Source organism: Eschrichtius robustus, chromosome 10 (genome assembly GCF_028021215.1).
Source record: "Eschrichtius robustus isolate mEscRob2 chromosome 10, mEscRob2.pri, whole genome shotgun sequence".
Taxonomy (NCBI): Eukaryota; Metazoa; Chordata; class Mammalia; order Artiodactyla; family Eschrichtiidae; genus Eschrichtius; species Eschrichtius robustus.
In genome coordinates, this window is record NC_090833.1 from 51,851,932 (window position 1) to 51,995,795 (window position 143,864).

At 44.5% G+C, this 143,864-nt stretch overlaps 2 protein-coding genes across 3 annotated transcripts; both read left to right on the forward strand.

Annotated features, from left to right (window-relative positions):
- The first annotated feature begins 398 nt into the window (after positions 1-398).
- DMRT1 (doublesex and mab-3 related transcription factor 1) lies at positions 399-103,408 on the forward strand. 2 transcript variants are annotated; one of them, XM_068552973.1, is made up of 6 exons: positions 399-486; positions 547-776; positions 4,036-4,227; positions 43,313-43,594; positions 62,134-62,278; positions 103,002-103,408. In XM_068552973.1, the coding sequence occupies exons 1-6, from the start codon at positions 399-401 to the stop codon at positions 103,154-103,156; spliced, it is 1,092 nt and encodes a 363-aa protein (XP_068409074.1). In that variant the 3' UTR covers positions 103,157-103,408. The 2 variants fall into 2 exon arrangements, with proteins under 2 accessions (XP_068409074.1, XP_068409073.1); XM_068552972.1 differs by having other exon boundaries at positions 399-776; positions 4,036-4,219; positions 43,311-43,594.
- Positions 103,409-111,684: 8,276 nt separating this feature from the next.
- On the forward strand, positions 111,685-124,989 carry DMRT3 (doublesex and mab-3 related transcription factor 3). Its single transcript, XM_068553592.1, has 2 exons — positions 111,685-112,144; positions 124,025-124,989. Exons 1-2 carry the CDS (start codon positions 111,685-111,687, stop codon positions 124,987-124,989), a joined length of 1,425 nt encoding a protein of 474 aa, XP_068409693.1.
- Positions 124,990-143,864: the final 18,875 nt, after the last annotated feature.

A 143,864-nucleotide genomic window follows, 5' to 3' on the forward strand; every position in this document is an offset into this window, starting at 1 on the left:
TCTGCTCCGGGTGTGCGCTTGCAGCAGCCCTGCAGCAATGCCCTCGGTGTTTGCAGCCCGTGCAAGCTTGCACGCAGCGGGAGCTCGGTGCCTAGAATTGGGGGGCGGTGGGCGTGGCCGCGCTCCCTCGCGCCTTCTCCCGCCCAGGCAATCCCGGGAACGTTCTGAAAAGTATCCAAAAGTTCTGCGCCGCGCGCGCGCAAAAAGGAAAAAAAAAAACAAAAACGGGCACAACCCCCCACCACTCTTGTGCGTTGCGAGTCCCGACCTCGCCACTCCAGCTGCGCCTCCGGCTGCAGCGCGTACGCCTCCCGCGCCTCCTTCTCGGGAGCCTTGCCGTCGGCTGGGTGCTCCCCTTGCAGCCACCGGAGAGTCCCTGCGCTTCTCCTTGGGGCACCATGCCCAACGACGACGCATACAGCAAGCCTTCGCCACCGTCGGAAGCCCCGCACGCCCCTGGGGCACCACCGCAGGGCAAGGCCGGGGGCTTCGGCAAAGCGGCCGGGGGCTTCGGCAAAGCGGCCGGGGCGCTGCTCGGGACCACAGGCGGCGCGGGCGCCGGGGGCAGCGGCGGCTGCGGCGGCTCAGGCTCGGGGGCGTCGGGCATGGGCGCCGCCGCGAGCAAGAAGTCCCCGCGGCTGCCCAAGTGCGCGCGGTGCAGGAACCACGGCTACGCGTCGCCGCTCAAGGGCCACAAACGCTTCTGCATGTGGCGGGAGTGCCAGTGCAAGAAATGCAACCTGATCGCAGAGAGACAGCGCGTGATGGCCGCGCAGGTGAGTGCGGGCGCCCCGGAACCGGGGTTCAGCCCGGAACTTTTTGGGTAAAGCCCCTCGGACCAAGCGGGCGCCACGCGAGGCGCGGGTTCGGGAAGAAGGCGGCGGTGCTTCCCGAGAGCCGCGGCGCGCTCGGGGCCCGGGCTTCCAGCCACGTGCGGACGCCGCTCTCGGAGGGCCGGGACTCCTCTCCGGTCCCGCAGACGGAGCAGGGAGGTGCGGGGTTTGCTCCGGCGGCTCCGGATCCTTGACCCCTCCCTCCAGCAGGAGTTGTGGGGTTCGCCCCCTCGGGGGTCCCGAGGATCCCCAGGATGTCTGATTTCCCTTTCAGAGCTGAGAGTTGCGGGGTTCGCACTGCTGGGGAAGGGTCCCCGGGATCTTCGACCCCGCTTCTGGCAGAGAGTTTCGCGGTTTGCGCCTTCGGGGGTCCCCGGGATCTCTGACCTCGCTCTCTGAGCAGAGTTGGGGGGTTTGCCCCCTCGTGGTTCAGTGGGATCCCTGACTCCGCCTCGAGCAGGGAGGTGCGCCTAATATTAGAGAGGGTGCCCGCTCTGGCTACTGGTTAGGGCGAAGCGGAGACCCGGCTGGCTGCTGCTTATCCGCATAACGCGTCGAGAGGCTTTGTTTTTCTGGAAAAGGCGCTGTAACGGACGCCAGCGTGGCGTGGTCCTCGTTGTGCTCTTGGCGCACTTTTCGTATTCGCCCCGGTGGATCCAGGTTGAGTGTCTCAGCCATTTTGAGCACTACGGAAATTTCATTAGCCTTTTAAAATTTGCTGTCTCCACCGAAGTTATTAAAGTACACATTACTTTGAGTGTGTTATAAAACACAGCTAAGAATTTTTTAAAATGTACGCAGAGGAGTAAATGCAAGAATTTGAGGTTTTGTTCATGGAGTGTGTTAGTTTTTTAAAGCGTCCTAAGCTGGGCAGTAATTTAGCACCTTCACGGAAATAGTTAACGTCGTTGGTATCCGAAAATGAGTTTTAGAAGAGAATAATATACATTCTTTCCCGCTAAAAGTTGTTTCATACTTTTAAAACAGGTTATTTAAAATGAAAAGGTACCAAAGAAATGTTTACTACGTGCTGCTTTTGGTTAGGAATGGGTAAATACCCCCCCACTGAAAATGATTTAGGTAAGATCCTTGAACAGGAGTGCACAAATGCTTAGAAATCATACTTTTTATGTACATCCAATTTTGAAATGTTTTAAACTAGATATATTTTGGCTTCACAGATTGCGAGTGCACTCATGGAAATATAGGTTGTTTTACTGAGTTTCTTTATAGATTTTTATCTTAATCTGTAATGGATGAAAAGAATACACTGAGTGTAGCATTAAAATGCATCACAATGAGTTTACTGAAAAAAAATACTTATGGACATTTAAATTGTATTTGTAGGTAGAAAAGTTTTCTGAACATTTAGCTGTTGGCTTTAATATTTAGTATGGAGAGTATGCTTGGGAGGGGAATTGTCCTCAAAATGTAATAAAAATATATATCCAAGTAGGGCCATTAATTTTGAATAAGCTGTATTAGTAGGCGTACTAACTTGGAAGGAGGATGTTTGCTTTGTTAAAAACAAAAGTAACTCAAGATTACTTTTATGGTATGAAATTTCACTATTTTCCACACCAGCAGGCTTGTGCTGTGCTAAATGAAATCCTTTAACATTCATGTAACAGGCATTCTAAAATAGTTTGAAATTGATCTTAGATCTGACTCTAAAACAATTGCATTTTAAATCAATTGCCCCACCTTCCCCATTTAAATAACATTTCCTAAGAACGCTTGAGAGGTCTTTGTAAAAGTGTTTTAAGTTTATGGACTATGTAATGTCCTGTATGTTTTGTGCATGCATGGGATTCGTGTAAACCAGGGTATAAGTTTGCATTGACATACTTCACAAGTTCATGGGTACTCTTTTAAAAAATATGTGGTCAAATCTTTAATATTCTGTTCCTAAACTTCTTGGTTAGTAAGAGAAAATTCAAGAATTAAGCTTAATTATTTAATCTTAATTGATTATTCAAGGATTTTTTAAAGTTGAAGACTCCTCTTGTTATGAGTAAAATTACTTCCAAATTAATCATTTTTCTAAATTTGGACTACGGTATTCCTAAGACAATGTGTAAATTGTAGTTGTGTTTCTGGTTTACCGTTTTGATTTCAACTTTTGGCTTGTATTTGGGCCTCTGAGGTACAGGTGCTTCCCTTTCTCATTTCATTATTACCAATGGTCAGTTTCAACAGAAAGTCTCCATTTTTGTTATTTGTAGTAAGCCAAAATAGAATTTATTTTCCTGACACCTCTTTTTTCAACCTTAAACAATGTTATTTAAAAGAAGAGGGACCATGAGGAGTGTCTTAGGTATGCTGGGTCCTTTCCAGCCCCCACTTGCATCTCCTTCCCTCCTGCCTGGAATATGGAACATGTCGTCTCCCTTTCTCTCCACCTCCAGCCTCTCTCTCCTGAGACTCCAGCGCCGTATTCCAGCCCCCTTTTCCCCATTACTTCTGTATGTGCTCCCTCCCCCACAGAGAACAGGGCTCTGCAAGGTTTCCCGAGCAGCCCCTGCCTTCCCTGCCTACCCTGCTCCCTTATTCCGGGTTGTTCTGCCCCTTCATCCTTGCCCGTCAAGCCCCACTCATCCTATTCTTCAAGGCCCTGTTCCAGTACCACCTGCAGCTTATACTTACACTTAAAGCCGTTTCTGCCTGAGTTTCTTCTGGAGGATCCGTGTATGCCTGTCCTGTGGTGTTTACCACGTTTTGTCTTGAGTTGCAGTTGCATGTTTGCCTGTTTCCTGCTTCTCCTTGTAAACAGTGAGTACCTTGGGATCTAATCCAACCTTACTGTATCTTGCTGGTCGCTGTTCCCAGTACAGCAGCCTTTGACACATCTGTGGAAGGAAAGAGTGAGTGATCCCATTCTCCTTCCTTCCCAGTCTGTCAGTGCTGGCTTCTACTCATGTTGAATGCCTCTGCTGACTCTGCAGCTTCTCCTCATCCAGCCTTTCCCGCCACTCTACATACTCACTTCTTTAAGGGACATTTTTTGTGCGCTTTTACTGTGGGCCAGGGACTCTGGCTCGAAACCATTTCTCAGCTTTGGCTGCATCTCAGAGTTACCTGCGTAGCTTTAAAAAGCAAGGAGGGATTCACCCTGGGGTGGGTGGGGCTTCCGTGGCTTTGGCAAAGCTGCACTGAGTGACTCTGGGGTGCTGGAGGGTGACCCACTGCCCTGTGCTTCCAGGTGGCCCTGAGACGGCAGCAGGCCCAGGAGGAGGAATTGGGCATCAGCCACCCCATCCCGCTGCCCAGCGCGGCTGAGCTGCTCATCAAGAGGGAGAACGACAGCAGCACCCCATGCCTGATGACTGAGGGCAGCAGCACCTCGCAGACCCCACCGGCCAGCACCCCGACCATGGCAGCACCAGGTAACCCTGTGGCTGGGATGGAGGGCTGAAAGACATAGAGTCTCGGGAAGGTCCTGAGCCCCAAAGCACATTCAGAGCTGAGAGGTTTCTTAAAAGATCCTCCCTTCTGAAGGTCTGTTTTTGACGGCCTCACAAAGGAGGTGGGCCTCAATTCTGAAACCAGAAGTTTGACGGCTTCACTTTTCTGTTGGTTATTTGTCAAGGCTGAATCTGGACAGAGTCAGAATCACAGAATGCCAGAGAAGTGAGAGTCCAGATTTCATCTCAGTCAGCCCCTTCCATTTGTGGGTCCTCTTGGTGGGAGCTAAAGATCCTTGTTTCCTAGAATGAAAGTCCATTTCTCTGGAAAGGACTGCAATCTATTTGGGGAGAGTGTCTATAAAAGCCAAATCCTATGTGTCAGCTATCAGTGGATACTGGAATTGAGGCAAGGCGTGTCCATTGGCTTAAATTCTCTCCCATGTACTAAGATTTCACCAGGGGCTGCATGTATGCTGATTCATTTCATTTCATTCTTAGAAGAAGGAGGTATTAATCCTATTTTATACCATGGGAAAATTGAGGTATAAAAATTTTAAGTGACTGGCTGCATCTGAAGAACTAGAAAGTGTCTGAATTGGTCCATCTGTCTTCAGAGCTCACTATGCTTACTGCACTGGGTCTCCAAATTACCTCAATAATTAGGTATTCTAGAGCTGCACTGTCCAGTATGGAAACCCTTAGCCACATTTGGCTATTTAAGTTGATTACAGTGAAATAAAATTAAAATATTCATCGAAAGAAGATATACAAATGGTCAAAAGCCCAAGGAAAGATGCTTGATATCATTAGTCATTAGAGAAATGCAAATCAAAACTATAATGAGATACCACCTCACACCCATTAGGATGACTACTATCAAAAAAACAGAAAATAACAATATTGGTGAGGATGTGGGGAAATTGGGGCTTTTGTGCACAGTTGGTAGGAATGTAAAATGGTACAGCTGCTATGGAAAACAGTATGGTGGTTTCTCAAAAATTAAAAATAGAATTACCACATGATCCAGCCATTCTACTTCTGAGTACATACCCAAAAGAATAGAAAACAGCGTCTTAAAGAGATATTTGTATATCCATGTTCATAGCAGCATTATTCACAATAGCTAAAATGTGGAAGCAACTCAAGTGTCCACTGACAGATGAATGGTAAGCACAATGTGGTAAAAAATTACTTAGCCTTGAAGAGGAGGGAAATTTTGACACATGCTACAATGTGGATGAACCTTGAGGACATTACGCTAAGTGAGACAAGCCAGTCACAAAAACACAAATACTGTATGATTCCACTTATACTTAGAGTAGTCAAAATCAGAGAGACAGAAGGTAGAATGGTGGTTGTCAGGGGCTGGGGGCAGGGGGGAGTAGAGAGTTATTGTTTCATGAGTATAGGGTTTCAGTTTTACAAGACGGAAAGAGCTATGGAGATGGATGGTGGTGATGGTTGCACAACATTATGAATGTAGTTAATACCACTGAACTGTGCACTTAAAGATGGTTAAGATGGTAAATTTCATGTTGCGTGTATTTTAACCACAATAAAACATAAAATTAAAAAAATTTAAACATTTCATTCCTCAGTTGCACTAACCATATTTCAGGTGCTCAACAGGCACATATATAGCTAAGGCCTGCCATATTGGAAAGTGTGCATTTCCATTTCTCACAAAGTTCTATTTAATGGCACTGGTCTAGAATGCAGGGGCTCTAAGAAATCCACCAGACAAAGATCTGTGACATCCTGTTGGCAAATGAAGACATATATTTCATATTAGACACATGTGCCGAGGTTCACAGAATCTTTTGAGCCTTCTAAGCCTCCATGAAATGGAACCTTGCAGTGCGGTTCCTCTTAAGTAAGCTTTTCATGAGGTACTCAGTTTGCTGCGCTTAACCACCGGGCTAAAGTTGTCAGCTGCCTAGCTGTCACTATCTAGCTGTGCAACTTTAGACAACTCACTTTAGCTCTCTGGTCCTGTTGTTTCCTCTTCTCAAAAATGAGGGATGAGGTCTTTGAGGCTTTTGAAGATTCTAGGAGCCTTGACCATTATAAAGAAGAAGGTTAGCGGGCACCAAAGAAGGCAGGTCAGAGATAGACTTGTAATCTCTGCTGCAGCTCGGTGTGTCTGTGTATCTGTCCCTGTGTGTGTTACTGGGGCTACAGATTCTGTAGCTAACAAAGGGAATGGTATTATTTTCTTTTTTTTTTTAGCTCAGTTGCTCATAATATATATTTACAGCAGTTTCTAAACTTTCCTCCTTTTCTTAAGAAGGAAGGAGTGTATCTGTCAGAAATATGATTCCTGCACTTTGGGATTTTAAGCTGTGTGTAAGGTTAATTACCAAATACTACCAGGTCAGGGCAGACCTGGTGGATTCAGCTGGAGGGACTGATAGGGGATGTTCCAGAGGAGTAAAGAGGGGAGTAACTCATTTGATGTTCACACACATCTTATAAAGTAGGAATTATTATTCCTATTTACAGATAAGGAAGCCAGTGGTAAGGAAACTGCCCCAGAATAAAGCTGAATTAAGCTGGGATTCAGCCTAGGTCTGTCTGGTCCCAAAGCCCATGAATTTCTTCACCTGCCTGTGAAGTGAGGCTGTGGGAATAGTTGCCGTGTTTCCTTGGAAAATGGACAGTTATGATTAGAGGTTATGGTTTAATTCTCAGAAGGGATTTAGGGCTGATGGGCAAATAGGAACACTGTTAGGGGCAGCGCCATTCTTGGCTGGCATGGAAGGTTGCAGCCACTGGTCTTCACGGGGAGAAATACAGGGACAGGCCCGTGATGGATAAATGTCAACGCTGGGCATCTGGTAGGGAACCACAGGTGAACTTGGTGTAGCCTGCTGTCCGGCATTGCACCGCAGTGGAAGGGGTGTCAGAGTCTGATAGCATACCCCAAGATAGCGAAGCCTTAGAGGAGGATTTCAGGACAGACGGAGTTCAGAATGACAAAGAAGTTCTCGCGGGGCATTTCAGAGCGGTGATAGGGAAAGTTACAAATAGAAGCAGCAGGGGAGCATGATAGAAGGTTCAGGGTCAAGGAGGATGTGACCGGATTCCCTTCGTTGCTTCTGGAGCTGATAGACCTTGGAGTCATTTTGGAGTCTTGAACCAACACTCCAAGGGAGCGGAGTGTGGAAGCCAGCAGTATGTGTCGCTCCTGTGCTCACGTATGGGCGGGGAGGCTATGCCTGCCCAAGAAAGGTGGGCCAGCTCTTCTTGGTGGGGCAGGAGCCTCATCCATCATCATTACTCAGGACTTCCACCAAAGCTCTTGAGTTGGGATCGTTAACTTCCGGACTGGGCTGGGACTTGAACACGAGAAAAACAGAAATGCCAGTAGAATTAAACTATGTAATGTAAAGAGGGAGAAAGACAGAAAGGGCAGTGAAGGGGCGGGAGGGAGGGGGGAAGAGAGGGGGAGAGAGACAGAAGCAGTGACAAGACAGATTGGCTAAAGAGTGTTCCTCAAGTTTTATGCAGCACAGTGGGCCCAACTTCCTGCATAGCGGGCTGCTAACAAACATGTAGCTTGTATTAAATTTCCAGAGATAAGGATTTCTTTAAAAGAACATTTAACTTTATGCAGGTAAACGGTAAACATTTATAGAGTACAAAACACATTCAACGAATATGTTCCAATCCAATCCCAATCTCTTTGTTATCCCAGGATTGATTACAAGCTGCATGTGCAAGCTTGTGTGTCTATCGTTTTCATATGTGTGTATGTGTATATATAATTTATATATTTAACATATTGGGAGTGTATTGTTCCCACTCGTGTGTAATTTTTATTTTTTTCATTTAAAACTGGAGTTTTTTAATGGCCTAGTATTCCATTATATCGATGTGGAAGGCTTGGATTCGCAGTTACCTCGTGAGAGGTTGTAGCAGTTGTCATGGGATAGTGCAGCCCACCAACCTGGCTTCCACGGGGGCGGGTTGCTCACCTTCTCCTTCACATACCTGATGTTGAGTGTCTGCAAGGGCAGTGGTTTAGTGAAGTCCAGCAGATGTTTATGTCCTTGAGGCTTCTTCGTTATCTCCTTTTGGCTCCTGAAAGTGCCAAAAGTGAGAGTGAGAAATGCCCGAGAATTATTGCTGAGATTACTGGCCGAGTTCTAAGGCCACTGTGAAGGAAATTGGGTTTACCAAGCTGTTGTTTGATCTCTTGGAGAGCGGATCCCTCTGAGTAGGACAACACCTTAGAAGAAAGTCTCTACGATCCTTAGCCAAAGATTGGCCAAGATGGATCAAAACACTGCCTGACGATTCCTCCCACAATGGGTATAAAATATTTTTGTTGTTATTTTCATCTATGATTGCGGGTGTTACTGTGAAGGAACAACCTTTTGAAGAAATGCCCTATTCATTGCTGTCTCTTATACTGGCAGGATCAGATATGCTAACAGGTGCTCTATCGATTAGCAAATGGTTTCTTCCCAGCCATTTTGGGTCACCTGGAAAAAAGGGTCAGCACTTTCGGTTATAAATGACAGTGAATTAATAGCAACTTCAGCATTATTTCTGTGGTTTTACTTTTTAAATTTTAGCTTCCTAGATATATATTTTTTATTTTGAAAGTTATCAACTGACTTAAAAAATCTCATAGGCATTCCTCCTCTTTGAAATTTGGGCTCCTCGTTTTATTTTATATTCTGCTTTTCCTTCAGCCTCCTATGCAGCAAGTAGAATGCCATTTTATCCAGTGCTCACGCTGAGGTCCGCATAGTTCTCTGCCTCTCCTTTTCTGTGCAGGGCTGTTAGATGAAGGGCTGCATTGTAGAGAATTCGGTTCTGCATACGTGTCCTTTGTAAGTAAAGACCTGAATGTTATCTCCTGGGGCCTCCCTTCTGGAGCACCCTGGGCTTCCACACACACTCACGTTCGCACTCCTCCACATCAAGCCGCCTCCTGCCATCTCAGGCCTCCCCCCGGCGCCCACGGCCTGCTTTCACTCACCTTTCCCCTGTTGGAAGGGTCAGCCAGGTCTGCATCTGATAATGGCGGGACCCCCTCCTTCACTTCTCTTCTTTAGCAGTAATTCCACTTCAGCACAGAGAGAGAGCTCATGCCGGTAGGGCACACATGCCGTCCTGGTTATGTGCCTTTGAAGGGCTTAAATGCTTTACAAGCACGCAGTGTGGTAGTTTGAAAATGGAATAATGTCCCCATGCAGTTTTTACCAGTAAGAAATGTGACTGAGGAGCTAACAATTGAAGATGTTGAATTAAGTTTCTTAAAAGTAAACTTTATTCATTGGAGAAGTTACAGATTTACAGCAAAATTGAGAGGAAGGTACGGAGATTTCCCATACACCCCCTGCCTGCACACAGGCACACCTCTCCCATTATCAGCATCCCCCGCCAGAGGTACATTTGTTACAATTGATGACCCACATGGACACACCGTAATCACCCAGAGTCCATAGTTTACATTAGGGTTCAACTGTTGGCGTTGTACATTCTGTGAGTTTAGAGAAATTAATGATGACGTGTGTCCATCATTATAGTAGCACACAGAGTAGTTGTGCTGCCCTAAAATCTTCTGTGGAGTTATTTAAATTTGAAATATTTCAGTTTTTATCTTTGCAGTTTTCCATGTTGTACAGAAAGAAGCATTTCAAATGAAGCACCAAAACATTTTATCCAAGTTAGTTTGAGAGTTGATGTTTGGAGCATTCTGGCTACTTACATGAGATGAGCTCCATTTGATTTTAGACAGAGCTCTCAATTTCAAGTAGAATAGAGGATGTGGAGATTAGGTTTAAAAAGGCCTTCAGATAGAAGCATTCCCCAATTTTACTTTCAGAGTCAAAGAAATTTCTAGGATGTTTAACAAAACAAATCTCCTTAAACTGAAGCAAGAGTTGGAGGCTTGAATGAAAGAAAACACTTAAGATTAATACTACTGATCATTTTGATAGCCTAGTGTTTTAAATAGCGTCTCAGTCAATTTTATTTATTCCAAGGGAAGTCTGTGCTTACGTGTCAAATATAGCAGTTAACCGACCTGATAGAAATTCTCTGTAGACAGTATTTCTGTGAAGAAGTTAAAACGACAAAGTACATAGGAAGTAGCCTACTGGTCTACCTTGGCTAGAAAGGAAATTTGGAAAACATCTAGACCCACCAAAAAAGGTAAATACAGGGTTTAAAGTCACAAATTATTTTTTTTTAATTGAAGTATAGTTGACTTACAATATATGTATTTATTTATTTATTTATTTTTGGCTGCTTTGGGTCTTCGTTGCTGTGCACGGGCTTTCTCTAGTTGCGGCGAGCGGGGGCTACTCTTCGTTGCGGTGCGCGGGCTTCTCATTGCAGTGGCTTCTCTTGTTGCGGAGCACGGGCTCTAAGCGCGCAGGCTTCAGTAGTTGTGGCACACGGGCTCAGTAGTTGTGGCTCGCAGGCTCCAGAGCGCAGGCTCAGTAATTGTGGCGCATGGGCCCAGTTGCTCCATGGCGTGTGGGATCTTCCTGGACCAGGGCTTGAACCTGTGTCCCCTGCATTGGCAGGCAGTTTCCTAACCACTGCGCCACCAGGGAAGCCCTTGACTTACAATATTATTAATTTCAGGTGTACAACATATTTTTATAGATTATACTCCATTTAAAGTTATTACAAAATAATGGCTATATTTTCCTGTGCTGTACAATAACAAGTTAGTTTTATAACAGCATATGTAAAAGACAAAGAAACATTTGATTGGTTTACACCTCTGTCTGCTTTGTGAAAGTGTAATCTTAAGGGCAGGGATTGCATTTTTTATTCATCATGTACTCATGTGCATAGTACAGTACCTGGCTTTGTAGCATGTGGTCAGTAAACCTTTGCTGAATAAATGAATAGTGATGGTTAAATTTGAAGTTGTGTTTTAAAACACTCTGTTAGTGATCATGAACCCACCTGCAGATATCAGAGTAAAATCACTGATGTTCAATCTGCATTTTTTGTGATTTTTTTTAAATGTATCTGAATTTTTTAAATGACTAAAAATTCAAATGTAGTTTAACAGCCTAAGGTGAAATTCATATACTATATACTTCATCTACTTAAAGTGTACAATTCAGTGTTTTCTGGTAAATTCACAGAGCTGTGCCACCGTCCCTGGAATCTAGTTGTGGAACATTTTTATCTCCTCCTAAAAGAAACTCTGTACCATTAGTAGTCACCCTCCATCTGCTCCCACACTGGGGTCATAGGCGACCTCTTTAACTTAGCCTCAGGTTTGCAAGGTTTACCCCTGTTGTAGTATGTATTTATTATTCCTTTTTTAAAACTAAATAATATTCCATTATATGGATAAATCATATTTTGGTTTTTTTCAGATGATGGACTTTTGGGTTACTTATGCTTTTTGGCTATTATGAGTAATGCTTCCATCACATTTTGGTACCAGTTTTTGTATGAATATGTGTTTTATTCTCTTGGGTATATATTAAAGAGTGGAATTGCTGAGTCATACAGTAACACTATGTTTAACCTTTTGAGGAACTGTCACAGTATTTTCCAAAGAGACTGCACTATTTTACTACATTCCCACCAGCAGTGTGTGAGGGCTCCAGAAGATTCGTACTGAAATTTTTTAGAATTAAAAGGTAAGATGCCTTCATCCTGTGAAGTTTTTAAAAAGTGAACAATAAGATGCCTTCATCCTGGCAAACACTAAAGATATAAAACCCAGTCAGTGTCTCTTTGATGACCACAAGTTTAGATCATGGAGGATTTTCTAGGTTTGCATTTTATTATCACTAGAAATATGTTAATATTCAGTCTTTTAAAAATTTCCTCTTTTCCCTCATTATCACATATACTTTGTAGTGAAAGGAATAGTGTTTGAGGAATTAAACCATAGAGGGACCTGGTGACAGATTTTCTTTGTTGTGTTATTGGCCCGTAGAAAACATTGGTTTGTTTCTGAAGGGCTTAAGCAACTTTTTAGACCTTGGGTGACAAGCATTTCCTCAGAACAAGGGAGAAGGAATTCTCTTGCCCTAGAAACTTGGCAAGAATAATTTTTATCTTTGGATTTCTGAAAATGGAAAACCGCCATCACTCCTGTGGAAAGTAGAAGAGAAAACCCGAGAGCTGATGAGAATAGACAGCTGTTCTTCACGTTGCCAGTTGGAAGAGGGTAGTTCATAGACTGTCTCAGAATTTACTGCCATAGTTATTCATAGCACTGGAAAACTTTTTTAGGTGGTGGGTGACACTAGGTATCACTGTAGTGCTGTACAGCCAGCCTTGTGTTTGCTGCCGTAGGAGACTTTTGGAATGTCAGAAGGCTCATCTGTGTCATCAGTTTCTCTTACCTGCTCCACTGTGTCCCCTGGAGTCCTTGACCCTTGGGTTCCTGGTTATCTGCTGGTTCAGGGATCCTGTCCGTTGACCACCCCCTCAGCCACCCACTACTCTTTGGATCTCGTGGATGCCCTTCTGTCCTATCTGTTGTTTTATTAGCTATCTTATTTTTAAAAGATTTTATTGTGGTAAAATATGCCTAACATAAAATGGACCATTTTAACCGTTTTTAAGTGCGCAGTTCAGTGGCATTAAGTACCTTCACAGTGTTGTTCAACCATCACCACCATCCATCTCCGGGACTTGTTTCATCTTCCCAAACTGAAACACTAAACCCACTGAGTGATAACTCCCCGTTCTCTCCCTCTCATTAACTTTTGGCTAAGGACAGCCTCTTCTGCTAATCCGCCTTTCTTGGCATTTGGAATCACCTGTAGACTCACATGAGATGATTCCTTTTATCTCGTCAACATCTGTTTTTTTCCTCTTACTTCTTCTCCCAGGCCCTCAATTTTTGCTTCATTGCTGACTTCTCTCTTTGTTCTATAGGCTAGTCGAATTTGTGCCTCTGGGGTAATGAGAACTCTGAAGTTGCTTAAAGGTCTGAGGTTAGTAGGGAAGGGGGCCCAGGGTAAGGCCAGCTGCCACCTGATGTGGGATACTGTGAATTCTGTACCTCTGCCAGGTGATCTGGACTCTGAGCCTAGGGGTGCTCTGTGTTGTGCCATGAAGCCAAGGGAGCGGAGTGAGGGTACCTCTGGGGCCCCTGGGGCTCTGGCTGCTGTCTCACTGGTTCTTGACTTGTCAGGGTTCCTTTTGCCTTGGTCACAAGCAACTCTGTAAGTGCAGGTCTGAATTTCTGTCTCAGCCTCAAGGTGTCTTACTTTTCAACTTATAAAAAAATTCCCCTAAGAAAATTCACATACATATTGCTCCCAAATTACATTGCAAACCCAGTTTCCTCTGGTCTCTTATGTCTGTTAGTAGACTTCACAATCACTAACCCAGTCTTAGTGTACAGTACCACTGAGCATGCATTTCAGAAAAAAATGCACAAGAAACTCTGAAAGTAGCCTATAAACAGCTGGTTTGTTGTCAGAAGAAAATACTGATTCAGTATTCTAGTAACAGCACATTTTCTGATGTTTATGGGCAGTGAGAGTTCTCGGAAATTCCTTCAGCCACCCAATGTCAGCTCAGTCCAGTGTGTACTAACAGCTGACTCTCGGTGTTGATCTCAGCACTTATAAAACTACTCCCTATTTTTACATCACCCTTTAACTCTGATCCTGAGGTTGGGGGGGTTTATCTAAAATACAGTATATACATTAATTCAGGGAGGCAGATTGGATTCATCAAACACTAATAACTGTTTGCTGAACTGAGTTGCATTCATCTTTGCTGGTGAGTCTGCTGTCTGGGCCAGAGTCCCTCCCTCCCTTTTTCCCTTTCTTCCATCTGTGTTTCTATTTTATTTTTCGTTTATTCAACAAATATTCGTTGTGTGACTGCATTGGGTCAGACCCTTTTCCGGGCATGACGTATACAGCAGTGCCTAAAACGTCTGTCTTGTGGATCTTACAGGTCCAACAGGGGAGACAGTGGATAATCAGGTACAGCAGTGAGTGAGCAAGATGCTTTCAGAAAGTGAGCACTGTGGAGACAGAGTGATAAGACGCGTGTGTCTGAAGGGGTCGCGGCTGTCGACGTGGTGGTTAGGGAAAGAGGGCCTCTCTAAGGAGATGAAATCCGAGCTAGTCCCAAGGGACAATGAACCATTGCAGTCAAGGTCTGGGGGAAGAGCCTTCCAGGCAGGAGGTGCAGCAAGGTGAGACAGCGCTTAGAGCAGGAAGCAGACCAGTGTGATGGGTGCTGTGAGCAAGGGTGACGTCACTGGGGGCTGCGACTTGCTGCCTTGCAGGCCAGGGAAGGAGTTGGAATTTTATGGTGAGTGAGACGGGAAGTCATTGGAGTGTTGAAGCAGTGAATGCTGTGATCTGATTTACTCTCTTCAAAGGTCTCTGCTGCTGTGCGGAGTGTAGTTTGAAGGGGGAGCAAAGCAAAGACCGTGCAGTTGCGCAGGCAGAGGGGTGCTGCTTGCACTGGGGTGGTGACAGTAGAGACGGAAAGAAATGGTAGGACAGGAGGTCTATTTTAAGGTAATTTAGGTAGATGGTGTCCACGGCACTTCCTCCAGAGAGCTGCTGCCATGGCATTGCCAGCGCTAGGTTGCCATGGGGGCTTTACCAGTCTGAAAGGTAAAGCGCTGTACGTGGGTGCGGTCAGCAGAACAATGGCCCCCAGAGAGAGCTGCACCCTGGCTCCTGGGGCCTGTGAAGGTGTTACCTTCGTGGCAAAAGGGACTTTGCAGATGTGATGAAGTCAGGGATCTGGAGGTGGGGAGGTGATCCCGGATTCCAGGTGGGTCCATTCTAATGGCCTGAATCCTTGGACGTGGAGAACCTTTCCCAGCTGCCCCAGAGGTGTCACAACAGAAGATGCTGGGAAGTTTCAAAGCTGCAAAAAGACTTGACCGCTGTTGCTGGCTTCGAAGATGGAGGAAGGGGGCGCTGAGGCAAAGATTTCAGGAGTTCTCTAGAAGCTTGGAACAGCCCTCTGCCCAGTTAACACCTTGATTTTAGCCTGGAGAGACCTGGGCAGACGATGGGCCAACAAAACTGTAAGATAATAAATTTACGTTATTTTAAGCCGCTAGATTTATGGCAATTTGTCATACAGCAATAGAAAACAAATACGGTTGATATAGTTTATAATCCCCTTTTCCTTTGTTAGTGAGACTGAAATCTTTTCATACGTTAAAGGACCATTTATGCTTTTTCTATGAGCCATCTGTGTATGTCTTTTGCTCATTTTTTTAATTGAATCCCCTCTCCCCTATCTTGAAGTTCCTTATTTACTGTGGAGATTGGCCCTTTGTGATATGAGCTGCAGTTTCCCCCCACTGTTTGGTATTTCAAGCCAGGAGACTAGCTGAGACTAGCTGGGGACAGGCTGCAGAGGCCAGGAGCCCGACGACTGGCCCTGGTCACTGTCCTCTGTGGGCAGGCGGGGGAGCCTGTGGCTTGTCTGGTCCCCCATCTGCAGACCAGAGCCAAGTGGACCTGACATGTTCTGCACACTCTTCCAACCTCTGTCCTCATTCCAGTATAACCGTGGGCAGAGCTCAAGTTAAGCTAATGGCCTCAATGATTGAACCATTTCACACTCATGTCTGGTGCTGTGGTCTAGAGGTTCCAGTATTACTGTTTGGTATATGATAAGCCAGCTGAGGGATGGGATACACTCTCCATTCAGATATCCTGTTTACTAGAGACTAATCTTATTCTTACCAGTGTTACATGAAGTTATCGATAGAATGCACGTTACCCATCAACCCCTTCAAAATGATTTTACTGCTTCTTTGGTTGATGTTGAACACGTTCAGGGTCGTGCTTCCCCCAGGGTGAGGGTTAGTTGTTAGTACCGATTTCCAGATTGGTGCCAGATTAGTTAACAGATCAAGCAGTCTTATTAGTGCCAAATTTCCCCCTGAGAGAATGGTATGTGATAGTAGAAGCTTGATCAAAGGTCTTGAAGATTGAAGACACCTGGAAACAGTTTTGCTTTTTTTTAAATTTTATTTATTTATTTATTTATTTATTTATTTATGGCTGTGTTGGGTCTTCATTTCTGTGCGAGGGCTTTCTCTAGTTGCGGCGAGCAGGGGCTACTCTTCATTGCGGTGCGCGGGCCTCTCACTATCGCAGCCTCTCTTGTTGCGGAGCACAGGCTCCAGACGCGCAGGCTCAGTAGTTGTGGCTCACGGGCCTAGTTGCTCCGTGGCATGTGGGATCTTCCCAGACCAGGGCTCGAACCCGTGTCCCCTGCATTGGCAGGCAGGTTCTCAACCACTGCGCCACCAGGGAAGCCCAGTTTTGCTTTTATCTGGTTAACTTTATGCCTGGGTAGGAAGCTCCATGTCACTGAAAGAACCTAAGATCTAGAGTCCAAAGACCTGCCTGTTACTCATCACCTCTCCGATTTTGAGCAGTTCACTTAATTTCTGTGAGTGTCTGTTTCCTCATTTGTGAAATGGATAAAGTAATATTGCCTGCTCAGTTTATCTTGCAGAATCAGTGTGGTGCTTAACTAAGATTTTAACGTGAAAATTCTTTGTAAACTGTGACGAAGTACAGAAACATGCCATCAAACTCAAGTTTCAGATACTAAAATGAGGAACAGAGGAATGAGTCTGGATATGATCTACCCTATAGCCATAAACTAGGTGTTTTTTTTTGTTTCTTTCCTTTTTTTTTTTTCCCCCTCAAAAATCAAGCTACCTGACATAAGAATTGTGTCTCTGGGTAAGGAGTAGATAACGCATCACAGTTCCCGTACCCCAGGCCACACTCCAGCAGCCAGGAATCTCCAAGGCACATCTTAACACTCACACATCAGAGTATGAGTAAGCTTTCCCCTTCTTTTCTTGGCCTTGCTTTTCTTTTTGTTTTATTAATTGTACTGACATGTGTCTTTAGTGTTAGCCATCTCTTATCCTTTCTAAAAGGAGTAGGGAGGGTTGGATAACCACACAGCTACCCAGGACTCCGAGATGAGGAAGTTACCTTCAGCAAAACAGGTAACACACTGTCTGTATCTTGTTCCCCTCACAGTTTGGACAGAAGGCACACGATTTAGAGACCTTGGGTCCTGCGTGTCAGATGAAGAAGCAGGCGCGTCAGCCCAGACCGGGTGGGGGAGGGGAGGGGAGCCACAAGGACACAGTTCTAATACCTTCATATCGAATGCAGTGGATGGGAAGGAATTAACAAGCAGGAGCAATGTGCATGGTGCAGAATTCCTCATTAGCAAGTTGGAACGTGTCAGTGGCTGTCCCATGGCCTCCTACCCCGGGAGCTGCTGCCTCGTGGAGCCCCGGCCTCCACTGGGTGAGGCTGGTGGTCACCTCCCTTATCCCTCTCCCTCGTTTTTATCTGAGAGATGGAATTATTGAGTTACAGGGGAAAAGGAGGAAGAAGCACATCAAAGAATTTTCTGGTGGCTTTTGAATAAGGGCCCTTACTGGCTTAGGGCTGTTAGCTTTGGGTGTGCTGTTTTCATCATGAAGCACCTGGGGTTTGTTTTTCTCTAAAAGACGTAGATAAACTAGAGAGAATCTAGGGGAAGGGCAACAAAAATGATGTATGGCTTGGAGAGAAGGAGAATAACAGTCTATAAATATTTGAAAGGTAATATACAAAGAGGGAGAGACATTATTTACAGCAATGGAGAAGAGTTTGACAGGGAACAAAAGCTTGCATCTAGGAGCAAGGGAGAATTGGGTAGAACTGAAGAAACAGAGCATATAGTAAGGGTGATTAAGCAAAGAAATGTAATTCTCACATTAGTTTGCGTTGCCAGGAGCTAGTGTGGCAGGAATAAGGGGTGTTTCTCAAACTGAGGATCCACGCACGATTGTGAATAATGTTTTGTGATTCCTGTGTGTGAAGGGGGAGAGCGGGCAGTGCTTTATCCTTTGCCATCTGTGTGTGTAGTTTGTTTAATTCCCAATTCTTTGGCATTATGTTTTCAAAGGAGGTAATGATTGCAATACTGCTAGCTCTCATTTACTGAGTGTCTGCCTCATGCCAGGTATTGTCCTGGCTGCTTTGTTATTTATATTCTCATTTAATCTCTACAACAACTCTGTAAAATAGGAACTATTTTTCCACTTATAAGGAAGCAGGTTTAATAACATGCTTAAGATCACACGTATTTTAAGTGGTGGAGTTGGGATTCCAACCCGAGTCTGTGACTCACAGCCCATGCTCATGCCCTGTATTGGGCTCCATTACTCTGGTCATGATAGTAAGTTGGGACCCACTAGGTAGCCAGGTTACTAAGCTAGGTGAGCAGTTTGTATCCAGTTACAGAGGTAAGTAAAATAGTTGATGTCCAGAGTTCCTCTTTTTTTTCTTTCCTTGAGATATATTTTCTCAGTATCAGTAAGTGCTATGTTATTAATATACTCCATTTTGTCGTTCTGTATTTTCAGTTATACCGTAGGCTTTAACCAGCCTCACAGTTATATAGTGATCTGTTGAATCTCTTGTAAGAAAGAAAATTTGGTAAGTCAGGCATTACCCTTGATCTTAAATGCTAGTTGTAGCGGGGATTCCTTGGCCGTGTTGTGCACGTCCCTTGGCTTTCTGACTCTGATATTTTATAGCGTCCAGTGTATTGATGATTACTAAAAAACAAAACAAAATACACAGAATTAGCTACTCAGAATCTAGGTGAAGAGCTAGGTGTCTGGGTTTTTCCTGTCATTGCAAGAAGACACCGGACCTGGACTGAGAAGACCTGGGTTTACTCGGGAGTCCAGCTCCTACCGTGTTCCTCTGTGTGCAGGGCACCTTTCTAAGCCACAGCCAGCTCCTCTTTGTGGGTCTCAGCCTTGTAGAGTTATTATTGGTAGCCACTGAAAAGTCTATGTAAAGTGCGGAATAAATGAGATATTACAGTGAAAAGTGAACAGCATTTGCATTCACAGCTCTTTGGTTGGCTCTGCTCCTCTTGGTTAAAATCTAGGACAGTTAGTAACAGTTAGGACTTTCCAGGAGGTTGACCTTATTCAAAGGGGGCAGTCTCAGATTTTTTTGGAGGGTGAAACAGAAAGTGTCAAGTGAGTTTCTACTAACTCCACAACTGTTGCCTCTCCCTTTTGCCCACGGTGCCATGGAATGGAGACCCCACCGAGGTTCCTAGCCAGAGGTGGACAGTATGGGATCCAAAACGTGGCTCAAGCCACTAGCATTTTTCGTTTGCGCTCTTCACCTGGCCTATCCTAGTCCTTGTTCTCTGTAGCGAGCACCTGCCCTCCGGAGTTGTGTGCCTTTTGAAAATAAAGGGCTTTTTGCTCTCTGTCCCCGTGCTGTTCTCCCAGGAGTGGTCCCTAGTGAATTTCTCTCTGGAGTCACCCCTACATTACTTTCACTGTAAACTGTAATGATTTTACCCTGGTCATATTTCTCCCAAGGTCTCCTATCTCGGTTACTTGTAAGGCTACTCCTCCCCTGTCTTGTTCTCTTTGATCTTTTATAATTGGCTTAAAACTCTCCATATTTAATCTGCAGTGACTTTGTTTCTCCTCCCTATTTTGATGTTTTCAGTCCCTGAGAATTTAATAATCTGTTGCTTATTATTTTCTTAGTTTTTCTTAGGGTGTCATATTTCCAGTTGTACCGTTTAATTGTCTTTTCCCCGTGTCTACATATTTGTTTGATTTTAGCTATTAATGCAAGTCTGCAGTCTGTCTGTATTTTGACTTGCAATAAATAAAGTCCTACACATTCTGAGGCGTTGGTTGGCTTCCTAGTTTCAGACTCAGCTGAACCTGAAGGCACCTCTGTATGGTAATGTCATGAAACAATGACTCTTCCTACCTTGGAATTAAACAGTTGAGCACCCAGTTAATATAGAATGAATGAATGAATGAATTTGTCGAGTTTTTGAGAGCTTTCCCTCACAAGTTGGCCTCCTAGGACAAAGGGCTGTGACTGCTCAACATGTATGAAAGAACAGCTCTGTCACCTGCTCCGTGGTTGACTTTTTGGTGAGTCCTTCCTGTGACATCATCCGCAGTTATCTTTTCAGTAAGCTCAGTTCTTCAGCTCTGAAATCCTTTTAGTCACAGCACTGTAGTCTCTGCTCAGAAGGTCAACTTTACTACCACTTCTGGGCTGGGTCTAGTCCGGAGATGGAAGAGAACCCCCAGCTGAGTCTCCAGGCTCTGCCTATGTTGTTGTTTCCTTTCTGGGTGTGCAGAGTGGGGACAGACAACTTCATCTTAAAACTTGTGCATTCGTGGGAGTATATGCTTTTTTGTTGGTGGTGTTCAGATAATTACTCTTGCTTTATTGTTGATTAAAAAAAAAATCTTTATTCTCTGACTTGTCAGTCCAGTGTTGTTTCTGTGATGGAAGAAATCTTGAGAAGCACGGGTGAGGCTGGTGGTTGATGCAGCCACAGATGATACCCAGTGCTGCCCACAGAGTTGGCCGGCTCCTTTGTCACAGATACAGGCCCCGTGTTTTAGAGTTTATGTAGTCCCCCCCTCTGTGCCACAGGCTGTACCCATGCAGAGATGTCCCTAGGTTCTGTGTTTACTTGGAGAATTGCCAAACAGTTCTTAATACTGGTGACCTTTCTGTGAAATGGAATTTCTGAGAGCATGTTAGATTTCCAGAGACCTGATGGACAAAATCTGCATGACACAGGCCACTGGATGAGGAAAATAAAGATGCACATGATGCAGCTGTGATTGTAGTTGTAAGAAGTTGGCCACTGATACAGCTTCCGTCATGCTGTTTCTTAGTCACCATAATAACATTTTGGTTGACAGGCCCAGATTGGCTCTTGGTAGTCATTTCTTTCAGTTAAGATACAACTTTCTTTGTGGTTAGGGTGTTGATTGATATGTAGATACAGATATATCTCTGTGTGTGTGTGTATGTGTATGTATGTATATGCATGTGTGTCTACATGTACATGTGTGTATCCCAAGTTGTCAGAGCCTTCAGGGCCTTGCAGCTGTTGCTTCTGCCACTATCAAAAGCCACAGGTTTCTTGGGACTTCCCTGGTGGTCCAGTGGGTAAGAGTCTGCACTCCCAGTGCAGGGGGCCTGGGTTCGATCCCTGGTCAGGGAACTAGATCCCGCAAGCATGCCACAACTAAGAAGAAGTCTGCATGCTGCAACTAAAAGATCCCATATGCTGCAACAAAGATCCTGTGTGCTGCAACTAAGACCCGGCGCAGCCAAAATAAATAAATAAATAATCAATCAATCAATCTTTTTTTAAAAAAGCCACAGGTTTCTGGCTCTAGCCCCTGCCAAAAAGAAAGGGCATTGTTGCAGTTGAAGTCTCACTTGGGAGACCTCATTGGCAGCACTTTTTTCACATGCCTGGGCCTTGACTGCTCGGAAGCTGGGAATTCGGGTTCTGGCCCTACACTGGGAGGCAGGAATCATCACAAGTGTGACATTTTTTGCTGTGCTTTCCTGTCCCTGTGGTTGGTGACATGTTTGGTGGGGCAGTTAGCTGTGAAGAGAAAACAAAGCTTGGAGGCGATCACCTCACCTGGTATGTAGTGACTTGTGTACACACTTTGAGAACAGCACAACACGGTTGTTTTGGCAGCAGCTGGCAACAAGGCCACAGTTGCAGAGCCAAACCAGGACCCAGGGTTGGAGCGAGCTGCTTCAAGGATGAGTCAGAAGAGCCACAAGTTAAGGGCTTTGGGACAGTATGGTGTGCCTTTGGACCAAATCACAGCTCACAGCCCCTGCCCTGCCTGACATCTCCCAATGGAAATGTCATCTCCCGTCCTGGTCTCTGTCGTTGGAGTCTGAGAACTGTCTTGACCTTGGTGTTTGATTCACCTCCACGCCAGCACATGAATAGTTAGTAGTCATTTATATTCTTCTCCAGGAAATCATCAGTAGGAACAGATGTCTTTTAACTTAAGCTGTTCATTGGCCACATTTAAGCAGCTTCCTTTACTCTTAATGACACAGCTTGGTGGTGAGGTGTGAGGTCTCAGACGGGGTTCTGCTGCCAATTGCACACACATCCTTAGATTTACCACCTGAACTCCTCCAGGTATCGAAACAAGGGATAACATTACTTCCTAGGCCTTCCCTGTTGTCAGATATGGTGAAAACTGCTAGGTTTAATTCTCTGTCGTTTCCCCTGCCTGACTTTGGTGAAAATGATTGAAAGGTTGGACAAGTGATTATTTTTAGAATCGACTTCTTCTCATTTCAGAGGAGCTTTACTCAAAAGGAAGGAAGGCAGAAGGGAAATCAAGATGGCACACATGAAGGGTATTACCCATCGAGGAGATTCTGGTGGGCGGTCTTGGGTGCAGTGGTAGTTAGTGACTACACAGAAATGGGGTGGTTTCATTCCCAGCTTTTTGTGTGTGGACATCATAACAGCTTAGAGGTACATCTCCCACCCTCACACCTGAGTGGTGCAGCAGAGAAGACACAGAAATGCCAGCGGATGGCTAAGCATTTCGGCAATCTGCGTGTATACCTAGCAATCCCCGGCCCCTCTCCTCTTTCCCTGCTAATGTTGAAAAGTGAGGTAAATGTAAGGGGACACTTTGGGCTATGTCACCAAATGTCAGTTCTAGAATTAGTATTTCCAATGCACCTGGAATCCCGAAATCTCATCTTAATAACTGATTTGAACACAGTTCCTCCTCCCACTCAAAAAACACTAAAAGTGGGAGCATATATATTGAATTTAAAAGTTTTAAATTTTTGTAAGTTTTACCCTTTCTCTCTCTTCTCTCTCCTATCTCCACCTTCTGCCAGTAGCAGTCTTTAAAAAGCATGATATAGTTAAACAGCCAAATCCAAGAAAAGGGAGGATAAAGGGCTCCAGATAATTCCCAGTTTGGGTTATCAGCCCTCACATAATGGAGAGTTGATTGTGCTTTATTTTCTTGTTATTTGAGGGGAGGGAAAACTCCATAGAGATGGGAAAGGTACATCTGGAGGAGATCTGAAATATTCCAGATTCGAGGTAAGTTTGCCTGTAAACCGTTCTAATCTTTGGAATATACCATGCAAAGTGCGAAAGGTCAGTAAAGCTTCCTTCACAAATTTGGTAAGAGGGAGCAGTTAGCTGTAACAGTGTGCAGGCCTGGAGGTCATAGACCAAGCTAGGAGAAATAATTATGCATGGTAATGGGCAATTACAGATAATGGCCTTTTGGGGGTGGCAGAAAATACGTAGCCCCGCAGTCTTGCCTGGAATGAACACTGAAGAGCACATTAACTTTATAGCGAGCTAAAAGTTCAGCCCTGGAACTGCAGCACTCCCCCCGCTCCCCCCAAATAAATAAAATCCCTGTCTCACTTAAGGGAAGCACTGTAGTAGCTACACTTATCAAAAGCAGAAGTGAATACACGAGGAGGCGGGGATTTGCAGTCGGAAAGGAAGGTCAGCTCTTCTCCACCTGCTGGTTTTGTCTCACAAGTAGGCATGGCTCCGGGCTCAAGGCAGGTACACAAGTGAAGGGGTTGTTTGCTTTCCTGGCGCCAGGTTTGTGTTTGACGTTTAAAATAGCCTGTCATGATTGCCTTGTGGGAGAAACAGATTGTTCCCGCATTTCCTGATTATGACTTTGGGGAGTGATATCACACTGACTGCATTCAAGGCTACTGCCTGACCTCAGAGAAGGCCAGGAGCGGAGGATTCTGCTCCTTTCCAAGTTCAGTTGTACTCAGGAAGCCCTGCCAGGTGCAGCCCAGGCCTCCTGCGGTCCCTCAGAGATGAGCATTGGGAGCAAGGATACCTTTTTTGGGCAGATAATTTGGTGGCTCTCTTGCTTGATGGCAGAGAATGCTCTCACTGTGTTGTGATTGTGATAACAACAACGGCTAACATTTATCGAACACTGGCCCTGTCAGAGCCTTTTTCGCCCTCCGTGGTATAAGGAGCAGTATTAACCCATGTTATATATAGACTCCGGGGCAACGGAGACTTAAGTATTAACGGATCCAAGGTCCCAGGGCTGTAGATTCCAGATCTGATCAAGAATTTGACCTGGGAGCCTGGGTCGGTGCTCTCAACCCAAGGCTCTGCTGCCTGGCCGCATTGTGTAGTGGTGAATGTCTGTTTTACTGAAAGAAATGTCCCTGGCTTAGGGGTAAAGCAAGAGGCGTCCAGTTGGGCCTTTCCTGCTGACTGCTGACTAAGCAGCTCAGTGTGCCAGCTCAGGATGAGACACTGACTCCAATTGCTCTGAAATCCGTCCTCCTGGAAAGATAAGAGCTGCGATTCGGAGGTTCTCAAATTTCTTACACTCTTAAAAAATTCTTGAGGACCTCAAAGAGCTTTGGTTTATGTGAATTACATCTATCAGTATTTATTGAATTAGAAACTAAAACTGAGAAATTAAGAATACATTTGTTAATTCCTTGAAAATAATAAATCTATTATTTGTTAACCTAAGTAACATATTTTAATGAAAAATAACTATATTTTCCAAAACAAAATAGTGAGGGAGGGTGGCATTGTTTCACATTTTTACAAATATCTTTTATATGTCTGGCTTATGAATAGAACACAGCTGAGTTCCCATATGTACTTCATTCAGTCTGTTTTTTTTTTTTTTTAAGTCTTTATTGAATCTGTTACAATATTGCTTCTGTTTTACATTTTGGTTTTTTTGTCATGAGGCATGCGGGATCTTTCTTAGCGCCCTGAACAGGGATCGAACCTGCACCCCCTGCATTGGAAGGCAGAGTCTTAACCCCTGGACCGCCAGGGAAGTCCCCAGTCTGTTGTTTTGATTGAAATACATGAAGACAGTTCAGCTTCACATAGATAAATAGTTGGAAAAGGAAGAGAAATGCTTGAATAGTCTTTTGAGATCACTGTGACTATTCTTTGATACTAGACCAAAACTTGACAAGTGATAATTTCTTAAAGATTAGTTGCAGTGTGGATCTGAAGCCATGCTAATGAGTTTTTTGTACTCAGTTAAATTAAAATCCATCTTGCACTTTAAATGGATCTGTCAACCATGCATTATTTTGTAATGTCATGCATTGGTCATTTGGAAAATATTTGTTCACTGAATTGTGCAGATCTTCCAAATGTTGACATTTCATTACAAAATATCAGAAAATCCCACTCATTAATATCACTGCTGATTTTGTCAGAATGCTCTTTAAGTTTGGAAAGCTGTCAAGCATATGATGGTGGATGTAAGTTTTCCAACATTATGGTTTTTACCCTAAAGCTCAACGTTTTGGCAATAAATACTTCCAGTTGTTTTCCTTGAAGTGATAGGCTCACTTTTTTCATTTTAAAGAAAATGTCTGCCAAATACCCAAGTCTCAGTAACTGTAGTTTGTCATCAGTCATTCTTTCAAGTAAATGGTGTTCCATTAAAAAAAAAAAAAAAGCAGTGAGCCTGGCTCTTCGTTCAAACATTTACACAAGCGCCTTCTCCAAGGAAAACATCAGCACAAAGCAGCAGAAGTGCTTTGTGAGTCCTTCCCACTTGGTAACCATGATAATAAGATGCAGTCAAAGGTAGATTTAATCAGTTTTTTTTCCTGCTTCATCAAGGGCATCTTAAGCAAAATTGACATAAAAATTTAAAACTATTTTACTTCATAGCAGTAGGGAATACTGTGACTCTCAGTACAGTTTGGTGGGACTGCCTTGATTCCTGCTAAGAAACCACGTTTTTCCCACCATTGCTTCTGCATCATCAGTGCAACTGTCAACACAGAGAGAAAGGCCAATAGCAGCTTTACGTTATTGTGGAAATACTTTTGACCTCATGGACCCTTGAAAAGGCGGTGTGGGCAGGGGGCCTCAACCATATTTTCGGAGCTGCTGCCATAGGGTATAAGAGTGGGAGTTCCTGGTGCTAAAACACCAAACTCTGGTGGCTTTAAAGCAGTTGTCACCCTTCTGGTGGAGTCACCCTGGCGGCTCTGAAGACTTCTGATGCCTGGGTCCCCAGCCAGAGGCTCTAATGTAAAGGGTCTGGAGGGTGACCTGGTCCTGAGGGATTTTACCCTCCACCCCACCCCGTGCAGCCCAGGGTGAGAGCTGCTGTTTTGGAGGCAGGTTCTGTTCCTGGGGGACCCGGTCCTTCTCAGCAGTTGGTTACGGTACTGTTCTTGATGACTTGAAACATTTTATAGGACAAATACCCAACTGAAAACTAGGGATATTAAATTGATCTGGGTATATAATCTTGGGTTGAACAAAAGCCATGTGAAATAATACCAGACATAATGTGGCTTTTTATCTCTTCACATTTACTTAAGGGTCTAGTCCTTCCCTTCAGATCACCATTGGGGACCTGCAGAAGCAAAGACAAGCATCGACAATCTTATTTTTATTTTATTTATTTATTTAATTATTTTATTATTATTTTTTTAACATCTTTATTGGAGTATAATAGCTTTACAATGGTGTGTTAGTTTCTGCTTTATAACAAAGTGCATCAGCTATACATATACATATATCCCCATATCTCCTCCCTCTTACATCTCCCTCCCACCCTCCCTATCCCACCCCTCTAGGTGGTCACAAAGCACCGAGCTGATCTCCCTGTGCTATGTGGCTGCTTCCCACTAGCTATCTGTTTTACGTTTGGTAGTATATATAAGTCCATGCCACTCTCTCACTTCGTCTCAGCTTACCCTTCCCCCTCCCCTTGTCCTCAAGTCCATTCTCTACGTCTGTGTCTTTATTCCTGTCCTGCCCCTAGGTTCTTCATGACCATTTTTTTTTTCTTTTTTTAGATTCCATATATATGTGTTAGCATATGGTATTTGTTTTTCTCTTTCTGACTTACTTCACTCTGTATGACAGACTCTGGGTCCGTCCACCTCATTACAAATAACTCAACTTTGTTTCTTTTTATGGCTGAGTAATATTCCATTATATATATGTGCCACATCTTCTTTATCCATTCATCTGTTGATGGACACTTAGGTTGCTTCCATGTCCTGGCTATTGTAAATAGAGCTGCAGTGAACATTGTGGTACATGACTCTTTTTGAATTATGGTTTTCTCAGGGTATATTGCCAGTAGTGGGATTGCTGGGTCGTATGGTAGTTCTATTTGTAGTTTTTTAAGGAACCTCCATACTGTTCTCCATAGTGGCAGTATCAATTTACATTCCCACCAACAGTGCAAGAGGGTTCCTTTTTCCCCACACCCTCTCCAGCATTTATTGTTTGTAGATTTAAAAAAAATTTTTTTAACATCTTTATTGGAGTATAATTTCTTTACAATGTGTTTGTAGATGTTTTGATGATGGCCATTCTGACCAGTGAGATGATATCTCATTGTAGTTTTGATTTGCATGTCTCTAATGATTAATGATGTTGAGCATTCTTTTATGTCTTTGTTGGCAATCTGTATATCTTCTTTGGAGAAATGTCTGTTTAGGTCTTCTGCCCATTTTTGGATTGGGTTGTTTGTTTTTTTTGATACTGAGCTGAATGAGCTGCTTGTAAATTTTGGAGATTAATTCTTTGTCAGTTGCTTCATTTGCAAACATTTTCTCCCCTTCTGAGGGTTGTCTTTTCGTCTTGTTCATGGTTTCCTTTGCTGTGCAAAAGCTTTTAAGTTTCATTAGGTCCCATTTGTTTATTTTTGTTTTTATTTCCATTTCTCTAGGAGGTGGGTCAAAAAGGATCTTGCTGTGATTTATGTCATAGAGTGTTCTGCCTATGTTTTCTTCTAAGAGTTTGATAGTGTCTGGCCTAACATTTGGGTCTTTAATCCATCTGGAGTTTATTTTTGTGTATGGTGTTAGGGAGTGTTTTAATTTCATTCTTTTACATGTAGCTGTCCAGTTTTCCCAGCACCACTTATTGAAGAGGCTGTCTTTTCTCCACTGTATAGTCTTGCCTCCTTTATCAAAAATAAGGGGACCATATGTGCGTGGGTTTATCTCTGGGCTCTCTGTCCTGTTCCATTGATCTGTATTTCTGTTTTTGTGCCAGTACCATACTGTCTTTGATTACTGTAGCTTTGTAGTATAGTCTGAGGTCAGGGAGCCTGATTCCTCCAGCTCCGTTTTTCTTTCTCAAGATTGCTTTGGCTATTCGGGGCCGTTTGTGTTTCCATACAAATTGTGAAATTTTTTGTTCTGGTTCTGTGAAAAATGCCACTGGTAGTTTGATAGGGATTGCATTGAATCTGTAAATTGCTTTGGGTAGTATAGTCATTTTCACAATGTTGATTCTTCCAATCCAAGAACATGGTATATCTCTCCATCTGTTTGTATCATCTTTAATTTCTTTCATCAGTGTCTTATAATTTTCTGCATACAGGTCTTTTGTCTCCTTAGGTAGGTTTATTCCTAGATATTTTATCCTTTTTGTTGCAATGGTAAATGGGAGTGTTTTCTTAATTTCACTTTCAGATTTTTCATCATTAGTGTATAGGAATACAAGGGATTTCTGTGCATTAATTTTGTATCCTGCTGCTTTACCAAATTCATTGATTAGCTCTAGTAGTTTTCTGATAGCATCTTTAGGATTCTCTATGTATAGTATCATGTCATCTGTGAAGAGTGACAGCTTTACTTCTTCTTTTCCGATTTGGATTCCTTTTATTTCTTTTTCTTCTCTGATTGTTGTGGCTAAAACTTCCAAAACGGTGTTGAATAATAGTGGTGAGAATGGGCAGCTTTGTCTTGTTCCTGATCTTAGTGAAAATGGTTTCAGTTTTTCACCATCGAGGATGATGTTGGTTGTGGGTTTGTCATATATGGCCTTTATTATGCTGAGGAAAGTTCCCTCTATGCCTGCTTTCTGTAAGGTTTTTATCATAAATGGGTGTTGAATTTTGTCTAAAGCTTTCTCTGCATCTATTGAGATGATCATGTGGTTTTTCTCCTTCGATTTGTTAATATGGTGTGTCACATTGATTTGCGTATATTGAAGAATCCTTGCATTCCTGGGATAAACCCCACTTGATCATGGTGTATAATCCTTTTAATGTGCTGTTGGATTCTGTTACAGGCTAGTATTTTGTTGAGGATTTTTGCATCTATGTTCATCAGTGATACTGGCCTGTAGTTTTCTTTCTTTGTGACATCTTTGTCTGGTTTTGGTATCTGGGTGATGGTTGCCTCGTAGAATGAGTTGGGGAGTGTTCCTCCCTCTGCTATATTTTGGAAGAGTTTGAGAAGGATAGGTGTTAGCTCTTCTCTAAATGTTTCATAGAATTTGCCTGTGAAGCCATCTGGTCCTGGGCTTTTGTTTGTTGGAAGATTTTTAATCACAGTTTCAATTTCAGTGCTTGTGATTGGTCTGTTCATATTTTCTATTTCTTCCTGGTTCAGTCTCAGAAGGTTGTGCATTTCTAAGGATTTGTCCATTTCTTCCAGGTTGTCCATTTTATTGGCATATAGTTGCTTGTAGTAATCTCTCATGATCCTTTGTAGTTCTGCAGTGTCAGTTGTTACTTCTCCTTTTTCATTTCTAATTCTATTGATTTGAGTCTTCTCCCTTTTTTTCTTGATGTGTCTGGCTAATGGTTTATCAATTTTGTTTATCTTCTCAAAGAACCAGCTTTTAGTTTTATTGATCTTTGCTATCATTTCCTTCATTTCTTTTTCACTTTTTTCTGATCTGATCTTTATGATTTCTTTCCTTCTGCTAACTTTGGGGTTTGTTTGTTCTTCTTTCTCTAATAGCTTTAGGTGTAAGGTTAGGTTGTTTATTTGAGATATTTCTTGTTTCTTGAGGTAGGATTGTATTGCTATAAACTTCCCTCTTAGAACTGCTTTTGCTGCATCCCATAAGTTTTGGGTCATCATGTTTTCATTGTGATTTGTTTCTAGGTACTTTTTGATTTCCTCTTTGATTTCTTCAGTGATCTCTTGGTTATTAAGTAGTGTACTGTTTAGCCTCCGTGTGTTTGTATTTTTTACAGATTTTTTTCCTGTAATTGATATCTAGTCTCATAGCGTTGTGGTTGGAAAAGATACTTGATACGATTTCAATTTTCTTAAATTTTCCAAGGCTTGATTTGTGACCCAAGATATGGTCTATCCTGGAGAATGTTCCATGAGCACTTGAGAAGAATGTGTATTCTGTTGTTTTTGGATGGAATGTCCTATAAATATCAATGAAGTCCATCTTGTTTAATGTATCATTTAAAGCTTGTGTTTCCTTATTTATTTTCATTTTGGATGATCTGTCCATTGGTGAAAGTGGGGTGTTAAAGTCCCCTACTGTGATTGTGTTACTGTCGATTTCCCCTTTTATGGCTGTTAGTATTTGCCTTATATATTGAGATGCTCCTATGTTGGGTGCATAAATATTTACAGTTGTTATATTTTCTTCTTTGATTGATCCCTTGATCATTATGTAGTGTCCTTCTTTGTCTCTTGTAATAGTCTTTGTTTTAAAGTCTATTTTGTCTGATATGAGAATTGCCACTCCAGCTTTGTTTGGATTTCCATTTGCCTGGAATATCTTTTTCCATCCCCTCACTTTCGGTTTGTATGTGTTCCTAGGTCTGAAGTGGGTCTCTTGTAGACAGCATATATACAGGTCTTGTTTTTGTATCCATTCACCCAGTTTATGTCTTTTGGTTGCAGTATTTAATCCATTTACATTTAAGGTAATTATTGATATGTATGTTCCTATTACCATTTTCTTAATTGTTTTGGGTTTGTTATTGTAGGTCTTTTCCTTCTCTTGTGTTTCCTGCCTAGAGAATTTCCTTTAGCATTTGTTGTAAAGCTGGTTTGGTGGTGCTGAATTCTCTCAGCTTTTGCTTGTCTGTAAAGGTTTTAATTTCTCCGTCAAATCTGAACGAGATCCTTGCTGGGTAGAGTAATCTTGGTTGTAGGTTTTTCTCCTTCATCACTTTAAATATGTCCTGCCACTCCCTTCTGGCTTGCAGAGTTTCTGCTGAAAGATCAGCTGTTAACCTTATGGGAATTCCCTTGTGTGTTATTTGTTGTTTTTCCCTTGCTGCTTTTAATATTTTTTCTTTGTATTTAATTTTTGATAGTTTGATTAGTATGTGTCTTGGTGTGTTTCTCCTTGGATTTATCCTGTGGTGGGACTCTCTGTGCTTCCTGGACTTGAATAACTGTTTGCTTTCACATATTAGGGAAGTTTTCAACTATAATCTCTTCAAATATTTTCTCAGTTCCTTTCTTTTTCTCTTCTTCTTTTGGGACCCCTATAATTCGAATGTTGGTGTGTTTAATATTGTCCCAGAGGTCTCTGAGAATGTTCTCAATTCTTTTCATTCTTTTTTCTTTATTCTGCTCTGTGGTAGCTATTTCCACTCTTTTATCTTCCAGGTCACTTATCTGTTCTTCTGCTTCAGTTATTGTGCTATTGATCCCTTCTAGAGAATTTTTAATTTCGTTTATTGTGTTGTTCATCAGTGTTTGTTTGCTCTTTAGTTCTTTTAGGTCCTTGTTAAACGTTTCTTGTATTTTCTCCATTCTGTTTCCAAGATTTTGAATCATCTTTACTATCATTATTCTGAATTCTTTTTCAGGTAGACTGCCTATTTCCTCTTCATTGTTAGGTCTGGTGGGTTTTTGCCTTCCTCCTTCATCTGCTGTGTGTTTCTCTGTCTTCTCATGTTGCTTAACTTAGTATGTTTGGGGTCTCCTTTTCGCAGGCTGCAGGTTCGTAGTTCCCATTGTTTTTGGTGTCTGTCCCCAGTGGCTAAGGTTGGTTCAGTGGGTTGTGTAGGCTTCCTGGTGGCGGGGACTAGTGCCTGTGTTCTGGTGGATGAGGCTGGATTTTGTCTTTCTGGTGGGCAGGTCCACCTCTGGTGGTGTGTTTTGGGGTGTCTATGGCCTTATTATGATTTTAGGCAGCCTTTCTGCTAATGGGTGGGGTTGTGTTCCTGTCTTGCTAGTTGTTTGGCATGGGGTTTCCAGCACTGTAGCTTGCTGGTGGCTGAGTGGAGCTGGGTCTTGGCATTGAGATGGGGATCTCTGGGAGATTATCGCTGTTTGATATTATGTGGAGCTGGGAGGTCTCTGGTGGACAAGTTTCCTGAACTTGGCTCTCCCACCTCAGAGGCACAGCCCTGACGCCTGGCTGCAGAACCAAGAGCCTGTCATCCACACGGCTCAGAATAAAAGGGCGAAAAAAAGGAAAGAAAGGAAGAAGATAAAATAAAATAAATTTATTAAAATAAAAAATAATTATTAAAAAAAATTTTTGTAAAGTAATAAAAAAAAAGAAAGAGGAGAGCAACCAAACCAGAAAACAAATCCACCAGTAATAATAAGTGCTAAGAACTGTACTAAAACATACAAACAAAAAAAAAAACGGACAGACAGAACCCTAGGACAAATGGTAAAAGCAAAGCTATACAGACAAAATCACACACAGAAGCATACACATACACAATCACAAAAAGTGAAAAAGGGAAAAATATATAATATTGTTGCTCCCAAAGTCCACCTCCTCAATTTGGGATGATTCGTTGTCTATTCAGGTATTCCACAGATGCAGGGTACAGCAAGTTGATTGTGGAGATTTAATCCGCTGCTCCTGAGGCTGCTGGGAGAGATTTCCCTTTCTCTTTGTTAGCTCAGCTCCTGGGGTTCAGCTTTGGATTTGGACCCTCCCCCGCCCCGCTGCATGTAGGTCGCCTGAGGGCGTCTGTTCTTCGTTCAGACAGGACGGGGTTAAAGGAGCAGCTGATTTTGGGGCTCTGGCTCACTCAGGCCGGGGGGGGGGAGGGAGGGGTACGGATGCGGGGCGAGCCTGCAGCGGCAGAGGCTGACATGACATTGCAATAGCCTGAGGCACGCCGTGTGTTCTCCCGGGGAAGTTGTCCCTGGATCACGGGAGCCTGGCAGTGGTGGACTGCACAGGCTCCCGGGAGGGGCGGTGTGGATAGTGACCTGTGCTCGCACACAGGCTTCTTGGTGGCGGCAGCAGCAGCCTTAGTGTCTCATGCCCGTCTCTGGGGTCCGCGCTGATAGCCGCGGCTCGCACCCGTCTGTGGAACTCATTTAGGCTGCGCTCTTAATCCTCTCTCCTCGCGCACCAGGAAACAATAGTCTCTTGCCTCTTAGGCAGGTCCAGACTTTTTCCGGATTCCCTCCCTGCTAGCTGTGGCGCACTAGCCCCTTCAGGCTGTGTTCACGCAGCCAACCCCAGTCCTCTCCCTGGGATCTGACCTCCGAAGCCTGAGCCTCAGCTCCCAGCCCCCGCCCGCCCCGGCGGGTGAGCAGACAAGCCTCTCGGGCTGGTGACTGCTGCTCAGCACCGCTCCTCTGTGCAGAAATCTCTCCGCTTCTCCCTCCACACCCCTGTTGCTGTGCTCTCCTCCGCGGCTCCGAAGCTTCCCCCCTCTGCCATCCGCAGTCTCCATCCGCGAAGGGGCTTCCTAGTGTGTGGAAACCTTTCCTCCTTCACAGCTCCCTCCCACTGGTGCAGGTCCCGTCCCTATTCTTTGTCTCTGTTTTCCTTTTTTCTTTTGCCCTATCCAGGTACGTGGGGAGTTTCTTGCTTTTGGGAGGTCTGAGGTCTTCTGCCAGTGTTTAGTAGGTGTTCTGTAGGAGTTGTTCCTCATGTAGATGTATTTCTGATGTATTTGTGGGGAGGAAGGTGATCTCCACGTCTTACTCTTCTGCCATCTTGAAGCCGTATCGTCTACAGTCTTATTTTTAAAAGAAAGTTATAAAAGCAGAATCTAAATCCCAAATCTAAAGGGGGCTGGCCTTGAGCAAACTTAAAAACTGACACCCCTCTGTTCAGCACCCTTCCTGCCAAGAAAAGACCCTGATAAAGGAAGCCCCTACCTTTTAAGTTGTTGGAATACAGTTCAGATCAGACTTCTTTTTTTATGTTTTATTGGAGTATAGTTGATTTACAATGTTGTGTTACTTTCTGCTGTACAGCACGGTGAACAGAGCAGACCTCTTCTGTGGAGACCTAAGTATATGGACACAGTCTATCAAAAATGCTCCTAATGTAAAATTTTCTCAGTGTGAGAAATACTAAGAAGATTGGAGAAGGGATTCCCCATAAGATCTCTTAGAATAGAACACTGGGTGGAGAGGAAACTCTTCGGGCATCTTCTCTCTTCTTCCCTCATCCACTCCCAGCAGGAGCTCTGCCGCTGGCCTGTGTGGCCCTGCGCACCCCTCCAGTGTGCCAGGCAGTGTGGACAGAGCCTCAGACTGACTCTGGCATCTTGCCAATGACAGGAAATTCTGAACTGGCCTACAGAGAGAAAACCTCTTTCTTGGCCACGAGATTGGCCTTCATGGCCATGAGACATTTTCTGGTAAAGTCAGAGATGTGGCATTTTCTCCATATCTGGTGAACCCTTTCCCTCCCGGGTGTCCGGGGAATCCTGTGGCACACAGTGGGGGAGGCCGGGAACCGGGAGCAGAAACTGTGACCAGGAACAATGGCAGGTGCCACGTGTGTGAGGTGGGAGCTGCCGGGATGCCGTCAGCTGCTCCCAGGGACCGCACAGTGAAGCCTGCGCTTTATGTGGCAGTCTTCAGATCCAGTTAAGATCTTTCCTTGGAGGAGAGTCTAAACTCCGTAACTACTGTGCCAGCAGCACCCTCATTCTCATCCCGTTGGGACCCTGAGCTCCTTCTGCCCTGCTCTGCAGGCTGCTCTGTCTTCCCAGAAACTTTTTTGGTGCCGTGTCTCCTTTCGTTGCTTGGAATTCCTTTCTCTCTCCTTCGCTCTCTCCTCCTTTGTTTAAAAGTTTTCTACCAGGAAAACCTTCTCTGATCCCTTAAATTCTCCCTTGCTCTTCATCAACACGAAGAGGAAGCTCCCTGAGGGCAGGGTTAGGCCTTTGCTTATATTCTGGGCATTCCCTGCCCAGCACTTTGGGAGCTGCTGCACACAATAGATGTGCTTGTTATTGAGCTTCTCAGTGGCCGCGGGGCAGGATGTTTCAGATCTCCGCAGCTCCCTTGGGAGGCCTGAATTGCTTTATTTTCTCCGTCGTCCTCCATATCTCTTGCTTGTTTTCTTTGATCTGGTCATGCTCATCTCTCTCTCTTTCTCTCTGTCTCTCTCCCTCCCTCCCCACCCCCCTTTCGGTCTCCCCCAGATCCTTTTGCATCCCACACTGACTTTCACACACCTTTGGAAAAACCTCTCTGGGTTTTAAAGGCCAACTTCCGGTTCACTTTGTTATGCAAAGCCTTCACCCTACAAAGAAGAGTGACCTTGATGCATTCCTCCAGGACCAAATTACATTAAAAAAAAAAATTCCTTGGGAAAGAGGAGAAATGGGCTGTAACATATTCCCTGCCTTGTGGTCAAGAGTGGAGAGTGATGTTAATGAGCCAGCATCAGCAGAGCTTGTACTTTGAAGGCTGGACTTAATTTCGCCCTCCTGGCCACACAGTTTTTGTGTTTTCCCATAGCCTTAGTCAGTCTCTCCTTCTGTGTGTGTGTGTTTCAGAATTCTCCCCTTACTACTGGGCCTTGCAGCGTCAAGCAGTACGTCTTTGTCCCCCAAAGTGCGGCAGGTTGCCTCGCACACACGTCTTTGTCCCCCAAAGTGCGGCAGGTTGCCTCGCACACATAGGTGCTCAGTGAGCTTGGCGCTCTGAACATGAGTTGTTTCTCTGGAATCGGGGGAAGGTGGCAGCTGTGATGATGCCCACTCGTCCACCATCACGGTCGACACTTAGTGGTGTGAACAGTAGGCACGCGGTCGCCTCAGTCATCAGGCCTCTCCCGCGCTAGCTCTGTTTTAGCTCGGAAAACCCACCCAATCCCTTGGTCAGGATGGCGAGCTTTTCTTCTTGGAGTTGGACAAGTGCTCCGAGGGGCCAGGCATCAGCTCACAGACCGACTTTTCTCCCCATGTATCAACGTCTCCCTTTGGGTTCTTTCCCTTGTAGGGGAAGAGGCCTGAGGCTGATTTCCTCAGTTTTCCCTAAATCTCGGAAATGTCAGGAGCTGATTAGTCTGGACATAGGGTTGCCCTGCGGTAAAGACTGCTTAAAAACAGGGAGCTGAGGAAGCCGCCTTGTTCCAACTTGCTCCAGCGAGCGGCACCCCACTGTCTCCTCCAGATTCCGTGACATGTCATCAAACAACATTGTCTTTTCTTAAGACCTTAATTTTCCTTAAAAAAAAAAAAGAATGGAGACAATGACTTGTACTGCTGCTGTACCTTCCTGCCACTCAGCACAACATGTTAGTAGCTGGCGGGTGATTTTGAGACCTTGGACTTAGCAGTGCACAATTCTGCCTGGTTAACACTTAAAACTAGAAGCTAAGTAGGACAGGCACCACGCAAGGGGTGGGGTTATGAAGAAAAATAAAACCCGGTACACGTAAATCTACCACTTACATGAGATGGCTGTGAATCATAAATTTTGGTTTCCTATGTGATCTTTCATATAGAAAACTGTGGGGTTTGGTTTTGTCGTTGAAAAGGGAGTATGGCTTCAGGTTTGCACGTAAAGGACACAAAGTGCAACAACTCTGGGAATCTTGACACCAGACAAGAGTGGGAGAAAAAACCTTCACATACCTTAAAATGAATTACTGGTTAACTACTATTAATATGCCATGGGCCCGGAGACCAGCATATAACACTGCAGGATCAATAAGGGTATTTATCATGTGTGAGTATTGATCTCTCAGGAAGGAGTGCATCATATTTCACACTGCATATGTTAGTGCAAAAAAAAAAAAGTAGCAGAGAGATTGGGAAGCCTTATCAAAGAATGGGACGTGTTGAAGGTAAATAAATGTACAGAGCCACAAATCGGACCATTGCAATAAGAAGACATCGATTCTCTAGGCAACATCTCTGCAAACGTCTCTGTTGGATGATTGCTGCTGGTCATTTTTCCAGATAACATACTTCTCTGGGCACTGCATCCTTTCTTAGCTGTTGAATCCAGACCTCCTGATCTTTCTTCCTTACAGCACACATTAGGACTATTCCAGTCATAAGTAACAACGCTTAAAACAGCTGGCTTCGTGCTTTCATTTGCATCTTGGCAGAGGACTTAGGGGTTGATAATTCCTATAAGGGACCACTGGTTAAGGAGCAATCCCATTTTCTTGGAACAGTGCCACTGTACTTTCTCTTATTATGAATATCATTGTTAAGTCACCTTGACCGGTTTTTATTCTAGAAAAATAGTGAGATCCAGCTTAAGAATTTTCAGCAGACTCATTAAGGTGTTTGCTTTTCAGTATACTGCTCTGGTCTTTGTAGTTAGTCATACTGGCCTTGTGGTTTAAAGTACACACACACACATCCTATTTCAGATTTTGTATGCTTTGTATATTTTGTGGCTTGTGAGTTGGAAATCTTTCAGGTTTATAGTCAGTTAATAGTGACACTTGGCGTGACTTACCAGCTCAGTGGTGAAGAGACTGTCTCCAGTTACTCTTTGGGGAATTCTGCTGTAGCAGAGGTTGGAGAGATGGCACAACCTGCTTGTATTCTTACTCTGGGTGAGAGCTACGTGTTCCTTCTCAAACTGGAGTGAGTAAAGTATGATCACTCAGCAGTGGAGCAAGGACCTGAAAGGGGAGCTGGGCGGCATCCCTGGTCCCTGGATGACAGGTGTTAGTAGTGTAACGTGGCTCTTTGAAGGGCATTCCCGGAAAACCAGACATACCAGTAATTTTCATGTAGTTCCTTTTTTCCCTTTACTGCAGGCTCCCTGTGCGAGCTTATAGTTACCTCTTATGGCCTGGAGAATTTAAAGAGCCTCTCCATTCTAGTCTATAGACCACGCACATATCTAGAAGAGACTGTTCTAGCCTAGTCTATTCTTCTACCTCCTTATTCTAGGTCCTTCTTTTGTGCTTGCATCAGACTGATTTTCCTAAAACATTTTTATGTTACTCCCTTGCTCTGAAAACTCATCAACTCCCTGGAGCTTGAGGGGCAACCAGAAGCCCTTGGCTGGGATTCACATGCAAGGCCTTCCACAGTTTGTCCCAAAAGTAAGTTTCCAGTCTCAGCGTCCGCTGTCCCCTGACGTGACCTCTACACTCCAGCCAGGCTCATCTGGTCAGTGTCCCTGGAACGTGTCTTGTCCTTTTCCTCCTGCATTATCCTGTTTTTTTGTTGTTTTTTTTTTTAATTTATTTATTTAGTTTTTATTTATTTATGGCTGTGTTGGGTTTTCGTGTCTGTGCGAGGGCTTTCTCCAGTTGCGGCAAGCGGGGGCCACTCTTCATCGCGGTGCATGGGCCTCTCACTATCGCGGCCTCTCCTGTTGCGGAGCACAGGCTCCAGACGCGCAGGCTCAGCAATTGTGGCTCACAGGCCCAGTTGCTCCGCGGCATGTGGGATCCTCCCAGACCAGGGCTCGAACCCGTGTCCCCTGCATTGGCAGGCAGATTCCCAACCACTGCGCCGCCAGGGAAGCCCCTGCATTATCCTGTTGATACTATTCTCCTCTCTTGATTGCCTCGCCACCCTCACCATCTCTGAATCACCTCCATCCTGACTCATGTCTCCACTGCCTTTGCTGATGGTGACATCTGCCTATACTGTCATCGTGGCCATTGGATCATTACTTGTAGGATCCTCGGTCTATACCTAATTTTCCGGAATAGATGGGACCCTCTTAAGAAGAAATGAAACATTTTGAATATTTCTTTGTGCTTTTTACAATGTCTGGAGCAAAGCTTTGGACAGTTGTTATATGATAACTAATGAATTAATCAAACATAAGTACCAAAATACACCTTAAGGGGATTTCCCTGGCGGTCCAGGCCTTCCAATGCAGGGGGTGCGGGTTCCATCCCTGGTTGGGGAGCTAAGATCCCACATGCCTCGAGGCCAAAAAAAAACAAAACATATTTAAAACAGGAGCAATACTATAACAAATTCAATAAAGACTTAAAAAAAAATGGTCCACATAAACAAAAAATTTTTTTAAAAATCGGCCACACTAAACAAAAAAAACAAAAGAAACACCTTAAGATCAAGAGTAAATGTATAACCTGCTCCTCTTGATAGTCCAGAAGCCTTATGAGGAATAGTATAGTTTGTCACTATACTAGCACTTGAAAGGGTGAGTTAAGCTTTTGTGGTTAGAATAAATGAAGGAAGTCTGGGTGTGAGCCATGAAAATCAGAACCATCTGGCAGCAGTATACACACAGTACCCACAGCTTGTGATCCAAGCTCTGCAGTGATTTCTGTAGAAGCCCAACTTCTTTATTCAGTGGAATTCATTTGTATGCTCTTACTTGGTAGCCAGTCAGGGCTGTCACAGTAATGCAGTCAGGAGTCACATATTTTTAGGGATAATTTATAGAGCAGTTGCTTTGAATCTTTAAACTGGTGGTTCTCCATCTTTTGAGCGCATCAGAACCTACTGAAGGCTTTGTTATAACTCAGGTTGCTGGGCCAGCCCTCAGAGTTTCTGATTCAGTGGGTCTGGGGTGGGTCCGAGAATGTCCATTTCTACAAATTCCCAGGTGATGCCAATGCCACTGATTCAAGGACCACACTCTGAGCACCGCTGGATTAGACACATAATTTGATGGATGTTTATTTCAGCCTTGGGAAATTTCCACTTACTGGTAGCATGCACATAAAGGCTGGGAGGCATAAAGATGTTTTGAACATTGACCAGGAATTTTAATTTGGAACTTTAAAATATGGTTTGGTGGTTTATAAAATAAGAATTTTGTAGTTCCACATGTCCCTGGAATGGATGCCCTCTCCTAGTGCTTTTTAAAATGTCACTTTTTGAGAGTGCTTAAACATTTTAAGAGTCTAAAATATTTAGGCATTTACTCTCATAAAGCTCAAATGATTTTTATTGTTTATTTAAATGCTAGTATGAATCGAAACTTTTCCAACATGTATCTTAATTTATTCTGAAAGATCATTATAATTTGAAAGAGGGAATAAAATATGGGTAAGTAGAAAAGTGATCGCATTTTAATTACAGTCATCTGTAGCAAAACAAATCCTTGCTTTGACCTGATGTAGCATTTTATTTGAGGTTTACTTTGAAATTTATTGAAGCCATGCTCTTGGTACCTTGAGGATTATTACTTACTGACAACATTTTGTTTCTGGGTAAACTGAGGCCTGATTAAAGGTTCCAACTAAAGTTATGATGTAGAAATTCATGAACCTGTGCCCTGATCTGAGAATGCTCGTGTCTTTGGGTTTCTGTTTCATTCTTTACCTCCTACTGTATTTTGTTTTCTTTATCAAGAAGCTTGCTTTTGAAGGGGAGGTCCTAGGGGTATCCAGTGTTTTTCAACTGCAGGGATGGGGATGAACGTCTAAAATGCCTTCCTAAAGGCCTATGAGATTGTATATGGGTGTCCCACTAATGCTTATGACTGGGTGGTAAGAGTATGCCATTCATTCCTTTTCTGATTTAAATAACTATATAATTTATCATTTTTTGTGAAACTTGTATTGCTTTGTAATCAGGTTAACATAAAGACATGACATTGAAAACAAAAGAGTTAGATACAGAAAACCATCTATTTTGCCACTACATTGGTGTTTAAAATAAGAGATAGACCAGTGGGAAAGTTCAGGAGGAAAGAATTGCAGGTGCCTTCTCCAGACACAGGTAGAGTGATGGAATTGGAACTTTTCATCTCGTTAGTTGGGAAGAGGAGGAGAGAAGTAAGGAAAGAGATGTATAATAAGATAGTGGCCCTGACAATGCATCGCCAGGAGCCTGAGGTGGACGGACTTGCTATCCTGTCAGAGAAAAGAGACTTCAGTGCTGACTATAAAATGAGGCTGTAGAAACACTTTTTGTTGTAGATCTCCCCCAAACCTTCCAGAGCATGCACGTTTAGTCATGCCTTCCCCACGTTCAGTCAGAGGACACTTTCTGAGCACCTGCTCTGGGCCACGTGTTGCTGGTCCTGGGAATTTCTCTCCACAGGCTTCTCCCTGCCTAGGTGTGTTCAGCCCTTCTCTGTGTTTTAAAAATGAAATAACAATATCTTATTACTCCTTGGAGCTTCTAGTTTTTCCTCGTATTTATTTTGATGACAGGCTACTTGAAAAAACACTGTTCATTGATCCCTTCTGCAAATATTTACCCCCAGGTGTCCAGCAGTGTGCTCAGCACGGGGGATGCAGGGCGGCGCTGCTCGCTGGGTCGTCCCTTCCGGCCAGATAGAAGGCTGTTCACCATCAGAGAGAAGGCTCTTCGCAGTATTCATCTGTTTCCTCATCGCTCACTTGCTCCTTTATCTCTCGAAGGCTTCTGCTTCTCCAACACTGTACTAAAACCACAGGGCCCTAAAGACCCAGCCCTCTGTGGGTCTTTTCCAGAACTCATTTTGCTTGATCTCTTAGCAGGGTCGACCCTGCAGCCTGCCCCTCTGCCATCCCTATCGAACTTGTCCTCTGTGACCTTGCGTTCTCTCCTCCATTCTCCAGGGCTCTGGCCTTGGCGCTCTTTTCTCCTTTCAGAACGTGCTCTTCCGTAACAGCTCCCTCCTCTCCCTGATGTGGCCAGCATCTCCCGCGGTGACTCCTGATCTCATCTTCCAACCTCAGCCTCTCCCATGAGTGCAGGTGTCCAGTTTCTCGGCCTGGCTCCTCTCCCCCATGTCCGTGCCCCTCTGGCCCCTTGCGTGTTGAAGCAGACTTAACCACCTGCATCTCTGCTGCCACCCCGGGCCTCCTGCTCTTCCTCTTTGGCTTTTCCTGCGTCTCGCGTCCTGATGCCCCTCAGTCCTGCAGTTCTCTTGAGCTCGTCTCCCCCGTGTCTCTGGTATTTGCAGTCTGCTGGGTCTCTCCCTGATGGCTTCAGCGGCTCCCTGGTGGCTCTCCCTGCCTCTGGGCTCTCTTCCCTTTGCTTGTCTTAAGAATTGCCATCAGTTGAATCACTCCAAAGCACAGCTCTGATCCTCTGTATTCCTTGCTCAGATATCCTCAGTGGTTCCCACCACAGCCTGGAAAGAGTTCAGAGAGCTGGCCTGAGGCTTCCCCTCGCCTGGCTGCAGCCCGCCTGTCTGACTGGCCCTCTTTTGCCCTTTTCGCAGTTCTTAACCCGGCAGCCCTGTCCATCACTCCCAAGGTCCCCTCCCACTTTCCTGCTTCCATCCCTTTGTCTTTGCTGCCCTGTTCTCGGTACTCTCTTTTTCTCAATTTCACCTATTTCCTACTCCTCTTTTAAAGTACAATGCAGGTGCAGTGTTTTTCTATGATGGTCTCTGTAATTCCTTTCTAGGTTGCATGTCATCTTTCCAGCCTTTGAGTTTCCATAAAAGTTGATGGGTATTCCTGTGTGAGAGTCCTTGTTATAATTTGTAATCCCATCATCCATCCTATACTGTAGACTCCCGGTGGGCAGGGGCAACCTGATACCTTGCAGCCATTTTAGGCACTTGGCCAACTCTTAGAACATTGTTTAATAAATGTCTGTTGGAGACATGACTTAGGAGTCCATTCATTTGTTTATTGGAATTGACAGCTTAACACCTAGACCCTGGGTCGGCAAGCTTCAGCCTGCGGATCACTTTGGCCCACTGCCTGTGTTTGTGAATAGAGTTTTATTGCAACACAACCACACAGCAGCCTGTATATTCTGCAGAGGAATGGCCACAAAGCCTAAAATAGTTACTAACTGACCTTTTACAGAAGTTTGTCTCCCAGGGTCTATACCATTGTCCAGACTTCAGGATTCAGTATCAGCGGTTAGAAGGAAGTGACGGAAACAATGTTCTCTTAAACTCTTAGCCTCTTGCTTTGGCTCTCGGATGTATCTGTGTGGACATACACATAGAAAGGGCACTAGGATTTTTTATTAGTTTATTTAAAGTGAAATACAGTTAATCTTGTTGTTAAGACTGTTGCAGACAGCCAAGTTAACTAGATTTGATCTCTAGTTTCTTGACATTAGGATAGGAATGCCTAGGTAGAAGTTAGACGTGGTCAGGCTGTATGTGATTAAAATGACCCCTGCCTAAAATGTTTTTGGTATGCTCAGTAAAAATAATCACCAAGGGTCTGCCAGCTGTGCCGCCAGAGTCATGCCAGCCTTAGGAGCCCTGCTGTGTTCCGACCGCAGGAGGAGCAGCATGCCCAGGGGCCTTGGTCTGCAGCTCTGCGGATCTTGAGGAGGAAGACCATACGTCGGCAAGGTTTAGAGGTGAAGTTCTGTAGGCCCCCATATTAATACCATGTTGTCTTTTTCTTTCTTTCTGTTTTATCTTAATAGAGGGCCGGGTGGTCATCCAGGATATTCCTGCTGTCACCAGCAGAGGGCACGTGGAGAACACACCTGACCTCGTTTCCGACTCCACCTACTACAGCAGCTTTTACCAGCCATCTCTGTTCCCTTACTACAACAATCTGTACAACTACCCGCAGTACTCCATGGCCTTAGCCGCTGACTCCCCCTCCGGGGACATGGGAAGCCCTCTCGGGGGCTCCCCTGTGAAGAACAGCCTTCGGAGCCTCCCAGCCCCTTATGTGCCTGGTCAGACAGGAAACCAGTGGCAGGTAAGATGTTGCCAGAGAGTGAACTGGGTATGTGAAAACCACACACGTAAACACACACTCACAGACGCGCACGCCCAACTCAGCACACATGTGTGCCATTATGCAAAACGTGTAGAAAGTTTTCACTCTACCCATAACATCATTTAACCCCAGAGGTTGACTGCAAGGAATTGTAAAGAAATATGGATATATTGGTTTCTGTTTTCAAATTTTACCTTTCTCATCCTTCGATGTCATTTTGCATAAATACCCAGTTGGCCAGAATCAGCTTCACAAGTGGCTTATGTAAGAGGCCCCATCTCCTCTAGCCTTATCCCCACTCTTTAGAACAGCTTAGAAAATGCTGGATGTGGCCTTCTGGGTGGCAGTAATCCCAGTGATGAATTTTGACCCTGGAAGGGAGATGTGTTCTGATCTGTATGTTTGCATGGAAGGAAGGTGAGAGAAGAACTAAGGTCACTGCTGTGCTGGGCCAACTTGAGAGCATTTTCACCTGGGAATGGAGGTCAGTCTTTCATATGCTAAGTATGTGCTTCTGAAAGAGTGTGCCATCAAGAGCTTTTAATATTTGGGGTAAAACAAAGCATTTTGCATTATCAGGGAATGTTTATTCCGCACTGTTCTGCTTCCTCAGTTTTCACCATTTCTATCATCATGCCAGTGTATCAGCAGCAGATTCAAGGCCTGGAAAACATTCACAGGCTGGATTACCATGCTGTGGGAATGTGAATGCATGAACACTTAGACTCTGCTCCTCCAAGCCCCCCTCCAACTGTGAGATACCAATTCTGCGAGAACTGTTCTCATTTTGGATGCATTTACTGTGCTTGGGCTTTCCCAGCTAGGCTTTGATTCCAGCACAGTGCAGTGTATGTATGTGGGAGTTTAGGGTAATTGACCTCCTTATACTCACTTTTTTAAAAATGTGCATTGACGTTTTCCTCAGAGCAATTCTATTCCATTTTGCATTTGTAGATGTGGGGAAGTTGTTGATATTCACATCACCCCATTTTCTGGACTCTCACACTAGCCTTAGGAATCTGACTTCCTCGGCATGTTCACGTGTCAGCTTTAATTCCCTGGGCTGATCATCTTCATAAGTTTTCTATACATTTTATTTTTAGAATCAGACTTTTTAAAAAAAGGCGTTGGAACTGAGAGGTGATGTGAGTGTAAAGGAAATGCGGTGATGTATGGATCTTACGGCTGGACCCCTACAGGCCTTTCAGAGTGCCGGTTGGATTTTATGATTTGGGGCAGGTTTTAGGTTGATTTCTGTTAGAGACTCTCCTCTAAGAAAGGAGAAAGAAGTATCTTATAGTTCGTAAAAAACCAGCTCATTCTACAGATTCCCATGAGCCGGGGGCTGCTGCTGGAGCATCCTGGTTTTCTGGCTACTTCCCGGCTTTCAGGAGAAATTAGGGAAGGTCTCTGAACCTGTTGGCTTATGAGGAAAAGGATGAGAAAGGAAATTCTCAAGTGTTTTCTGAAAGAAAGAGAGCCCCCGATCAGCAGCATCAGAAATCTTCTAAGTTCATTTACCCTCCCACCCTGTCAGGGTCTTTCCCGTGGCGTAAGATGGCTGACACACCAATGTTTGTTCTTAACTCCACCTGGAAGACCTGGGGAGGGTGTAGCAGAAGTCTTGGGTTTCCTTGGAGGTCTCTTGCCAAGGTCCACCCTCTGGGGGACCAGGGACAGCCACGAGGGGACATTCTCTCGGGCAGCAGTGTTGCCTGGTTTTCGAGTGCTGCCTCAGCCGCTGTGTACAAGGAGAGATCCCCCCCCAAGGGCAAGTTCTTGTACCCCTGCTGCCAAGGGTGAGAGGAAAAATGTTACCCAAACTTCCTTAGTCATGTGGGGGGCCTGCAGTCTTGATGCTGTTGGCGCCTTCTCTAGAACCACCGCTTACCAGACTGGAGAGAGGGGCCCCTGGTTAGAGGCCCAGGAGAGAAGCCGAGGCCTCATTTAACATAAGCGTTTGTTTTCAAGGAGTTCTGGCCTCAATCTATTTCCTAGTCAGTTTCACCATGGGTAATATATTCCCATCTAACAAATTCTTTTGCAGAAATAGGTCCTTCTCTGCTACTGTGGTTGATGCCTGTTCCTCTTAGTTAGTAATAACACCCATCCTGATTGTTACCATTTGTGGAGCCGTGAATCCTCCCCGCAGCCCTGGGAGGCAGATGGTATTGTCCCCTTTTTACAGGTGAGGACATGGAGACTCAGAGGGCCACCACGGTCACACAGTCACCAGATGGAGAGCTGGAGTTTGAATCTGTAGCTGTCTGGCTCCAAAGTGTGTTTCCCAGCACCGTCTGGTTAACACTGGGTCTGCAACAGACTTGGAGCTACAGAGACGGCCATCAGTTAAGTACGAATACTGACACCCTCTTTAGCTCTTTAGGGCTTGGAATTCCTACCTGTGTCCTTTGCTTTTTATTGGGGGTCTTCTTGGATCCCTCTTCTGATTGTCTCTCCTCACTTGTGGAGGTTGGAAAATAAGCAGAAACTTCTAGAACAGTGCTGAGGTGTGGTCACTTAAGATAGCAGAGAACAGAGCCCCTGACACTTTTCCTGAAATTCTCGGTCTTGGCCATTAGTGTTTAAAATATGCTGAATTCTTTGCAGTTTGGAAGTTGCTTTTGGAATCTGCGTACAGATTTTCTTTTCTTTTTTTTTTTTAATTTATTTTTTATTTAATTTATTTTTGGCTGCGTTGGGTCTTCGTTGCTGGGCGCGGACTTTCTCTAGTTGCGGCGAGCGGGGGCTACTCTTCATTGCGGTGCGCGGGCTTCTCATTGCGGTGTGCGGGCTTCTCTTTGTTGCGGAGCACAGGCTCTGGGCACGTGGGCTCAGCAGTTGTGGCACGTGGGCTCAGTAGTTGTGGCTCGCAGGCTCTAGAGCGCAGGCTCAGTAGTTGTGGCGCATGGGCTTAGTTGCTCCGCGGCATGTGGGATCTTGCTTGACCAGGGTTTGAACCCGTGTCTCCCGCATTGGCAGGCAGATTCTTAACGCCTGCGCCACCAGGGAAGCCCCCAGATCTTCTTTGAATGTGATTTCATAAAACATATGTAGGCACCCCTGCAGTGTGTGTGTAACATGAAAGGTGATCCAAACAATTGAGATAAGGGGGCCTGACCACATGGCCTCTCCATCCCTTCTAAGTCTGACTCAATCTATTTCCTAGCCAGTTTCACCATTGGTAATATATTCCCATCTAACAAATTATTCTGCAGACATTTTACGAGTCTGTGGATTAATCTTGTTAACCAGACCTGACCCCGAGCTTGACTTACAACCTTATAGTCACACCCACAAAAATTATTTCTCTTGGAAATGAACTCTAACGTTAAAAATAGAAGAGCCAACATCCAAATAAGCCATCATTTTGCAAAAGGACAGGTGAAAGTCAGTCCAGTGATGGTCAGTCAGTCCAGTGATGGTCAGAGCCGAAATGGATCTTACAGAGGTCCCTTTCACCCCCGTCCTGCTGCAGGGAAGACTGAGATCCGGAGCTGGGGATCTGCTCAGCACCCACAGCACCCACAGCTAGTTGATGACAGAGCCTTGTCCAGAAACCAGGCCTGTAGATTTAGGGAAACAGTACTGTGTGTTTTGAGACACACGGAGTCTGGCGCTTGGAGTTCTATATTCAGTTCTAACTTGTGATTTAACTGTTCCGTAGCCTTGAGGAAAATACTTAACTGTCTGAAACTCAGTTGTTTTGTCTGTCAAGTGGGCATAGTACCACCTTCACAGAACTGTTGCATGAATATATAAGGCAGCATAATGACTGAAGTGTATGTGGAAGTTTCTGTGTGTACCAACAAACGCTATGCTGATATTAACTTCTTGTGAATTTATTTCATTAACCATTATTTTCTCTTGGCCCTACTCTTTTTTGAAATCTATTTTAATTTTCAGCCTTTTGTTCATATGTATTTTAGTTAGCTACCTCCGATCCCCTTTGTAATAAGATGGGGTATACATAATGCACATTTTTGTTATTGTTGAAAGACCATGACGTGAATATGGACCGAGTAGGAATGTATACAGAATAATTTTTATCAGGGATGGGGAAGAATTTGATCTACTTAGGAAATTGAAAACTGGAAGCATAGACAAAGATTATGGCGTAAAATATGTTTATTAAGATGTATGTGTTATAAAGAAGTATTAAATAGAAAACACCTACAAATAATACTTATAACCAATGTTTAAGGGATAGGAACTGTACAGCTCACTTTTTCACCAAGTTGCTATGGCAGAGGTTTAGGGAACAGTGATCTGGGGCAGGGCCTCCCCCTGACCTTGCTATTCCTGTTGTTTCAGGAGGGCGCCCTGGCTCTGCTCTTCAGACAGTGCCTTGCCCTCTTCTGGTGGAAGCCTCCTGGGGAGGGCAGGGGAGGGATCCTCTCTTGGTTGTAGCCATGCTTTCCTGTCTCCTTTTGGAAGGTGTCCCATAGCTGCGCCTGGAGGTCACTGAGCTGGTCTGTCTCACCAGACCTTCCCCCCAACCCGGTCTGACCACAGCTCTACCTGAAGGGCCTGAATCTTAGGCAACATCTCCTCCATCTACTGTCTTGACTCTGTTGCTAGGACCCGACTTCCCTTCTGACTCTTCACCAGAGCGATAACTTTTATGTTATCCTCCTTCCCTTGCTGCTTTGGGTAACAGTGTGTTTGGGGGGAGCAGTATGAAAAGTTTTCAGAACAAAGAGCTGCTTTGTGATTCCTAGAAAAAATCGACTCTAGTGGAGATTGTCATAATTTTTTAAAGCCAGACTTCTTAGAGATTAGTGGGGAGGGTACTGAATTATTTACAAAAAGAAATCATTGACTTTTTATTGTAGAGTTGAGATTTCCTGTAAGTCTCCCTATAAAGTCATGCAAGCCACAGATAATTATTGAGCACCTACTAAGTAAAAAACCTAGTTAAAAAAAAAAAGAAAAAGCTAGAGCAGTCAACTGGGCCAGCATCCCAGAATCCCAAGGCTCTTTCGTGTTGATGCCCTGCATGCATGCTGAGAGCTGCTTTAATCGCTTTGGGTCTGTCTCCAGCCTCTGGAGATTTGTGGCCCAATCATAGATTCCTGTCATGTTGTGAAACAGGAATAACATTTGTGACACTGGAACAAACTCACGATGAATGGCTGGTTCCACTGACCAGCAGCTCAATTTCACTTCTGCATTTAATTGCCTGCAAAAGCTGTTTATTGCCTGGTGCACTCCTTCACGGCAACCTTACCTCTTAAATAAACATGTTGTACCCGGTTGACAAGGGAGAGGTACATATCAAGTGAACAGAAATAAATATGGGAGGACTCCGAGCTGCATCTGGGATCTCCTTTCAGTCCCCCTGGTGGGCACCCCCTTGATTGGCTTTTCTGAAGCTTGTGCCACCAGAAATGGAGACAACCGTTCCAGCCACAGTTGGGGTGTGGTCACATGGCAGCAGAGGTGATTCCTTCCTTCTGGTTGTTCTTTGGGGCTCAATCTGAAGTGTCTCAAGATACGGTGGCCCGTTTATGATTATGCACCTCACTGGAATGCATTCGATTATTAAATAAACATGCATCCAGGTCCCACCATGTGCTAGGGATCTACCACTGAACCAAATGGACAAAAATGCAAAAAGTAGGTCTTGGGGGAAGGCTGTTATCACCTGGTACATGAGAAGGAGGTTGGGGATCACCTAAGTGCCCTGGCTTTGAAACTGAGACACAGGCAGGCAGGAAGTCAGAATCTGACCTAGGCCTTGGAGCACAGAGAACGGCGCCCCTTGTGGCCATTACTGGGATGGGGCCCAGCAGGGCACTTGTAAACGCCGCCCCTCTTGACTGTGCTGCCTGCCCGCTGTTGTTCTCCATCCTGTACGAGCAGCCTGCGGGGGCCCTGGTTTTCACACTGCCTCCTCTTTTTATAAAGAGCGTGGTTCAGTCGAGCCTGTTAGCTCAAAGAGCTAAGAAGTGACTTCTGGCGCGTGTGCAGTGCGGGCACAGCTGCAGCGCCTCCGTGTCTGTGCCCTAGGGTCCCCCAGGAGGGTCCAGAGGTGGGGTGGGGGGATAGGAAGCCGAGGCTTAAACCGGGCTCCCACTCCCAGGGAGACAGTTATAATAGCCAACCATTAATTAGTTAAACCATTAATTTTTAATATTTCTAAATTTTAAAGAACGGTATGTCAGGGAGAAGGTAGTAGAATGCAAAATCCACATCAATTTTGATGATGAAGTAGGGGACTTCAGATAAATTTTGTGCTCACCTCAGGCCAGTAAGCTGCACCACCAGGCCCCCGGGGTAATGTGCATCTGGTCACCTCAGTCTACCGGGTGACGCTGGCTGAGAAAGAGCAAGTGACTCCCTGAGGACCTGGGGCCTTTTTTCTCTGGGTGAGGTGCTCTCTCTACAAGCACTCAGGTGGTCCTCTAGGCTGCCCCTCCAATCCCATCGCCCTCTTTGTCGGCTGAATAAACTAGCCCTGGCTTCCCTTCTTAGAGCAAACTGGTTTTTGGCCACTATTTGTTGGTGAGCAGACACTGACAGGCTCTTTCCTCTGGAAAGAAAAAGTTTTCAAGCATGTAGAAGAGGAATTTGTAAGGCTGCGTTCAGTTTAAAGCATGTAAAGGAATCTCTTTCCTCAGGAAAAGGAAATTAAATTAGATGTGGTATTTGCCTTGGGCTATTAGGGCTAACCCCCTCCCCCCCAATTTGTTTTTTAAAAGGGAATTACAGAGACATACATTTCTGTTGATGTTGCTATAATGTGGTGTATTTATTTTGTATCTGTCTACTTTTGTGAACTCTGTAATTCTAATAATTTTATAGGTGCTTATTTTAGGGTTTCTAGATTAGATAGTCATTTCATAGAAAAATATTGATACTGACATTTTTCTTCCCCCTAAATACCGCCAAGTTCTAATTTATGTTCTTAGAGAATTATTCAGTTTAGATACCAGTGGTGGACAGCTGGTGTCATCTTGTTCCTTATTTTACTGGGAATGTGTTTTGCACTTCACTGTCCTGAATGCAGGCTGTTACCTGTGCTGGTTTACAGAGAAATGAGGAAAAAAAGGACAAGGGTTTTTTTCTTACAGCTAAATTATCAATTCAAAAAATTGTTTTTATCGGGCCCGTCCCTTTCCAACACTTCTTCAATGAAATGAGGATTTTTTTTTCATAAATGCCCTTACTTGGCAATATAAAAAGTTGGCGACTCTGTTCCTGTCTCCCCTGCCTCCTTTTTCAAAAGTTGTACTAGTCCGAAGACCAGAGAGAGTCTGGAAACCAAGGCCCTGGCATTGTGTCACCATGACAACAGCGGAATTCTCTGGGGTCTTCAGTGTGCTGTCTTTAGCAGCTGTCTCAACCTCACTCTTTCCAGACAGGATGTTTTGGTCTTTTCTTATCTTTTAATCTCAGCCCTGTTAACGCCTTTATGCTAGTTCAGCATTTTGTGGGGCTCCCTCACGTGCACCCCAAGTAGGTCCTGCTTTCTGGGACAGTGAGGACACAGGGATTGGGCTTCCCATCTCAGAAGACCAGTCTTGGAGAATCTTCCATTTAAATGTAAAAGTCATTACAGACCACCGGAAGTTTAAAGCCAGTGACGTGAAGGTGTCAGGCTTCCCAAAGTTTGGGGTTGCATTGCCTCTACTATAAACTTTCCCTTAAATGGCCTGTCAAGTCTTAGCCACATCTGCAGTTTTCTCTTCTGAAACATAATTCCTCATTAGGTTCTTCTCGTTTAAGAAGAAATAATAAACCCAGTTCTCTTGGGCCTTTACATCATATTCCTACATCTGCAGGAGACAAGCTCTGTTGGCCAGGGCACCTGTGGGGCAGCAGTGGGCCTGGGCATCCTGGGAAGCCCCCGGAGCTTTGCAGCACGGGAATGCAGTCCTCTCTTTCTGTTTCTAAACGACCCCTTTGTGGACACGCACTGTCACAGAGGAATTGCTATCTTGTCACGTTCTAGATGAGTACAAGCCATGGGCATCACAGGCATCATCTGGTTTTTATTACACCTTTCCTGGAAGGAATGGTGGTTTTCTTGCACAGATTATGAAAATTGAACGATTTGCATGCTTTGATCCTGCAAGAGGGCTGGTTGTTTGCAAGAATTGGTGCCAGCGATAACAATATTCTTGGTGACTCTTGGTCTGGAACCAAAACTAAGGGAGGTGGTGGGTATTTTAGTAGCTGAGCACAGATGGTGAGAGGTGGGGCTGAGGAATGCTCCTTCACTGCAGCAGTGCACACGAGAGTCATTTTTGCAGAGTATTTTGGTTAAAAATGTGTGGATTACGGAAGAAAATGGAACTGGCCTCTGGAAACCTGGGCACTGGTGGAGGCAGCTCTGACTCCGAGAGGATCTCGGGGAGGGGTTGGGCCCTGGCCCTCCTAAGGGATTCTCAGCCCAACTGAAGCAGTCCAGTAGCATCCCAGGAAATCCAGATGGAGGGTAACCTCGGGTCTTAGGACCCTTTGGGAGACTCCAGTGATTCCTGGGCCGTCCTGCAGGGTCACTTCTATTCTTACATGAGTTCAGTTTAATCTGGACTGAGTTGGGAAACCGTGGAAAGGGCTGGCCTGCTCCAGGGACTACTCCATGATTCAGCTGAAGGCAGAAGGAAAGACATTATCAGTCTCTCGTGAGGTCGTTACACAATCCGATCTCTGACACAATAGCATCAGGTTAGTAAATGATATAGTCATTTGGGGATTCTGTAATCTGCTTGAAAAGTAGATAATTAGGTCACAGTTTTTAAAAGCTTTCAGATTTGATTTAGTTAGGCTGCTGGCCAAAATCTTATCTGTTTCCATTTGCCTTTTTAGTTTACTTTTTTTCCTAAGTAGATGTGAATATGATATAAAATTAGTTGCTTTTCAGAATGCTTATGTGTGTGCATGAGTGAGTCTCAGATTTCTTGGGAGTCCATATTTGTGTGACCTGGTAAGTGGCCCTCATTAGTTGGATAAAGACCAAAATCAAGGGAATGCATAATAGAGGCTGATTTGCCCTATTTTTGGAGATATATTAGGAATATGGTAGTAGAAAAATAAAAAGAATAGGGTTATGAAAAATCTCCATATTACAGAGTGTGCATAAGAAACTCCTTCGCGTATTTATCATTCATACCTCGAGTGCCAGCTCTGTGCCTAGCCCTGCGCTAGACTGTCCCCTCCAGTGCCAGCTCACAGTGGGCGGATGAGAGAAAGGACACATGTAATTCTCTGATCGCTACTGTGGTCAGAGTCTGGAGGTTCCCAGGGAGCTGTGGTGCTTGTGGAAGGTGGGCCCTGTGCAGTGCTGTGCCCAGGGACGAGGCGAGGCGGGGTGAGGACAAGTATTTTATCACTACTGTCATTTAGAATTGCCACTGCTTGGTGATAATTAGAAGCAGGTTGACTTAGTGAGTTTTATTATTTTAAAAAGTGCTCTACTCCCTTACGGCCTGCACCCAGGACGGGTTGCTGTCAGCGCCCCCTTCTTGGGAGACCCCTGATCCCGAGGGCATCTCCTTGAGATGCACAACCTCCTGGTGGGGGGAGTTCGTAAGAAGATTGAGGAACAGGGAAAAGGGGATTATTTCCTCATTTCATTTTTCATTCCTTTTCACAAACACTCTTTTTGGCAATTCTTAGCCAATACTGAGAGAAGGAGGGGAGACATAAAAATTCGATGTCTTGGGTAGTGGTATGCAACCAAAAAGAGGAAGGAGCGTTTTCTCTGTCTCTGTCTCTCTCTCTCTCTCTCTCTCTGTTTGATGGTGTCAGTGTAGTTTCTTGAGTTGGTTTTCAACTTATTTAAATGTGAAAAGTAGAAACAATTCAGACAATGGATTTTTCTTTCAAATATCAAACATTTATATACTTAAAATAATTTTTGAAGTATATAATGGGCAGATATTTCTGTCTCCCTCTCTATTACTAGGTCCCTGACATACCTGTAAAAGGCCTCATGTGGTAACAAACCCAAAAGAGGGGTCCTTGGGCGTGACCACCGCCCTGCACTGAGGCCCACACAGCGGGAGACCCGTAGGGGAGGGAGAGGTGCGACAGGACAGTTACTGGACAGCCTGGTGCTGGGCCCTTCATACCTGCTGCTCCGCTCAGCCCTGAAACACGGCCGCGTCGGGGATTGGTATCCACTTTTGTGGGTGAGGAAACTGAGGCTCAGGGGAGGTGAAGTAACCTGCCATATCACAGGCTGGCAAGTGGGGGGCTGGAGCTGGAACCCGGGTTTGCCTGGCTGACTACAGAGGGGGCACGTTTGCCCCCGCCTCTCTACCCTCCTCGTGGGACAGTGCACATTTCTTGGTTTTCCTGGTATGAAGCCCTGAGAGGTGTCATATAATGTTTTCTTACATCTTATGATATAAGATATTATAAGATATGACATCTTAAAAAATGTTTTCAGAGACTTGACATATTAGATAGGAGGAGACTTCTAGTCCTGATTGTATTAACCACATTTAAGTCACACACACATGCACTTCTGTGTGCTTTAAGGCAACAGATGTTTGGTCATTCTTGTGTCATTTGGTTACTTTGAGGTGGGCTCTCCATCACGGTTTTGGAGTGGGAAGCACCTTTCCATGCTACTAACACACCGTGAATTGAGTGTGCTGTGCCCATCAACGGTCACCAGCCTGCATTCCAGTTTCTGATGCCAGTTTGGGTAAAGTACATGTGTGCATGTGCTTATTACACTTAGAAGGTGGCCCCAGACAGGCTCACCTTGCCCTCCAAGCAGTCTGTCATGTTCAGTACTCATAAGATACCCTTCATACTGCTGATTTATGCTAAAAGTATCCTAATGTTTCTGACAGCTCATGTGTGACATGAATATAATCCATATTTCTTCGAGCGGCTAATCCAAGTGGCTTATTTCCTGATACTGCTGATAGGGCTATATCTCTTGGTGTCTCCGCCATTGAGATTCTGATGGTAACATATTGTTTGTGGGTCACTAGTTTTGTCTAAAACAGTAGGTTGGAACAGAGTAGCAAAGGTTAATTAAATTTGTCCATCAAGATGGGAACAAAAGTGGATGCCTCTGATACTTCTGGTTCTAAAATCAAAGTTCCTGAATGTGTGGTTACAGACATCTTTTCTTCTCATTTTCAGACCCCCAGTTTGATCTTGGAACAGTGAAAATGTGAAGAGTTGTTAAAATCCAAAAGCAATGACTAGGTCTTTATAATATGCAGGTGCCTTAATTTAAAATGGGAAAGGTGGCCTGGTTTAGTAGAGAGAAACTTCTGAGGCTGACTTGCCTTGCATCCTGCCTTCTCTGCTTAATCTCTTGTGAGCTGAACCAAGGGATTTGATGTCTTGGAGCAGGTTTTTCCTATGTTCATGATGATTACATTATGAGGACTCAAGTATCTACAGTTTCCTGTCCACCTCCCGCCTCCCCACCCCCCTTAGATGTTCGATGTGCAAGGTACATTTTCTCTGGAAAGTTACATTAAGGATGTCACCATTCCCAAAGCTCCCTCCACCTTTCTGCAGAGGTGTAATGTCAAGCTCTTAGAGACTTGCACGCTAGAGTGGAGAGTACTATGTCTTGATAGTTATTAACCCAATTTTAAAAATACAAACCAGCTCTTTCACCGAAGCTGTTTCCTGTTGGCTTTTACGTGAACGATGCTTGCATTTCTGCCTGGCTCTGTGTGACTTCAGTTGGGAAGTCAGTCACACAGTTGGGTTTGTGTTTTAGATTTGTGAATGAGACAAATAGAAGTTTCTAACCTAAGAGCTAGAAAATCCTGTGTAAGTTTGTGGTTTGGGAAAAATGAGGAAGGCACTGGGCTAGTCCCAGAGGCTGTTTCCACATGAACTGCCCCCCTCTCTTTTGTGAACCCCGAAAATGCATAAAACCCTCCCAGGTTCCAGGAAAAGGAACCATTTTCAGAGTTTGGCTTTTTCTTACTGTGTACCTATTTTTGAAGGTCCTTACTTTCCGTCACCTGATTCTTACACCAATGTCTTTCAGACATTTTAGACCAAGACCCACAATAAGAAATATTTTATATTGTGATCCAGTATATTTTATACCTACATATAAACACAAAATTAAAGTTTCATAAAACAGCTCTTACCATATTGTACACAGTGAATTCTCATATTTCTGTTTAACTCTATTCAGTTTCATTTCATTCATCTCCATACTGTTCCTAAAGTTATATGTATTTGCTGATTGCAGCCGCTGAATTACTTTGGGGCCCACTGAAGGGTCACAGTGCTGCATATTGTAAAACACTGGCTAGAGGAGTAAGCTGTTCTGTCTGTGCCAGTGATGCCGATGGTGAGAACAACCAAGTGACAAGTTTTAGGAAGTTAGTTTGGGTTTTTTAAAATGTGGGGCTATTTGCATCTTTTTTTTAACATTTTATTTATTTATTTTTGGCTGCGTTGGGTCTTGGTTGTGGCGCACGGGCTCCAGAGTGCATGGGCTCTGTAGTTTGTGGCATGCGGGCTCTCTAGTTGAGGTGCGTGGGCTCAGTAGTTGTGGTGCGCGGGCTTGGTTGCCCAGTGGCATGTAGGATCTTAGTTCCCCGACCAGGGATGGAACCCACGTCCTCTGCCCTGGAAGGCAGATTCTTAACCACTGGACCACCAGGGAAGTCCCTATTTGCATCTTAATTGTTTTTTTACTAAGGTCAAGAGAAATGGACCACTAATAAATGCAAGTGCAATCCTGGTATCATATGCTGTTTCCATATTTTAAAGATTATAAAGTGATGTGAATTCCTATATTATGCCTTCTCCAGGGTCTATGTTTTTTCCCATGGTTCATCTTATGGTGTATTTTATGTTTTAAAAATCTACTCTGGTATTAGTCCAGCCTGGAATTGAGCTGCTTTTCTTCTATCCTTTTTGAAAAGCTCACCCACACAAGTTTTGTTTCGCTTTCACTTGTGTCCCAGGCTCTGAAGCTTTGGTAAACATGGAGCTTGCAATTTTAAACATCTTAGATGTATCACTTCTTAAATTGTTTGTCCTCTCTGTCATACTGCATGCACATCCTCTTTCTCTCTCCTTTTTCCCCCTCCCACCTTCTCTCTGAGGAGGAAGAGCACCTCTTGCATTTCTGGACAAACAGCTCTTATGTTCTCCAGCATCTAAGTGCTGACCCTCAAACACAGTTCTTGCCCCCATTGAAGGAGTCCCCCTGGCTCTTCAGGAATCCCTTCCAAGGGCCTGAGTCTTCACAGGCCAGTCTCCCTCTGTTTCCTTTTTCTCTTCCTGGCTCTAGGGAGGGGAGTGGAAGGCATTCCATAATATAGCACCTAGGAGAAAGTAAGGTGGGCCGAGTGGAGGAAGTTAACTCCTAACGAAGTTAGGGGAGAAAAAATGACCTCCAGGGGAACAGAGGGACAGGGAAGGAAGAAGGGAGGGAAGGATTGTAGCTGTAGGGAGCCTGCTTGTGGCACATGACTCAGCATTGGGTCTGTTGATGTTTCAGTCATCTCTGAAATGTGTGTATAACAGCAGTAATTAAAAATAACTCCTTCCAGCTGCGATGTGTGGCATCCCAGAGGATGAGTGAGGTGCCTATTTAAGGAGGGGGATGGGCGCTTGCCTTTTAGGAAAAAGCACCTTGCCTAGGTCTAAGGTCCTCGGACTAGGAGCATTCTCAGTGTATGATCAGGTGAGCGTGGGAACAGGCATCCCATTCAAATAGTTTGAAAAGAAGCTTCTTTTAAAACTAAAGAAATTCTTTGATAAGGAGTTAGAAAAAAGTCAGCCCTAACCTCCACTCTTAAGCTCACCAGAAGACCTAGAATTCCACAGCCTGCGAAGAGCCCTGCTTTGTTTTATAAAAAGGTTTCTGTTCTTAAAACCAAAGGTTTATCCCACATGTGGCTTTTGCAGTTAAAAGCCTGTAAGTCACATGTCAGTGCCAGCGGGATCTTCACGCTGTTTGTTTAAATATCAGAGTTTGCAATTAGGAATTTTATCCTATACAGTCACTCTTCTTATGAAGACCATCCCCTTTCTGCGCCGACTCTAATTCTGTGCAGCTGAGCCCCGCTTGATGTAAACGAGACCAGGACTTGGTTTTCAGGAATCTCTTTTAGCTGTTCCCCGGATGGAGTGTTCGATTCAGTGTGAGACCAGACTCTTCCTATCTGAAGTGTTAATAGACCACCAGTGAGTAGTGTTTAGGAATTTTTTTTTAGAGGAAGTGGGGTCAAACATTTTTACATTCTGTTGGGATTTTATCGTTATTATAAAAAAGGGTGACTGTGGTATATAAGAAGGAAACCTGTGGTTCAGATTCATTGCGCTGTATGTTCTCAACAGCTTAATAAAATAAAACCCAAAGCTCTTAGGTTTTCCTCCAGGGTGAATACTGACACCGCGCACGTTCTCCGCCAGCCCAGCTCCCATCTGTAGGTCATACTCTGGTTCAGAGACTTGGGGTGGGTAAGAAGGTATAAAACATGCCTCTTGCTTGCCGGCTACCACGTGCTAATAATAATAGTAGCCGTAATTCACCGGGCTCCTGGGCTTTTAGGTTTTACTTGGTTTATTTGTTTAATTTAAAGGAATAAAAAATAAAATCTTGAGAAGAAGCAAGGCAGCATTGCATAAAGGAAAGAGAAGTTATATCCTTGCAGCAGAACTGAACAGTTCCTTTCATTTGTGAGCACCTTTTATCCTTCAGTAGAACTTTGCTATTTTAGCTGGAGGTGAGACACTGAGCACAAGGGGGTAGTATTAGGTTAGCTGAAAGCAGGTTTTCTCAAGCTGGGCGCCATCTGAATGTTGGGCTGGACAGTTCTGTGTGGGGCTGTCCTGTGCATTGGAGGACGCTTAGCGGCGTCCCTGGTCTCTGCTCACCAGATGCCAGTAGCACCCCCCATACACACCTCGTTGTGACAATTAAAAGTGTCTCCAGACTTTGCTAAATGTCCCCAGGGGACAAATTACCCCAAGCTGAGTACTACTGGTTTAAAATATCATACAACAGGACATTTCAAAGGTCTCCTTATCTACCCGTTTTTGTCTCAGCCCAAAGTCGCAGGCTGTGATTTTTTTTTTTAAGTTAGAAGGGAGTAAGAAGTGATCTAGAGTTTTAAATCGCATTTTTCCACGCCTCTTTCTGGACTTTCTGGGTGAATCACGATTCAGTTTTAACTTCATGTTTCAGAGGTTTACATGTGCACTTTGAAATGCATCAAACCGGCCTTCTTTCTTATTTCCAAGTCGTTGCGTGGATGGTTATTTGTAGATTATTCTTCTAGTTGGGAGCCGGTGAAGCGATTGGGGGCCTCAGTAAGTTCACATTTTAATAATCTCAGGTGGAGTCTGACCCTTTGTATCTTTTTCTTCTTTTGCTGGAGGTCTTTTATAGCTCAGTCATCTAGGGATTCATTAGAGAAATAGAAAGTCTGAGTTCAGTTAACTCAATATCTATTTCCAAATAATCCTTGTTATTTGATGCTTTCTGAAAACAGAAAAGGAATTAAGGAAAAACATATACATGGATTTGAAATTGTGTTTATTTTCTGGTGAGCTTTAGTTGAAAGACAAAAAAGAACTCTACAGTTTATCTGAATCTCTTTTTAAATATTATATTATACATATTGGGATTGGCAGCAGTTGACCAGTCTGTTTGTCAGACTTAACCTTTTGCATTTTTTAGTTGATACTGGGGATTTGGTACTTCTCCGGGTATGGGAAATATGTAGGTAATCCTAGAACACTGGTTCCTAATCTTGGTGTCACACTGGAATTACCTGGGGAGCTTTGAAAAAACCCAGGACCCAGGCCACATCCCAGAGCAGTGAAGTCTGATGCTCTAGGGGTGGAGCCCAGGCATCAATGCTGGGTCCCCACCTCCCCGTATTCCAGTGAGAGTGAAGGTTGAGGACCAGGGTGCATTTTTATAAATAAAGTTTTATTGGAACATAGCCATGCCCATTCATTTACTGATTGTCTAGAGACCCTGCGGCTTGTAAAGCCTAAGATAATTATTCTTTGGCCATTTACCAAAACATGTTTGCCGATTCCTACTCTAGACTCACAGTGAAAACTTTTAAAAAGAGGCTTTACATAAAATTCATAGTAAAATAACAAAATCCAGTATTTTGCAGAGCCTTGCAGGGTCAATCCTGTCAGTTTTCTCGTACGTGGGAAAAACGGAAAAGCATTTTCCCTGAAGAACTTACTGGAAGATATTGTCAAACTGAAAGGAGAAGGGCCCAACTCACCACCCAGAGCGGGGAGGCTCCTTGGGTTACATCACGGCGCTTTGTACTTAAAAGTCGACACTTAGCCTCTAGTTCAGCGTTCATTACTTAGACTGTGTGATTGACTTGACAAAGGTCTATGGAGGCAGAAATGGCTCTTTAATGCAAAGTGTGTCTGAGTTTGTTAGTCCCGCTGCAGCCATGTTAGATGGCAGCAGACCCCTGAAGGAAATCCTTTAACTCTGGGGAATCTCATATATAGAAAGAAAAAGAATGAAAAAAATTTAAATGTTTTTTACATCATTTCCACCTTCCCTCAGTTCCGGTGGAAAGTTGATGGTTGTAAAGCAGTTGTTCAAAAGAGTTTTTTTAGAAGGTCCTCCTTTGGTCACGGCCCCTAAAGGCTCCAAGTATGAGAGAAAGGATCATTTATTCTAGTCCCTTGAGCAGAATCAGCATCTCCTGATTGAGATGCTGATTGAGAGCGAGTCACACTGTGAGGTCCCCACCCCAGACTTGCTGAATCAGAGCCTACTTTTTAACAGGATCCCCTGGCTATTTGAATACACATTAAGAGAGCCCTGGGAAGCACTGGGCTAATTGATAACTGGGTCTGTGCAGTAAACTGACCATTGATCCTCACTTTAAATGATTTCACGGCTCCTTAATGGCTTCTGACTTGGGCTCACTCATTAAAGGCAGACGGGTTTTCCCCTTTGGCTATTTCCAAGGACAGCTTGCCTGCCCTCTTATTTAGTAAAGATTTATATAATGGTAGAAAATGAAAGTGGGGTGATTGAGTTAGAAGAGATAACATTTTATATGCGTCAAAAGAACAAACTGGAAAGGATAAAGGGAACTTGCCAGATAAACTTAACTTGTGAGGAAATAATCAAGTGGAATGGAGTCTTCTTTGCTTCTGCAAGAAGAAATAATCCACCCATTAGAACAGACATCTGCGCTGGGGAGCAGTTGGGAGGGTCAAAAATGAATCCCTTGAGCTTCTCAGATTAGCACAGAGAAATCAGGGAGTTAGGCCTTTCCACCAAGCGAAGCCATATTACTTAGGCCTATATCACTTGGGAAATTGTCCAGAATTTAGATGTTCATAGTAAATCTTGAGGAAGCCCAGTACCTAGTTTTATCCTGCCAGGCTCTGTCAAGTTACTACTATTTTCTTTATCAAGTAGTATTCTAAAGATTTGATTGAAAAACGTGATTTTCAAATTATGCCTTAATTCTTAAACAGAATTGGTTTATCCTTGAACATTCCCTTATGTTGACTTTTTAAATAAAGTTAATACCACCTGAATTTAGTTTTTTAAAGGCAGTATACGTACTTGAAGTCTAGCTGTTAGTTCAGCTGTTCTTGCTGTGAAGATCTATCTGATCATATGTTTAGTGCTCACTGTCGTACCAGGGTCCGTGCAGGATTCAGAACAATTCTAATGTTCATGGAAGTGGCCAGAAAGAGCCAGGAAAGCAAGAGTGGGGACCCCTTTTAAGCCTGGAGTTTCCATCTCCTTAGCTTTGAATGAGAGGTCAGGAAGCTACGGGAACTGCTCCTTACCTAAAAGCTGCCTGACGGTCCCAAAGGCAGGGTCTGTTTGCCAGAAAAATGCATGACTGCCAAGTGTCAGCTGCCACTACTTTTGGAGAAACAGCATGTACCTCCCTTCTGCCTACCAGATCTCATTTTATGTCCTATTAGCAGAATCCAAATCACCTCCAGAAGCCTGGTGACAGGAGCATCTGGAATAAGCAGATCCCAGACTTCCGTTCCTTGCTACAGGGAAAAGCATAGGAGGGGGTGGGAATGGGCTCTGAGCGACAGTATCCAGCACGGCCTCATGCTGACGACAACAGCTGACCCTCACACAAGGCTTGCGTGTTTTTTTTTTAAATATTCTCTTGATGTGAACACTGTAAGGTAACCAAGGTAAGACGCTCGTTTTGCCCAGGAGGAAACTTGTGAGGAAGTTAAATAACTTGCTCCTTGTCAAATGTGCTGGTCAGTGTTACAGGGGATTGTGTTGGCTCCTAAGCAGCGCTCCCTGGTCTTTACTGCCCTGTTCTCTTTTGTACTTACTAGTCAAGCATCCTGTGACCAGATGGAATTAGAGGGGTACTTTAGAGGGGCCTCCAGCACCGAAAAGGCACCTCAGGCTGCACAGTTCTAGTATTTCTAGGGTCTGTGCACTGGAGGGGCATATTCATGGGTGAGGATACTTCCAACTTTAATAAGCTATTCCCTTAATTTAAAGAATTAGGTAGTTCTTATAATAGGCAACTTGGGTTTCAATATATTCCTTCTTTTTTCTTAAGCAGATGAAAAACTCGGAGAGCCGCCACGCAGTGAGTTCCCAGTACAGGATGCATTCTTACTACCCGCCTCCCTCCTACCTGGGCCAGAGCGTGTCCCAGATCTTCACCTTTGAGGACGGCCCCTCTTACTCGGAAGCCAAAGCGAGTGGTAGGTTCCTGGTTACTCAGCCTGGATTTGAGGTGGAGAGAGGCTACCTGCCCAGCACTGGGTCTCTGGTCCTCTCTAACAGCTTACCAGATAGCAGCTGTTGGGGAAAGGTTGTATAGTATCCTTTAAAGTATTCAGTTATGGAATGATTTTGCTTTGCTAGATTCTTAATATCATGTTTCTCTTTTCTGGACACCCGGAGTGATAAGAATAAGATAGAGACTACCATCAGAAGCCAAAAATGTATTTTCTGGAGGATCTATATGTAATATCAGGGGCCCTTTAAATGTGGTTCAAGTCCTGATACTTTTGGTGAAATGAATCTCTGTATATTGAAGAATCATTTTTCAAAACTTTTCCAATTTAAAATTGAAGATGTATTCATCTTTTGCGGGAGGAAATAAAATAACATAATAAAACATTTTTGAATATAATAGATCTCAGAGTTTATGCAGTAGCAATGCAAATAACTCTGATATAATGGCTTTAAAATAAAAAATGACTGTTTAATGAACCAGAGCACTTTGAAATACACAATTCCTCAACTTCAATTTTAACTTTCTCCGCAATGTTTACACTGCGATGATAGGCTGGTCTTTTATGGCTGCTGTGTTTCCAGGCCGTGTTTTTAAGTTCTTTGTATTTAAGTATCATCTTTTGATCTAGGAAAGTGAGAAGCATACACAATTGAGGCAGTAAGTGGAAATCAGGGCAATAGTGAGTGAGTTGGTAGAGAAACCGACTACTAGAACTGACTCTACTAGACAAAAGAAGCTGGTCTTCTCAATAATGTGATTCTCTGTAAAGAACTGGCTTCTTGGTAAAACGAGTGCTTAGAGAGTGAGAATCAGAACCATGCTTTGATTTCCAAATTCAGAACAGTGAAGCCTAAAAAAGCTTTATTTACCATACTAAAATAAAATAAAGGATTTTGTTAATATGGAATACATAGGTCGAGGGAACCTGACCATTTTGAACTATAGAGAGACTGAAGTACACGTTACTGATTGCACTTTGACCCATTAATAATCACTTTTTATCAGGAGTGGACAAACACAATTCTTTATGTAAATATTCATATCGTATAATGTATACCCATGTGGTCCTTCTTTCATACTGCCTTTGATTCTATATATTTATGTGAATTATAAGCTCCTTAAGGACGGAGAACACATTTTATGTACCTTTTTAGCTGCTATGATGCCTATTTGTTTTTCATCAGTTGAGTGAATGAATGAAGGAGTGAATGAACAAAGGAATAAATGAGTCAGGTATGCTTTTTAAGTAAGCTTGCTCTATAAGAAAACACAATCCCGAAAGGTCACAATCCTAACTCATCGTCTCACGGAGCCAGAGTTTAGGGGTGGAACAGTTAAAAAAACATTTGCTCATACAGAAAATTAGGACTGAAACTTAGTTTCAGGAAGAAATTGCCTGAGCTCCTTGCTCTAGGAATAGTGGAATATTTTTAGAAGCATTGGCATTCTTGAGACAGAGGTGTAAATTCAGAGCAAGGCAGTAAGACAAAAAGATAAGAGGAAATTTACTAGAGCGGAGAGGAAGGAATGTGGAGAGGAGCAATAGGCATTTGAATTTATGGCAGGAAAGGAAAAGGCTCAGAAGGAGAGAGGTTACGGTCCAGAAAAAAAAAAGACCAGCCGCCCCAGGGTCCATAGTGAGAGACTGGGTGAATAACACCTAGGATTTCCTGAAACTTTTCTGGTGATATGTATGTTTGAAGGAGTGTGTTTGAAAGTGTGGTGTGAGGAGACCTCAGGCTTAACCTTCTGATCTTCTCTAACTCACTTCAGACATGAAGGAGTGAGCTAGGAAGAAATACAGTGGAATCTCAGTAATATCTACTTTGGAATTGCCATGGAGAAGGAGAATGTGGATTCATAGGAAATCCAAGCCTTAACTTATTTTTTAAAGAAATGCGGCTTTACGGCTTCCAAATATATGGTGTCTTGGGCTCCTACATTGCATGACGTTTTTACAGAGCAGGTGGGAAGGGGTGGGGAAAGAGAAAGTTGGGGGTCAATAGGAACACCTCAGGATCATCTCCTGGGGCATTGGATCCTCATTTTTATCATCAGCATCGACACAAGTGGGGGCCATTTAGGCCCTCTGGTAAATGGGGCTGAGGCTAGTGGCAGGATGCGGGGATGGGGACGGGGGCATCAGTGTAGTCATTTGTGAGAAGGTGGTAGAGGCTGGCTGATAACCAGTTACATTTATCAGTTCTATCAAGTTTGAGTTGAGGTCCTTTGGTTGGTTGCATTAATAAATAAATGACAATTTGTAAATAGTATATCAATTATTTTAGGTGGGGATTTATAAGTAATTTGAAAAACAGTTTTTTCAGTAGGTTTAATGTTTTTGTTAAAGTCTTATTTAAGTATAAATTTGTCCATTAAATTCATTTTTCTTCAGTTTCTTTAAAGATAAACCGCTCTTTACCATCCAAAGAAATGAGTCCAAGTTCAAGGTTTTCCCCTGGTTTTGCTGAAGATTGCAACATGAAAATAGAACGTAGGGGGAAAAAGAATTACAGGGAAAGTTTTCCTTTTGCTGTGTTGCTACTGTTTCATGTTTTTCTTTGTAAAAAGGCTAGGAGCCATTCTCTCACTTTTTTTTATGTCTTGAAAAGTGTTAGGACATAGATCAGAGATTGTGGGGCCTGGTTGTGTAAGACTTTGTGAGCCATTGCAAGCACTTTGGCTCTTATCTCAAGTAGGTGGGAAGCCGTTGGAGGGTTTCCAGCAAAGGGGTGACATGTCTGCTTGTGGTTTTTAAAGATCACTCTGGCTGCTGTTTAGGAACAGACTATAGGGGTGCAAGGCGGAGGCAGGGAGACCAGTTAGAAGGCTGTGGCCATAATTCTTGCAAAAGACGGCAGTGGCTTAGTCGGGGTGGGAGTGTGGGAGTGATGACAGTGTGGGAGGGTTGAATTCTAGATACATTTTGAAGATAGAACCACAAAGATTTGGTGATGAATTTGGGATGGGATGGAAAGGGAGGAGTGAAGGATGACTCCATCATTTTTGATCTGATCAAGTAGAAACACGGAGTTTCCACTTATTCAGGTAAAGAAGACCATGAGAAAAACAGGTTTGCAGGAATTGGGAGTTTAATTTTGCGTGTTAAGTGTGAGATGTACGTGAGCCATCCAAGTGGATCGTCAAGTAGGAATTGGATGTACGAAGTCTGAAGTGGAGGGGCGATTTCCCTGCTGGAAATAGAAACTTGAGCGTTCAGTGCGTAGATGTCATTTGAAGTTAAATATGGTGGGATCACCTGGAGAAGTGAGTACAGATGGAGAAGAATAAAGGACCAAGGATTGAGCTCTGAGGCCTTCTAGCGTTGAGAAGTTTGGTAGATGAGGAGGACCAGTAGAGGGGAGAGTCAGGTAGGTACCTTCTCCTACCCATGAGGTAGGAAGAAAACTAAGGAAGGCAAGTAAAGAAAGCATTTCAATGAACTGAGCCAAATAATGCTGATAGGTCAGATGAGATGAGGACTGGAATTGACCATGGGCTGTTGAAAGGTAGAAGTGATCAGCGGCTTGATGAGTGGCCACTGTGGTGGGGAGGTGGGGACCATACCGTGACTGTGTGTCCAGGAGCATGTGGGAGAGAAGCATTGGGGCAGTGAGTGTAGACAGCTCTTGAAGGGGTCTTGCTGTAAGTGGAGTAGTGAAATGGGACAGTACCTGGAGGAGGGGGTGAGTTCAAGGAAGCTCCTTTCCCCTTCTTTAAAGAAGGGGGTTATTATAATAGGTGATTATAAAGATTAGCTGATGCGAGGTGTGTGTAGGAGCATAATTGTCAGGGACGATGGCACGTCTCTGAGTAAGCGAGGTGGGGTGGGATCCCCTAGGGCACCCCTTGTAGCGCAGTGGTCCCCAGAGTGGGGCTGTGCATGCTTTGTTACTGGTCTAAGAGGAGATAAGAAAAGGAATTAAGAGTAAACAGCAATTTGACAGAGCAATTCTATGTTGAATCAATAAAAAATTGGGGCTTGTAGTTTTTGTCTTTCACTTTCCTAGTAATTCATTTTTATATTGAAGTAAAATCCACCTGACATAAAATTAACCATTAACTATTTTAAAGTGTACAATTCAGTGGCATTTAGGAGGTCACAGTGTTGGGCAGCCATCACCTCTATCTAGTTCCAAGTCATTTCCATCACCCCACAAGGAAACCCCATACCCGTGAAGCAGTCACTTTCCATTCTCCCTTCCACCAGCCCCTAGTAACCACTAATCTGCTTTCTTGTTTCCACGGATTTGCCTATTGTAGATGTTTTGTGTAAATGGAATCATATAATATGTGGCCTTTTGGACTGTCTTTTTTCAGTTAGCATATTTTCAAGGTTCATACAAGTTGTAGCATGAAATCAGTACTTCATTCCTTATTATAGCCTAATACGGTTGCATGTATGGATATACATTTTGTTTATCTGTTCATTAGTTGATGGACATTTGGGTTGTTTCCACCCTTTTTTGACATTGTTAATTGTACTACTATGAATATTCATGTACTAGTCTTTGTTTGAATACCTGTTTTTAGTTCTTCTGGGGTATGCCTAGGAGTGGAATTTCTGGATCTTATGGTAATTCTATGTTTAACGTTTTGAAGAGCCTCCAAACTGTTACCTACCCACAGTGGCTGTACCATTTTACATTCCACTACAGTGTATGAGCGTTCCAATTTCTCTAGCCAACACTTGTTATTTTCCATTTTTTGGATTATGATTCTAGTAATTCATTTTTATTGTATTTTATAAAAGCATCAGACTGTGGTGGACTGGAAACTGAAAAAAAAATTTAAACAAAACAGGCCCTTCCTTGCAGATAGTTTGAGAAACACTGACCTAGTGCCCAAGTGGAAGGCTGGTTTATGTGTGAGTGTGGCCAGGTCATAGGAACAGTTGCAGGTTTTTCAGGAAGTGGTGGTAGGAGCATTCTGGAAATGATGCTTCCTCAACTTGGGATAAGGAGGCAGATGGCACAGCAACACCTGTGTCAGTAGATGCACACGTGTCTACAGGTAGGTGGCATTTCATATCTGTAAACAGGCATTTTCTCTACAGGTGAATTCTTGAATAAGTTCTCAGAGTATATGTAGCTGGACAACAGTTGCAAAGAGGTTTAGATTTAAAATGGTAAAGGTGAACATACTTAGATCTTTTTGTCTGTTTATAACCTTTTGTGATCTCAGTTTGAAAGTTAGAAATGGTGCATCCTGTTTCTTCTGGATCTTTAGCCGCTTCCAGCTCAGATAAGTGGCAGGCTCCTGTGCAAACTCACCCTTCCTTTACATTCAAACTCTGCTTTTTTTAGGAGACAGAAATACACATTTGGATGCTTATTACCTATCACAAGCTATTTACGTATTAGTCGTCTGACACACATAGGATGTGAGCAGCTCTGAGGCCGGGTGCAGGGCGTTTACATTTTACCCAAAGGTCAGATGGCAAGGTCAGCAGAAGGGTCTCCCTGAGTTGAAGCCCTCATGTTCCTCCATGATGTCTGGGCAGCTTGTAGAGGCCTCTGTGTTCCCAAATAGGATTTTATGAATGCATTCAGCATTGGCAATTTTGTAGACCGATGAATCTAGAAGTGCCTGATTTCACTGATGGCATATGCTACCTTCCCCACGGTTGTCACGACTAAATGCAAAGTGGTTGAGCTTTCACCCACGGAATGGACTTGCTTAATGCTGGGCATTAGAGTTGGATTTTAGCAAAAGATGATGAGGTCGAACCTCCCAGTTTTGCAGGTGAGAACAGTGAGGTGGTGCTGGCTGTTGGAAGCACCCTCAGGTCTCCTCACTCATGATCCAGGACCCCAGAGCTGCCTTTAATGTGAGGTGAAGTGATAGCTGTCCTGAGCGGCTGCCGGGCGGGGGTAGGAAAGGGGTGGTTCTGTGCTCAGCACCTGAATGGGAACCACGACTGAGCAGCTGTAGCCCTGGGGGTATCGGGCTCTTCTCTGAGAGCCTGAGTCTTCTCACCTGTTAAAGGAGCGGGAGGAGCTGGGCCCTGTGGAGCCCACACAGGTGTTGTGAGGATGAGCTCGTGTCCCTTTAAATCACACATGCAGCAAGAGGGGCAGGGTGCTCTTCTTCCTTCCACCATTCCTTTCTGCAAGGGTTGTGTTGATGTTTCAGGCAGTTCTTCTTGTCAGGGAGAAAGCTCTTCTGGAAATGTCTTAGTCTTGCTCAGACAGGCGGGAGAGCAGGCCAGGGAATCTGAGGGCTGCTTCTGTTGTGTGTGCTCTGCTTTGAATTGTATGGCAAGCCTGTAGGAGAGAAGAACATTGACCCCTTGCTTTCCCTGCTTTTTAAAGAAAGCTGAATGGGTTTTATGCAACAGCTAGAAAATGTTGAGTTTACGCTTTGGCGCTCTAGGAAATGACTTATCTTTTGCTGAATTTCAAAGAAAAGAGCACTTGGCTGGTAAACCTATTTTCCTTATGTGACCTTTTTATTCTCAGCTTTAGCTTTGAACAGAGAGGTAAGTGCACCATTCATTGGCAGTGACTGTGGAAGCCGATGCGTGCAAAGGAATGGACCCCCCAGGAGGGAAGATCTGGCTCAGATCCCCAGCTCTGGGCTGGATTGTAAGATGCTTGTTTAATCTCTTAGAGCTTTAGATCCCTCATCTGGAAGGTTGAAAAAGGTAATAAGAGCTTTATCTATTTTTATATATGGATCACAAAAAAATTATGTGAAAGCATGGCAGCAGCTATCAACTCCCTTAATCTCACGTGAAGACCCATCACCATGTCTTATATATCTTTTGATTTCAGCAAGTGCCTGGCACTGGGCCATACAAATGAAAGTGATCACAGTCATCAAGGAGGCTGTGTTTTTAGCCCTACAGGGACCCTGCTTGAAATGAACCATATGTGTATTGTGATTCTTGAAATTGGCTAGAATGATGGCCTGCTGAGTGAGGAACATGAAGCACACTAATTTTAAGCATATAATAAACACGGAGAAATGGCAGCTTTGAAGACTTACTTTTAATATATCACATATACGATATGTTTCAAAAGAAACAACCAGGGAAGAGGAATATATAAGGACACCAGCAGGTCCCTTTATACCTCAAGAATAGTATAGAAGGCAAGCTGAAATGCTGTTGCATGAGGACACACAGGCTTCTGTCTTCTTTTCAAACTTTTTTTCTCCCTCCATGAAAAGAGAGAGAGCTGATGGGACTCTAACATGTCCTCTGTGTAACATGCTGCCTTTTGACAAGGCCACCATCAGTGTAGAAATAGCAGGCACTTCCCAGGGCCTACCTGAAGGATGTCAGACTCACTCATGGAAGGAAGAAGTTCACTCACTGCAGCACTTCAGCAAGAATTACCAGGGTGTGTTCTCACACATGAAGGGCAGGGATCTCATTCATTCATCTCTGTAGTCTTCCAAGTGCCTAGCCTGACACCATGTTCTCAGGGGACTCCTGGGATGTTTCATGGTTTCTTGTATGAATAAGAAACTGGCCTCTGGATTCTTTCTGCTGGTGCCTCCCTGGCCCAGAGTTAGGCATTCTGATAAAGCACTTGATGAAATAAATCGGTCATGGAAAAACGTGGGGTGCAACCCCCAGGCTGCAACGTATCCTGGATTTATATCATGTAGAATCTTCCCTTTGAAAAGCTCGAATTTTAAAGACTTAAATCTTTGCCTGTGACGGGTTTTTGATTGATAACACAGCCCTGCATGAGAAGTCAGGAGAAGCTTGATCACCGTTCACGCTAAGAGAGACCGGGTGGAGTTGCAGGCAGGATGCCGTGCCATCTCTGAGCCTGTTTCTAGAGTTGAGGAAGAGGAGCCAGTGTAGGAGCTGAGGTCTCTGAACTGCTTCTCTGGTGTTCTTTCTGCTGGTAGATCCTGTGGTTTCTTCTTCCCTCCCTTTCCTTTTCCTTTTCTCACAAACACGTACTTCTCACACTGTCTGTAAGACAATGCCCTGTGCATATTGTGGGGATAGCTCATTTAAGTCTTGTAATCATAGTATTATCCGCATTTTGCACATGAGGACACTGAGGCATGGAGACAATGCCTGTGAAGTAGGGAAGAGAAGGGGGTCCTCATTTCCACATGGCAGGTGGAAAAGCTGAGAACACAGTGATGACTTAGCTGGTCAAAAAACCCCAAAAGCAGCCTTAAAAAATCCACAGGGTATCAGGTGTGGTATTTACATTACTACTCCCCAAGCTAAATGTAAACTTTAAAACACCTTTATGACTTGATTGACATGGTAAAGTCACTGTTTAATTTTGTGGTGATATTTGCATCTTCTTTTTAATTTTTATTTATTTATTTATTTATTTACTTATGACTGTGTTGGGTCTTCGTTTCTGTGCGAGGGCTTTCTCTAGTTGCGGCAAGTGGGGGCCACTCTTCATCGTGGTGCGCGGGCCTCTCACTATCGCGGCCTCTCTTGTTGCGGAGCACAGGCTCCAGACGTTGCGGTGATATTTGAATTTTCTTTTTATTTAACAGGAGGGAGTAAAGTGCAAGTGTAATATTTGACAGAGGCAGACATTGCAAAATTAAATGACTAGTTATTAGCTTTGAAATTAAAAGTGCAAATCGAAACGAAACCACTTTTTTAAAGTTTTTTTTTTCCCTCTATAGACATGGTTGTTATTCTAAAATTAGTGTGAATAAAAGGCCTGTTGAATTTCCCCAGATAATTTTTGAGAGAGACAGTATTTTACATTCTACCTAGTCTGTCAGTGGCTTATCATGAGGTTGCTTTTACATCTTTAACTTGTTTTTGAAAAACAGGGCACCTTTGCTGGGGTTTTCCTTTGGGCTAAAGATTGCAGTCAGGAGGGGACACGGAAAGCGCAGAGCTCTGGAAAGCACACTTTTAGGAACTCCCAAATGTCCTGACAGAACCAGATTGAACACAGTGACTAGACACTGCTGGCCCGTGTTTTGGGGGCTAATTTTATCTTGATGGGATGCAGGTGTGACGTTAGGCCCCCTACATGCCTGCTCAGTGGAGGGAACCCCATCTATTGTGGACACATGACACACCATCAAGTTTGCTTGTTCTGTTACTCATTCCATGACCACTTGTCTTTAAAAATCCTGAAGAGGCAGCACTCACGTGGGCATGAACTTGGATAGACAGTGGCCGCTCTGGGCAGAGCGTCCATCATGATCACACGTGAGATTTCCTCACTTGATTCTGACTTGAGCCCACAGGGCCTCAGCGGTTTTTCTCAGGCGCGGTGTGGAGTAGCTCCGGAGTTTATGTTCCCTCCTTGGTTCCTCAGAGGCCCGGCCCAGGCCAAGTACAACTTGAATAACCTTCAGGAAAGCTGTGCTGTCCTTCTGTCCGCCGCTGTCTTTGAAAATTGCCTTCAGAGTTAGTGAGCAGGAACAGTTAAGATTTACAAACAATGATGAAGCTTGTCATGCATCTTTCACCATCCATCATCCAGGTGCCGTGCCTGGGCGGTGAAGTGTTCTTCATAAAAACCAGCTCAGTGTGAAATACACCTCGCTGCAGTGTTTACTGCTCTGAAGCTCGTCAGCGGCCCTTTATAGTAAATCCAGATTGCGATGTGACATTACAGTATATCATTGCCCGGCGCAGCGGGGTTTACACTGAGAATGAGTGCAGTGCACACCAGATGAGGTGTCCAAACTGAGTTATGTCAGAATTTGGCTGTTATATGGGGATAGCTTTTGTTTTCCAAACACTGAAAGTTAACTTTATATGTATTTATATTTATATATAGGTATATACTTCCCATCTTGCACATATACATGGGTATACAATATATGCTGGGGTCAGGTTCCAACTGGGCTTCTGTGTAAAGAATGGTAGCCAGCTTTTATGTCCCTTCCAACTGTTGTTCATTGAAATTGGCATCAACGGAATCTTTTGGGAGAACTAGAATAGATGGTTATTTCATCATAGAAGTGGGTTTGATTTTGCTGTGTGTAAAGTGGTCATATTTACCACTCTTTCTTACAAAAAAAAAGGGCCCCTCTTTCCTGGGATTACTGTGGTACTGGAATGATCCCTTGGCAGGAAGGCAAAGAGAAGAAACCCCACAGGACTGTCCTCACCTGCTCTCGAGCACCTGGCCTGTTGAGCTGAGTACATGCACTTGGGGGGAGGGCTCAAAAGTCAGTTGCTTATTTATTTATTTATTTATTTATTTTTGGCTGTGTTGGGTCTTTGTTTCTGTGCGAGGGCTTTCTCCAGTTGCGGCAAGCGGGGGCCACTCTTCATCGCGGTGCGTGGGCCTCTCACTATCGCGGCCTCTCTTGTTGCAGAGCACAGGCTCTAGAGTGCAGGCTCAGTGGTTGTGGCTCACGGGCCTAGTTGCTCCGCGGCATGTGGGATCTTCCCAGACCAGGGCTCGAGCCCGTGTCCCCTGCATTGGCAGACAGATTCTCAACCACTGCGCCACCAGGGAAGCCCTCAGTTGCTTATTATTTTTTTAGTGGGTATCAAAAGCCTAGTGCTGCCTCTGTTATCTTGAAAGATGCTGCTTCTAAGAGAAGATTTATGGTGTTTTAGCTTAAATCGGCAAAAAAAAAAGAACACACTGAGTTTATTGCATGATCAGGTTTATTTACATTCACCCTAAAAGTGCCGATATTAGAAATGAGCTCCATAAAAAAATAATATTCAGAGATAACAGCAGGCCCTGCAGTCCCATGATCATCTTAACACACATATTTTTAAATTCTCTTTTCAGTGTAGCAGGGTTGTTTGTGGTCTTCACACATCTGGCACTGCACAGAATCCAGGATCTGTCCCCCGTTTACACCAAGTCTAGGGTAGGCGTTCCCCCCACTTTAGATGCAGAGGTGAATATAGCCTTCCCACCAGTGCCCTCTGCTCTTTTTCCTGGCTGTGTTTCCTCTTAATCACAGTGTCTTCTTACTGGAGATTGAGTAACCGTGCCACGTCTGAGCTTTTGGAAGCGGCACAGGACACTGTTGCAGGTGTGCGGTGCTGGCCTTGCGGGGTGGGACAGGGGCCAGAAGCCTCCCACTGGCCGTGGTGCCCGAGGAGGGAGAATAGCCGTCAGTCAGCCCAGCGCGATCACTTCGTTAGTGTTGTTAAGATCAACGCAGGATGGCCAGTTAAAGTTAAATGTCACATAAACCACAAACGTTATTTTAATGTTTAATAAGCATGTTCACGGTATTTTATTATATTAAAAATTATTTGTTTCTGAAATTTAAATTTAATTCAGCACCTTGTATTTTTATTTGCTAAATCTGGCAACCTCGGGCTTCGTCCAAGTCCTCTCTGAACCACCATTTTCGGGCACTGGGGTAGAGGGCAGAAATGAACAGTGGATGGAGGAGAGCAATACTTTCGCTAAGCATATTCGGCAGTTTAAGAGTTGCTTCATTTGTATCTCTACAAACATAGTGCAAGAGGCAGTGCTGATCATGCTTGGAATGGTTTCCTGTTTTGGTTGAAGCTATTCATGGGTTTCTCTGTGAAAAATTTCTGGATTATAATTTCTCCTTGCACATGTTAACTGTGTTGTGTCTTCCTCTGTTTAGGTAATTTGTAGGTGCAGACATTTCTTTTATCATATTTTATAGGTTAGCTCCATTAATATAACAGCATATAAAAGTTAACCCACTGTTGCTTGGAAACTTACAGTTTTCGTGCATTTGGTTCAGTTGTTCCCTTGTACCTTCACCAGGCATTACAGGGACTCCTGAAGCTCTTGAGCAAGACCAGCACCTCTGTCTCTTTCCTGAAGCCTCCCCACCCCCTACCAGGATATGAACTGATGGCTCAGTCAATAAACAAGTAACAAATTCATTTGAGTGCCAATTATGTGTCTGTGGCCCTAGGATTATGCCCAGGAGATGAACCATGGCAGAGGACATGCTGCAGTGATCCCTGAATGTTAGCAGATCTTAGGGACACAAGCCCTTCCCTTCCTGCCACAGAAGAACAGCCTTGCCTCTAAGCCTCTGCAGGGTGTGTGAGGGAGGAGCCACGTGCCCCACTGTCTTGCTCTTATTCCAGACTTGGTTGAAGTCTCCGCCATAAACCTAAGGGAGAGTTTCCATCTCCGGTTAGAGAAGTCAGGATCAACACCAGAGTCTGTGAATAGGTGTTCCAAATATGCAGCTCTTGTCAGGCATGTTTCCCCTTTGTTACTATATGGCTGTAGAGGTGGGATGGCCTTGGTTTGTTTGTTCATAACAACTTTATTGATATATAATTCACATACCATAAAATTCACCACTTTAAAGTATACAGTGCAGTGGTCTTTAGTATGTTGACTAAGTTGTGCAACCATTATCACTGTCTAGTTCCAGAATATTGCCATCATCCCCCAAAGAATCCCCATATGCAGTCATTCCTCATTTCCACCTCCCTCTCAGCCCCTGGAAACTACTATTCTACTTGCTGTCTCTATGGATTTGCCTATTTCTGGACATTTCATATGAATGGAATCATATGATATGCAGCCTTTTTACATGTGACTTCTTTCACTTAGCATAATGTTTTCGAGGTTCATTCAAACTGAGGCTTGTAACACGGCTTCATTCTTTTTTATGGCCAAATAAGATTTCATTATATGAAAAGGCTTGGTTTATTTTGAGTTCAAAAACTATCGCAGGGGCTAGCAAAACTATTAAGATTAAAACCCTAAGATTCTCAAGGGGAAATATGGATTTATCTCATTAAGTCTTCACCTCAATACATGAATGTCTGTAACAAGTAGAACCTACTATATGAAATGAAATGACACCCATAATTGCAGTACCAAGGCTCCCCACATGCAGCAAGCCAGGGTGTGTGATTTTCCTGTTTTATGCTAATACTATTTACGTTAGTTTGCCAGGGCTTTCATAACAAAATAGCACAGGCTGGGAGGCTTAAGAAACAGAAATTCACAGTTCTGGGGTTTAGAAGTCTGAGATCAGGGTGTTGTCAGGTTTGGTTTCCAGTGAGACCCCTTTTCTTTGGCCTTTCCTCTGTATGGTAAGAACACTAGTCCTATCAGGCTAGGACCCTACCCATAAGACCTCATGTAACCTCATTTATCTCCCTGAAGGCACTGTCTCTAAATACAGTCGCATTGGAGGCTAGGGCTTCAACTTATTAGTTAGGGGTGGGGTGGGGTATAACAGTTCAGTTTGTAACACTGTTGAAGAGTTTAGTGTCTCTGTATGTCACCTTTTCTTGCTGAGGTTCTTGGGAAGTAGGAGAAGGATGCTGAGGTCGGTCGGGTGGGCCAGTGTGTATAGAATGAATGGAGTATCTTGCCTGGTCTTACTGCCAACTGTCTGGCGTTTGCTGCCCGTTCACTCACCTCCCAAGCTCTCCGACACGCCGAGCCTAGCCTGTGGCAGGCCCTCATCTGCAGGCTGGATCCCCAAAGCACGGAGGTTTTTAGAGATGGAAAACTCCACGGTCAGGCGCACGCCACTCACCCGGACCACTTCTTTTCCAGATTGTTGCCTTTCTTTTTCTCATCCCCACTCCCCCCACCTCCCCCGAATTTGGATTCTTCTTTTTTTCTCTCTCTCTCTCAGAATTTGGGGGAAGAATTTCCGATTTCTCGCCATCTTTGCCCTTGAAGTGCTCCATGTAACCATAAACAATTAAACCCTGATGTACTGCTACAAATTAGAATCTTTGCCACTTTTCCTGGCAAATAAAGCAGGTAAGAATTAGGGCCTTCCCCCATAGGGAAATGAAAGAGAAAGGAGTGCGTTGTTTCCCGATGTTACTATGAACTAATGCAAAGGTTACTTCACGGTAAACTTATGGTTAGCCTTCATGAGCTAGCTAATGTCCCTTACAGATCAACCAAATAGGAAAAATAATCTCTTACTTTGAAGCACTTTGACATACATCATCTTGTTTAATCCCAACAACAGTCTTATTAGGTAATGAGCCTTTTTCCTCCTGACACCAATTCTGACACCAACTGGGTGTCCTACAATTCAGTTCAGTTTTAATACTGACTGTCCAAACTTAGCCCAGACCCCATGGGTTAAGGGCTCAGTCTCACAAGACTGCCCCCATTTCAGACACCAGCCATAAATGGGGTGATCAGGTTACCCACATTTTCTGCCTGGCCCATTACAATTTTGGGAGTTCCCACAACCTCTCCTCAGGTTTGATAATTCACTAGAATGACTCACAGAACTCAGGAAAGCACTTTACTTACTATTACGGGTTTATTATAAAGGAATAGCCCAATGGAAGGGATGCATAAGGCAGGGTACGGTGAGAGGGTGGAGAGCTTCCAAGTCCTCTTCAGGGACCCCGCCCTTCTGGCACCTTGATGTGCTCACCAGCCCGGAAGCTCTGAGAACCCCAATTGCTAACGGGTTTTTAGGGAGGTTTCATTACCAGGTATGATTGATTAAATCATTGGCCATCGGTGATTAGCTCACTCTCCAGCCCTTCCCTCTCCCTGGAGGTTGGGGGTAAGGCTGGAAGTTCCAAGCTTCTAATCAGGGCTGGGTCTTTCTGGTGCTCAGCCCCTACCCTGCGTCTGTGACTAGCCCCCATCCTGAAACCATCTAGCCCGCCAAGAGTCACCTGCTTAGAACAAAGAGGCTCCTATCATCCTTCTCACTCAGGAAATTCCAAGGGTTTTAGGAGCCCTGTGCCAGGAAAGGAACAGGGACAAAGTCCAAAAATCTTTCTGTGATACCACAGGTTGTGGTAGAGCAGAAATCCCTGACCCTATTTTAGGGAAAAGGAAATCGCTGAATAGAGAGAACAGGTGGCAGCTGGGAGTGGAGCTGGACGGTCTTCTCTCTCCGACTTGATGTCTCTCTGGGACACTCTCCAACCTCAGACTGTCACACGGTATTGAAACCCTTGTCTTCAGCCTGCTGTCTTAGACCTGCACCATCTAGTACAGGAGCGACTGGGCACATAGGGCTATTTATGTTTAATTAAAATAAAAAAATCCAGTTCCTCTGTTAAACTGGCCACATTTCAAGCACTCAGTAGCCACATGGGGCTGGTGACTACCATACTGGGTAGAGCGGAAATAGAACATTTCCATCCTCACGCAGTTCTGTTGGACAGCACTGTCTCGGACAGTTAGGTGAAGGCTATTTTGTTCTGGACTTTTCGAGTGATGGGGTGGGGTGGCACAGCATTTAAACCTGAGACACAGAAGTACCTCAAGCTCAATAGACACCGCTTTAAAAGTCTCTTGTGGGTGCATCACCCCTTATCCAAATGGTCTGTCAGGTTGAGGAGGACTCACTGAGTTGGACTGATTGAACACTGGCAAGTGTTAAGTCGATCTTTGGGTCTAACTGTGGTGCACGCTTTTTTTTTTTTTTACTAGCAGATGGAAGTGAGTAAACTAGAACCTGGTTGGTCTCAGTCCAAGAAGGATAGTACTTGTCCAGGGTGGAAAACTTGTCTTATGGTCATGGGGCAGCATGTCAGTCTTGGGCACTTGCTAACGATTGCTTACATTAAAACCAAGAGGGTAAAGTGGCATTGATCCCTCTTCAGATATAGGATTTGCAGATATTTTCCCCATTCTTTGGGTTGCGTTTTTGCTCTGTGCCTCGTGTGCTCCGATGAACAAATTTTTAATTGTGATGAAGTCCAGTTTGTGTATTTTTTCTTCCGTCATCTGTGCTTTTGGTGTCATATCTAAGAAATCATTGCCAAATCCAGTGTCATGAAGCTTTTTCCCTGTATTTTCTTCTAAGAGTTTTATAGTTTTCCCTCTAACATTGAAAGCTTTGATCCGCTTTGAGTTAATTTTTATATGTGGTATAAGGTAAGGGTCCAACTTCATTCTTTTGCATGTGGATATCCAGTTTTCCCAACACCATTTATTGAAAAGACTGCCCTTTCCCCATTGAATAGTCTTGGCACCAGAAGGGGAAAATGGTGGAAGAGTCAAAGTTTGACCCTTGCCTGTGGCTTTTTTCTGTGATCATCAGAGAACACTAGACATTGAATATTAAATCCGTAGCACAAGCCTACAGTTGGCAGTTGATCCACCTGGATCTCTGTGGTGAGTAGATTTCCTAGGGTTGTTTCTTACTTTGTGTACTTGTCTCTCCCTCCTATTTCAACTGTATCTTTTTCCACTCCTTACAGTTCTGAGATAAAGGAGAATAGGACAACAAGGGAAGGGAATCCTTCCACAGCCCAGATCATAGTAGGTAGAGCTGTGAGAGCAGAAGTGCACGTAAAAGACTGGCTGATTTTCCATTTTTCTGATTGGAAGTACTAGCGTTTTTCTAATAGAAAGGGACAAATGTTAATTTTTAAAATACTCCATTTTTAAGGGTCCTCTGAAGCTGCTTATCCATGATAGATGGCAGAACCTCTTTGGGTGAGCCCCAGTGGCAAAGCCATGAAATACTTTTTGTGTCCTGTAGGAATATTCCTAAGGCAACACGTCTAGAGCTGAGAGCAGATAAGCAAAGACGGTGGATAAGGATGCCTGGCTGGCTGGCTGCAGCCCAGAGTTGTCAATCACCCCTTAATGTTTACAGAAGTGAAAAGTCAATGTGTAGTTGTTTTAATTTGACACACTCTTGGGTTGAGAGAGTGTAATCGCTGGAGGGGACAGTTAAGTGGCTGTGCTCCTTGTCAGCTCGTCTGGGTCTGACTCCTGTGCTGAGCCCTTCTCTGATGAGTAATGAATTGGGTTAAATACCGGCGTAATTGCTCGCTTCCGCATACCGGTCCAGTGATGCCTTGTACTACATTTCTCTGGGCACTTGCCTGAGGCTGTTAGGGTTTATGCTGCAGAGAGTCCGTATGTTCATTTTCATGAATCAGTGTTGGTTTTTGAAAAACAGTTGTTACAGCGCTGAGTGGACTGTAATAAATTGCACCCCCTCCAGACCCACTGGAGTAAATCAGAACTGCTTATATCCATCCAAGTGGTCTTTTGAGTGTAAATGACTTTTTGTTTACTTTTCAAACTGAATGTTTGTCTCCAAGAAATGGAGGCAAATGATTTGCTCATTTTTTAATCCTGTGAATTACACTTTGCTTCTGTTAAACCAGAGAGGAAACTCCGTGTATAGTTAGGTAGGAAAAGTGCCTCCCCACACAGTAAGTGAAGTTATTCCAAAGTCATTTTCAGGGCTGGAGACACTTTATTGTAGGAATTAAACCAACTCTGGGTGTCAACCTTGTCTCCAAACGCTACTTAAAATGTGCCAGAAATGCACTGAGCTGTGAAAAGAGCATGGTTTCTTGCCCAAGAAGTTTCTAAGCAAAGAAACTAACTTTGGGGACGTGTATTTCTCTCTTTGGGTTGCTTGGCTCGACTTCTTTATGAAGGAGGTGTGCAGCCTGGTACTTATGTACTTTGGCTGCTGAGAGAACACTGTGGACATGGCTGTATTCATTCCTTTTGCGAGTTAAAGTGGCCAGAGGTCTGAGCCTCCATGGTTGGGAGGCAGACGTTACAGAGTGTGACTGTGGTGGCTCTATTATTGTGAAATCTGTTTCACATTTAGTGCTAGTTGGAAGAAAGATCTCATGATTTTCTTTTTTTTTTTTCCTTTGGTTGGGCCATTGTCTTCTTCCACTTACTTTCCCACGGGGCTTGTCAGGGCACCTTAATGATGTCTCAGTGACGCACTAATAATCTTTTATTTTTATTATACTTTTTCTTTATGCTTAACACATACAAAACTTGACATTTTAACCACTTCTAAGTGTAGGATTCAGTGGCAGTAATGACATTTACAGTGCCATGCAGCCACCTGAGGTTTCTCTAGGGTTGAAGGCAATCACTGGTCTAGGAGGTGGTGGGGTGGCAGGGTTGCCAACCCCAGGGTGCCCTTGTAACCCGCCCACCCCTTCACTCACCATTGCCTCACCCACAGCATTCTAGGGCTACCTCCAAGGTACCAGTGACACCCCGTTCATCCCTTATGTATCTTTTCCCCAAAGAATCCTCTTTGTTTACATGATGCCTGGATCCTGACCTCACCCCTGCCCATCTTCTGTGTGACCTGGATAGTTCAGCGTCTTCCTTTCCAAAGTGACCCTGGTGCCCTGCCCTCTCTGCTCCAGGGACCACTCACCAGGCCACTGAGGACCTCTTTTTAACTGTCTGCCCGTTCTCTTGAGCTTACTCCCAAGTGGAACAATATTCCAGAAATAATCTTAACTCCCTGCCTGGTCCCCACAATGTCCCTCATTCATCAAGTCCTCTTCTTTAATCAGCCAGCTCTAAACTCTTCTATCACCATGTTTTCCAGAATGAATGACAGGGTGATTTTTCCCTGGTTCTGCTATTTTGAAATTTGAATCTTCTCCACAAATACTGAGAATAGTTACTTCTATTTTCGGTTGCATATTCTTTCTCCTCATTCATTCTTTGACCTTTATTTTTTTCTTTATTGTCACTCAGCAGACACCACAACTGCCTGAAGAGGGCTTTGCATTATGCTCTGTGTAACTCTTAGTTCAGTGCTTCATACAGGGCTATTGTTATTATTTTTACAAAAAACAGTATAAGCTCATTGGGGAAAAATCAAATAAGATAGAAATATATTAAAACCAGAAGTTTCATAGTAAAGTTTTATAATTTCTTTCATATAGATATTACACATTTTGTATTCCTTCCCTCCCCAGTGTATGTTATGCTGATATACATTAATACCTACAAGAACAGTTATTACATTTCTGTCAAATGCCTCTTTTGGCATCTATCAAAATAACCATGTGGTTTTCTCTTTTTAATGTAGTAAGTCACATTAATGGATTTCCTAATGTCGAACCATCCTTATATCCCTGGAATACATCTTACTTGGTCATGAGGCGTTATCTTTTTAATACATTGCAGGATTCAGTTTACCTGTATTTATTTAGGACTTTTGTAGTTATACTCATAAGTGAGTTTGGCCTTTTTTCCTATTTTGTGGTATCTTTATCATGTTTTTTGTCTCATGGTTATAAGCTCATAGGATGAAACAAGTTGTTCATCTTTTTTTGTTGTTGTTCATCTTTATTCTCTGAAGAAGTTTAAATGACATAAGAATAATCATATCTTTGTGTTTGAATGAAATTACTCATAAAACGATCTGGGCCTGGGTCCTTTGCAAAATGGGGAATGTCTTGATTAACTCTTTCTTTTATGGTAATCTATTGATATCTAATGAACTCTTTTCCTCATTTAATTTTGGCAGTTTTCTTTCTCTGGAGAGAACTATACATTTCACTTTTATTTTCAAACAGTGATATAAAATTGCTGTACCTGTGGTTGGAACACTATACCTGTGGTTACATCCACTTTCTCATGTTTAATGCTTCTCTCTGTTTGCTTATTTTCTGTGTTCATCGTTAGATTTTCCCAAAGGTTGGTTTGTTTTATTGGTCATTTCATATCACCATCATATGAGTTTGTTTGTTCATGTATAGATATTGATTGGCATAACTTAATCTGTTCTTAAAGAGATTTTTGAAATTCTTTATTTCTACATATTTCTTTCAATACCCACTGAAAAAAGTGGATATTTTGTGGTAGTAGAGCCAACTGGCTTAAAGAAGTTACTCCCCCAGTGTAGTAAGTAAATGGCAGAACTGAGATTCACACTGAGATCTATCACTTCCTCCCACCCCCCATATTATGCTTCTTCTTGAGGTATAAAGGATGTCCATGTATTAGCTTGGGGTCTGCTTAGAAGCAGAACTCAAGACAGGATGGACTTGTGTGCTGTAGTGTATTGAATGGTAATTCCAAGTAGGAAGAGTGAGGGCAGGCGGAAAATCCAACATCAAGTTGTGTTACAGGAGTCATGGCGGGCAGCAACAGGTGTTAGATCTGGGCCCTTCTGGGGACCTCCTAGAGAGCCTCTCAGAGTCCTCTACCTGAGGATACTACAGCAGGAGAGGCATTTATCCACAGGCTCCCACTGCCATTGGCTGAGGCATTAAGCCCCCTCACTTCTGATTTGCACGTGTGCTTGAAGGAGCATAGTGTCTGTGGCATCAGAGAAGCCTGGGGGCAGGAAGTAAGTGGCCCACGGTCCACTCTGTACAAGGTGCTGCCACAGGGAGGTGAGTTGAAACTTACACGGAGGATGCCAGTAGGATGTTCCTTGGGCACAAGAGGCATCTTTTACAGTCTATTTATAGGAATATCATTTGAACTCACCCGTGACAGTGTGTTTCCCCAACTCTGTTTTCCATGAACATAACACACGTAGCCACCTACCACTTATACCCTGGATTTGGGGTACTATGAGTTATTTTTATTTCCTTAAAGTCTGAAATTCATTGGGAGAGTGGGATATTATATGGTCCATTTCCAAATGGACTTCCTTTTCATCTGAAACATCCACCAGGGGAAAAGAGGGCCTGGGAGGATTAGTTAAAAATAATGTGTTGAAGATTTTCCAGCAGATTCCAATTTACTGATGAAGTTCCCCATTCTAGAGAAGATTTATTTTGGTTAAGAAAGGCAGAAAAATCACCATGAGAAAGAAGCTGTTTTTACCTTTCTTAACTGAAATATATCTATTTAAAGAAAAGGTGAATTTAAAGGTATGAGAGAAGGTGGTTTGCTTTGGGGCCTAAGCACTGATTCGTGTTTAGATTATTTCATTTTCCTTTGTATATTTGCATAATGGCTCAGAGCATTGAGTTTGGTGTCTCCCAAACCTGGGTTGTCACTTAGTGCCACATGACCTTGGGCAGGTGTCTTCCTCTCTCTAAACCTTAGTTTTTCCATCTGTAAGTTGGAGGTGATAGTATGCATTTCATGAAGTTTCTTTTTTTTTTTTTTTTTTAAATTATTTATTTATTTGTTTATTTATGGCTGTGTTGGGTCTTCATTTCTGTGCGAGGGCTTTCTCTAGTTGCGGCAAGCGGGGGCCACTCTTCATCGCGGTGCGCGGGCCTCTCACTATCGCGGCCTCTCTTGTTGCGGAGCACAGGCTCCAGACGCGCAGGCTCAGTAATTGTGGCTCACAGGCCTACTTGCTCCGTGGCATGTGGGATCTTCCCAGACCAGGGCTCGAACCCGTGTCCCCTGCATTGGCAGGCGGATTCTTAACCACTGCGCCACCAGGGAAGCCCATGAAGTTTCTTTTTAGTGTGAATTAAGTAATGTATATAATGGGCATAGCACTGCATATGGCACACGGTTAGGGCTTAATAAATTGTAGTAACTTGTATCGGTTTTTCACTAATTCCATGGTCTTCTTAATTGAATGTTCCGGGTTGGTTTTGAGCCTGCCAAAGTTCTTAGAAAGGTTACGGTTGAAAGTGTTCCAGGCAGGACCAATTCCAGGAGTGAAAGGGAATGATCAGTAGTGTTGCACTTTTGTCATTTCTCCTCCAGTATCCTCGCAGTAAGTACACATATACACGTGGACTTTTTCTTACTTCTGTAGCCTACTCCCCTCTTGCCCATCCCTCTTTTGAGAAAAAGCAATTTGATAAATAACATGGTAAAATAATATTGATTTTATGTCTTAGTCCTCCTCAGTATTTGAATTTTAAAAGGACATCAGTTTTTATTCTGAAGAAATGAATCTTTAATGGTGGAATTTCAGATATTTTGGTCCTTGGGTGGCAGGCATATTTTAGGGACAGGATCTCTTTTCCCCTGATTCTCAAATCACTCTTTTATAAGTAACCACCTCTTCTGTATACATGGAACCAAGTCTGCTTCAAGCACCTTGGTTGTTACTGAAGTGCTTTAAATTTGGCTTTATTCCAAATACCATATTTGTGACCCTTATAATATCACACACTTATAATAACATGCTATGTGTCATAAAACGTTGCTATTTTATAATGTTTCAAACATAGACATTATAGTATATTTTTATTCTAGTTGTCAGTTGTTTGCTTTGGAAGGTGTATGACTACTTATTAACAAGATAATTTAGTAAACTAGTGACCTAATGTACACACCCGAAAATGACTAACTTAACCTAAGGAATTGTCCTCTGATAGATAAAGACCTGCTGTATTAAAACAAATTGGGAATAATAATGATACCCACTGCACATTTTATCAGTGAGTTAGATCTTTTGCAAAGTAGAATTTTCAAAAATCAAAACAGTTTAGTTTATATGAACAATATAACTACTGTAGTTAATGTGTGTTTTTTCTTTCATTCTAGTTTGCAGTCAGCCATTTCATACTTCCATCAAGATGAAACTTGCTATACAGCTGTCTTTTGTACTTTGTTCATCTAAAAAGTACTCTTTAAGTCAGAGATTTAAAAGAGAGCAGTCAAAAATAACTTCAGAAAACTGGTTTTTAAGAACATGATTCTGAATGTACAGTTAAAATAACTTTTTTTTTCTTAACTGGATAGAACATTGGTGCTTTCATTTTCTCTGTAATTCCTGACAAGGTTTATTTTTTGAATACACATGCATATTCTTCCACCAGTTGTAATCTTGGTGTGTGAGCTGTGCTATGGACTACTCTTCCCTTATCTCACTTATTTTAACAATTACATCAAGAGCTAAACTCTTAATATATGTCATTTCAGACTTTTTGCTATGAGGATATGTGTTTGTAGAAATACATAGTTTGCTTGGCCTTTTAACCTAAGGGGGGTCATCATAGTGAACAGATTGTTGTTCAAATCTACTTTTTTCAATCAACAGTTGGTCTTAAAGACCTTTCATGTTGCTGCATGTAGATCTACTTTATTCACCTGGCACGTACTATTTCAAAGTTTGCAAGGATCATAGTTTATTGGTTAATTTCCTTCTTTATTGACAATCATGTTGTTTTAAATGCTGCAGTCTCCTTGTACACAGGTGCCGGTGTTTTTCTGGGGAGATGCTAGGAAGGGACATTTCAAAGAAGCCTGCATTTTAGATTGTGTTAAATACTGCCAAATTACCCCCAAGACTGGCTGCACTGGTTTACATTCCTGGCAGCAGTGCATGAAAGTACCACTTTCTCCCAAACCTCTGCTAGTGTGATATTTGAATATATACATTGTTGTCTATCTGGTGGGTGGACAGTGGAGTCCAGTGGGTCTTATTTCCATCAGGAAGCCAGAGTACCTCTTGAGAGGCCTTGCAGTAAGGGAGGTACCCTCAGCCACCATCTGGACAGTGCCTGAGATGCCTAGTGGCTGGACCGTTTCATCCACCACTGCTCCCTCCTCTCCCCACAAACTGAGTACAAGAGCAGGTCACACAGGTTGCAAGACAAGCCCCTCCAGTGTAGTCCATCCTCCCTAACAGCCAACTTGTGCTGAATCCCAATCAGTCTCCCTATAAAAACACCAGCTCATATGCACAAGCAGAGGTGCTTGTAAAGACGAGCAGTTTTCATCTCTTGTAGCTGAGTTCTCCTTACTAGAGGATCTAGTCTGGGAGAAAACAGACCAAAAAACAGGAGAAGGCAATTCTGCCTGCTTTCTTGTTGACATAGCGTGGGGGACAGTTATATTTCCACTGGGGATAAAAATGTGCTGTCTCCTTTGTAAGAAAAGTTGAAGATCTGTCCTCTCTCTGTAATAGGCGTGTGTCCAGGTCTGCGAGGTCATATTGGGCAACAGTTCAGATTCACACAAAAAAGCAGTGATTGACACTCTTCTAAGGACTGGATTCATCGACTGAGCCAATCGAGATATCAAATAAATTATAGTGTTAGGAAATTCATCGTGAAAAGTTAGCTAATCAGATTTCAACCAAGTCTCCCAACAAAGTCAGCGATTGATTGTGAGGCAGAGGCTGTCACATGTCACCGGAAGCTCCTCTTCTGTATCAGCACAGAGACGGAGGAGGTGAACATCCTGTTCAGTGGCTGAATCCCAGTGACTGGGAAAAGCTTAGTACATTATTGACAGAGAAAATGTTAATGTCTCCACTAGGGAAGAAAGGTCTCCATATCTTCAGGAGTAATCACTTGGTGCTGAATTAGTTCTGTTTTGTACTTGATTAATTCTGACTTTAAGTAGGCACTTAAGCCTTTAGAGGTTAAAAGAAATGGAGATTTCAGAAGTCGTCCACACAAAGAATTTTAGTTCTGAGAGAGCAGTTTGAAGCCACTGAGCTCAACCCCCTCACTTTATAGATGTGGAAACTGAGGCCCCAAACATGACTCGCCCAAGGGACAGTATAGTCTTACAAATTCCGTAGAAAGAATCCAGGAGTGTATTACTGTACCGCTAACCATCCCGACGCTCTGGTTTTAGATTTGAGCCTGAACTGGACTGTGTTAGCTTTGCTGATGGATAGGTTTTCCCGCTGGTGGCCCCGGTCAGGCCCTGTGGCGTTTCTGTTAGATGTATCAGGAGCCCTTGATACTGCTGACCAGGAGGTGCTGGAGCTTGCTGGGGTGACTGGTTCATTTTTCACTGTCTCTATCCTGCCTTCATGGAAGGTCATAGGAGGTGGAATTGGGTAATTACTTATCTACTCTGAAAACTCTCCTGTATGGATCGGCCCAGAATTCGGCCCTCTTGTGCCCCTTTGTGCTTAGTGAACGTGAGGCCTATGGGACGGATCCACCCTGGAGCCCACCTACACCCTGCTGTCCTTCCTCCAGGTGTGCACTTTGCTGAACTCGTCATCATTATCTTAAATCAGATGAAGGGAAAAGCAACACTTTTATATTAGTAGGGGTCTTCTGTGCCCCTTTCTTCTCCTCTCCTCAGGCCAATGTAACTTGGGAAAAATAAGACCCTCTTTTTTAAAAAACGTTTATTTATTTATTTATTTGGCCACGTCGGGTCTTAGTTGCAGCACGTGGGATCTTCATTGCGGCATTGGGACCTTTTAGTTGCGGCATGTGGGATCTTTAGTTGCAGCATGTGGGATCTGGTTCCCTGACCAGGGACCGAACCTGGGCCCCCTGCCTTGGGAGCATGGAGTCTTAGCCACTGGACCACCAGGGAAGTCCCTAAGACCCCTTTTTTTGATATCACTCTTTCTGATATCTTGGTGTCTGGTTGCTCTCAAATTCCCAGATCCTATGGTTCTGTTTCCGACTCTCCTACCAGAGGCCTGGGGGTCTTGGTAGAAGTCAGCATCCCCCCACGGCCCCTGGCAGCCTCCCTGCTGGCCCAGGAGAGACCATCCCTCCTCTGTGCTCTGCTGTTTCGGGGCTCAGAAGGCTCTGCAACAGGGGGTCGCCTTTGAAGAGGCTGCAGGGTTCTCCCAAGTGTCTCCTACTTTACTTTCTGAAACACCTGATAGGCAGCAAATGGATACCTTTCCCCAGCCCTTCACTCCACCGAATTACACGTTGGGTCCCTGAAATCTCTTTTGCTTGGAAAGTAGATTGAAAAGATGTGGGAGTTGGGACCCCCTGGGTAGCTGCTTTCCTGGATTCATTTTCAAAAGGCAAACCTGCAGCTCAGGTGATGCTTGGGCTTCAAAGCTGTCTTTTTCAGCAAAATCATGGCTTTCTGGAGGGGAGCTTGGGCAGCAACTCTGTGAATGTGAAGAAGAGGAGGGCTCATGGCAGAGGGCTCCCTGGGTCGTGTCAGCAGAGTAGGCTGCGTGAGAAATCAAACCGGCAAACCCATTGTAATGTACTGCGGCCTCGTGGTGGACAGTCCCAGGTTCAAGTCCTGAGTACAGAATCTGGCTCTGACTCTCAGCACTTGTGTGACCTTGGATGTTAATCACCCTCTCTGAGCCTCAATTTTTTAAATCTGTCAAATGAGGATATTAATGCCCACCTCCCCAAAGGGTTTCTGTGGAGGTGATAAGTGCAATGCCTGGAACATGATGGGGGCTCAGTGAATGATAGCGATGATTATTAATAATTATGCTAATAAATAATGTGGGCTGAACCTCATTTCACAGGCCTGCTTACCTAAGTCAGCACTTACCAGCTCCTGCTGGGGCCGTAGTCCATCCTTCCTAAGGAGTCCTGTTTCATTGCCCTAGGGTCTGCCCGCCCGCACTCAATAAAGAAAGCGGTTCACTCCTACAGCGCAGGAGCAGAGAGCAGTGCTCCCAGCGGTGGCCTGTTTTCTTTGATTTCCTTTTATCCTTGCTTTCTGTCTTTTATATCACTTTTTTATTACTATGAAAACAATACATGTTTATTAAAGCAAATGAAAACCTGTGATATCTGATAGTTTGTTTTTCCACCAAAGGTTCTAAGGACTTTTTAAATAAATGGATGACCTTGGTTTAGCACTATAAAAAAATTTCCCCCTTAACTACCAACCACATTCATTAGCTAATGCTAATGTCTGTGTCTTTTCTTTTTCTCACAATTTTATCTGGTTCAGTGTTACAAGTAGCAATATTTCCTAACGGAAATAATTAGAAGTTCATTTTATTCTCTGCTCTGACACATACAATCCTGCAGCCTCACTGAAGCACTAGAAAACATGAGACTTACTGTCAGCCGAAAATAACTGTCTTGTAATGTCAGTTCTTTAAATAGCAGTCGTTTTTCTGGTTAGCCACAGGACTACATTCTAATTAAGCTCCTGGAAAGCAAGTGGAGGGGAAGCTGATTATCATCAGCTTGAGATTCTCGTCCTGGTAGATGCTTTGAAAGGCTGTGACACCATTCTAGGGTGGGGATGCAGACCAGGCTGGGACCAGAACCTTACTCAGCAAGGATGCGTCTTTTCCATGAATTATGGAAACCTGACATAGTAAAAGTAAAATTCTAGGATCCACCCACTTAATAGCAGTGCCTTCTGTATACTGAGTGGTATAGGCAACACTTTAGAAATTTGCTCTGCCCCAAAAGGTGACATCTCTGCAATGTCTAGAAGCCACCGCTTCGAAATGAGGATACCAACAGGAGGTTAGAGCCCGAAGCCTGAGTTCACCTCTTGAGTGAAGTAGTTTAACCGGATGCCTTTCATCAAGAGTAAACTCTTGAGAGAGTAAGCAGTAAACTGAGAGAATAGAACTGTGTCTGGAGGGGTTGGGGGGAGGGGTAAGGTATCATTTGGCAGAGAGGAGACCAGGGGAGAGGATCAGGGAGCACCGGATACCTAAGAACAGAAAAGAAGTGCACAGAGGTGAGGGAGGCGCACAGGGTCAGGTAAAAGGGTAACTGAGAAACAATTCACCTTCCTCCTGATTTTGCTTCAGATGGTGCCTGGTGTACCTGTGAAGTACTTACTGCTCCCTTATTATGGAAAGGGAAAAGCAGAGGAAGGAATAGTGTTGACTGAGTATATTTTAGTTTTGATGACTACAGCCCTTAACGTTATTGTTTTCCATTAACGAATGTCCAGAATTGAGGTTCATGGTGTTCAGTTATTGCCCACAGTCACATCACCAGTAAGCATCTGCTCCCAGGTGTCGCTGATTACAGGTGTCCCTGGTTTCTTCCTTATGAGAACAGAGACTTGTTTTATTCATGGCTGTATTCTCTGCATCTACAATAGTGCTGGGCACAGAGCAGATGCTCAAGACATAGTCCATGAATTAAGTAACCAATTAGCACCACACTGCCTTCTTTAATGCTTAAGAGTGTTAAGACATAAACAGGACCAGCAGAAGTCATTGTGTTCCTGGGTACTCAGCTCCCTGAGAGGTCTCTTCCAACACCTTGAATATGAAATAAAGCATGTTCTGAAATGTATGCTTTAAAAATTATGGTGTAATCAAAAGGCCAGGCAGCACATCAACTTGACAGTTTATGTAATTTAAATAATGTTTCTGATCCCCAGGAAGCTTGCAGATAACTGTGGAAAGCATTTCCACATGTAAATTTGTCGGTTTTGAGATGAGCTGGTACCTTTTGGAATTTGCAGATTACTTGAGCTTGAAGGAGCAGAGGTCGCCGTTTGGTACTTGATTGCTCTTCGCTCTAAGCTTTGAGGGCGGCCAATCATGCTGCGAGTGCCGGACTTTCGCTCTTGTTTTCAAATTAAAGATTTAATTACAGTCTTCACTGAAGATGAACCAAGTGTGAAAATACCTGATCTACTTGGAATGTGGGATCGAGGAGGAGTGTGTGGGTTGGAATCAGTGCCTGGGCACTTAACTACTTTCAACAGTAGCATTAAGGGTGCAATCAATTATGTTGTGGCCAAATGCTGGCCTGTTGCTTAGTCAGAGTCAGTGAAATTTATATTCTTCTTTATCATTTTTTTAAAGCTGAAAGGTTTTTTTCTTAGTAGTTACTCTGATACACTACAGACTTAGATCTCCAAGACTTCAAAGGTTTGAAAGATACACATCTTTGAAATTCGTGGAGACTTGGCTTTGTAGATCAGTACATGGTCATTTTGTATTAATGTTTCAGGTGTGCTTGAGAAGAATGTGGATTGGCTCTTTGTTGGGGCCAGAGTTCTATGTCCGTCTGTAGAATCAACCTTATTTATTGTGTTGTCACATCTTCAGTCAGTCAGTCAGTCAGTCATCAACCAGTCAACAATAATGAAAGCAATCTATGCAAAATCTGTCCAACGACACCATATTACCTATTTTTTTTTAAGGTCGCAGTTTCATAAGCTTATTTTGTTATGGAGAAAAAAGTGTCTGTATACCTTTCAGTCTTCCAGCTTCTGTCCTTCTGGTATTTATGTTAGTGTCCAGAGTGAAGTTACGTCCGTCCAAGGACTGGGTTTAAGGATAGATTCATGAGGTCACATTAACTTGCCATTACTGAACAATGATCTCTTTTGCATAAATGAATTTTCCAAACAACTCATAATTTCTCCTGTGATTGCCAAAGTTCTCTGCCTCCCAGTCTCTGATGACAGAGACATTTACAAAATGGATTCTCTTCTTTCTCGCCTTCAGGATGCTGAACCTTTCTTGAGGGTTCAGGTTCATTGTCACAGAGATCTATTTTTGTACTCTCAGCTCTTCAGAAGTCTCCATAGGTGTTTATTTAGAAAGAAACATCTGTTAGAGACATGCTTCTGGAAGAATAACTAACTGGCCATACTGGATAAATTAAGATGAAGTAGAAAAGACTGGACAGGGCAACCAGATGCTAGCAGATGAGGGTAACTGGAAGGGAGGGAGATGCAGGAGGGCTCTGTGCATTTCAAGAGAGCAGGACAGAGCAGTGGCTTAGGTTGGGGGGTGGGTCTGAGAGAGCCTGAGCTGCAGGTGATGTGGGCATGTTCAGGACCCAAGAGAGGAGAAGATGGTGGGTTCAGTTCTAAACAGGTGAGGTTCCACTGCAGGAAACTCATCCAGGTGGAGATGTTCAGCCAATATTTAATATACAGAAGTGGTTCTCAGTGAGAAATCGGGGCAAGAGATAGGAATTGTGAAGTCATTTGCAAGGAGGTGATGTTTAAAGCTTATGTGGGTGAGAGGACCAAGTGGAGTAGTTTGGAGGGTCTGTGTCTAGGGTTGGTGTTGGGGAAGGATGGTCCAGGAGGGCAGAAAGCCTGGAGGGCAGCTGAGGGGGATGAAGGGGAGAGGACATGTTAGGTGTCAGTGCTCCTGAGCAAAGAGGGAAAGACTGCAGCAGGCCATTGGCTTTGGGGACCAGCAGGCTATGGGTGACCTTGAGAAAGCTTTTCTGGGAGTGAAACAGCTACCAGTTTGCCAGGCATAACCCAGTGAGTGGTGGGCAGTGGGCCAGTTCTTCAGTTAAGTTTGGTGATGATGAAACAGAGACTGGGTGGTAGGTCAGGGTTGGGGAAGAGAGGATGCAGTGCAGGAAAGGATTAGTGTAAAAGGATCAAAAGACAAAATCCCACACTTCACACCCCTTAGGATGGCTATTATTAAAAAACAAACAAAAAAAAACCCGCCAGAAAATAACAAGTGTTGCTGAAGATATGGAGAATCGGAACCCTTGTACGTCGCTGGTGGGAATGTAAAATGGTGCCCCTGCTGTGGAGAACTGTATGGTGGTTCCTCAAAAACTTAAAAAATAGAATTAACATATGATCCAGCAATTCCACTTCTGGGTATACACACAAAAAAAGTGAAAAGAGGGACTTGAACAGATATTTGAACACCAGTGTTCATAACCAGCGTTATCCACAAGAGCCAAAAGGCAGACGCAATCCGTATGTCCACTGATAAATGCCTGAGTAAACAAAATGTGGGCTGTACTTGAAATGTTATTCAGCCTGAAGAAGGAATGAAATTTTGCCACATGCTGCAACATGGATGAACCTTGGAGACGTTATGCTAAGTGTAATAAACCAGTCACAGAAAGACAAATACTGTATGGTTCCACTTATATGAGGTACCTAGAATAGTCAGATTCATAGAACCAGAAAGTAAAAGGGTGGTTACCAGGGGCCGGGCAGAGGGAGTGGGGAGTTACTGTTTAATAGGTGCAGAGTTTCAGTTTGGAAAGGTGACGAAGTTCCAGAGATGGTTGGGTAGTTATGGTTGCACAACATCGTGAATATATTTAATCCTGCTGAGCTGTACACTTCAAAGTGGTTAAAATGGTAAATTTTATGTTATGTGTATTTTACCACAATAAAAAAAAATTTTCTTAAACAGAAAACAAAATCCTGAAAGGAGACCAATTTTTTTGACCACTGGGAGGAAGAATTAAATCAAAGTTGTCTTATACTGTGATAAATACCTGCCAGCATTGGTTTCCTTCATGAAGTTCAGAGCTGAGCTTGGTTGACCAGCACCAGCAGGTCTTGCCCAGAAGCTTCTCACCCAAAGCGAACATGGGTTGTTCTGAGAAGTCCCTAAAAAAAGGCTACAGTTAAGTTTAGTTTCAGACAGGATGTAGTTGGGGGGAAAAAGGAAAATCTTTTCTTGAAAGCAAACTAAAATACTTGTCAAGACCGTGAGGTCTTCTCTCCTGAAACAATTAAAAAATATCATAAACCCCTGGAGAGGGGAGGGCACAATCACATTCCCTGAATGCCTTATATCACCCACAGATTAAACCTCTTTAGCATTGAAGTCCTTTCTTGGGATCTAGTTGAACAGAAGACATTTTAAACAAATAGAAAAATGTTTTAAGAAAGACATATGATTTGTTTTTTTAGCAGTTGGGGTCTTATGCAAAGTGTGTAAATACTCTTTAGGAAAAACATAGTTTGTGCTACTTTCTTGTTTCTCTTCACCCTTAACATGGACCGTTCCAAAAGAGCGTATTCTTGAGCCTGTAATCTGAACTATCTTATCTACCCGTGATGGCTGTGTTGTAATTAGGAGGTAAAACAACCTGTGTGACTGAGTAAGCATGTATTCTCCTGTCTGGAAATGCCTGGAATTTTCTATCCTGATTGATTTCATCTGGTATATGTTATTTAAATGTGTCCTGGTGTTTGCTTCCTTCTTCTGTACTAGAGAAAAATACTAATAATTACTCATTTTAAATTTCCTGTAACCCTACTTAGAAAGAGAAGGAAAAGTTGGCATAGTATTAATAGCCAATACTGATGGAGTTTTGCATTTGTTTTTTTTGAAGAAGGCATCATCTCCTGACAGTAGAGATAAAATAATTTACTGGACACAATCTTCTACCCTGGTACTAGCATATCATTTGGGGCACAATATTTCTTTTCAAATTATAAGCTGCAACTTTTACACAAGTTCTACTTGTGAAATGGCTTGTGAACTTTCTCTTTTATTCATTTCATTGCAAAGTATCTGAATATATTTTTTAACATCTTTATTGGAGTATAATTGCTTTACCATGGTGTGTTAGTTTCTGCTTTATAACAAAGTGAATCAGCTATACATATACATATGTCCCCATATCTCTTCCCTGTTGCGTCTCCTTCCCTCCCACCCTCACTCTCCCACCCCTCTAGGTGGTCACAAAGCACTGAGCAGATCTCCCTGTGCTATGCGGCTGCTTCCCACTAGCTATCTATTTTACATTTGGTAGTGTATATATGTCCATGGCACTCTCTCACTTTGTCCCAGCTTACCCTTCCCCCTCCCCGTGTCCTCAAGTCCATTCTCTAGTAGGTCTGTGTCTTTATTCCCGTCTTGCCACTAGGTTCTTCATGACCTTTTTTTTTTTCCTTAGATTCCATATATATGTGTTAGCATACTGTATTTGTTTTTCTCTTTCTGACTTACTTCACTCTGTATGACAGACTCTAGGTCCATCCACATCACTACCAGTAACACAATTTCGTTTCTTTTTATGGCTGAGTAATATTCCATTGTATATATGTGCCACATCTTCTTTATCCATTCATCTGTCGATGGACACTTAGGTTGCTTCCATGAAAGAGTTCCTCAAAGCCATACAGCTGAAGCTGCACATCTTACATATTTTGTTAAACAGCATGTTTTATCAGAGATGATGTAATTCCACAGTGAAAGGCTGACTGCAAGCTGGTGGATTAGCCAGAAACCGAGCTCATTTCGGGCCCCAGGTGAGAAAGCAGCTGCATTCCCTCTCCTCACACCTGGCTCTCCTGGCAGTGGTGTTGACTCCAAAACTTTAATCTTTTTTCTTAGTCTTAACAAGAGTCCCATGAAGGTGGAGATTTTCATCATACGTTACCCTTTAAGGTTGAAGCATCTGTGATTCTTTCTTCTCAGTGTGAAGGAAACTCTCAGCAAAGCTACTTTAAAAATGTCTCTTGTTGCAAAATACCTGGACAGAGCCAACCTAGTTTCTAGGCTGGCGAATGCCGCGGCCTGCTTTGTGGGTTTGATTCCTTTTGTATCTGAGAAAACAGCTTTCCCAGAATCAAATGGGAACTCTCTTCCAGAGGTGACTTGTGGAGCCTCTTGTTAGCCTGGTCTGCCTTGGTTTCTGAGATGATCACGTACCTATTTAAACTCTGTTTTCAAATGCAGTTGCACCTGTGACCACCCAGTCGTGGTACCATATGTGGTTTGCGTTGCAGAGTCCCCAAGGAACGTGGTCCTGCGGGCTCATCCAGAGCCAGGCTCTTTGGCTGAGATCACGCCTCAGGGTGTGTTTGATGCGGCTTTTCTCCTTGTGTCGGTGCCCAGAGTCCTTCCAGTAAATACAGACAAAATTAGACAAAGCCTTTGCACTTTAAAATCCTCAAAACTGGTTTTAGACTTGAGACTGTCTTTGCCAGTGTGTGGATTAGCCCTGGTTTGTGGTGGCAGCATGTCTTGTGAAGACCACATTCCATGGTCTTTCTCACTCCCCCATCCATTATTAAGCACCTGCTGGGTGCACTGCACTGTGCTAGGTAGTGTACAGTAGATGTTCTTGGCTGAATTTCAGTTTACCAGGTGTTAGTGTTTTATCTAATAGACTTTCTGTTCCTTTCTCGAGGAGGTTCCCCTTGCCCTGCCCCTGCTCCTGGTTCAGCCAAGTCCCTTCCCCTTTGGCCCAGCCTCAGGTAATGTCATGTGTACCTGAAGTCCCAGGAGAACACAATGTAACAGGCTTGGGTTTCAGTTTGGAATTCATCTTTACTTTTAGCCTTCTGGTGTGTAAAGAAGGATGAATAAAGTAAAAGTCACCTTTCTCTGAACATTGAAATTGAAACTTGTCTGAAAACATTCAGGGAAGTTTGAGCTGTGTTGACACTAATTCTTTTTTTTTTTTCTTTCCCAACCAGTGTTTCATAAAAGTCTTAACTAATTTCTTGGTCCTGTCTTAGGCAGTAGAGGACAGGGACTAAATTACACTCCTTCCTTAGAGAAGTGCACAGACTCACGCCAGGGGAGACGAGTCTTCATGTTTACAAATGATTTTGTCATTTATCATCTCTTCTATCCTCAGAGCAACTTTATGAAATACATCATTATTACCTCCTTTTACAGTGAAAGAAGTTGATGCTCAGAGGTGTTTACTGAGGTGCCATGTTTGACGGCAGAGCTCATGGTCTTTCCACACTTGTTCTCAGGTGGCCACTGTTGGGAACTGGGCTCAGCCCAGCCTAACAGACCCTCCAGAATGAGCAGAGCTGGGCCCGGGAGCAGGACCCCCTCAGCCTTCCTGCCCTTGTCAGTACACGTATGTGGTGGGAAAATGGTCTGCCTCTTCAGAGAGGAGAAGGTGGACCAGAGATGACAAGCACTCAAGAAAGACTAAGCAGGGCAGGATGGGTATAGATGGGGGCAGCCGAGGGGAGTGATGCTAGGAATAGAGCTCAATTCGGACCACATCCAGTGCTGAGGTGCTGCATCTGTGGGACACACATGTGGGTGACCAAATGGTACAGCTGTGTACAATGGTAATGTGGGCTTTTCAGATGCATCGGGCTTAATGGGGCCCCAAAGCTTTGTGTAGAACCAGTCTAAGTGCTGTACTGTGTCCCCATTGTACAGATGAGGAGATGGAGGCATGGAGAGGGTAAGGCACTTGCCCAAGGTCTTCGGATAGTAAGAGATGGTCTTCTGGCAAAACCCACACACCTCACCCTAGCCCTGCTTTGTTGCCTTGTGACTGAAGGTCAGCTTCTGGTACCCCAGCAAGCCTCATCCCATCAGGGCTCCAGGTACCCAATAGTTGTAGACTGGGAACAATGAGACCCCTACTTCTTTGGGGACATTGAAGCCTGTACCTAGTACTTCCCAGAGTTTTCAACTTTTAGGACAAACTTAGGCTCAAAAGGAAGATTCTTCCTGCTTTCAAATACTGCTGCCTGAAGGAATGGTTGGCTTGATCATTGGATAACAACACTATTTTTGGTCTGGTATGTCCAGAGGTACTCTGCTGCTTCATTTTGATTGGACACCCCTTCTCAAAAAATGAAAAAGGCAGAGCTTATGTAACGAGGGACCTGTTGTCCAAATGAGGACCAGGTCGTTTGCCTCCTGGATTTGACACTCTGGCTGTCACATAGGCCCCAAGTGAAATAAAGTGTGTATCCCTGGTTCCTGGCTCTCTCAAGGCACATTATGTGTGGCCTGGAGGGAGTAGATTTTGTACTAAATACTGATTGGATTCTGGCACCTTCAAAAGCAAGGATCTTCTGACATGAAGACACTGAAATTGAAGACAAAGGAAGTAAGGAAACTACTGTGTACCTAGTGATTATGACAGGGACCTGTTGTTAGCCTCGTTTTACAGATGAGGAAACTGGTGTTCAAGTTCATTGCCCAGGTAGTTGAGGGGATTTCTTCAAAGTCGGTGTTGTGGTTATTTCAGTGATGGGGAAAATAGAGCAGAATTAGTCAGCGTGAGGATTTGTCTCAGCAGGTTGTCATGAAAGCGAAGAGAAGGCCACACTATGTTTAGGTTTTGATACTGAGTATATTTTGGTTAAAACACAGTGAATTAGAGGGTCTGTGAATCTTTGGATTGTGTGTATCACCCAGTGCTGCCTTCATGGATGAGACACGTCAGCTGAGCCAGTCATAATGAATTACCCGTCACATACGCACTTGCTCATTTCAGAAGGAGTGCAGAAGACCTATCAGTGAGAAGAGGCTGCACGCCTCACGGTGCCACTTCGGGCGTGAGGGAGCAGCCCGCAGCATCACCACTGCCAGGGGACACGGGGAGTTCTGGGGAGGTGAGGATTGAAGACATGCTCAGGGTGTGAGCCCCCGCCAGGGTAGGGCCGCGCTGTCTCAGACACATCACTTATTCATGTGCTTGCTTTGAGACTCGAGTAGTTTTGGTGACCCGCCCCCGCCCCCCATGGAATAAACAGGGAGTGTGGGATCCCAGCAGCTGCCCTGCCGTGGTCCAGAAGAATCTGTCATGGAGGGTGGGAGTGGGGGAAGAGGAGGAATGCCTGGACCCAAGATAATGCCTGGGACCTGCATCCCAGGTGAGGTGGAAGGCTGAACGGGGTCCCTTCTCTTTTCCCTTTCTGTGTGCTACTTTACAGGCAAGAAAGCATTCTTCCCTTCGTGTATCCGTTGAACTCTGTAGGTGGTAAGGTGGTAGGTGGGGTGCATTATCCCCTCGTTCCTTGAGCAGTAGGGTAGCCAGTCTGCAGTTCCAGCAGGGCCAGCCTGTGAGCCCCGGTCCTCACACTCTCTCCCAGGGGCTGCCAAAGGAAGCTTGATAGGCTGCTGTTTGTTTTGAGAATTAAGAAGTTCTAGTGTTATCTTGTGTTGTATCTGTGTTACACATGAAATTTAGAGAGAATGAGGCAGTGTTGATAGTGGTTAAATATGTGCTTTCTGTTATCAGGTCACCTTGTTTGTAAGATGGCTTTTCCTAGAGCTTGCCAAGGCTGTGGCAGCAGGATCGAGGAGGAAGCACCAATCATGCGCCTCATTCCATCCACAGGAGCTCTCCTTTATGATGGCTTGGCCACTTCTCCCTACAGTATGCACAGGGCAGAGCTGGCCCCTCTCAAAACTGGTGTTAGAGTTTAGACTGACAATTAAGATAATGTTTTCAGGGAAAGCGTAATCCTAACCAGACTCTCTCTCTAGCCACTACTCTTTGATTACACACAGGTGGAAAAAAACACATTTAATTGTTTCAAAGATTATTATATTTTTGGTACATTTATAGTAAATGGGGGCGATTAATAAAGGGCTATTTTATTCTCAGCTTGTGGTTTCTAATTACATCAGTTACAGCTTAGCCTTCCTCTTCACTAGCGTGCAGGCATGGACTGGAAAAGAATGAGCTAATCCTTGATAGATCAGGTGGAATAAAGATCTCCATTCATATCTTTACCTTTTATCCCTTCTTCTGAGTGCCAAGAATTAATGCTGTTTGAAAGTACAAGCTGAACCTGCCAAGCTTCGGACAGCTAAGATAATCCTAGTTATTTTAAATGTTAGTGAGAAGGGCAGCAGTTCTACTCTGGAAAAGAGTCCTATTGTGAAACATCAAATATCTGCTAAGTGGTATTGATTGGACATGATTTTATTTCCAAACACTATGGTTTATCATGAAGCGGAAGAATTCATTGTTTAAGACATTTTCATCAGCTTTTCATCAGACTCTTAGGCTTGCAAACTCGAGGAAACCAAAGAGACCTGTCAGTGTCTAGGTGAAGAGTTGCTAACAGTTGAAGAATGCCACTTGCATTTTTTATTTTTAAAATGGTTTCTTAGTGGGAGCTTAATAGTATTTAACATATAGAGGAAGAACAATTTTTTCTCAAGCACGAATATCCTGTTTCTCACATCACTGGAAGAGAATTGTTTGTTCCGGTCCACCGACTCCCAACAGATCATTCAAGTTAAAAGTCAGGGGTCTTTGCAGTGTCAAAAGATTTAGCAGTTAGATTGGGTTTTGTTTTGTTTTCTAGAGAGGTGGGTTTTGGTGGGGGGGGGGGGGCAGTCTGTAATATTTTCCAAAAAGAATATTGGTGCTTAGATGGCATCACTGAAATCATCTTTTTTTCCCCCCCTCAGCATTGGTAAGAGTGATTATGTGTAAGGTTTTTTTTGTTTGTTTTAAAATAATAATAGAAGAAAGACCATTTAGCTGCTGTAGACAAATAGGCTAGTAGAGAGAAAACAGATACAGGGTTCGCTGGTTCAAACCAGGGTCAGCCTCGGAGGTTTACCCACCTTTCATTGTAACAAGAAAAAAGATCAGATGGGCTCTTTTTCCTTTTTTTTTTCACTTTCTTACTTTTAAATCTCTCTTTCAGTCTCCAGAAGTCATTGCTTCCATTTCTGTAAATGCTGGGAGCCTAGTGAAGATTACAGGGTAGCATAATCCTGAATTGTCTGTTGCCTGTGAAAGCTTCCTGCCCCCCCCCACCCCGTCCCCACACCCCACCCCCCAGCGCCGGAGCAAAGCACTCACGTCTTCGCTCATGCAAATAGTGGTGTGTTGAGCATCGCCCGGCCAATTATTCTTTCTTTCTTTGGGTTTATTCCCCAGAGTGGAATTACCAGGTCAGAGGGTATGAACAGTTTTACGGTTCTTATTACATGTCACTAGGCTGCTGTCCAGAAAGATTGAACCAATTTCTAGTGCTACCAACAGCGTATCTTTCCCCACAGTCCTGTGGACAGTAGGCATTAGCATTTTTACAAAATAATGAAGAGGAACCTTTTGAGTTGAAATTAGCCTTCTGCAGGGCTCATTAGAATCAACACGCAAAAAAAGAGAATTTTGGCTTTTTAATTTTTAATTGGTATAAAATGATTTTAAATGATCGGTTGTTATTCTTCCCCCCAGTAAAGTTTAATGAAGCTGCATTTAAATGAAGAGGGTACCTTCATCTTTAAGGATGATAGTAAAATAAATTTTGGACATTAGTCAGTAAGATAAACACTTACTAAATCTTTGATGCACTTGGAACTACTTTTATGAGGTGCTACACAAAATGAGTTAAACAGATACTGTCCCTAACTTCAACATTCAGAGACAATGCTAAGCCTTTAACAAAAGTAAAATGAACATGGATTTAAATTTTGAGTGGAGAAAAGCTTTAAAAAATACAGGTATTTTGCAGAACAAGTTGAGTTCATTTCTTTGGATCTTCTCTGGAGTGCGGTCATGCATTAAGTATGCTTGGAGCCTCCCCAGTCTATGCAGGTGACACACTCTGCACATCTTCACGCCCTCAGGTCAGAGGAATATTTTCCAAGAAAGTATCCACAAGGCAAGTGAGAGCAAAAGGGGGCGGGCTCTCCCCAAATCCTTTCTTTTGCAGAAGTCCCGCCCCTTCCTTTTTCAGTCACAAGTCGGGCCAAATGGGGGAGTCGGGGTGTTTGTGGCTGGGGTGGGAGCATCCCTAGGTCAGCTGTTAACTGTAGGCAGAAGCTCAGAACATGTCTGGAGAACGCTTGCCTATTCCTTTATATCCTCTGCATTAAGTTGACAAGGGTCAGTTATTTTACGTCCTCAAACTAACACAGAGATTAGGACGGTTCAGTGGCCAGTGACTAAATGTGACACCCAAGGGTGGGGATGGTGCAGGGGTGAGAACGAGCCAGGAGGTGGGGCTGACCAATGTTGCACTGCCCTTGGCAGCTTCCACAGGACCTCCTTTGTAAAACGGGAGAATAATTCTCTCAGTGAATGGTTTGAGGGTTAAATTTACATACTCATTAAAGTAGGTGACATACAAGAAGTAGTCAGTAAATGTTCACTCCCTTCTCCATCTCTTCTGTACAGAGGACCTTCTGTCACTGGCTTGAGATGGGGATGGGGGTGGGCAGATTAACTCACAGACTCTGGTTGGCCCTTAGTTGGCTCTCCAGATCCTTGTATAGTCACAAGATGTCAGAGCAAAGTCTGCTGTCTGTTTAGATACAACATCCCTGGGCATGTAACACAATTCACAAATTATCTTGGATTTGCAGGGAAATTTAAATCCATATAACAATTCAAATTTAGTAAGAAGCCTTAATGAACAGTGAGAAAATGAAAGCTTCAGGTTTCCTAGGTTCAAATTAGTACTCTTTTTGTTTAACTTACTAAATCTAAACAAATACTACCAATATCAAAAGTAAATTGCTTGTCAGGAAATCACCTACACTGTTTTTCAAATTTATTAACTTACTAAGTTTTCAGAACATTCCTTTCCTAACTGGATATTGAGGTAGCTATCCCAAACTATCCATCTGTCTGTCTGTCTGTCTGTCCATTATGTCACATTAGAAGAACGGGGCTTTCTCAGATAATTTGGTCCAGTGGAGTGGTTAAAGATCCGCTTCTTAAATCCCAGCTCTGTTCTTTTATTTCTGTGTGGTTCCACTAGCTGCAGCAAACCTCGAAACCCATAACAAGCGTAAATAGTGTTCTCTTGTAAAAAGGTCTCTTTTCAGCATGGTAATATACCTTATTAAATTCCAAACATAATAAGTATTGATGGCAAACACATCAGGACCCAGTACAGCTTCTACTATGATTTAGTTCTCTACAAATGACTTCAGCACTCAGCTCCCAATGCATTTTGCTAATTACATCATAGATTTCCCTATTGATGAACACAAGCTGAATTAACACAGGAGCACTAATGTACCCTTTCACCATTATTGTTGTACAAGAAGCCGTGGCAGATGCTGGCAGTTAGTTACACAAACATTAGTATTAACGATTGGCCATTTGGAATTGGTGACAAACTACTGCCCTGCGGAATCCTGAGGCTGAAACCAATCAGGAAGTTAATGAGGAGAGAAATTACCACTGCAGCTTCCCCTTAATTACATTCACACTAGGCAGGAAGGGAGTTCTGGGGGTGGATCTAAACTCAGCTAAGGTTAAGAAGGTCAGAGACCCTTCTGCTTAAATTTTGTATCTACTGTGGCTTGTAAGGTTGCAAAAATTGTTCAACACATTATATTACTTTTGCATCCTTCATATTTAATGTCAGATTCCTAGTGGAGTTTTATGTTTATAGGTTTGCTGTTAAATCCTTTACCTGACTTCTGTTTTAGTGTTGTATAATTCAGTTTCTTTTAATTTGGGGTTGTTTTTAAGTTTCCTTCCCATTTACTGCTTTTTACTTTTTAAAAGTTATGTACGCTGACCTTCCCCCAAGTGTTTGTTTCCCTCTATCCAAGAGAACTAACAGGAAAGTTGATAAGCTATCGCTTTCCCTTGCTAGCTACTGAGAAACTAGGGTTACCTGTCAAATGGTGGAAATACATGGGTGGGGTCTTGCTTGGGGTAATTTGTCAGATGGATCATTTGACAAGACTCAGTTCTATTAGCGTCGTTTACATAAAGGGGAGGGGCTCAGTGAAGGGTGGAAATAGTATCCCCAAAGAGGGGGGAGACTGTTTTTTGTTTTTAATGAACATAAAATTGGAACTCTGCTACTTAACTTGCCTCTTCAATTAAATAGATAATACTATGCAGAAATACTATTTTTTATTCTAAAGAAGCACTGGGGATTTTAATGAGTGTCTATGAAAACACTTTCAACTCCGAAAAGAAATTGCAGAGCGCCTTTTTCTTTGTTGGAACCTAATTGCACAGTGAATGTAGAAAGACTAGACACTTTTAACGCACTCTTCTCCCTCTGTCTCTCCCTACTTCCCAGTATTCTCGCCACCCGGCAATCAAGATGCTGGCTTGGTTTCCCTCTCCAGCAGCTCTCCTATTAGTAACGAGAGCTCAAAGGGAGTGCTCGAATGTGAGTCTGCCTCGGAGCCCAGCAGCTTTGCGGTCACTCCTGTCATCGAGGACGACGAATAATCGGGCACCCCGATGCCTTTGGCCATTCACCTGGAGTGGCAGGTTTATTCCGTTTATACACAGGGTTTGTTGTTAACATTTTGCCTTGACTCACGCCGACTTAACTGTTGAGAAGATGTTTGGTTTATACTCCTTGGAGCTTAGCCCAGAGGCTAGAACACATTTGGAATAGTTTAGTATCTGTGTCTACCGTCTGCAACAATTAAGTGCTTTGCTCACGGAGTTAAATATTAAATAGTAGTGTCCCTCATTTTTTTATGACACTGGTTTACATGTAGTTTTCAAGAAATACAATAATTCACTCAAGTAAAGCAGTACATTTGCATCTAAATGTGTCAATTACTTTCAGTTTTAAAATGAAATCTTAGGTGCCTTAGTTATGTTTTTGAATTTTAGTATTTTAATAAAAGTGCTAAACTATAAATTTAGCCAAGTTCCTGACTGGTGAGAAGAAAAGAATAGAGTTAGTGATTATTTTAGAAATCTGCAGAAGGTTAAATAGAAATAGTGTGTGTGTTTGTGTTGCTGTTAGAAAAGCCTAGCCCCGACCCCATCCCCTCAAATCCAAAACGTGACTGAAATAGTCAGAAGAAAAAATTAATGACTTTAAGAATTGCTACCTTTTCTAAAGGGTAGTTTGAAAACAACACAATTTAAAGTAACCCTATAGTAATGCAGAGTTGCTGAGTGTTGTTTCTAGAATAATGTAAGAGTTTATGATGCACATTCTACTATTAAAAAAATGGATGCAATCTAGATTATTTTGTAACCTTAGGTTGTAATCTGATTTGAAGATAAGTACATCTTTAAAAGTTACTATAGATTTCTGAGTTCATTTTTTGTTAAAAATTGCTAGTGGTGTACTCCATATGTAACAGAAGCCATCCTGAAATGAAACTAGTCTAAAAAAATTCATTGTTCTATGTAGTTGCAGCTGTACCTGAAATAAAAATGTTATTGATGACTGAATTTTCTTGTGTGTATATTTGATGAGCGGTATTAAACAGGAAAAAAGAAATTACTTGTATTTTCTTCGCTCTGTGCTTTGAAAACATCTATTTGATTTCACCCCCATCTGTTGTAATCAATAACCTGACCATCTTGTTTTTTATTAAATGCACTTACTCTTAATTTCATCCACCAGTGGTTTTAGAGAGAATAATGTGGAGTTACCTATATAGGTTTGACATTATAAATCACTTCTTGGGGCTGAATCGTATAGCGGTATCGATTGATCCTGATATATCACAGAAATTTACTGTCACTTCTGTTTTCAATTAAAGATACAATCAGTCAGATAATGACTTAATTGGATTTTACAGAAGATTGAGTTTTATTGCCCAGTGCTTTACGAGTTTAGTTAAGGAAGATCATTTTATCACACTTGTCAGGCTGCTGCTACTGCAGCCGTGTGCCCTTCGGGGCGGCTGTAGCGGTAGGTATTGTGACGGCGACGCCCGAGGCTGCTGGGCGTGCAGGGAAGGACTGGGCCGCAGACTCGCCACCTTCAAGGCGTTAATGGTGGCCTTTTGGAGATGAAGGTTCCTTGCTCATCTGCGCACTCGCTGCCCACTGCCCTGGCCGCCTCCATTTCTTTGAATAATCCTGGCTTCTGCGGATCCAGGAGTCTTCCAGTTCCTACTGTTCCAAGATGACCCCAACACTAATTTTGCCGGGTGTGTTTGATGGAGAAGCTCGGCACGCCCCTTCAACAAGTGTGTGTGTGTGTGTGCGCGCGCCCTCTCCCAGCACAGCTCCCTTCAGTGCTCCTGCGTTTCTGGAAAGCCAGGCGGAGCCCGGATAAGCGCGCGTGTGCGCTCTCAAGAGCCCTGACCGAGCACGCCCTGGGCCCCTGGTGCGCCCGGGCTCCAGTTTCAAAGGCCCTGCGCCTCCCGGCCTCCTACTGCGGCCCGGAGCTCCACTCCGGGCCGTCGGAGCCCTGGGAACCAGGCTTGTTTAGTGGGCCTCCTACGCCCCGAGGGTCCACTGCTTCTCCTGACGCCGAGTTTGGTTCTGAATTCGGGCGCCCGCCGCGCGGGGACTCTTATCGAAGATTCTGCCCAAGAAGGGCTACTCCCAGCGCGAGGACACAGACCCCAGGACCGCAACGGGCCCAGGCGGAGTTGAGGGAAGCGTCGGCTGCTTCTCTCTTCTCCGCCGAATGGCCCCGTAAAAGAGGGACCTGCGGCTTTCCTCCCGCGCCTGGTGGGGTGGAGTGGCCCTGCGACGCTCAGGTTTTCCTCCTCGAGACTTATTCTTGACCGCTAGGGAGGAGAGCGCCAGGCAGGCCAGGCCCAGGCGGACTGCGTAAGGAACTTAAAATTCTGAACACAAGGAAGAGCGCAAACAACAAGTCTTGTGTGCTGAATGTTAACACCCGCGTTTGAGGGGCTATCAGTTTCTCAGCTCTGCGCCTTTGAACGGACACCTGTAACAACAAGGCCGCGTCCCCCTGCGGGCGGCACCCACAGCGTGTGCGGTGTGGAGTGCGCACCACATGTGTGTGCAGGTGTGGGCGTGTCCGGCGCCCAGTGATCGTCTCTTGCGGGCGCCGTGGCTCCGGCGCCGAGAAACCGAGGCAGGCTCGCCGGGCCTTCTCCCGGACTCCGGGCAAGCTTCCGCCACGCGACGTGGAGCTGTGGGCAGACGAAGCGCGTGCCTTGTCCCCAAGACCGCCTACGACTCCCGCAGTGGCTAGGGGTGAGGGCGAGTTTTCCCCCCTTCCAGCGGACACGGCTCCCGGGACCTGCGCCCACTCGGGTGTCCCCTGCACCCCACTAGTGTGCTGCAGACCCCGCGCTGCGTAACTAGGGTCTCGGGGAAAGCCGCCTGCGGGGCCCAGGGTGCTCTTGGTGACACTCGCTTCCCCCCAGAGCCCACGCACGGAACCGCCATTCCGGGCAGGAGCGGGAGCCGGCTCTGCCGTCTCCCGGGCACCTCGTGGAAATTAAACTCCCGCCCACGTGTAGAAATCGGGCTCCCTCCCTCGCTTCACGTGAACCGCAGTGCTGAACTGGCTTCACGTGCACACATTAGACTGCACCGCATCTGACGCTTGGCACCAAGTGGTGTTAAAAGCGCTTTACAGAACGCTCTTCGTGTCACAAAGAAATACAGAGGACAGCCCGTTGGAAGGCAGGGGATTTTCCTCGGCTCCCAGACTTGGCCCTGTCCGCCCCGCCGGTTGGGGCCGCCACTGCCTGCCTGCGCGCCGCCGCCGCCCCTTTGGGAGGTTTGCTCCGGCAACTTGCACGGGGCCTCGTCCTCCTTTCTCCCTCCGCGCATACGCACGCGGAGGAGGCCTGAGACCTGTGCTGCGCGCCAGCCGCCGGTAAGTTCAGTCGCCACTCTTCATTCTCGCCTTTAGAAGACGCCTTTCCCCCCTACCCCTCAAGGAAACGCGAACGGCCTTTAGTCAACCAGTTGTTCGTTGAGTACCTTCCCCCACCCTCCGCAAAAGAACCTGAAAACTTTTCAGCAGCTCTAAGCTGCGGCCCGGACAGCTGGGCAGGGTCCCGGGCGAAGAGGCGGAGCGAAGCGAGCAGGGCTTGGGGGCGGGGCGCCGAGTGGGCGTGGCCTAACTGCTCCGGAAGTCGCCCCGCCCGGGAGGCTCTGGCTTGGGCGTAGTGAGTTGAGTCTTGGCTTGGCTCCCCGGGTTGGAGTGCTTTAGAGTGCCCGCGCAGCGCCTCGGCGTTGCTGCGTCACTGTCCTGCCGGTCTGGTCTCGGTACAAGGAGTTCGCACCCAACTTTCCCTGGGGTGTGGGCAGCGCTGGCCGTTTCCCGCCTTCATTCCCGGGCCCGTCGAATCGAGAAGGGACTTCTTCCCTGGAAGTCCTCACCTCCGCCCACATTCTCCCCAGCAGAGCTTTTTTCCGGGACTGCAGGGGAGCGGGGAGGCGGAAAACAGTTCCGGAAAGGGGGCTTGTCCTGGGGAACTGCACCAGCGCCCCCAGAACAAACACTTTGGGGAACAGAAACTGTCTTGTTTCTTGAATGTTTCTCTAAATTACCTGAAATTATTTTCTCGGCCTTTTTTGGTTTTTAAAGTCACGGGAAAGATTACCTTAAAACTGTTTTAAAGTCAGCGCTGCTCTCATTTCATCTCGGAGGGTACGTGTTTTACTTTTTCCTTTGGCACCGAAGGTGGACGGGATCTGCAGGCCGCCCAGGCGACCCTCTTCTAAAACCGTGTAGGGACCTGACCGCCGCCTCCAGTCCCCCATGCCCGGCGGGGTGAGCGCGACTCGGCCCAGGAATCCCCGGGCGCTTGCGGGCCCCCGCGGCCCTGGCCCAGTGGGAGCGCTCCGAGGGCGCCCTTTCCCGGTCCCTGCCTTCGAAAGCGCGGGGCGGAGGTCGCCGCCCAGGGGGCCCCTCAGATGTTGCAGTGCGGGAGCGACACCCATACAGCCACAGGAGAGGATAGGGGCGGGCGCGACCTTGTGTCTAGTCTAGGTCTGCGGAATCTCCACCCTTGGGAGTGCCTACCTCCAGGGTGAGCTGTTCCTGGTCTCGAGAGAGTTCTAGAATATGAACGACTGAGCAGCCGCGTCTGCAGGGGGCCGCCGGGGTTGAAGGCCGTTTTAGGTCCCATTTGCTCCGAAAAGCCTAGGCCCCGCTGCCAAAATGGTGTGGGGACGTGACCGTCCAGGATATTCCTTCACACCAGCTGTGTCCCCCGGCCCGCCAGACGCAGATTCAGTGACTCCCCGGTCGCAAGGTCTCTACCTTCTGTCCTGAGCCCCAGAGAGCGGCTTCGGGGATGCCGTGGGGGTGCACACGAGTCTCTCCCAAATGTGGAAGACAAGGGCATTATTGTCACCCCAAAAAATCGATTCCTGATGGCCCCAGCGCCTCGCTAGACATTTGTTCCCCCCTTTGGATGTGAAACTGGCCAATGAGTGATGCTGAAGAGGCACGGACAGGGTAAGAGCTGAAAAATTCATGCGTGGAGAGACGGAGCTCGTTTTCCTGCTTTAAAATGGCTTCCTAAAAAATAAAAATAAGTAAAAGGGCTTTCTGCATGCCCCGGCCTCCAGTGTCACCGTGGTCGCGTTTTAAACAGCAGAATAGGAACCTTGACCTCCCCCTCCATGAGAGTCCAGCAAAGCAGAAAATTTCCTGATGTATTATACATCCGGGACAATATGAAACTGTCCTTTTGATTAAGTGTTGATTGCGGTCATGAGCAGCGTCCAGTCAGGACATCTTCGGTTTCTCAGCACCGGCACCTGCACTCCAACTTATACGTACATACATATATATATTGTGTGTGCGTCAAGAGAAAGCGAACCACACATGCACACTATCTTTCACCCTTTCGCTGTTAATACGTATCACAATTCTATCCAGTTAATTGTGGTTTGAACACACACGTGCACACACACACACACACACCCCCCACCCAGAGCAGAATGAGAGTGGATCCGGTCGAGTGAGGTTACACTTACTTGTAATCCTCCCCCCTCCCTTTCCAGTTTCTTTGATGATTTTTCCCATAAGTGTACAAGCCGCTGGGACTTAGTAGAAGCAGGCTGCTCCTCCTAAATGTGATTCGGACCATATGCTTTCTACATTCATCCCCGCTCCGGCTTTTCTTCTCCGCACTAACTGCTAACACGTTATAGTCACCTTGAAATTTCCTCTGCTATTTTCCAATTAAAAGCTTAATAGCCCTGGAAACGGAGTTCATGTGGTGAAGTTTACCATAGCCCCTTGTTCTGAAAGGCTTTCTGCTGGGATCCCATTATGTGCTTGAATAAACCCTTTCTGCAAACAGAAATGGGACTCTGGGTTGTCAGGTGTTGGGTTACAATAGACTTTGAGGCAGGGGACATTTTACCAACATAAATACAAACCTGTCCCTATAGGGAGATGTTGTCAAATACTGGGTTATGGAAAACATTCCCATCAAATATGAGAAAAGGATTATTGCGCTATATCAAATGAGTATTTAGATCTCAGCCCCCAATGTGCACTGGAGTGAAACGGGGCCCCGGGACCAAATAATGCAAGAATGCCTGAGTGGCAAAGGGATAGGGTGGCTAGGTGACTGAGGGAGGAGAGTGGGTCGCCTTGGTAGTGGAAATGTCCCCCAAACCTGGTGCAGAGCTCTGCTGCTTTCCTTTAAAAAATTTCTTTACTCCCAAGTTCCTTATACTCCCTGGTTTCCCTGACCATTTGGAGAAAATCGGGAGAAATTTGGCTTTGAAAAAAGTCTGTGGTCCCCGCATTCCCAAGAGACCTGGAGATTTCAGCGCGAAAGTTCCCAGATTCAGTGTCTTTCTAGGCTCTCTATGTCTCTCCTTAAGTGAAGTGACTCGCTGTCAACTCCCCACTTCAGGGCCTCTGGCCCTCGGGGCTGCAGGTCACCTAGGCCTCCAGTTTGGAGAGTTTATGAAGTTCCTCCCAGTTGTAGTGTTTTTAAGGTTTGTTTTCTGCGTGAAGTTTGGGAGGAGAGATCCATGAGGCGGTGGGTTAGGGGCAAGACTAAGGGGTCTGTTTCCGAAGCAGCTTTGGAGGCAGGCCTCCCAGCGTTAGCCCTCTCGGGCTAGGGTTTCCTTCTCGCTCCCTACTAGGTCCGCAGGTCTGAAACGGGGGAGGTGGGGGGCAGTCAAGGGCCTCAAGGGAAACACACACAAGCAGGTTCCCTTTTTAACCTGCTCCCCTCCCGGAATCACCCTTCTAAGCGGAGGGCTGGCTGCTAGAACGCCTGGTGCTACTTGAATTCACAGCAAACACAGTGGGACGTTTTCGGGTTGCTTGTTTGCTTCCAGGGCAGTGCAGAGAAAAGCTGGGAGGACAAGGGCAGCTGTGCCGCCGAACGGTTGGCCATTGCAGCAAACTCGTCTACGCTCCGGTTTCGCATTCCATTCGCCCGGACCGCCAAGAGCTGAGTTCAGAGTGCGCTGTCTGGAGCTTGCCGACAGACGGCTCCGGGACTGCATTCTACCCCCTTCGCACTGAGCCATTGTGCTACCCTGCGTCGCTGTAACCACCTGCTTTTTATTTTTGTTTTCTTGCATTGCGGGGGAAGACTTCGTGCATTTGTGGTGGTAGTCTGCCTTAGGCCAAATCGGTACTCTTAGGGGACTAGAAACACGCGAACAACTGTTTAAACTAAGTTTTATGCAGTCATCTTGTGCAAGGGCTCTCCCCCACTCCTACCCAAAGACACTGGGGGTGTGTGTGGCCCCATCCCTTGCCATAACCAGATTACTGAGTCCGTGGGCATTTGAATTGGGGGACGCAAGACGTTTAATCGCTCAAATGCCGTTGGGCAGGGGGGAGATCATATGCGGTAACTTTGGGGGCGCTAGCGTCGTTCCTGCGTCCGCTCTCTTAAAGTTTAGACCCAGTACTTAAGCAAATCGCCCATAAGAGCTCTTCCCGGCTTTTCACGACAGAGACTTTTAAAAATTAAAACGTGGGGAGGAGGATAGAGAAATAAACTCTGCACCAGAGAGAGAGGACAGTTTTTTCCTTTGAAATAGGCTGCAAGATGGGTCGTCATCCTTGGGCCAGCAGGTTTTCAAAATCATTCATTTTCTTCTACAGCAGCAAAAGAAAAAAATGTTGCAAAAGGAAATAAAGAAAGCCAACATTTCTCGAACCAATTCCAATGCCCTGCCCCCAACTCCTCCCGCCAGTGGCCGCGGGGCCTGGCTCCCCCCAACTTAAAACCCTCTCGGCTCACTCCGGGAACCGAGGGCACCCGCAAGGCTCTGGTAGGCTCCGATTCTCGCGGAGCCGTGTTTCTGTGGCCAAGTGTGGGAATGAAAGCGGCCTTGGGCTTGGTGCCGCTAAATCAGGCCTGGAGGGAGGGCAAGAGAGCGAAGGGCACCTCCACCCTCACCCGCGCTGGTCCTCCCTTCCCCGCCCCCCGTGCACCGCCGCGTCCCGAAGCGCCGCAGTCCCGCCCGCCGCGGGCAGGGGAAGCGCAGAGAGCTTGGAGGAGGGGGCCTTGAGCGCCCCCGTGAGAGTGGCCCGACGGCGGATGGCGAGGAAGGTGAAGTGCAGGGACTCGAAGGGCGCGAGCGGAAAGGAAGGAGGCAGGCGTGGAGTGGGGTGGGGAGTGCAAGGAGACCTGGACCTCGAAGGTGGGGGTGGCGGTGGGAGGGAGGAGGAGTGGGGGGAGGGCGGCGGAGGAAGTGCCGGGCCCGGCCTGCGCGCGCGGGAGCTGCAGACAAGCTGGCTCAGACCTTAATCAGAGCTCTCGCCGGCTCCTGGCAGCCGCCGCAGCGCCTCGGCGAGGGAGGACGTGCCGGTCAAAGCAGCGGCAGGCGGAGACGCGACCGGCGTGAGATTGGTGGAGCGCCAGTCGGGAGGCTGAGGCTGTGAGCGCCGCGGGAGCCGTAAACACGGCTGCAGCCCCTCTGGCCACCCCGGAGCGCACGCGGCCGCGGGGACTGCTGGACCAAAGACTGCGCCGCGCGGAGGCCGCCCCTGAGCGGGCCTCCCAGCCACGTCGTCCAGCGCCCCCTGACTCGCTCCCGCCGCCAGCCCGCCAGCTCTTCCGGGAGCCCGGGGCATGAACGGCTACGGCTCTCCCTATCTGTACATGGGCGGCCCGGTGTCGCAGCCGCCGCGGGCGCCCTTGCAGCGCACGCCCAAGTGCGCGCGCTGCCGCAACCACGGCGTGCTGTCCTGGCTCAAGGGCCACAAACGCTACTGCCGCTTCAAAGACTGCACCTGTGAGAAGTGCATCCTTATCATCGAGCGGCAGCGGGTCATGGCGGCGCAGGTAGCGCTGCGCAGGCAGCAGGCCAACGAGAGCCTCGAGAGCCTCATCCCCGACTCGCTGCGCGCCCTGCCGGGACCCCCGCCGCCGGGAGACGCCACCTCTGCCCCGCCGCCGCCGACCTCGCAGCCGTCTCAGCCACCACCGCCGCCGCCGCCGCGCCCCGCTGTGGAGTTGGCTGCTGCCGCCGCGCTGCGCTGGGCCGCCGAGCCCCAGCCTGGGGCGCTTCAGGCGCAGCTCGCCAAGCCAGGTAAGAGCAGCTGTGGTGCCGGGCCGGGCCCCGCGCGTGGGCGAAAACACTTCGAAGCGGCTATTGCGGCTTTGGCTGGGAGGCTCGGAGGCGAGTTTTTGGGAAGATGGCCCGGCCCGGCCTTACGCCCCAACTCCAGCCGAGCCGGTCCTTACTCTCTCGGCAGAAGCGATCTTCGGTCTGGACCCGGCGAGGTAGGAGGTGAACCGAGGCGCCCACGGGAAAGGCGCCTCGGGCTCGCCAAGTGCCTTCCCCAGGTTAAAGGGGAATGGGTAAATAAAGAGGTCGAGACAGGACCAAATTAAAATCTACATGGGCACACACACCACCATGCGTCCGGGCTTTCTTGCCGCGGGCTTTAGAGGGCCTCGCATTTGGAGGTTGGGATGGGTAGGTGCAAGGAAGGAGCCAAAGCCCAAGGCTTGGATGACTCTGGGTGTTTTTCTCGGCCCCCGGGGAATTTGAGCGAACCTGAAGCCTTTCTAGTAGTCTACTGTGGCCTCCAGCCTCTTGCAGTCTGTTGAAAGAAGCCCTATTTATAAGCAATAGTAAACAAGGGCCAGAAAGGCCTCCTAACTGATAGTGGGGACTCAGAATCTAGTGCGCCCAGAGTCAACCAACTTCTTTTGCAGAATTGCTCAGGTCCTTTAACACCATTCCGCAGGCAGCCCTCAGCAGTCTCTGTGGTTTTAAAGGAGCAAACAAAATTTGACCTACAGTGAGGAAGGCCAGCCCTGGAGGGTGCTTTCCCCAGTTCTAGGTGGGCCTGGGCCTCCTCCTGTCCTCTCCTCTCCCCTCTCCTCCTCTGCTGTGCTTTAGAGAGCATGGGTCTGCCCTGAGCCCTGGAGGTGGGCAGATTCCTCCCCTCACCTTTCCATCCGGTTCCCTCTTTCAGGCCTCCAAAGCTTTGCAAGCCCCAGTGGAGCCTTTCCTCCTGGAGAATGTCCAGTTTACCATCCTGCCCAGCCCAAGGGCTCCTTTGATTTTTAGCTCTTAGAATTCTGTGGACAGGTGTTTGGTCTTTCCCTTTCACTGGGGCAGATGTACAAAGGAAAAAAAGCCCATCTTCTCAGGGAGGGGGTTGAGGGGTATGCTGGAATTCAGAGATGGAAGGCCCTGTAAGGCCCAAAGCCCTCCTGTGGGTGGAACTAATGGTAGAGCTTCTGCCTACCCCCAGTCTCCCCCCACCCCAAAAAAGACTGTACCTCTGGCTCTTGGAGAGAGGCTTTCAGGAGCACTGCACTGCTGTGTGGAGCCAGGAAGCGTTTGGGGTGAGCTGGTAGGCACCCTGGCAGGTGCAGTCCTGCTGCCCTGTTGCTCAGTTATGCTCTCCAGACCTGAAGCTCTAAAAACATCTTATGGGAAGAGCAGAACTGGGTATTTTAAGGGCAGAAGTGAGTTTACTGAACATGGATTTTGTGGATGTTTAATCCAAGGTAGAATATAAGCATTTCCCTGAGAAATGTCCGCCCACTCCCAGTTGACTCTCTTTTGTCAGTGTGATCTCTTCATATTTATATATTTGTCACAGAGGAATAGGAGGGGGGCGGGGAAAGAACATTCTTTTTGTTTTTCTCCTTTAAGTTACAGCAGGTAACTAGGAGAGTTTTGTCTCAGTTCTCCATGCCAGTAACTTTTCTTAACCTTTCCATTTCCAGTTTCTCTGTCTCCATTTCCCCCAACACTAGGGCAGGAGTTTTGAGTTTGTGACAGTGGTAGCATCTTGCAGTGGCCACCTGCCCAGCAGCACCCTTGTAATAGTGCTTTGGGTTCTGGGGTCCCTGTCCAAGAGGGGATTCTTTGCACATTGTGTGCTGTTCTAACCATTCTTTGGGATAGCCAGAGTTCATGGTTTCTAAAGAGTCACAAAACCAAAAATAACCCTGGGAGGCGGGGAGTGAGGGGCAGGCAGAAAGACCAAGCAGCAGCCGCAGTAGCAGAAGGATACATGCTTGGGGAGAATAAGAGAGGGAGACTGCAACTGGACAAACCAGACCTGGTGCTCTCTCTTTTACTCAGAACTAAGTATTCTGGGATGACCTGAGCCTTTCAAAATGAAAACAAGTAATTGCAAAGGAGAATAGGATTTACCACTAGAAAAGGTCAGAGTGATGGCTTTGGGGGACTAAGCTATCAGGGATCAAATGCTCAGGTCCTAATGCATACCTTGCACATTTATTTATGTAACTTTTGTTTTCTTCTTTCAATTGGTTCGACCCTATAATTCCATTCAACACCAACAAAAAGCCAGTCACCAATCCGATGTTGGTGAGAGAGGGCAGGAAAGGAATAGATAATTGTTTTCCATTAGGAAGGCAAGTATACAGGTGGATCAGTTCTATGCAATGCTTTGTACAGAGAAAGCCCATTTGGGTTTTAAGTTAGGGAAAACTGCCTGGATGGGACCGTATGTATTTTTCCTTTTTGGCAGTTGTTCTTATGACGTATTTGTATGTAACATACCATGCATATTGAGAAGCTTGTCAGATATGGTCCTGGGCAAGTAGCTCACTACGTAGAGAAGTAAATGAAGCTCTGTTTGAATGGTAGTAAGTTACATGTACAGTAAGTTCACAGACCATTAGGAATCTCTAAATATCTGCTGGTGATTTATGGAGATTTGTTTCTTTGTGATTTCAGTGTCAAAAACATGGTTGGTCTCTTTAGTACATAGCTGTGGAGACATTTGCTTTTTTTGTTGGCTCCAAATCCAAGTGCACAAACACACAGTCTTTCCCCCTCTCCAGAAATCCTTGTGAAAAGTACACGCCCTAGAGAAGGGAATGTTTGCTGGGCACCGCTGGAGGAAAAAACACCCAGTTCAGGGAGCAACATAATACCAAGACTCAGTTTTGTAGGTGGAAGAAATTTCTTTCCTAAATTCTGCTTCCGATTCTTTAAAGGAACAGGCATTGTTTTAGCTAACGGTGTATCATGTTTAACATCCCTTTTAATGTGGAGGTGGTTGTAAGGAGAATTTTCATATTCTCAGGTTACTCTAGCAATGGATTAAAGCTTTTTTTTTTCCCCCCCCGTTTTGGGTGTACATTTCCCCTGCTCCTAGATTATCATCTACGACTGGCCTGGAATTATTAGATTTTGATTGAGCCCCAAATTCTAGTCTAAGCTCCTTTAAATCTATCCTATTGATTCGTTTCTCTTTCATTTCCTCTTCACTCCCCCCTCCTTCCCGTCAGGAAAATACCTTGGGAAGCCTGAACACCTTTCAGCTCTTAAGAGTATCTGAGTCAGCAGCCTCAACCAGCCAAGCCAGCCTTTCAGGACCTGGGCTGTAGAGCTGAGGAAAGTTAGGGGTCACGACCAAGGTGAGAGGCAGAAGTTACATTCCTCTGTTTGGCTCCCTCCCCCACACCCTACTCTTCCTCCAGGAGAGTGGCCTGGGTCTCCTCAGGCTGCCAGAGGAAAGGGCTGTGGCTACAGATTCTTCCTAGGTTTACATCTGCCATCAAAATAAATACGTAAACAAGTTGTTTAAAAATTTCTTAAAGGAAAAGAAATCTAAAACATCATATTTGATTAGGAGTAAGAGAGCAGGATTAACTAGGAAAGTAGCGTCTCCTTTCTTGTTTATTTCTCCTGAAATGGAGATAACAAGAGACCTATAGGAAGGGAAGTTGGGAGATTTTGGAAAACTGCCTTTATTTGATTTTACCTCCTGTCCGGCACCTCCTAGCAACTTTATGCTTGCTCCGGGCTTTTCAGCTCCAGCTTGATGAGGTCCTGTCTGGTCAGCTTCCTAGTTTTAAATTTTACTTTAATTTTTTAAAAAAGAGACACGCACCTGCATGGATAATGAGTGTTGCCAGAACAGCGGTCCAGGCCAGGATGGGAAATTCTATGCGACTAGAGGCTGAAGCAAAGGAAAAGTGGGAGAGACCTCAGAGTCACTCATGAAGGGTAGCTACGAATTTAAAACAGGGTCTGGGTATTTCAGAGGCTTTGATTTGGGCCGAGGGGCCTGACTCAGAGTTGCATTTTAAAAAGCAAAAACCAACCAAACGAAAAGGAAGAAGCGAGACCGTACTGGTCTCCTCCTAAACCTTATCCCCGGGCTGGCTCTGGAGGGCGGACGCAGGGCTGCTTACAGCTCCGGGCCTTTCCCACCGGCGCCCAGCGAGTTGCCGAGTTGCCGACCGGCTCCTTGGGCCCCGGCGCAGCCGAGATCGCAGCGAGTGGAAGTGCGGGGCGGCGGCTCAGGGACCCCGGGCCGGGTCAGGGATGGATGGGACGTCGGGAGAAGCCCGTGCGGTGGCAGCCGCGCGCTCGCGGCTCCCCTGCGGCCGCCCTGGACCACTGTCCCCTTGCACCCAATCCTCGCGGCACCGCCGCTGCGGCGGCGGCTCCTTCCACTCGCGCTCAGCCCCGCGGGCTGGGTTAGACCCCGCCTGCTTCGGTTGGTTGCCAGATTTAGCAAAAAACCTGCAAATAAACACAGAAAAAGGGATATCAAATATTGCATGGGGCACACTTGTACTGAAACATTGTGATTTTTGCTAAGCGCAGGTTTAACTGGGCATCCTGCTATTTTATCTGGCAACCCTAGGCCTCCGGGGCGGGCCCAGCCCTGAAGTCCTCGGGGCGCCCCTCGGGGTGGGCGTAGCTCTGGCGGGTCTCCCAGCCTCTTTCTCCCTGTGGAGCCCGAGCCGCCCCCGGCCGGCGCGGAGAGGCGCTGGTGTCCATCTTGCGGATCTGAGCTCAGGGTGAACGGGAAAATGGGAGCGTTTTCCACGTCTAGGAACCACAGAGTTCCGCTGCCATCCAGGACAGAACCTCCCCCCACCTAACACACCCCTCTGGGTTATAAATCTGGCGGATAGCCGTGCTCTCGATTTACACAACCAACTCTTCTTTTCCCTGATGGATGAACTCCCGGGTTTAAAAGATTACAGTAATCACAGGAGGACAGTGTAAGTCGAATCTGATAGCAATAACTTTCGGGGAAGGTCAGGCTCAAGTGAAATGTTACCAAGCAACAGGCATTTTGTTTGCAAAATACAATCAAAGAGCATTGATGAGAAATTCTTTGCTGCAGCCAGTCGGCACTTTCAGCTAACAGCTTTACAGAGGGAAAGGGAGTAAATCTTCATAAATCAACGTCCCTGGAGGACTTAGAGCCCCTTTCTGGAAATGTTGGACTTCTTCCTGACAGAAAGACAGGCAGAACCCAGTGAAAACCTGCGTGCCTGCCTGCCTCTCCTTTCCCTTTCTTTGCCTCTTCCGTTTCTCCAGCTTACCTCCTTTCTTTAGCTTTTTAACCTGTTGCGGCCCCTCAGCCATTAGTCACTCGGGTCCCTGGACCCCCATGTCTAGTATGATGTGACTCTGGTGGCACAGTGGGCCTTGCACTGGGGTTTACATGGGCGCTGGTGGCAGAGGTTGGGGCCTGAGTGGTGGAACACTGGTCATCGCGGGCCCATCACTTTGGGATCCTGTCACATCACCCCCAAGAGTCCCCCATGGCTTTAGTGAGTCACTGCAAACTACTGTTCTCTGAAGAAACTAAGGGGAAACTAAAACATAACTAGGTGGTTTTTTGTTTTTTGCATTTTATTATACAGTTAAATAGCTATAAAAAATAAGCACGATCAACTACTGAATAACAATATTATGGAAAACTTAACATTCAGAACATCGGTTTTCTACCGAATCTCTCATCTCTTTTGATTGCAGTGACTGGGCAGACTTAAATTTTACAAAGCTGGGATCAGTGTTCTGCTTGTTTTCCCCGCTAAGTATCACTTGTTTAGTTCAGTAGATGTTCCATTCATAGTCTTTATATGTGAATGTTTATGGCAACATTCCCTCCCATGAATACAGCAGTCTGCCCAGCTGCTGGCCTTTGGGTTACTTGCTGTATTTCAATATAAAATACAACTCACTGCACAGGTAACTTGGGAAGTTTGCAAAATATTCATTAGTAAACTGTAAGCCTCTCAGTAGCCAAGAGGCAAATATTTTGATCATCTCTGTGTAATCTTACCTAGCACAGTGCATGGGCACATAGTGAAAGATTTAATGATATTTGTTAAATAGGTGGATGAATAAGTAGCCAGTTGCATTTTTATAACTACCAAACACACTTGTAGATTTATAGGTAAGTTCCCTCCTCCTTCTTGGAAAGTGTTCCTTTCAGAGTCAAGAAAGGGGTCAAAACTAAATTTTTGCAGGATTTACAAAGTCCACAGTTGCAATCCATACTTCCTTAAGTCTAGCCCTTTCTATATCAATGTCCCCCAAAATATTGGTCCCCAGGAATCATCTTGATTTCTTCATATGTTATTAAGCCAGTGTCATTAATGATTTTTAAAAAGCAAACATGACTATGTATTTTTAGTTTTCACAAGGTCCCACCCCCCAGCCCCCGGAGGAAAAGGAAAGATTTTAGACTGACGTTCATTCCCTGCTGTATGTTGGGTTTTCACCCATTCACTTTTTTAGGATTCAGCATTTCTAGTGCGAGATAAGGATAACAGAAAATGTACAAAGCATGTCTCCTGTTTGAATTCTGACTGGGCAGGGGTCTTTTCTGGAAGCCCCATCCAGCTGGGGCTCTTCCTGGCCATTGCTATAAGATTTGTGTACTTTGAAAACGACCCATCAGGGAACAGTTATTGAGAGGTATGTTCCCCAAAGCTCAAGTGAACAGATGAGGGCGTGACAGTCCATGTTTCAAAACGCGTGACATGATTTCAAAAGGAAAAAAAAATGTCCAGTGACTTTTGCACTAGGAAGCAGCGCTCTCTATGCCAGTGCTTTCGTGTACTTATTCTGGAGGTATGCTATATTTTATTTTCGTAGATAGAAAGTATGGATAAGACCCCCACACCTAAGTGAGGAAGATACTCATCTTCATGTCACGAACAGAATGTTTTGCATATGTGGCAGGCTTCCTCAAAACCTTTCAGATAAATACTTAGGACTTTTTTTTTTTTTAAACTGCATTTTCATATGAAAAAAATCCACTGAAGAAAGTTAAAATTTGCAAACTGTAATTTTAGATTGGAAGTCACTTTTCTGTGCATGTTCATTTTCTCTCCTTAAAGCCTTGTAGCTATCTTATGGCATAGATATATTGTGAAGTTGGTAGTATTGTTTTCCATAGAAAAAGTGTCCTTCTCAATGGAGTATCTACTTTTTCAAAAAAAAAAATCTTTACCCTTGTGAAGAGTTTATTTCAGGGATGGCTGTGAGTGTTTCTACATCATGAAAAATATGAAATTGAAGAGTGAACATCCAGTAAGATTTTTAAAATATCTAGATGTTTAGCTTTAAAAATAGATTATATCACTTTCAGTAACTGGTTTGTAATATCAGACGAGAGTGATTTCTTTCTACTTTTAGTCTAGTCGTTTTTGGCTTTTGGCACCTATATACTAGGAGTAAAAATATTATCAATTGAAATATATTCTTACTCTTTAATGTTCTAGGAATTAGGGTGTCAGTTTCAAGAAGAAAGAGGTTAAAACATTTGGGGAGTATTTCCTTTTTCATTTTGCTACTTGGCAGTTTCACATTTCTATATCTGGAAAGGCCTTTGTGTTTTAAACCAACAGGAATAATTTGTAAAGTTCATTTAGGGAAAAATCTACAGATGTAAAGAAACACCTGTTATTAAATTACGCTTTATCACTGGGCCCAAAACTCACCCTCTATAATTACTTGTGAAAGTCTGTATTTATGACAATAATTTACAATACTTCTAGTTTAGGCACAACAATACAACCAGTACTTGACACCATAAATTTGCAGGGCTCGTATGTTCTGACCTTTAGAAATTATTGCTGGGTAAGGAGTTATTCTTGGTACAAGGTGAAAGGCTAGTCTTCCCTTGCCCGGTTCTGAATCCCCAACAGCCTTGGATGTTGTCTGGGTTTCTGCTTACCCGGCACCCCTTAGCAGGACGTTATGTGTTGCTCAGGTGTGTGGACACCATGGGTGTGTCCCACTCACTGCTTCATTCAATGGCTTCTGTCTCCCCTTTGAGTACAGTATAAACAGTGCTGAACTCAGTTGGTTGGAATGTTCTGAATTTGTAGATTTGATTCCTGTGACATCCGGTTAGATTTTCTCACTTTTTGGCCATAGCCTGCCCACCCCTTCGGAGAGGCTCATCAGCCCAGAAATCTGCAGAGAGAAAGTGTGGATGAATCAGCACAATCCACTACACTCTTTTGAGAAGTCACAAGAAGCTCTGGCTGCACTGGGGATGTCACAGTGGCAGGTGCAAAGGGTAGCACAAGAAAATATGAAAGAGGCCTCATGCAGTCTAGGGGTTCACAATTGGTGAACAAGCTGCCAGTCATAGAAGATTCTACTGTGGCCTGTTCTGCAGATCAGGAAAATAGGTTCAAAAGTTAAATTTTGTATTGTCTGATTTATAGTCCTGCCGTCCAATATCCAGTTGATTGGGACAGTATGTCCTTTACCATCTTGAAAAAAATACTACATTTTCATAATGGTAGATATGTCAGATTAGCCAGAACATCATTTCTTAGTTCCCTTTTGGCTAAACTTCTGCTCTTTGAATCACTTTCTTCTGGCGTCTAAAGCATTCTGTGGAAGACTAAACTTGGTAATAGAGCTCGAAGCATTTTCCCCAAATGTCTTCGGTGTTTGCAGGTCATCCAGAGTGGGGAAAAGTTACCTTTTAAAATGGGAAGGTATTTTTAGGTTCACACATTTCTTTTAAAAATATCACAATCAGAGCTTTTTAGCTGTACTTACATACCTTTTTGTTTCCTAGAAAAACCAGTTGTTCCTTGCTTTAAAAAAAAAAAAAACAAAACCCCACCATCCCCTGTATTGCTATGATACTGTGTATCATATTTCTTTCACTTTTTCATTGTGGTAAAATATACATAACATAAAATTTACTATTTTAATCTTTTCTTAGGGACACAATATAGTGGCTTTAAGTATTTTCACAATGTTGTGTGGCCATCACCACTTTCCATTTTCAGAACTTTTTCATCATCCCTAACTGAAACTCAGTACCCATTAGACAGTAAGTCCCCCTTACCCCCTGCCCTAGCCCCTGGTAATACCATTTTACTTTCTGTCACTATGAGTTTGCCTATTCTAGGTACGTTATATAAGTGGAATCAGAGAATATTTGTCCTTTTTTGTCTGCCTTATTTCACTTAGCGTGATTCATCCACATTGTAGCATGTGTGACAACTTCATTCCTTTTTGAGGCTGAATAATATTCCATTATATGAATGGACCACATGTTGTTTATCCATTCATCCATCTTTTATGGACACTTGGTTGCTTCCACTCTTTGGCTCTTGTGGATAATGCTGCTATGAACATTCGTGTTCCACGTGTGCATATTTGCTGCTTAGCAAATTCTGCCTGGTTGTGTTGGCTTCCCCCCTTGCACATGCGTCTTATTTTCCCAACTTGGTAATAAATTTCACGAGTTAGGGGCCAGTCTTATACCTCCTGGTATTTTCCACCCTTTATTCTGTTTTCCTCAGTGTCTTGCAGGTTACAGCAATACAAGTACTTGATACTGACAATAATAGATAATGAAAGCTAAAGAAATAAGAAAATTGTTTAGAGGAGTACAGTACTTAAAACATTATTTTATGTCCATATTTTCCCCAGGAGAGTATTTGACTTGTTTCCCCAAGCTCCACTGAGCAGGGGCCAAGATCCAGTTGTGTGTTGAGATCAGTGCTGAGTTAACATACTGTCACTGTCCGCTTATCGTCAAGTGTTTAACGATAGAGTAACACCAAGAGGCAGGCGCGGGGTCCTGAGTCAGGAAAATGTAGGCAGGTCTAGGTGATTAGAATATGAAGTTATGGAAGCTTTTTTGTTGCTGTTTTTCTTGTTGGGATCAAGGACAAATACCACATTAACCCAGTGGGTGAAAACTGGGATTCCAGTCCTAGGAAGTTGCAGGAGAGGATATGTCACATTTCTCTTGCAAAAATAGGTGTTTTGTGCATATCCCAGAGTTGTTACAGAAAGCAAAAATGGCTTCATGTGTGTGGGCTGCAAATGATCCCCACATGGACACTTGATATTTTGTACTGGAAAAAGAAGCAGTGTACGTAAAATGCAAATTTGGGACAACTACGAATTTGTATCAGATTTATAACTGAAAGCTTCACTGATATAGTTTAAGAATTTCTTAAAGTATTTATTTATGCCTAGGACATATTTATTGCTTTGTGAAGAATCAAAGTTTTGTTTTTCAATTATAATTAAGGTACATCGCATATTAGAAGAATGCTCATAAATGGGCCTTTGTTTAAGGCTTTTTATTTATTTTTAAAAATAAATTTATTTTCTTTATTTCTGGCTGTGTTGGGTCTTCGTTGCGGTGCGCGGGCTTCTCATTGCGGGGGCTTCTCATTGCGGTGGCTTCTCATGTTGCGGAGCACGGGCTGTAGGTGTGCGGGCTCAGTAGTTGTGGCTCACGGGCTTAGTTGCTCCGCAGCATGTGGGATCTTCCCGGCCCAGGGATCAAACCTATGTCCCCTGCATTGGCAGGTGGATTCTTAACCACTGCACCACCAGGGAAGTCCCTGTTTAAGGGTTTTAAAATAAACAACAACAAATAGGAGGAGATGGATTTTAGAAGCTGCTTTGATGAAATTTCACCAGCTGGCTATCTACACATAATCAGGTGTGCCCACAGGGAAGGCGACAATGAGGCTATTCAGGCAGGGCGGTGGATAAAAATCGACTCGCATATAGCTTGTTAATAAAGAATATGTTTCTTTATTATTAAGGTCTCTTAGAACCTACTTCTGCAAGCAGACCAGTCTTACTTATTTACTTCTTCCTTCCTTCTTCCTTCCTTCCTTTCTGCCTGTTTAACACCGTAATACTAGCCCTTGTGGGGGGGGTGGTGATGTGTTAGGTCAAAATGTTAAATTTGCAACTGGTTTACTTCACAGCAAATCTCTGCTTTATTTGGGAAGCTTTTTGTTTTGTTTTGTTTCTCTCTTCTTTTAATATAGTTCAGGAAGGTATCTTGAAGTTCTCTCCATGAACTTTACTAATGAAACAGTTCATGAAAACCTGTCTGCTTCTTGCAGCCCAGGTCCTGGAGTTATGGACGCACTGCTTCACTGATGGCTCTTGCTCCCTGACAGTTTCACAAGCCTCCTCCAGCCATTTCCTTCTTTCTCTCCGCAGCCTGTCCCGCATCCAGATTTCACAGCTGGTTTTGCTTGCCCTCTAGTGCGGGTTACAGGCAACCAAGTCTGCCAGGACCTCGAGTGGGCTTTTAAGAAAAATTTCAATGTATAGAGGCTGCCCGTTTCACTCTGGCAATCATATCGACTAGTTATTGTACATGGTATCCTGATGAAACATACTGACGACTAGTTCACAGGACATTTGACACGAAATCTGCCTATGGGAAAATGGATTTAAAATATTAAAATTTCCCATGGGTATATGCGCCGTGCACCAGCTGTTAATGTCCTTGAATGACACCGCCACCTCATTTGCAGAAGGGGGCCAGAAGACAAGCCTGAGTTCATTTTCCTGTTCTTCCCTGATGGTGTTTATCCCCAGCCTGGCCCCTATTTAGATTGTTAGTGCTAGACAGCCACATCTGTGGTTGTAGGTATCGTGTTTCCGTTCTGTGTTGAAGGCAAGCTTCCCTGCACACACCATTCTGAGAAATCACTCCGATTTCTAGATCTTTATTTTCAGGTATTTTTTTCCCATTTGCCAGTGACACAGTTTGGATATTTTTAAGGCTTGCAGTATGTCATAACCCACGGGGAAGCAGTTCCCCTTCCAGAAAGCCCATGTAGGACCCTCTCCTGAGCACATCTGTTCCCCTTTACACACACCAGGAAAGGATTAACCCAGCTGTTCTCTGCTTTTCAGATTTGACTGAAGAACGACTCGGGGACAACAGCACAGCGGACACCACTGAGACCTGCAGCGACAAAGACACGGACCAGAGGAGCTCCCCGGACGTGGCCAAAAGTAAGGGCTGCTTCACGCCGGAGAGCCCTGAGATAGTGTCGGTGGACGAAGGGGGGTACGCGGTCCAGAAGAACGGAGGCAGCTCCGAGAGCCGACCCGAGAGCCCCAAGTACCCCGGGGAGCAGAATCACCTCCTGATCGAGGGCCCCTCGGGGACCGTGTCTCTGCCCTTCAGCTTGAAAGCCAACAGACCGCCCCTGGAAGTGTTAAAAAAAATATTCCCCAACCAGAAGCCCACGGTGCTGGAGCTGATCCTGAAGGGCTGCGGGGGCGACCTGGTGAGCGCCGTGGAGGTCCTGCTGTCCAGCCGCTCCTCCAGCTTGGCCGCGGACCGAACTGCGGCAGAGCCCGAGGGCCTGGTGCTGCCCTCCAACGGGCACATCTTCGAACACACCTTGAGCTCCTACCCCATCTCCTCTTCCAAATGGTCCGTGGGCTCGGCCTTCAGAGTCCCAGACACGTTGAGGTTTTCCGCCGACTCCAGTAACGTGGTCCCCAACCCCCTGGCCGTGCCCCTGCAGCACCCGTTCCCCCAGCCCCCCCGGTACCCTCTGATGCTGAGGAATACTTTGGCGAGAAACCAGTCGAGCCCCTTTCTGCCCAACGATGTCACCCTGTGGAACACCATGACGTTGCAGCAACAGTACCAGCTGAGGTCCCAGTACGTCAGCCCTTTCCCCACTAACTCTACCAGCGTCTTCAGAAGCTCACCTGTCCTCCCCGCCCGCGTCCCCGAAGACCCTCGGATCCCCATCCCTGACGATGGGTGTCCCATCGTGTCAAAGCAGTCCATTTACACCGAGGACGACTACGACGAGAGGTCTGACTCCTCAGACTCTAGAATACTCAACACATCATCTTAAAGTGCTACCCGATGGGTGGTGACCAGGTGACATTTTCTGTGCATTTGAACCCTGGCCCCCCCTTGAGGAGAGGCCACATCCTGTGTATACCTTTTCCTTCTGTTTCACAAAGTGACTGTGCTTGATTCTATACCTTAGCAATAAAAACGTAACTTATTTAATTTCTTGCACTTCACTGGAAAATGCCAAATAGCTCTGCTCTGTGGCTTTAGTGCTGAATGTTCGTTGTAAAAGAGAGTAGTCTTGGGAAAGCCTTGGGCCCGTGGAAGATTTATTTGGGGATGTAGAGCTGAAGGTCAGCCTTGCCCCTAAACTCAGCCTGGAATGTTCAATAAAATAGTATACTTGAATGAAATTTTGTAAAAGAGGATTCCTTAGGATATGTGAAACCTAAAGGCAGTGGTTCAGTTGCAAACGGACTATAAACAGGGACCTTATACTCCTATGCTAAAAATCCTTCTTGCATTTTAAAGAGAGACTGCACTTAATAGAGTGAACTGCTCACATGCTTATTTAAGGTTGGACAGTTTTCAGAGACAAACTCCATTAAGAATTATTCTTTTCACATGGCTGAATGGAAACGTGTAATGTCAATGTCAGTGTAAAGCCAATCACAGCTGTGAACTGCATGAAATGTATTGTGAAATGAACACAAGATTAAGCTTTGTCAGGTTAATGTAGCATGCTAAGGACTCTAGAAAAAAAATAAACTAAGGAGATGATCTTGGTTTATGTCATTTCTACTTGTGGAAAGAGGATCTCTAAAAATAGAAACTTGCTATGAAAGCTACTTACCAGTGCATGGATCAAGGCTTCAGTTAAATGCGATATCCCTTGAGAAATATGAATGGCAAAGTTTGGGCGCTACGTTCAGAAAGACAGAATTTATTTTTCAAGAATAGAGTTAATTCAGTCCCTCCATCCGTTTATTTGTTTCTTCAACAGATAATTATTGAGTGCCTACTACGTGTAAGAGGATGCTCTTTGTATGTTATTGTCCGAGTTACCTGCCCATGAGTCCAAGACAGCAGGGATTATATGATGGAGAATCTCATTAAAAACAAAGTAAAAATGAAAAAATCTACAGTGTGGAAAGTAAGCAAAGTGCATAGCACGGTACCTGACGCAGAGAAAGTACTCCATCAATGAGAGCAATTACTCCTATTAAGTTCAGTATATACTCCTATTTGCATTCAGGATGAAGAAGTGGATTCCCTCATTCTCACTTGGAGAAGATGCCATTCTGGTTTTGGGGGATGACCACAACAAAACTTTGGAAAACAGGGCTTTTCCCCTTCATTTAAAAAGCATTCTGGGGGGGCTGCTGTATATGGCAAACTTCTTGCTCAGATATTTTTAAAAGTGAGTTTTAGAACAATAACGTGCAGTGGTGCCCACACCAACCACTTCTTACTCCTTTCTTCAGAATGCTGGAGAGGAAAGATGACTGCCCAGGTCAGACAATAAACTTATGAATGTGGAAGGGAAAGAAAATAAGCGAAAGCCTCTACATGACAAGGATGCAGAGAGAGGTCCCAGCACAAGAATAAGTCTCGAAGGGATCTTCATTCTGGGAGGAAGAAGGGCAAATCCTCTTGGCCTGAGATGCTCTTCCCTCAATGGGAACAGGAGCTGATGTCGGCTGCCCACCACCCTTGCATGGGTCCCAGGAGGAAAAGATATTTAAAACAAACAAACAAACAAACAAATCTCATTTTTATTTCTACTGGGCACCTTTGGAATGAGAAATCATTGAGGGGAAAAATTCCTTATATTAGTTGGACTAATGTGTATTTAGTTGACATGGTTACATACCAGAGTGTTTAAAAGTAAATATAATTTGTTGTTAAGGTTATATTTTAGTGAGGGGCTGGAGAGGAGAATAATGTGACCCCTGATTCTAAAAATACATGTCCAGGACATTTTATATGGTAGTGATGGGCTAATGTCTGGGCCTACCTAGCAAAAATGTATTTTCAAAGGTATCTTCAAAAGTTTTGTCTATATTTATCTAACAAGCAACAATGATAACAGATTCCATATGAGATGACAGTGCTATAAAATCTGTCATGTCTTCAGGTTGAGTGACCTGGATTGAGCAAAACGGCTTAAGATATGGTATCCTGACAGCTTGATTTTGCCCACAGATCATCAAAGTCCTTGCCCTCTTTTTCCAATGGCCAGCAAAATGGAACTGCCTATAAGACAGCTTATTCCTGGGCTACTGCAGGTATGTTTGATCCTCAGTGTACTTCTGAAGCAAGATATGTTTGTTTCGGTGCGGTAAGTGTGGTACGGGGTCAGAGGGAGAAATTGGTGGTTAAGATCCTATGTCCTGCTTCCTGCATGCGGTTTTGCTTCCTCTGCAGTCCTGACAGCTGAGGCCCCTCTGGTTAAAGTGGCAAAACCTCTTAGATTCTAGCTCAGCTCTCAAAGGCCATCCTGCTACTGTTGGCATGTAAGAATTCAAGGGAAATGAACACGCCTCTGCCCATGGGCACTCAGTTACTCTTTCACAGGAAACTCAACATGTGGATGAAAAGAGAAAAACAACATCAACCAGTTCCTAGTTAAATCCCATCTGTCACACAAAATACCTGGGTCCTTGGCTGTACACTTGCGGTTGAGTCAGGCCAGGCTTATAGAAAGTTAATTCCTATTAAACCCCAGTGCCCCTTTCCCCTGCTGGTCTTACAGTAAATGCTTTGTTCATCTTTGATGTGATGGCGGGTGGGCTGGTCGTGTTGTCCTGCAGCAGTTTGTCTCAAAGTGTGGTCCAGGCACCTGATACTTAATCTCTAGGTTCCTGGGCCCCACTTGTTGAGTTCAGAATCCCTGTAGCCTAAGCTCCTACATTTTTACCATCCTCTCCAGGTAATTCTTTTTTTTTTTTTTTAAATTAATTAATTTATTATTTATTTTTAGCTGCATTGGGTCTTTGTTGCTGTGCACGGGCTTCCTCTAGTTGTGGCGAACGGGGGCTACTCTCATTGCGGTGCGCGGGCTTCTCATTGTGGTGGCTTCTCTTGTTGCAGAGCACGGGCTCTAGGTGCGTGGGCTTCAGTAGTTGTGGCACGTAGGCTCAGTAGTTGTGGCACTCAGGCTCAGTAGTTATGGCACGCGGGTTCTAGAGCACAGGCTCAGTAGTTGTGGCGCACGGGCTTAGTTGCTCCACGGCATGTGGGATCTTCCCGGACCAGGGATCGAACCTGCATTCCCTGCATTGGCAGGCGGATTCTTAACCACTGCGCCACCAGGGAAGTCCCTCCAGGTAATTCTTAAACTCACTAAGATTTGAGATCTGCCTCAGTCTGCATCACATCCTTAGGTTTCCTTCTTAGACCTATGCCAAGTAAAAGAGCTGAGGGATACAAACTGTGATGCTGGGAATTTCAAGATCCCCATTCCACTCACATCTGCTTTCCTGCGGCAAGAGTAAACTTAACTGTGTACGCGGTCTTAGTTCATGCCCTAGAGCCAGTTCAAATAATGGTAGTGTCAGTGTTAATGATTAGGTCGAGTACACATTTGGGATCAGAAATGCCTGTTTCTGGAAACTTGGGTTGGTAAAGGACCAGATATTAGCATAAACATGCTATCCTTTCCCCAAAGGGGACTGCTGCCAGTTTTTCAGTTGTTCCGTGATTCCTGGCTTACTCGTGACACCTGGAAATAGGTTTTGCCCTGGAGCTTTGAGTTCTAAGAAATATCAACAAACCTTCCCCTTTCTCCAGCTTTATTGAGATATAATTGACATGTAGCATTGTTAAAGATGTATAATGTGATGATTTGATATATGTATATGTTGCAAAATGATTACCATAATAAGGTTAGTTAACACATCCATAACCTCACATAATTACTCTTTTTTTGTCGTTTAAATCTGTTCTCTCAGCAACTTTCAAGTATACAATACAGTATTGTTAACCATAATCACCATACATTAGATCCCCAGAACTTATTCATCTTGTAATTGGAAGTTTGTACACTTTGACCAACATCTCCTCATTTCCCCCACCCTTTAGCCCCTGGCAACCACCAGTCTACTCTCTGTTTCTATGAGTTTGGCTTTTTTAGATTCCACATATAAGTGAGATCATATAGTACTTGTCTTTTTGTGACTGTCTTATTTCACTTAGGATGTAACATTTTCTTGATCTATTCACACATTGATGGACACTTAGGTTGTTTCCATATGTTGTGAATAATGCTGCAATGTACATGGAGTGCAGATATCTCTTTGAGATAGTGTTTTCATTTTCTTTGGATATATTCCCAGAATTGGAATTGTTGGATCATATGGTAGTTCTATTTTTAATTTTTTGAGGAACCTCCATACTGTTCTCCGTAGTGGCTGCACCAATTTACATTCCCACCAACAGTGCAAGAGGGTTCCCTTTTCTCCACACCCTCTCCAGCACTTATCTCTTGTCTTTTTGGTAATAACCATTCTAACAGGTGTGAGGCGATATCTCATTGTGACATATCAACAGGTTTTTTTTCTGTTTCTTGTTTTTATTTTTGGTTTTGTTTTGTACTTTTTAGAGGCATCATTTCACTTGATTTTATTCTGCTGTCCATGTTTAACATTAGCTACAGGTGATAATATAATCTGAGTATAAAGCAGTAAGTTTTTCAAAAGAGACGTTGCTCTTAACTGAATTTTTTTCAGTGAATAAGAGTGAGTTTAAAATAGACTTACAAACATGCCAGTCCTGCAGAAGAAAAAAATTAACATAGTAATTTGCTGTATACTTCCATAATTCCATAGTGGAATCTCCAGAAATAATATGTAGAAACAGAAGTTAATTGTAAGTGAATTTCAGTTGCTGGCTCCCACGTGTGTTTTAAAGTTGCTATATAACATCTGGGCTAGATTGCAGGAAACACACAGTGAAAAGTAGAAGCATTTCTATTATATCTGTATTATCTCAACACTCTTGATGATGGGAAAGCCAGAAGTAGTTTCACGACCGTCTTGAGAAGCAAGGCATTTGTTAGCCAGGTGTATGGCTGTGGTTGAAATTAATAGAAGAGCAACCTGGAAAGGGGGACAGGTACCAGGGAAAAGGGACAGTGATTGTAGACCTCTGGTCTAGGCTCTTACAGTTAATTGGCCAGCTTCTAAGAGCCTAAGAACACTTACAATTTATGAAAAGAATAGGACCAGAGGAGGGGATGTGCAGTGTAGCAGTCATATATTATGGGGTTTGCTCTTCAGGGACTCATGTTTCAGGGTCCCCAGGTTGCCCTGTGGCTGGATCTGTGGGAGATGATGGTAGGGGAGGCATCTGGGAACATTTGTTGGGTGCCCAGAAAACAGGCACTGAGTGCATTTGAACTGACATATTTGAAAAATGAACTTGATTTCATTGCATACTGTTTCAGTGATTCATTCTTTATATGTGCATTTACTCAGCAGAAGTGAGTTCAGAATAAGATGGATGCTAAATTTATATGTTAATTTTAATATTGAAGCTATCCTGTATTTGAAGAATAAGATCAATGCTTCAATTTCATTTCTTACGTGGTACTGAATGTTGTCATTACTGGGGGAAAAAATCATTTCCGAAGGCATCCTGCCCAAATTCTAACCTTAGAGGGCAAGAGGAGTCTTAGAAGAGGCAATTTTGCCTTTTGCGGATGTTCTTTTCAGTGATACGCTTCATTGTTCCCACAGTGTCATTTACTATTTCGGTGTGAAGGGTAAATAGCAAGGGTAGTGGTTTTTTCTTACATTACAATGGAGTTTACTTACTAATTGGATTCTGAGCGTTTGCTAGGGTTGTTTGGCTGTGTCAAGAGTTTCGTATATCCCACGGGCAAAGCTACTGGACCTAACTAAAATTAAACTCAGCAGTTGTTCAGAAAAGTCCATCCAGAAGACTTGAGTCACTGCTTGGTGGTTTTAGATATGACCTCATACTTGCACTGTGATTTGAATGAAAGACTCCAAAAGTCTGTGGAAGGTTCTTTTGGGGAAAGATGGAATCGCTGTCCCCCAGCCAAACATGGTGGAACCAGATATGTGATGGCTTCTGCAGAGGGAGGGCAGGTGAGTTTGACTTGGGACCCAGCTCTTTTTCAGTCCCAAGGCTGCTTTGCTGATACAAGTGGGATCTCTTTCCACCAGCAGACCACTGGCTCTCCAGGCAGGCCCTGGCCTTCCTTGTAGGTTCTACCTTTGGGGGACACTGGCTGACATTGGCTGCTGTGGGTGGTTGTGTATTTTATGTTTTGCACCAAGGGGCTCAGCCAAGAGGGTGCGTGAGAGCTCACATCCAGAATGAAGGTTCTTTTCTAGTTTGCCAGACCAGAAAGGGTGCTGTTCTAGGAGGTACCTTTTTCTGCTCTGCACAAAGGTATAGTAAAGTGTAGCAGGGACTCTGGGGAAAGATAGGGAGAAGGAAAAAGAGTGAATGAGTTGCTAAAGAACAGCTCAGAGTATACAAAGAATTAGCTATGAAAGCCGTTGGTAAATCTTTGCTGTCCCATCTTCCTCAACCTGTCCCCTTTTGAGAAGATAGGAAGTAGTTTCAGTTGCCTTAGAGCATCGAAAACATCTCACTCATTGGCGTTGGGATTAGAAACGCAGGGAGATGTCAGAAAGAAAGGCAGAAGAACTAGCCTTCACTGAGCACTTACTGCTTGCATTTGTTACCTCAGACGGCCGTTCCTACTTCAGTATGTCTCTAAGGGTGTCCCTGCTCTAAAACCAGATCGAGCAACCAGATGTCGTTTGGGGCTGCTTGAGTAGACAACAGTGTGTGGAAAACAAAGCTGATGAATGAATGAAAATACCTGCAGCAAACACTGAGGCACTATGAACCAACCTGCCAAAGCATCTCCACTGCAGTAATAGCTGTGATTCACTGCAGACCCTGAACCTTCAAGAAACATTATATCCAATGTGGTTTAGTGTTAAAGATATTTTATTCTATAGAGATTTTTGAAAATAGGCAATTGGGTATGATGCATACGTAACTCCCTACTACATGGAGTATTTGATTTGCCAAAGGCCCTGTATGTATCTGTCAGAAACATGTTCTATATATTCCTGTTTATACCTAACCTAGACAAAATCTTGTTAATCCAACACTGACTTATTCAAATCAGCAATTCCAGGCACCTGTTAGATATTATTAATTATTTTAAAAGATCTGTCTGGGTCCAACCCAAATGAAAATTTTTAAAAATCAGTGCTACCCAGAATCTGGCATTTTCCAAAAATGGTTTGGAGTTATTTGTGACTCAAGGAATAGTCATTTAGAAAGCACTTACTCTGTGCTAGCCATTCTTCTACACGATTTACATGTAGTAACTCATTTCATCTCTCCTTAGTCACTTAAGGTGGGTAGTATTACTCTTCCCCTTTGATAGATAAGGAAGCAAAGAAGTAACCTACCCAAAGGCAATCCCTGGAGGTGGTGGATGTGGGTTTCCATCTCAGCAGTTTGGGTCCATTGTATGGGCTTAGAGTTCACAGGGTGTTTTAGAAGTCCTGTGCCTTTCTTTGCCCAGACCCCTGGTTTTCTCCGAGGTCCGGAGATGCCTCCATCAGAAGTGGGAAATGCGGCCATGGCTGTAGAATCCTTAGCGTTCAGAGCTCTCCCTGTCCTCCCTTTCCATCAGCGAGCCAGTCACTACAGCCGGACAGACGTTAATGAATGTTTCTCCTGGCTCTGTTGCCCCCTAGAGGTCGACTGGGGTAAAGTGGATGAAGTCAGCATTTTCCCTCGGCTCCTTGGTCATAGTTAATCCCTTGACTAAACAAGAAGGGTGTGTCCTTCAAAGGCATATTTGCTACGTTCTGTTTCACTCAAGTTCTAGGATCTCTCCTCCAGGACAGTTGTGGCTATGGACCAAGACATTCACACCCAACAGCCCTGTGACACTGGACCTGCAGGGGATTCCTGAGAAGCCCCAGCCGACCGAGGAATGAATTCCCACTGAGCAAGTATCGGTGTCACAGATGGCTGTGCTGTTGACCACAGATTCCCGAAGAAGGGGTCTTGGGTAAATGGACAATACTGTGGCTCCCAGATTAAACTCAAATATGAATTGTCTGAAGCCACCAGGAAGGAAATATAACTTTAAGTCGCAACTTTATTAAATCTACTAGACAAATAATAGAAAACAAGGAAGATCATTGAATCCAAAGTTTCTCCAAGTGTTGTCTATGAATCACTGGATTTGGAAGGCCCTGAGATGTCAGTTAACAATCTAGATCCTGGATTCCCCTCAAACCGTCTAAATCAAAACCTCTGGGAGGAGACATTCCCTCTTCTCCACAAGAATCTACAGTGGCAACAAGAACCACCAAAATCCACTCCTGTCTGGAGAACAGTCTTCTAGAGTCCAATCCAGCCCTCCAGTAAGGGAGGAAAAGGCAAATCTACTGGTCATAATATTTGAGGAGAGATTGCTCATCTTTACATTACCCACTCAGGTGAATAAAAGACTCTCTCAGGGTCCAAGTCACTGTAAGGAGACTCCCAGTTTGGAGGTGGTTAATACCAGTGTTCAGAAGTAACTAGTGACATTAAGTAAATCACCCCCATAGGGCTGGGGGTGAGAGGACAATTCTTTACCCTTCACAGTTATGGATTGGTTTGATCAATTACAAGAAAAATTACTCAAGGAGAATTTTTCCCCCTAAACTTAGGGTTCAACCCAGTCAGTAAGGGTTTTGAAATGTAGGTGAAGGACCCAGTGTCTTACAGGAGGGGCTCCTTGTGAGTGGGCGGAAGGAGCCGAGAGAGAGGCAGTGAAGATGGAGATTCCCTCGGGGGCAGAGCAGGGCTTCCGCCAGGCCTAGTTGTGCAGTTCAGGCCCTGCTCGTTTGTGGGAGGTCCACAGGCTGTGCATGAGTTTGGGGATAGTGGTGGTAGTGTCTGGGCCTCTGCTTGGCTTCCTGGCCAACAGGAATATCCACCACAGCCCCAACTGCAGCAGGGTGGGGAAGGGGATCAGAATATGTTACCCCAAAATAGGCCACTTTGGCACAAAGATTATTTTGAGTTGAAGGAAACCGAGACTCAACAGATGCAGGAAGAGTTCTCTGCCCTCCTCATATCTGCCTAAAAGCAGGGCATAAATTTCGCTTTGAAGAAGGTACCTGTCCTGTAACAGGGAGAGAAGAGTGACTCTTATCATTGCAGATGGGGAGTCAACACCAAGACGAGTTTGCATAAACAGACCTTACTAAAATAGCCCTATCTTCCATTAGTTCCTCCCCATATATTTCCTAGTCACTTCCCCACAATTTATCACCTTTTGAAGCTCAAACCCTTTGCTTTGTTAAAAAGATATATAGAGAGGACCTTCAAGATGGCAGAGGAGTAAGACGTGGAGATCGCCTTCCTCCCTACATATACATCAAAAAGACATCGATGTGTGGAACAACTCCTACAGAACACCTACTGAACGCTGGCAGAAGACCTCAGACTTCCCAAAAGGCAAGAATCTCCCCACATATCTGTGTAGGGCAAAAGAAAAAAGAAAAAACAGAGACAAAAGAATACGGACAGGACCTGCACCAGTGGGAAGGAGCTGTGAAGGAGGAAAGGTTTCCACACACTAGGAGGCCCCTTCGTGGGCGGAGACTGCGGGTGACAGAGGGGGGAAGCTTCGGAGCCACGGAGGAGAGCGCAGCCACAGGGGTGCGGAGGGCAAAGTGGAGAGATTCCCGCACAGAGGAGCGGTGCCGACCAGCACTCACCAGCCCAAGAGGCTTGTCTGCTCACCCGCCGGGGCGGGTGGGGCTGGGAGCTGAGGCTCGGGCTTCGGAGGTCAGATCCCAGTGAGAGGACTGGGGTTGGCGGCATGAACACAGCCTGAAGGGGGCTAGTGCGCCACAGCTAGCCGGGAGGAAGTCCGGGAAAAAGTCTGGACCTGCCTAAGAGGCAAGAGACCATTGTTTCAGGGTGCGCGAGGAGAGGGGATTCAGAGCACCACCTAAACAAGCTCCAAAGATGGGCGCGAGCCGCGGCTATCAGCGCGGACCCCAGAGACGGGCATGGGACGCTAAGGCTGCTGCTGCTGCCACCTAGAAGCCTGTGTGCGAGCACAGGTCACTATCCACACCGCCCCTCCCGGGAGCCTGTGCAGCCCGCCACTGCCAGGGTCCCGTGATCCAGGGACAACTTCCCCGGGAGAACGCACTGCACGCCTCAGGCTGGTGCAACGTCACGCCGGCCTCTGACGCCGCAGGCTCGCCCCGCCTCCTCTGTACCCCTCCCTCCCCGCGGCCTGGGTGAGCCAGAGCCCCCGAATCAGCTGCTCCTTTAACCCCGTCCTGTCTGAGCGAAGAACAGATGCCTTCAGGCGACCTACACGCAGAGGCGGGGCCAAATCCAAAGCTGAACCTCAGGAGCTGTGCGAACAAAGAAGAGAAAGGGAAATCTCTCCCAGCAGCCTCAGGAGCAGCGGATTAAATCTCCACAATTAACTTGATGTACCCTGCATCTGTGGAATACCTGAATAGACAATGAACCATCCCAAAATTGAGGCGGTGGACTTTGGGAGCAACTGTAGACTTGGGGTTTTCTGTATGCTACTGACCAGCTTCTGATTTTTATGTTTATCTTAGTTTTTAACGCTTGTTATCATTGGTGGATTTGTTTATTGGTTTGGTTGTTCTCTTCTTTCTTTTAAATTACTTTAAAAAATTTTTATTTTAATAATTCTTTAAATTTTTTATTTTAATTCATTTATTTTTATTTCTTTTTGTTTCTGCCTTTTCTTCTGAGCCGTGTGGGTGACAGGGTCTTTGTGCTCCGGCCAGGTGTCAGGCCTGTGCCTCTGAGGTGGGAGAGCCGAGTTCAGGACATTGGTCTACCAGAGACCTCCCGGCTCCATGTAATATCAAATGGCGAAAGCTCTCCTAGAGATCTCCATCTCAGTGCTAAGACCCAGCTCCACTCAATGACCAGCAAGCTACAGTGCTGGACACCCTATGCCAAACAACTAGCAAGACAGGAACACAACCCCACCCATTAGCAGAGAGGCTACCTAAAATCATAAGGTTGCTGACAACCAAAAACACACCACTGGATGTGGTCCTGCCCACCAGAAAGACAAGATCCAGCCTCATCCACCAGAACACAGGCACCAGTCCCCTCCACCAGGAAGCCTACACAATCCATTGAACCAACCTTACCCACTGGGGGCAGACACCAAAAACAACAGGAAGTACGACTCTGCAGCCTGTGAAAAGGAGACCCCAAACACAGTAAGTTAAGCAAAATGAGAAGACAGAGAAACACGCAGCAGATGAAGGAGCGAGGTAAAGACCCACCAGACCAAACAAATGGAGGGGAAATAGGCAGTCTACCTGAAAAAGAATTCAGAGTAATGATAGTAGAGATGATCTAAAATCTTGGAAATAGAATGGAGAAATTACAAGAAACATTTAATAAGGACCTAGAAGAACTAAAGAGCAAACAGACAATGATGAACAACACAATAAATGAAATTAAAAATTCTATAGAAGGAATGCAATAGGAGAATAACTGAGGCAGAAGAACAGATATGTGATCTGGAAGATAAAATAGTGGAAATAACTCCCACAGAGCAGAATAAAGAAGAAAAAAAAAAAAAGAATTGAGGACAGTCTCAGAGACCTCTGGGACAACGTTAAACACACCAAGATTCGAATTATAGGGGTCTCAGAAGAAGAAGAGAAAAAGAAAGGGACTGAGAAAATATTTGAAGAGATTATAGTTGAAAACTTGCCTAATATGGGAAAGGAAATAGTCAAGTCCAGGAAGCACAGAGATTCCCATACAGGATAAATCCAAGGAGAAACACACCAAGACACATATTAATCAAACTATCAAAAATTAAATACAAAGAAAAAATATTGAAAGCAGCAGGGAAAAGCAACAAATAACATACAAGGGAATCCCCATAAGGTTAACAGCTGATCTTTCAGCAGAAACTCTGCAAGCCAGAAGGGAGTGGCAGGACATATTTAAAGTGATGAAAGGGAAAAACGTACAACCAAGATTACTCTACACAGCAAGGATCTCATTCAGATTCGATGGAGAAATTAGAACCTTTACAGACAAGCAAAAGCTAAGAGAATTCAGCACCACCAAACCAGCTTTACAACAAATGCTAAAGGAACTTCTCTAGGCAAGAAACGCAAGAGAAGGAAAAGCCCTACAATATCAGGCCCAAAACAATTAAGAAAATGGTAATAGGAACATACATATTGATAATTACCTTAAATGTAGATGAATTAAATGCTCCAACCAAAAGACATAGACTGTCTGAATGGATTCAAAAACAAGACCCATATATATGCCGTCTACAAGAGACCCACTTCAGACCTAGGGACACATACAGACTGAAAGTGAGGGGATGGAAAAAGATATTCCATGCAAATGGAAATCAGAAGAAAGCTGAAGTAGAAATTCTCATATCAGACAAAATAGACTTTAAAGACTGTTACAGAGGCAAAGAAGGACACTACAGAATGATCAAATGATCAATCTACAAAGATATAACAACTGTAAATATTTTTGCACCCAACATAGGAGCACCTCAATACATCAGGCAAATGCTAACAGCCATAAAAGGGAAAATTGACAGTAACACAATCATAGTAGGGGACTTTAACACCCCAGTCTCACCAATGGACAGATCATGAAAATGAAAATAAATAAGGAAACACAAGCTTTAAATGACACATTAAACAAGATGGACTTAAATGATGTTTATAGGACATTCCATCCAAAAACAACAGAATACACATTCTTCTCAAGTGCTCATGGAACATTCTCCAGGATAGATCATATCTTGGGTCACAAATCAAGCCTTGGTAACTTTAAGAAAATGAAATCATATCAAGTATCTTTTCCAACCACAACGCTATGAGACCAGATACCAATTACGGAAAAAAACTGTAAAAAATACAAACACATGTAGGCCAAACGATATGCTACTAAATAACCAAGAGATCACTGAAGAAATCAAAGAGGAAATCAAAAGATACCTAGAAACAAATGACAATGAAAACACGACGACCCAAAACCTATGGGTTGTAGGAAAAGCAGTTCTAAGAGGGAAGTTATAGCAATACAATCCTACCTCAAGAAACAAGAAACATCTCAAATAAACAACCTAACCTTACATCTAAAGCAATTAGAGAAAGAAGAACAAAAAACCCCAAAGTTAGCAGAAGGAAAGAAATCATAAAGATCAGATCAGAAATAAATGAAAAAGAAATGAAGGAAACAATAGCAAAGATCAATAAAACTAAAAGCTGCTTCTTTGAGAAGATAAACAAAATTGATAAACCATTAGCCAGACTCATCAAGAAAAAAAGGAAAAGACTCAAATCAACAGAATTAGAAATGAAAAAGGAGAAGTAACATCTGACACTGCAGAAATACAAAGGATCATGAGAGATTACTACAAGCAACTATATGCCAATAAAATGGACAACCTGGAAGAAATGGACAAATTCTTAGAAAAGCACAACCTTCCAAGACTGAACCAGGAAGAAATGGAAAATATAAACAGACCAATCACAAGCACTGAAATTGAGACTGTGATTAGAAACCTTCCAACAGCGCTTCCCTGGTGGCGCAGTGGTTGAGAATCTGCCTGCCAATGCAGGGGACACGGGTTCGAGCCCTGGTCTGGGAAGATCCCACATGCCACGGAGCAACTAGGCCCGTGAGCCACAATTACTGAGCCTGCGCGTCTGGAGCCTGTGCTCCGCGACAAGAGAGGCCGTGATGGCAAGAGGCCTGCGCACCGCGATGAAGAGTGGTCCCCACTTGCCACAACTGGAGAAAGCCCTCGCACAGAAATGAAGACCCAACACAGCCATAAATAAATAAATAAATAAATAAAAGAACAAAAAAAAAAAAAAAGAAACCTTCCAACAAACAAAAGCCAAGGACCAGATGGCTTCACAGGCGAATTCTATCAAACATTTAGAGAAAAGCTAACACCTATTCTTCTCAAATTCTTCCAAAATATAGCAGAGGGAGGAACATTCCCAAACTCATTCTATGAGGCCACCATCACCCTGATACCAAAACCAGACAAAGATGTCACAAAAAAGAAAACTACAGGCCAATATAACTGATGAACATAGATGCAAAAATTCTCAACAAAATACTAGCAAACAGAATCCAATAGCACATTAAAAGGATCATACACCATGATCAAGTGGGATTTATCCCAGGCATGCAAGGATTCTTCAGTATATGCAAATCAACCAATGTGATACACCATATTAACAAATTGAAGGATAAAATCCATATGATCATCTCAATAGATGCAGAGAAACCTTTTGACAAAATTCAACACCCGTTTATGATAAAAACCCTCCAGAAAGTAGGCATAGAGGGAACCTACCTCAACATAATAAAGGCCATATATGACAAACTCACAGCCAACATCGTTCTCAATGGTGAAAAACTGAAACCATTTCCACTAAGATAAGGAACAAGACAAGGTAGCCCACTCTCATCACTATTATTCAACATAGTTTTGGAAGTTTTAGCCACAGCAATCAGAGAAGAAAAAGAAATGAATCCAAATTGGAAAAGAAGAAGTAAAGCTGTCACTGTTTGCAGATGACATGACACTATACATAGAGAATCCTAAAGATGCTATCAGAAAACTACTAGAGCTAATCAATGAATTGGGTAAAGTAGCAGGATACAAAATTAATGCACGGAAATCTCTTGCTTTCCTATACACTAATGATGAAAAATCTGAAAGAGGAATTAAGGAAACACTCCATTTACCATTGCAACAAAATGAATAAAATACCTAGGAATAAACCTACCTAGGGAGAGAAAAGACCTGTATGCAGAAAACTATAAGACACTGATGAAAGAAATTAAAGATGATACAAACAGATGGAGAGATATACCATGTTCTTCGATTGGAAGAATAAACATTGTGAAAATAACTATACTACCCAAAGCAATCTACAGATTCAGTGCAATCCCAATCAAAACTACCAGTGGCATTTTTCACAGAACTAGAACAAAAAATTTCACAATTTGTATGGAAACACAAAAGACCCCAAATAGCCAAAGCAATCTTGAGAAAGAAAGACAGAGCTGGGGGAATCAGGCTCCCAGACTTCGGACTATATTACACAGCTACAGTAATCAAGACAGTATGGTACTGGCACAAAAACAGAAATATAGATCAATGGAACAGGTTAGAAAACCCAGAGATAAACCCACGCACATATGGTCACCTTATGTTTGATAAAGCAGGCAAGAATATACAATGGAGAAAAGACAGCCTCTCCTCTTCCCAGTAGTGCTGGGAAAACTGGACAGCTACATGTAAAAGAATGAAATTAGAACACTCTCTAACACCATACACAAACTCAAAATGGATTAAAGACCTAAATGTAAGGCCAGACACTATAAACACTCTTAGAGGAAAACGCAGGCAGAACGCTCTATGACATAAATCATAGCAAGGTCCTTTTTGACCCACCTCTTAGAGAAATGGAAATCAAAACAAAATAAACAAATGGGACCTAATGAAACAAAAGCTTTTGCACAGCAGGGGAAACCATAAACAAGATGAAAAAGAACCCTCCGAATGGGAGAAAATATTTGCAAACGAAGCAACTGACAAAGGATTAATCTCCAAAATATACAAGCAGCTCATGCATCTCAATATCAAAAAAACAACCCAATCCAAAAATGGGCAGAAGACCTAAATAGACATTTCTTCAAAGCAGATATACAGATTGCCAACAAACACATGAAAGGATGCTCAACATCACTAATCATTAGAGAAATGCAAATCAAAACTACAATGATGTATTACCTCACACCAGTCAGAATGGCCATCATCAAAAAATCTACACACAATAAATGCTGGAGAGGGTGTGGAGAAAAGGGAACCGTCTTGCACTGTTGGTGGGAATGTAAATTGATACAGCCACTATGGAGAACAGTATGGAGGTTCCTTAAAAAACTAAAAATAGAACTACCATACGACCCAGCAATCCCACTACTGGGCATATACCCTGAGAAAACCATAATTCAAAAAGATACATGTACCACAATGTTCAATGCAGCACTATTAACAATAGTCAGGAAATGGAAGCAACCTAAGTGTCCATCAACAGATGAATGGATAAAGAAGATGTGGCACTTATATACAATGGAATATTACTCAGCCATAAAAAGAAACGAAATTGAGTTATTTGTAGTGAGGTGGATGGACCTAGAGTCTGTCATACAGAGTGAAGTAAGTCAGAAAGAGAAAACAAATACCGTATGCTAACACATATATATGGAGTCTAAAAAAAAAAAAGGTTCTGATGAACCTAGGGGCAGGACAGGAATAAAGATACAGATGTAAAGAATGGACTTGAGGACACAGGGAGGGGGAAGGGTAAGCTGGGACGAAGTAAGAGAGTGGCATGGACATATATACACTACCAAACGTAAAATAGATAGCTAGTGGGAAGCAGCTGCATAGCACAGGGAGATCAGCTCTGTGCTTTTTGTCCACCTAGACGGGCCGGATAGGGAGGGTGGGAGGGAGATGCAAGAGGGAGGGGACATGGGGATATATGTATGCATATAGCTGATTCACTTTGTTATACAGCAGAAACTAACAAACATTGTAAAGCAATTATACTCCAATAAAGATGTTTAAAAAAAAAAAAGATATATAAGCCCCTGAGTGTAACTACTTCTTTGAGTTCCACTTCTTTTCTGTGAACCCATATGCATGTAAATATTAATGAAAATTGTGTGCCTCTTCTCCTGTTAATCTGTCTTTTGTTAGTTTAATTTGCAGGTCCCCAGGTACTTAACATAAGAGCATAGAGGAAAAGCTTTTCCTTCCTGACATGGACAATGTCACACAGTGAAGTCCACAGTAAGGAGGATGGTGGTATCTGGGTTGGCCTCCCGCTCACAGCGGGTGGGGGGAGGAGGCCCAGCAGAGCTCCACAAGCCACCAGCCCCCAGGACCCATGGGCAGGATGAGTGTTCACAGGGTGGTGGAGGTGAGCAAACCTGTGCCCTGGGATGCCGAGCATCCTACTGCAGTCCTCAAGGCAGAGACAGCAATGGGCTATGGATGCCAGTGCAGCCTGCAGAGAATCAACCCATGGGCAGTGGGCCGGGCCCCCAGGGGGTCAAAGGGATGGGGAAAGTAACACGTATTCCCACTGTGGCCTGAGGACTGCCCCCGGGGGTAACCAGCCTGCGTAGGGGTACCCGAACTGACAGCCACTTCCAGTGGCTCAGAGCCCCCTTGCCCATGGAGTGCCTCTCTCTGTGGGTGGGATTAAGTTTACTCCTTCCTGCACTGCCCCAGGCAGTCATTCACACTACAGAGCTTTGATGACTTGCTCTGAGCCTACTTGGCTTCAAATACCCCTGGTTTCCAGATTTCTTGGCTAACTGAGGCCGAAGAAAGAAGAGCTCACTGATGAGCTGCCTTGGTCAGGAGCCAGATACAATACACCAGCTGAACTTGAATTTCAGATAAACAGTGAATAATTTTTTAGTGTATGTCCCAGGAAATATTTGTATCAGCATCTGTGAAGGCTCCAAAGCGCGCAGGCTCAGTAGTTGTGGCTCACGGGCTCAGTTGCCCTGTGGCATGTGGGATCTTAGTTCCCCGGCCAGGGATCGAACCAGTGTCTCCTGCATTGCAAGACGGATTCTTAACCACTGGACCACCGGGGAAGTGTATAAGTGTATATATGTATAAGTATTTATACAGTATGTATAAGTATATCCCAGGCAATATTTATAAAAGTATTCATTACTTCAATATAAGTATTTATATAAGTATAATACTTCAATATAAGTATTACCTGTACATACTTGTACTAAAAAAACTACTCATTGTTTACCTGAAGTCCAATTTAACTGGGTAACCTGTGCTTTAATTTGCTAAATCTGGCAACTCTACCAGAACAATGCTTTTGTGGCCTGACTGTGGCCATGGCTGTGGTCATACCCCTACAGTCAAGGAAACAGGAGAGCTGAGGTTTTATACTGGGCTGAAGGACTCATCCAGCCCTCAGATGTATTTTGTTTGACCAGTATGGAGTTTTTATTTTCATTTTCAAATGACTGCCAACATTTAAAAATTGGGAGGCCTCACGTATAACAAGGTTTTGCAGCTCTTCTAGAAAAAGTGGGATATCTGGCAATATTGCACGGAGACAGATTGGTTGGTGCCTGTTTTGGTGTCACTCATTTGTGCCTGGTTCCTGCAGCTGAGTTTGGGACCGGCTTACCCAGAGCATTTAGTTTCCTAAATCTTGCCCTCGAGCGGGGAGGCATTTTCTTTGGTCCTGAAAGCCCAGGGTGACCGCTGACCCTGACCAGGTGGATCTAAGTTGTGAGGGCTCCTTATCTCCTACTCTCTGCTCTGACCTGGGAACTCACTCCTCGGAAGGGCTTAGGTGTGATGTGGGACTAGAACCCACGATTCCCTCTGAGTCTGTTTTTATCTCTAAAAGGAGAGGGAAGCAAATCTATGTTTCCCAACATTTTGTTTTTCTTTTTTTGGTACCAAAAGTTGTGTTTTAACAACTCATGTCACTGTGGACCTAATATCTTGAAAGATCTTGTTTGCCTGAGCAAATGACATGTACTACAAACAGCCTGTGAAATTCTGGCCAGCCTGAAAGCGAACCAATGTCACCACACCTCATTGATCAAATTCCCTCTAAAAGCAAAAACATTCCATGAGCTCATGTAACCTGACTGAAAATACGTGTAGGTGCCCCAGGCTACCTTTAGAGCCTCTAGGGGTTGGGGGCCGTATCAGTCAGCTTAGTCTAAGCCATGCTGAAGTAAGAGACAAACTCCAAAATGTTGTTGGCTTACCACATAAAAGTTCAA

Coding starts and splice junctions, on each gene's coding strand:
- DMRT1 (XM_068552972.1), top strand. CDS start 399: ATGCCCAACGACGACGCATACAGCAAGCCTTCGCCACCGTCGGAAGCC. Junction 777..4,035: donor AGCGCGTGATGGCCGCGCAG/GTGAGTGCGGGC, acceptor CTGTGCTTCCAG/GTGGCCCTGAGACGGCAGCA. Junction 62,279..103,001: donor CTCGGAAGCCAAAGCGAGTG/GTAGGTTCCTGG, acceptor CCTACTTCCCAG/TATTCTCGCCACCCGGCAAT.
- DMRT3 (XM_068553592.1), top strand. CDS start 111,685: ATGAACGGCTACGGCTCTCCCTATCTGTACATGGGCGGCCCGGTGTCG. Junction 112,145..124,024: donor GGCGCAGCTCGCCAAGCCAG/GTAAGAGCAGCT, acceptor TCTGCTTTTCAG/ATTTGACTGAAGAACGACTC.